General features: G+C 39.9%; 12 protein-coding genes and 1 long non-coding RNA gene across 15 annotated transcripts in view; 3 read left to right on the forward strand and 10 right to left on the reverse strand.

The window, feature by feature from the left end:
- Positions 1–13903: 13903 nt before the first annotated feature.
- LOC130426689 (uncharacterized) lies at positions 13904–16356 on the reverse strand. Its single transcript, XR_008907216.1, has 2 exons — positions 14932–16356; positions 13904–14796 (listed from the first exon to the last, which is right to left on the reverse strand). It is a non-coding gene; the product is annotated as an uncharacterized LOC130426689 (long non-coding RNA).
- A 2577-nt stretch (positions 16357–18933) lies between these two features.
- s1pr2 (sphingosine-1-phosphate receptor 2) lies at positions 18934–41821 on the forward strand. Its single transcript, XM_056752631.1, has 2 exons — positions 18934–21371; positions 38944–41821. The coding sequence occupies exon 2, from the start codon at positions 39045–39047 to the stop codon at positions 40155–40157; it is 1113 nt and encodes a 370-aa protein (XP_056608609.1). The 5' UTR covers positions 18934–21371; positions 38944–39044; the 3' UTR covers positions 40158–41821.
- A 1237-nt stretch (positions 41822–43058) lies between these two features.
- Positions 43059–51822, forward strand: LOC130426086 (NLR family CARD domain-containing protein 3-like). 2 transcript variants are annotated; one of them, XR_008907143.1, is made up of 10 exons: positions 43059–43217; positions 43547–43639; positions 43739–43834; positions 45771–45872; positions 46864–46944; positions 47128–48933; positions 49673–49846; positions 50525–50660; positions 50837–51010; positions 51361–51822. XR_008907143.1 is itself a non-coding variant. In XM_056752630.1 (8 exons), the coding sequence occupies exons 2-8, from the start codon at positions 43590–43592 to the stop codon at positions 50700–50702; spliced, it is 2487 nt and encodes an 828-aa protein (XP_056608608.1). In that variant the 5' UTR covers positions 43059–43217; positions 43547–43589; the 3' UTR covers positions 50703–50826. The 2 variants fall into 2 exon arrangements, 1 of the variants encoding a protein (XP_056608608.1); XM_056752630.1 differs by lacking the exons at positions 50837–51010; positions 51361–51822 and having other exon boundaries at positions 50525–50826.
- Positions 51823–52641: 819 nt separating this feature from the next.
- Positions 52642–64929, forward strand: dnmt1 (DNA (cytosine-5-)-methyltransferase 1). 2 transcript variants are annotated; one of them, XM_056753460.1, is made up of 35 exons: positions 52642–52849; positions 53512–53554; positions 55894–56001; positions 56074–56302; positions 56414–56486; positions 56584–56668; positions 56748–56785; positions 56874–56928; positions 57022–57105; positions 57273–57382; positions 57459–57577; positions 57687–57779; positions 57863–58014; positions 58090–58277; positions 58855–58869; positions 59272–59452; positions 59533–59630; positions 60062–60215; positions 60293–60408; positions 60586–60784; positions 60898–61031; positions 61199–61378; positions 61464–61688; positions 61833–62025; positions 62118–62208; positions 62283–62414; positions 62495–62777; positions 62872–63013; positions 63096–63262; positions 63346–63523; positions 63624–63819; positions 63908–64071; positions 64182–64298; positions 64378–64468; positions 64546–64929. In XM_056753460.1, the coding sequence occupies exons 1-35, from the start codon at positions 52803–52805 to the stop codon at positions 64581–64583; spliced, it is 4518 nt and encodes a 1505-aa protein (XP_056609438.1). In that variant the 5' UTR covers positions 52642–52802; the 3' UTR covers positions 64584–64929. The 2 variants fall into 2 exon arrangements, with proteins under 2 accessions (XP_056609438.1, XP_056609439.1); XM_056753461.1 differs by lacking the exon at positions 58855–58869.
- A 1615-nt stretch (positions 64930–66544) lies between these two features.
- On the reverse strand, positions 66545–69492 carry eif3g (eukaryotic translation initiation factor 3, subunit G). The gene is made up of 10 exons (XM_056753013.1): positions 69101–69492; positions 68963–69009; positions 68279–68367; positions 68133–68192; positions 67931–68035; positions 67393–67582; positions 67200–67307; positions 66986–67122; positions 66720–66826; positions 66545–66649 (listed from the first exon to the last, which is right to left on the reverse strand). Exons 1-10 carry the CDS (start codon positions 69121–69123, stop codon positions 66634–66636), a joined length of 882 nt encoding a protein of 293 aa, XP_056608991.1. The 5' UTR covers positions 69124–69492; the 3' UTR covers positions 66545–66633.
- Positions 69493–70928: 1436 nt separating this feature from the next.
- Positions 70929–73663, reverse strand: p2ry11 (purinergic receptor P2Y11). The gene is made up of 2 exons (XM_056752666.1): positions 73529–73663; positions 70929–72765 (listed from the first exon to the last, which is right to left on the reverse strand). Exons 1-2 carry the CDS (start codon positions 73612–73614, stop codon positions 71850–71852), a joined length of 1002 nt encoding a protein of 333 aa, XP_056608644.1. The 5' UTR covers positions 73615–73663; the 3' UTR covers positions 70929–71849.
- On the reverse strand, positions 73663–76203 carry LOC130426115 (suppressor of SWI4 1 homolog). Its single transcript, XM_056752664.1, has 8 exons — positions 76039–76203; positions 75798–75874; positions 75520–75627; positions 75196–75319; positions 75029–75107; positions 74827–74956; positions 74320–74486; positions 73663–74243 (listed from the first exon to the last, which is right to left on the reverse strand). The coding sequence occupies exons 1-8, from the start codon at positions 76162–76164 to the stop codon at positions 73846–73848; spliced, it is 1209 nt and encodes a 402-aa protein (XP_056608642.1). The 5' UTR covers positions 76165–76203; the 3' UTR covers positions 73663–73845.
- Positions 76204–76634: 431 nt separating this feature from the next.
- LOC130426116 (P2Y purinoceptor 11-like) lies at positions 76635–78456 on the reverse strand. The gene is made up of 2 exons (XM_056752665.1): positions 78322–78456; positions 76635–77558 (listed from the first exon to the last, which is right to left on the reverse strand). The coding sequence occupies exons 1-2, from the start codon at positions 78405–78407 to the stop codon at positions 76643–76645; spliced, it is 1002 nt and encodes a 333-aa protein (XP_056608643.1). The 5' UTR covers positions 78408–78456; the 3' UTR covers positions 76635–76642.
- LOC130426114 (suppressor of SWI4 1 homolog) lies at positions 78456–82538 on the reverse strand. Its single transcript, XM_056752663.1, has 12 exons — positions 82373–82538; positions 81962–82132; positions 81773–81874; positions 81230–81280; positions 80853–81023; positions 80612–80688; positions 80334–80441; positions 80010–80133; positions 79843–79921; positions 79641–79770; positions 79134–79300; positions 78456–79057 (listed from the first exon to the last, which is right to left on the reverse strand). Exons 1-12 carry the CDS (start codon positions 82385–82387, stop codon positions 78639–78641), a joined length of 1614 nt encoding a protein of 537 aa, XP_056608641.1. The 5' UTR covers positions 82388–82538; the 3' UTR covers positions 78456–78638.
- Positions 82539–86048: 3510 nt separating this feature from the next.
- On the reverse strand, positions 86049–88170 carry soul5 (heme-binding protein soul5). Its single transcript, XM_056753233.1, has 8 exons — positions 88049–88170; positions 87825–87884; positions 87661–87745; positions 87441–87561; positions 86746–86885; positions 86503–86666; positions 86314–86407; positions 86049–86222 (listed from the first exon to the last, which is right to left on the reverse strand). Coding segments are annotated over exons 1-7 (651 nt in total). The 5' UTR covers positions 88051–88170; the 3' UTR covers positions 86049–86222; positions 86314–86328.
- Positions 88171–98367: 10197 nt separating this feature from the next.
- On the reverse strand, positions 98368–101265 carry LOC130425877 (uncharacterized). Its single transcript, XM_056752301.1, has one exon. It carries the CDS (start codon positions 101263–101265, stop codon positions 98368–98370), a length of 2898 nt encoding a protein of 965 aa, XP_056608279.1.
- Positions 101266–113505: 12240 nt separating this feature from the next.
- On the reverse strand, positions 113506–117246 carry shfl (shiftless antiviral inhibitor of ribosomal frameshifting). Its single transcript, XM_056753061.1, has 10 exons — positions 117128–117246; positions 116694–116835; positions 116552–116601; positions 115349–115387; positions 115180–115233; positions 115052–115093; positions 114791–114946; positions 114556–114659; positions 114033–114187; positions 113506–113891 (listed from the first exon to the last, which is right to left on the reverse strand). Exons 1-10 carry the CDS (start codon positions 117152–117154, stop codon positions 113680–113682), a joined length of 981 nt encoding a protein of 326 aa, XP_056609039.1. The 5' UTR covers positions 117155–117246; the 3' UTR covers positions 113506–113679.
- Positions 117247–121378: 4132 nt separating this feature from the next.
- notch3 (notch receptor 3) overlaps positions 121379–141357 on the reverse strand; it is a 28966-nt gene continuing 8987 nt past the window's right edge. Inside the window, exons 3-33 of the mRNA XM_056752057.1 lie at positions 137469–137611; positions 137044–137379; positions 136420–136542; positions 136108–136341; positions 135877–136032; positions 135602–135787; positions 134616–134729; positions 133454–133567; positions 132224–132457; positions 132006–132116; positions 131721–131913; positions 131487–131632; positions 130983–131216; positions 130745–130897; positions 130412–130640; positions 130119–130320; positions 129355–129511; positions 129085–129266; positions 128872–129004; positions 128534–128788; positions 128345–128454; positions 127740–128263; positions 127331–127657; positions 127093–127241; positions 126753–126975; positions 126584–126674; positions 126324–126492; positions 125912–126216; positions 125670–125817; positions 125482–125579; positions 121379–125150 (exon numbers count right to left, since the gene is read on the reverse strand). Of these exons, the coding sequence (XP_056608035.1) occupies positions 123666–125150; positions 125482–125579; positions 125670–125817; positions 125912–126216; positions 126324–126492; positions 126584–126674; positions 126753–126975; positions 127093–127241; positions 127331–127657; positions 127740–128263; positions 128345–128454; positions 128534–128788; positions 128872–129004; positions 129085–129266; positions 129355–129511; positions 130119–130320; positions 130412–130640; positions 130745–130897; positions 130983–131216; positions 131487–131632; positions 131721–131913; positions 132006–132116; positions 132224–132457; positions 133454–133567; positions 134616–134729; positions 135602–135787; positions 135877–136032; positions 136108–136341; positions 136420–136542; positions 137044–137379; positions 137469–137611 (7264 nt within the window). The 3' untranslated portion in view covers positions 121379–123665. The remainder of the gene's footprint in view (positions 125151–125481; positions 125580–125669; positions 125818–125911; positions 126217–126323; positions 126493–126583; positions 126675–126752; positions 126976–127092; positions 127242–127330; positions 127658–127739; positions 128264–128344; positions 128455–128533; positions 128789–128871; positions 129005–129084; positions 129267–129354; positions 129512–130118; positions 130321–130411; positions 130641–130744; positions 130898–130982; positions 131217–131486; positions 131633–131720; positions 131914–132005; positions 132117–132223; positions 132458–133453; positions 133568–134615; positions 134730–135601; positions 135788–135876; positions 136033–136107; positions 136342–136419; positions 136543–137043; positions 137380–137468; positions 137612–141357) is intronic.

Raw genomic sequence — 141357 nt, forward strand, 5'->3', positions numbered from 1 at the left:
ATTTTGTAGATCTCCCTTATTTAACAAAACTGATATGAAAAGCAAAGACAAATAAAAAAATAAATTAAAAATAAAATAAAACAAAATTTATCTTTTGAAGAAACTGGGGAGTGTTGAAAACGATTTAAAATAGCTATATGGGTTAAAATGACTGTCTTATGGTCTAAATTGTTTTCGGAATTTATTTGTTTCTATATGCTAAATATAAATATTTTCATTTGTTTGAAAATATTTATATTTATTTATAACTTTTTTAATTGTGGCTAAAGTATTTAATTTAGTTTTTACGATTTATTTAATTACATTAATGTTACTGAAATTTGCATCAGGAAACCTAAAGAGCTGCAACTAATTTCACTCGGAACATAATTTTAGAAGTTCACGTGTTGATTTGAAATAAATAGCCATAAAACGTGCAACCAAGACAAAAAGTTTGAATTATAAAAATGATTTGAACTCAAACCCAGGTTCATTGTTTTAATTTAAACGCAATAGCTTCACACAACACAAGATGGCAGACGTAGAAAGCTTAACGATCCATTACTGAAACAAGCAGAGTTACATTGCTGTTTTTCCATGGAAGAATAACCTTTCTGCCATTTGGTTTGTTGGCCGTTAAAAGGCGGCTTGTCGAATTATGTAGGGAGATCCAAATGTCCGACAGTCTCATGTTTCGCAGGATTTAGGAAACATCAGCAACGGGAACCACAAGAACCTCAGACACCCATTCTGGTTGTGAACCTGTGGTTGAGCTCATGAGGACATGATTAAGTATGTCAAACAGACTTGTTCAGGTCGTTACTGTGAGTTTTTCAAGTATTTGATGTTTCTTTAGTTAACCTCAGTGATACAGGGAGCTGATGAGCTAAGAAAAACCTCAGCCATCTTTAACGATTCAGTATCTAAATAACACATTTCTCTACTAAAATGCATTATTGTATCGGGCTTGTTACTGTACACAGATAATGTTTATCTGACCTGACTGTTTCCAGTACATTATGTACGTTAGCTCATTAGTCGTAGACTCATTCGATTTAAAGGAAACACATACTGATAAAATGTACAGCTTGAAAGTCTCTATATGTCATTTTGGATGTCAAATCCAAGTACTAGTTTAAATACAGACAAGTTTCACAAGTTTTAGCCAAAACAGCAATTAATTGCCTTATTTTGTGTATTGTGTCACAGGATGCTAAACACAATGAGCTGTTTTTCTCAATCCTTTAAAGTCATAGATCCATCTTTAACTCTTGTTTGTTTGTATTGGGTGAGTTCCGAAGTGTGTGTTGCAGATGGACATACTCTCACAAAGTTGCTCCATCCAGAGGCTGTTCCAGTCTGAATCTTACTCATACAACCCTGAACTGCTGTTGTTGTGTGGTCTATTTCTCCCTTCTTGCCACATTTGTGTAACATTATTTTGCCATTTGTTACAGATCACCCACCTCGCTTGCTGTTTCGTTTTTGGAGGTCTATTGAAATATCATCTATCAGTTCAAGCCCAAAAGTTTTAATTCTACCACCATTTATTTACCCTTATGATATGAGAAACCTGTTTGCGACTATTTCTTTAGTGGATCACAAAAGAAGATATTCTGAGAAATGTTTCAGTGGTTTTGTGTCCATACAATGGAAGTCAATAAGTCAGGTTTTGAACTGAGGGAGATGGAAGAGGAAAGGTAAATGCTTAAAGAAAGGAAAGAAGTAACAAGGTAAGTCTTGCAGTTGGAGTTTTGGTAGTTTTTCGCATAATATACCAACAGGCTAAAGGTTTTGTGGCTTTCGTTGCTCCCCAATGGCCTTTGAAGTACTGCACGGAGGCACAGCTTAAAGCCAACGGGCCTGTTTTTCTCAGACTCACATACTAAATCCCACCCTCTTCTCTTCCTGTGAGAACACTCTGTCTCAGACAAATCTCTCTCTCTCTCCAAGGGAGACAGTTAGGTCAAGCGAACCTGCACTTGAGAGCGCCTGTGGATTCTCCCTGGGGGAAGGAATCAGCACTTGTCTCAGATTCAGCCCAAAGAAGGAGAGCTAAGCCAGAGCATCGTCCAGCTGCGGACATGAAAAAGACCGGCTTGTGGCCAATTAAAGAAGCTTGTATAAAGAAATTGACTTGAATCGGAGGAATCTGAGGCAAACGGACACAATGAGCCCTGAAATATGAGCTGGCGAGCGAACGCTTTGGGTCCCCGTGCCTAAACTCCCAGGCACTCATCGCCCTCTCCGCTCCCTTACTAAAACAAACAGGTCACATGGTCAGGTCACATTCCCATGAGTTTATCTAGTGATTAAAGATCTTGCCTGTTGAACATCTATTAATAAGCGCTGTCCTTTTTAAATCATACGTCGCATGTAAAGGCACAGGAATCAAAGTAAGTTGATCAGAAATCAGTAGCTTGTGATTGTGGTGGGAGACGAGTATGTGTATAAAAGGGAAAGGATTGGGGGGTTTACAGACTCCAGCCTTTCCTTCTCAAAGGCCCCTGGGGCGTCGTTAAGACTCTCGTGAGAGGGGCACTTCCAGCGCTGGGTACGGCCATTGAAGACAGCATCTGGAAAGCATTACTCTATTATTGCCCAGGGGTGAGAGAGGAGGTCTATCTCATGGAGAGAGCGGGACCGTGTTTGTTACTTCTCCCCTGCTAGTACAACGTCACTGCTCCATTGAAGCATGGGTCTGAAATAGTGTGAGGTCGAACATGCGTGAGAGGTATCTAGCGAAACAGATGAAGAGATTCAAAAGCAGACCGCGTTTGTGTATGACTCTTTGTTCCGACAACTCGTTTGAAGGCCAGCCTTTTTATTTTGCTGCAGGAAGTGGAAAGCGGCATCTTTGGCAACAGAGTCGTTCCATCTGGACCACGAACTTCAACAAAATGGCCACCTACGGCAAGTCGGCCTGTGGCGTTGCGTGCCAGGTGCTCTGCCTTCGTCCTCGGCGACATCAGCCCAGCTGCCGCGGGCCAAAAACAGGCCACCCTATAGAGCCTCCCTAAAGTGGCTCTCTAACTGAGCTTGTTTCACAGACTGTACATTCATGCAAGCGATTTGGGCTTCATCTGGTTGGGATTTGTCAAAAGGCTTAGTGTACTTGCCTTGTTTCCTTCTAAGTGTCTGACAGCATCTGCACAAAAGCCTTGAGCCTGAGGGAGGAGGCAGAGATACTGCAGTCTTGTTCATTATCTCAGCTTATCCACCAGCAATAGGAATCCTCCCTCCTGTAAGCCGTCACTCAAGAGCCCATCTGCAAGGGCGGAAGATCACAACTTCTGTCAGTCAACATTTGATCTCACGCTCACTGTTAGTGAAGATTTTCTCCAATTCCCAGATGCACCACCCTGAGTTTAGGTTTAGGAGACTAGAAATGCACCATAATGTGAATTCACACTGTGTTTGGGCTAAGAGCCCAGACTTTGGTGTAGACAGACCTTCGACGATCTGGTCCTCACCATCGGCCACCGCCCCCCCCTCTTCCACCCCCACTTTTCCCAGTTTCATCTCTTTCCCCCAGTCCTCCCCGCTATTCCTCTCACTTCTCCGGCCTTGGCAGGAGGCATTTCACAGACACTCCCTCAGAGACTAGTGACCTCATCGCTGGGCAGGAAGTCAAGGGGTTCAAGTTCTCCTTGTGAAAGTAATCCCACACTTCCTTGAATATTTCAGCCGATGGGGGGGAGCAGAAGATTGGGGGATGGAAAATTGGGGTGTTGGTGAAGAATTCGATGGCCCCATTTCTTTGCTTCTCGCGTCTGCCACATCATCAGTGTTGGATGCTAATTCCATTTTTTTCACCTCATAAAGCAAACATATATTTCGGCACAGGGTCCGTAGCATCTGGAGACGTGGCAGCAGACACGGCCTGTAAAATAACGGTACGGGAGGAAAGACAGAAGAGGGCAAAAAGACAAATGCTGGCATGGTGTTATGAAGTCATGAGGTAGTATTCTCTACGGACGTAGTGAACAAAAAAAATAGTCGTACTGCACTGAAAGAGTATGTCTGGTTTAAGAGAGAGTATCCTGATTAGAGAAACAGAAAGTTTAACTTTGAGCTTCGTTCCCTTTTGCCATTCGATGATTGAGACTGTTTGTTTATGTTCCGTTGGTTGCTGCCAGGGGTCTCTGCCTTAAAAATGTCATTTGGAGGGCATAAAATGCACTTTAACTTGATGTGTGGGCTGGCTGCATTTGTTTAAAAGGAAATGCAACGCTATCTGAAAGGGGCCCATGTCTTATTTAAGTTATAAATCTATGAGTATATATTTAGAGATGTAGAAAAAGAGATAACCAGACGTACAGACTGTTTATAAAAGCAACATTTGTTGCACTGCATGCATGAAACCTTTTCTTTACAGATTCATTGGAACTCAGTTTTGAACGAGACTGAAAGATACCCCACTTTTATGAAACGCTCCCTTGAGCTGCATTTTCCACTTTAACCATCCAAACTGAATATTTTTACCTTTCATGAGATTTAAAGTCGTTTTTAAATTGATCATTAAATTCCAGTGATGAAAGACTGTGTTTCGAATCACTGAAAAACTATTGAAATTTATTGATGAGGATAAAACCAAAATCACATTAACTTACAAAACAAAAATACATGGGCAATTCCAGAGTTAGATGTGACATTTTTGGTCAAAACCTGAAATATGAATTATCAGAGAAGGTGTATATTAACAAAATATGTAACCATCTGTTTATATTTTACTAAACCCCAGTTGCCCAGCCTTCAGAAAAATCTCAGACTAAACATGAGTTTTCTTTTTTAAAAGAGGGAATAATGTATTTGTTATGGATGTGATAAAAAAGGATGCATGTTTTTGAGAGACAACATACTTTGGAGGATTTATGTGAATTAAATGTAAGAACTAGAAGCCACAGTACTCAACAAATGGAGAAGGGTTGTCTCTTTATGGCACACAAAATAGTTATTATATTTGAATTTTCATATGCCCATTTATGAGAAATATTGGCCTTAATGGATGTGAAGAATAACTAACTAGACTATGGAAACTTTGCTTTAACAAATGATTTATTACCCTCAAGAGAGACTTCACATGGGTATTTAAACCACCAAATATTGACATCTCAATATTGACCTATCAATACGGTGAAAACCTTTGGGAAACACATTGACATTTGCATGGAACCGTCCATATGGAAATATACTGGAAAACTATGCAATTTATTTGTATATATATATAGTAATACATTAACATATATTGGAAACAAGTAATATTTTTGAATATATGAAAAGCGGCAAATCCTTATTAATCATTCAATATTTTGTAGTATTTAAACAACCTATTATTCCATATATATTCTAACAGTATTTTTGTTTGCCTTACGCAAGGTGCAAAGAGAAAAAGTCATTATGCGCAGGAAAGAGGCGTAGCATTTTATTGATCTGAAATCAGATTCCAGACGTTTCAAAGTGATGATGATAACAGACTTTCAAGACTGCTCAATGCATCCACTAGTACCAAAAGTGTGAGATTATATTCACATGCATGTGCAAGCATAGCTTGATTCTTTGCATAGACACCTGCTCTTTTTCAGTAATGCACCACAAGAAAGATCTGACACTTACATTGTATAAGTTTCCATCAAAATTTCCATGACAGTGCAGCAACACACATACAAACACACTTCCATAGAAGGGTGAGTCCGGGCTAGGCAACTCCTACCACGCTTAAAACCAAAAAGAAAGAATCATGCCCTGCTAAAAGAAAGAGAAAGAGAACGAAAACAATCTATCTAAGCCTGCTGGGACTGGTCTGTTCTCAGATACAGGGCAAAACAAAACAGGCTTAGACATTGCAAGCAGGAATAAATTATAGCTTATTGATATGAAAATATGACATCAGAATCTCAATGTGTTTTTTTAAACGATCCACTGCTTGTTCTAAGAAACCATGCACTCTTTGAAATGCAGCCACATGTTCACCATGTCCCACCTCAACTGTACCACAGACATCATGAGAAATAATGAAACAAAAGGCCGTACATAGAGCAAAAATCTGTGAAAAAAAATAAGGTGGCATGCATGATTCATTTAAATCAAATACCACCGTGCTGTTCTTGAGAGACTTGGAAAAACCCTTTCTCTGCATAATGGCTCCCCTTATGTGGGGGCTTATTGTGTTTAGGAAGACTTTCCATTTTAGCTTTCACTGTGCTGCGATTCAGGCTGTTGTGAAGTAAGCCATTCAAATAAAAAGCCGTGCAAAAATTGGCTGAACGTTTCGAGATAACCCATAAAGCCCACAATGAGAACATTCAGCTTGTCTCATCCAACACTCAGCAATCTAAAATCATGGTAAATTGTGCTGTTCTGCGCCCAGGGCGTCTAGAACGGGAAATTAATGAAATGTATTACGCAGTGGATTGCCACACAGCACATTACTCGGCAGCTGCTAGAAGTTTCTCTCATAAGGCCTCCCTCACAAACAGACCTTGACCAGGAAAGTAACAACAGCATTGGGTCAAGGACAAATTCAAGTGTGTTATGGAACAGTTTAGCAGAGTGAGAGAAACTGGATTTTTATGTAGCAAAGAGTTGGGGGATAAAAAAGAGGAAAGGGGAGAGTGATGTAGGGGCAGAGGAGAAAAAGCGAGAGAAGTGAGATGGAAAATGAAAGTGGAAAGTAAGAAAACATGAACTGATGAATCATTGGAGATGAATAGAGAGATGAAGATCACACTTTTTAAATTATTGTAGAGGGGAAGTTTGATACATTGAATCATCATTCACAGAATATTTGAGTGACGTGAGGTTGAGATATGAATGGAAAAGGATGACCGATTTTCTTCAGTTTTGGGTGAATTAACCTTGAATCTGGTGAAGGTCCAATGTGTGACTTTTTGGAGTATCTATTGACAGAAATGAAATATAATATACATAACTATGTGTTCAGAGGTGAATAAAGACCATAAACAATGAAGCGTTATGTTTTTATTAAATTAGCTTTTTCCATCAATACACCTCTTGAATGCAATTCGTCATATTGTTTCAACAGTAGCCCTAATGGGCAAAATGCTCTACAGAGCACATTTCGTAAATATGTTATCTCTACCGTCAAAGAAGCAAAATGTGACAACATCTTGGTCCAATATCAGCCACCATAGTGCTTCGAAATGGAGGGGTGAGTGGTGGGGTGAGCCGTTGGTTGCATTTCCCAACCTCACCACTAGATGGCACAAATTTTCATAAACTTGACCTTAATTTCAATAGATTTACACATGTTGATGATTTCTGAAAAAAACTTACCAGCTTACAAGAATAGAAAACACAGTTAAGCTAAAAATAGGCCCAAAAGTCTATGGGTGCACATGCATTATGCCTCTGGCCCTACATACAATTAGTTGTTGAGGGGTCAGAAGGGTACGTGGACTTCAAAGTTGATGCAGTGTGCAGATCTGCTATTCGGGAAAGCAGAGCAGGAAAAATTTCAGGTCTGTTTGGAATAATTGGACTGCGTCCCTCAGCTGGAGCCCGTGGTGACTGTGTGTATGTGAAAGGATGGTGCTGGAGTAGGTCTGGTTCCCATTAGACTAGAGGCCCGAGGGTCGGCTTGTTTTCACAGGCAGAACGTCCCATAGGAGAAGGGGGCGGGTTCATAACGGCTCCACCCCACTAGGCCGCTTGAGATGTAATATCAGCTGCATGGTCTCAAGTTCTCATACTCCACCGCCCCCACCCGCTCCCCTGTGCTGTTCGAAAAGAAGTGCTAGAGGACTGTTTGCGGATGTTTATTAGTTATTCATGAAAGTTCAGCTAAGTGTTGCGCTCATGGGGCTTCGTGCTTTTATGGATGTGTCATACTCTGCTGAACCGTGCCCATCGCTAATCGCCTTCTTGTAGTTTATTCAGCGTGTGAGGACAGGTTTATGCTTCATATGGGCTTGGCTTTTCCAGCATGTCCGTTATGGGTTCAGCGATTATCCCTGGGGGAAACATGTAAACTGTATACAACTCACATAGGCCTGAATCACACACACTCCTAAAGTCCTTCCGGACTGCCAGAGACATCCAGACTACTATGCCATTTTTATCTTTGGCGTCTGGAGCTTCTGTCATCACCTTTGTGTCCCGGTGAGGGACACCAGAACTGGTAAAAGGGAGCGGGAGCTGATGAAAGGCAGTAAAGTGGTAGCAGCATCGTGGCAATGGACTGACGCTAATGGCTAAAAGAGTCTAGTCTGTTTTTGATGTGCTTTGACATTGACACCTCCGTGGCAGTATAGCCAGAGCTATAAAAAAACTTCAGAGACCTACTAGACGGTCCAGAGCTCGAGGAGGCAATTTCAGGCGGGACAGTGTGAAGCTGTCTCGTGGAAGAGGGGCTTTTAGTCTCACCCCTGGTTTCTCGGACACAGGGGGATGCTGATTTATAGAGCAAAGAGCTCCACTTCAGCTTTCCTGGAATCCAGAGTCATTTTTGTAGGAGCGTGGGGAGGCTCAGAGGGTGAGCACATGCTGGAGGAAGAGAGAGGCCTTATTTCTTTTTGACCGTTAAATCAATTGACTCCCAGAGAGTTTATTGAGGTCTATTGACCGCGCAACAGTCTCCTGCCCGCTGTTTCCAGTTACAATCCCCTTCGTTTCCAGACAAATCCATTTTCTTCAGCGTGTTACACCTTGAAAAGTCCAAAGGATTGTTATTTGAGATTGGAGATCCAAAGTGTAAACGCAGTGCAGTGACCCATGCTTGAGAGGAGAGCCAGAGAGGGCGAGGTAGAGGTCTATGTGGTGAAAGGTTTGCTTGTTTAAAGACTGACCATTATATTCTTATGAATCGAGAACACAATGTTTGGAGAACACAGGGAGTCAACCACCCTTGAGACTGACAGCTGGATGAGAGAGTTGTTGTTTGAAGGACGCGGGAGAGTTTAGTTAAAGAATTACAACCAATGTGTGACATATTATTGGCATTGTTTCAGTGTTGTTTTTGGACACGGTACCGTGGTAGTACTATAGTATTTATTAAGTAACTTGGATTACTGAGTGAATATTCAGAGATGAGAAACTAATGAGATGGAAAGCAAATGGAAACTTTTCCTCAAAGGAATGGTTAATTTACTCACCTTTATGTGATTTCAAAACTGTATGACTTTCTTTCTCATGTAGAACACTGAATGTTGGTAACCAAACAATATTGGCACCCATTGACTTCCATTGTATGAACACAAAACCACAGAGACATTTCTCAAAATATCTTCCTTTGTTTTCCACAAAAGACAGAGTCTTGACCAGGTTTTGAACCTCATGAGGGTGAAATATTTTAACAGAATTTCTATTTTGGGTGTACCTTCCCTTTAAGTCTCTTGCAATCTCAGATATATCCTCACAATGTCAAAAACAGCTCAGATAAGCCAAGACTGCCATGAAAGGTCAATATTATTGATGATGAACACAAACATTTCTCATGAAATTGATCCACACCAGATTATTTCAGTTATTTTAAGGGAACCATTTTAGTCAAAGTTGATTCTTTATAAAACACAACTAAGAACTCAAATCTCCTGAGCTATGTAAAAACAACCTCTGAGAAATATAATTTCCCATCCATGTACTGTTTTGTAAGGGTTTGGACATGACTTGTTTGTGAGTGATCTCCTGTCATTTGACTTTTTCTTAAGAAGGGGAAGAAAATGTTATTGTCGACATCCATGCCAACACATGATGCAATAAAATAACAATCCCCCAATTTTAATCACTTGCAGTCAGTAATCTAAGGCGTTCCGCTGTTTCAACATGGACTCTCAGCCCATTTGCAGCAATCTGCTTTCATTTAACACCAGCACACACAACCATGTCAGGGTTACTGTGAGCTGTCTACCAAACAATGTTCTTCCTCAATTTATGAGCAGCTGCAACATTGCCAAACTCAAACCTTTAAGATAAACTTTGGAAATTACCCAGCATAACTCTTTAGAAGATAGTCACAGGCTTGTTTTGACACAATACGCAGACGCATAAACACCTACAGAGATTTTGGCCAACAAAGCAGAGTACAAGCAGATTCAACAATGATTTGGCTATGGGTTGAGCGGATTTAAGTTTTTCGTCTGTTTACTTTATCCTACATAGACCTGCCAGATCTGGAAACTCCATTAAGTCTACAGAAGATTATTGCTCTGTCTGTTTATCTGTAAACTGAGACAACAGCCCTTATCGTTTTTAAATCCGGCGCTGTTTTTGTGGCATTAATTCTCTGTGGCTAAGGTGTTTAGCATGTTGCTCTGTGGTCCCTAGGGTGTTCTGGGTGGTTGCTGGGGAATTGCTAGGTCCCCAGAGGGCAATTTTACTGCTCGTAGTTTGCTTGCCACAGCTCATGGTTTCATTTAACGATCAACTTAGTCTTAGGTTAGGACAAATAAAGGAGAAAAAGACTATTGTAGCTTTAAAATAAATACTGTGACTTTCGATTGCAGACTTGGCAAATCTGAGCTCAGTTTGTGACATTGTTGAGACTTCTTCTGTAACTTGAATGGAGACATTTATGAGATTTCTGCGTTTCTCAGGTAAAATAGCAGAGGAGTTTAAAGGTTCTTTTTGCTATTGATTTACTATCATTGATGTCTGAGACTGTCTCAATTTTTTATTTTGATTTCTTATGGGTGGCTGCTAGGGAGCTTTGGGTGTTTTTTAAGTGAATATCATTCCCCCTATATGTTGCTCTGTCTTTTGAAATGTAAACAGTATAAGCAAGATTGTCTCAACAAGCAAACGTTTGCAATGATTAGCCTGTAAATATTAGCCTTGGTCAAAGGCTAAAGCATTCAGGTCAGACATTTTAGCCCTATCAAATACTTTACCAGACAAATGGCTGCATGTTTAAGTCATTTGTCATCATCTCTTCAAACAGGGTGAGGGTTCTAACATTTAGATGAATGACAGAGTCTAAATGTTTGTCTGCGAAGGCTTCTGGTCCAGACTGAGCATGTTTCCATTATTTCTCACTGTGTTCCTCCTCCTCTGTATTGCAAAAGAGAACCATTGCATGATGTTTTTCTGTTTAATAAGTGTTATCTGGAAAGTACTTGCCAAACATTCGGATATTATCTCTCCCCAAAGCCCCGACTATAATTGTAACTTCAATAGCTGGTGTTATTGCTCTGTTGATTGGTTCTGGTCGATGAGTTTTTTAAGTTTTGATTGGCTGTGGTCTGTGAAGTCACATTGTAGTAATGGTACAGCTGTAACAACATAACCAAACTTTTCCAGAGCTCCGTCCACTCCAAGCTACCCATAATACAAGAACCTTCTGTCTTCTTAGGGAAAACATTTAAGTTTTATTTAGGGTGTTTTTCTCATTTTCATTTACTAAATTTGTCACATAAGATAAAATGAAAGCAGAAGTAAGACATGAATGCTGACCCATGCAGCTAAGGATATATGTGCAGAGTGCAATATTTGCCCTTGCACCATTACTACACCGGACTCACCAGGCGCAACGGTTTACCGCGTCACACAGCATCGAATCCAATGTGGACAAAATGTCAAATTATAATGGGTTCTTATGCATTGCTAATATCTTTTGTCGTGTCGCGCCGGTCGCGTTAAGTGTAGACACGGTGTTAGGCAATTGTTAGTGAGTATTTTTTCATATATTTATTTATTATCTGCTGGTTTAGTGGACATTTTTTTATTGCCGATTTGGTTGTGTTTGCGCATGCCTGTAACACTGAAATATCCGTGTGCATGACATCACCATTTTCAAAGGTTCACTTTTTTAGGCCTTGAAAACATTGTCGTGGTGTAAATGAACAGCTTAAACAGATTAAAAGTTCTTTGGTTTTAGTCAAAAACAGTGTCGTATAAACAGCCCCTAAAACACTGGGGGAAATTAAGCTCGCATCACAGAATTAGTCGCGTGTCTGGCTGTGTGTCTGGACCCTTAGGAGGTCACCAGAGTGCCCGGGGAATGTGTAAACGGAAGCTCTGTCAGGATAGTGTGACATTTTCAACTCAGTCACCACGTTGTCGCCTCCTCTCTGTGCCTTTGTTATTTTATGGTACTTACATTAGTCTTTGCAAGACGCAAAGGGGTTTTATTGACCTGGTAAACAGGGGATTTACATTAGCAAAGCATTACTAAACTTTCATACTAAACATACACCCGGTCGCATATGTTTATTTAGTATATTGGGTGAATAAATCAATGCATATTGGTTCTAATAACTACTGTCAGGGAAAAATATGAAGAGACCATTCCAAATTTTAATTTAATCAGCATTTCTAGAATGTGTCTGTTGAATTTCAACAAAACCTCAGGTCACCAACAGCAATGTGAAAGACTGACAGTATGACAAGACACTTTTAAAATAGCTTTTCCTAATACATGATTGTATTGCTTAAAGGTGAATTTTGTAGCTTGAATGAAGCTTGTTTTCTTTGCAGTATTTGAGGTCTCAAAAATCCAGAGCATCTTTTCTGTCATTTTCACCTGTTGCTGCAGTTTACATTTTCTGCAAATGAATGCAAATAGAAACAATATTTTTATTTGAAATTTGGATAATATTGTTAGTAGTTCAAAGAATAAAACCGAAATTAAACATATCAAACAAAACATTTTCACTTTAAGACATAAAAAGTAAATTCAGAAAACTGATAAAGATTTTTAAATGGTCTCTTCTTATTTTTTCCGCGGCTGTATGTGCAAAGTGTGTTTCACTTTTCTAATGGCAAAATTAAACACACTTTTTAACTTAATCTTCACATCCCGAGAACCTCAGCAATTATGGGAGTTTGTGTACTTTGGACTTCAATTGAAATTCTTTGTGGCAGATTGTGGTAGAAGGTAAATGTGTCGCTAATTTGGAGGTAGTTTGGTTTTTTTGGTTTTTGGGGGGGGTTTCTAGACAAATCTGCACTCTGCCTGTTTTAAAGCATTAGACTTATGACCAGTACAACTCTTTCAACTTTCTCCATTTCACTTTTAACAGTTAGAAACAACACGAGGGTTCCAAAAATATGCAGTATTTTTGGTATGCTATTCCTTTAATGTAAATGTGGACACAACAAACATGTAGCCTAACACTTGTCAAACACACCAAAGGTTAAGATTTATCGTAAGGTTTTCATGTGATGTTGATTGATCATACCAGTTGATATCACCCTCCTGTCAATCACTTTCCAAAACCTGATCTCCTGCCAGTTGTTTTCTGCCACTATGCCAATTTACCTGTGATTCCTTAACGGGCCCGCCTCCAAATATGAGATGAAAGGTGGGCCAAGTGATTTTCCAGGGGAATGAGCTAAGATCGAGGGTCGGGAATTAAGAGAGCTATTGCAATACTACTATATATATAAATATATATATAGTATATTCAATGACTTCCATACTGATAACTTGATTTATGTCCACAGATCACATTCTTAATTGGTCCCTATGGGGATCAATTGTTCTTTTCCTTCGATAAGATAACATGTCCACAGTCCACAGACAACTCAAAAACAGTGAAACAAACGAAACAGCGCTCTGACATCAGAGAACCGTGAGAAATTTTGGAAAGCACACGGAGCTCTGCTCTTGCGGCACTTTGCCATGTCATACATACGCCAACCGGTCTGCGCAACACCTCATGATAGAGACATAACATGCTTCTCACTAATAGCTTTGTAGTTCGGTTCGTACGTGGTCAAGAAGACACTTTCATACCGGCATGGAAACTCCTCTGTCAACCTTGACAAATGTATGTATTCATATGGTACATATGCGAGAAAGACTGCTCACAAGGATATGAGGAGCTAAACACGGCCAATCCATACTGACGCATTGCAGTTTTTGTATTTTGGATCACACTTTAAATCGAATTATAACAGGTTGGATGTTTTGAGAGAATTCTTGTGCAGATCTGTGAGCACAAAGACTAGACACATAGAGGTAGCATCAAGTTTTAAGATAATTTATTCTAGGGAATACAGGTATTTATATAGTGCACAATAAGACACCTGTTATAACCAAAAAAGGTATAGAAACTATATGAAACAAAAATGTGTAGGGTCTGTTTATAACCTTTATAACATGACAAAGAATGTCAGCCCCCTCCTCTATATGGCCTTGCATAAAATGAGCTATATTTTTTTGTTTGGGGATATGAAACCTAACAGTTTGTTTTTAAAACTTTAAATTTATTGAGGCAACGAGTTCTGCATCATACGCCACAGAGAGCCGTAACTTTCAATAAAAGCATGACGCTCACTTTTCTAAACTCCTCGCGCTCTGGGTAGCTTCATCTGGGCTGCGGGGGCCAGAGGTTACCATAGAAACGTTGTTTGCCGTTGATTAGTGTCGTGATGCTTGAGCATAGCACTGCATGCATTAAGATGTTTTTTCACGATCAAATGTTGGTAAAGGCTCCAGGCAGGCCACATGGTTTTTGAAAGAGCCATAGACTGTCTTGCCAAAAAATTTTTTTGCAGCTGACTTGAATATCGCATTAATTTTGTGATTGGCTGTCATATGGTGTGGGGGCAGGGTGGACGCAGAGTCGCTGAGAGAGAGTCGCGCCAACTCCGTTCACTGCAACGGAGCAGTTTTTTCACACCAACGGCGGTTCACCGATCCTCTCTCTCAGCGGCTCTGGGTGCAGTCAGGGTGGACAAATCGTCTGATGGGGTGGGCAAATCCCACCGTCGTACTACGCCGAGTCATATCCTCTGTTATCAGATGATCCTGACATTGACCTTTGACTTTGAGATCTGCCTGAAGTCTGAAGGTGTAGAACAATTCATCCAAAGGTGAAATTCACAAATATTCTTTTCTTTGTTTGGGGATGTCTGCTAAAAGGTAAAAACAAAGAAGTTTAAAGAAGTTAAAGTCACTGAAATATCATATTCACATTTTTCCCAAATCAAATTGAACATGCATGACTTGGTCAACAAAAGCCTATTTCACCCTCTACTGATCCATCTCACCACATTTCCTCCTTTGCCTTCTCCGCCTGCACGCACATGTCCTTCACCCAGCTGTTCTGTCGGTTCCTCTCTCAACCGTCTTTTATTCCCTTTTCCATCACTTTCAGCTCTTTCTCTCTCTCTCTGACCCATCTGGAGCTCTGGGTCAATCTGCATGACTGCTTTACTGTTATGCAGTCTCCATGCAGTTGTGCTTCATTAAGACAGCAAAACATTAGATGTGTGGTGCATCTGCTTTCAGTTTGACCAAAACAGAATGATGCCCCTGAATGTTCATTTTAACCTCTGGAAAAAAGAGAAAAAAGCAAGCAGAAATGTGTCCCACTGGGAATTTGTTGGATTAGCACACAAGTCTGTGTTCAAGTGATTCCTAACGGTAATCCATGTAGAGAGGCCACACGAGGGTCTCAGTTATAGGTCATTTGTCCGCAAGATCAAAGGGGTCAAGAGTGCTCCGTATGTTAGGAACATGCTGTGAACATGATCTTGCGTTGGATATAATCACCCTTGGGCCATTTTGCGTACGGGAAGCACGTCTGAGGACATCCGAGGAGACTGAAGAGATAAAACACCCTGCAACACCTCAGACTATGCACTCTCAAAAATGAAAATTTACTTATATTGTACATAATGTAATGTATTGTACATTATCCATTAATTTGACAGATATTTCTGTCAAAAAACACAACTCACTGAAGTGCAATATTCAAATTACTATTCAAGTACACTTTGCCCTATTTTTTCCAAGAGCATCTCGCAGGAATTCATAACTATTTTACGAGATGGTGAGAATTCGTTTTCATACGTTTTAGTATGATTTGCTTTCTTACCAAATACTTTAGGGTTAGGGGAGGGGCTTCATCATTCATTATTTCTAATAATCTTAAGTTTTTTTGTACAATCAACACTGCAGAAATCTACACAGATTAGCCATATTGTAAAATAGTTAAGAGTTTCCATGGGATTAGGTTGATTTTTAGACACGGTACATGAAGCATTCTTTTCTTTGCTGGGCCAAAGTTGATCTACTAAAGGAGTGGGTATACTTGACTTTCCGTCTCCGTCTCGAGCACAAACGCGTCCGCACAGCTTCTTGAACATACTCATCCAGGCCACGCTGAGTCGCGTCATTCACAGACCCACTGTAAATTAATGACAGAGGTTGCATTGCAAACAATCCCAGCAACAGCAAGGCAACAGAGAACAACAACCAAACAGTATGTAGAAGGATATGCTTTTTAGTTTATTGTTCTTGGTTTCAGCGTGTTGGTTTTGTATCGTTCTTCTTCGACAACGTCACATGGTCGTTGGAGTTTGTCACTGGTGTTCCAGCATTGTCTTTCTAAATCTGGTTGTCCAAGGAAGTCTGTCTTGATGTGTAAATTTGTGAAAAAAAATCAGCATTCAAAACAACATGTGCTGGTGACCAACTATGAGGGTCTTTTTATACATAGGAATATATATAATGCCTCATTTATGAAACTAAAGTGATCAGAAATATATTTTATATCCAACTCATTAATGTTAGAACATGGTTTACATACAAAACTGTACATGTAAATGTATATTGCTCATGTTTCATGGAAAAGACCCATTATGTTGATTGACGTAACTTCTATTGATTTTAGGTTTTATAATGAATGTTACAATGAACATGTGTCAGTATTGGGTTTCTAAGTAAGAGTAGCCACAGCACGGATGGCTGCCATATGTTTGCAGGTCAAAACAACAGATTTTGCCTTTGAGACTCTAAAAATGAAATATTAGCAGACGTACGGTGTCCATTTCTCCACCCATATGTCCCTCCTTATGTCTTAAATCACAGAGTTCCTCATTGGCTTTTTCGTGTTGTTTTTCACACATTTTAAATCCCTGATACGATCAACTGCACGTCTCAGCCGGCTGGGACTTGAAATCCCTGCTAAATCAGATTTTAGGAATCGTATTACCATGCAAATGACCCGCCCTCCTAAGGAAATGCGGCTTACTTAGTAATATTGTTAATAAAGAAGAGGGTAATACTGGACTTCTGGATTAGTATGTGTTATGTTTAGGATACTTGAGCACCCCTCTCTAAATAATGGTCTAATCTTCAGGAAAGGCAGCACCTCACATCCCCCCGTTTCTTATTGACGCTCGCCTGGAGGAAGACTTTCTGGGATTTACGTAGCCTTTATGTGAACACACTTTTTATTCACTCAACGCAATAGTGCAAACAGCTGTATGTCTTTACCCTGCACAAAAAAAGCACGTTGACATAATTAAACCCAATGTAAACTTAATCCACGCGCACACGTACACAAACACAGTCTGAACCATGGGAAAAGCGTAGCCTTGCTATAATGATACGGTGACCTCCCTGTGAGAATAGATGAGCGTATAGTGGTTAAGATGCAGTTGTTAAAACCTGAATTGAAACATAATGTTAAAATGTTGATATAAAAGGTCATCGCCTTCTAGATGGTTTTGGTTCTTTCGGCGGTGGACAAACATAAGAGTCGCAGATGCAGCTGGGATGACGACAAACCATTAAGAGCATAAGCACCATGGGCAAAAAACAAAGCTGGGCTTTTAGAAAGGAAAATGAACAGGTGATAAAAGGTAGAGACGGGGAGGGGGATTTTAGCTCAACCTGTGAGCTCTTTTAGACATGTAGTGCGGGTGACACTTAAGCCACTAATGGATGATTAGTAGCGCAGATCAGCCATCTTGACTCCAGGTGCCATTATTTATTCTTGCAGTAATGAGTAAAGAGGAAATGTGGAACTCACACCTCCAAATCGCTCAGAGGTGCGCAAGACAGTTTCTGTGTATTTTAAAGCTGAAGAAGGAATGAACCGCTCGCCTCAAGCCTTAACAACCACAAACCTCACTAAAATTAGATATCGTATTGGTGATGCATATTGTGGCCTTTCAGAGATGCAAATGAAAGGTTCATTTGGATAAACAGATATCTCTGATAATAAAAAGCTTTTTACTGTGTATTCAAAGGTGTGTGTTGGGTTGGTTTGATAAAGTAATTATAACTCAAAGCTAACTTACACAATAAAACACAATAAAAGCAGGATAACATAATATTTTTTTCTGATTTGTTTTTTCAAATACACTCTTCAAATGATGTCAAATCTTATTTGAGACCCTATGCACAGAAAATATATATTTTTAATAATGTAAAAAATATAAGCAATGGATTCCAATATATGGGAATGTATTATTTAATATAATGCATCATATTTTCCAGTATATTTTCATCTATTTTTGTTATATAAATAGAGCTTTATCAAGATTTTCAGAGAATTTGTTTGTCATTTTATTTGTCAAACGGTAGTGCACAAATACTATAACTTATAGTTCTTTCAATGGCTTTAAATGCTTTTGCGTTATATAGACCAGCTTTTCTACCATGATAAAAACACATACTGGTGTCGAACAACATGAGTGGAGTCTTAACTGCTCATTTTGTTTTAATTGAACTCTATCTCACATGCATGCAAAAGCACTATTGAAAAACATGTGACCATCGGTTTATTGAGCGTAATATAACTTGGCCCAGACTCTTTGCTTCTTCGGATGAAAACAGATATGGATAATTCAATTCTCTACGCATCACATTGAATGCAGACGTGCATCACAAGACACCACTCAGGCTTGTGGATCTAAGCGGATCAAAGAAGCAAAGAGCACATGACAGAAAGAGAATGTACAAATGCTCTAAAAATATAACATTTCTGTTGTAAAGAAAAAATGAGGAAGGGGTAAGGCAATATTTGAGATGTTGCCACTCTCTTTAGGTGAGGAAATGAATTTAAAACAGTTCTTTATTTTACACACAGATACTTTTTATTTTAAAGGTTTCCTTTGAAGTACGCTGGATTTCATTTCAGTTTAACTTCTGTGTTCTGTTATTACCGACAGCACAATGGTGATACCAGATACACATAAGTAGATAATGTACAGTCAGAAGGTCATTACCCAAAACCCACTTCACATTACTCCAATTGCAAATTATCCTGATGGCTGCTTAACAAATGGATGTGAAATATTGAGCTAAGCTTAAATGTTTTCATTTTTCAAATGTATGTGCCCTCGTAATCGTAAATTCAACATGATTAACACCATCAAACACAATTTCTTCTCTATGTGATGTAAGAATAATATTGGCTGTCCTATGGTCAAGCTTATAACTGCTAGCGATCCAATCCATTTATTAAGCCCCACCCTATTTTTTTCACTCAAATATAACTGAAAGAACACAATCACAACTGCAGTTTCATGCCGACTGTAATTCTTGTCTAATTAACGCTCATGTCTGCTTTTTTTATTGACTTTTATATTATTATTACAAAATTGGGTCTTGTGCTTATTCAAATATGTTCTAGAATAAACAAATGTATTGCAAAATGAATTTAGCAGCAGCTAATGACTTGTGAACCTAATTCACACCCTTCGAAATACAGACTGTTTCTATTTTTGGATGTTCTCATCTTATGCAAATCGAAAGCTTTGTTTACAACTTTAATGAAATGCAAATTGAATAAAGTTTCTTGTTCCCTTTTTTTATTAAGAGGAACTCTAAATGACCGCCAACGTCTCTGTGCCCTGATGGGAGAGTCACTTGTGAAAGATGTTGACAAGCAAAAACCACATCAAAATCCGGAAGTTGACGGAGTTAACCCATGATGGGGACCTTGTTGTGGTTACACGTCAGAGGCTCTCTTTAGGCATTGCGTTCGTGTAACAGAAATGAAAACGCTCAAGCCTGTAAGAGTTATTTTGGGGGAGTTCCTGAGGTGAGTACCAGAAATGTACATAGATCTTCCTGAGGGTGGAAAGTGACGGGGGTGGTCAAAACAGCTGCCAGATGTGGAGGAGTCCCATGAGCCCCGTCACATTCCCACAGACAATGCGTGGCCTGTGAAGTCGCCACAGGAAGTGAGGTCAGGGTTCCTGACCCCTCCTCCGATCTGACAGAAATGCAGAGTTCAAATTGGTGTCTTTCAGACATCTTGGAGATGCAACATTTATGGCAGTAAATGTACACAAACTGTCTGACAGGTATTGCGCTGTATTTAGCATCTGTGTATAACTGCCATGCAAAGTGAAATCTGATATCACAGATCCAGATTTTTCTTGATTGTTTCTCAAACAAAATCGCTTCAAAGGGATGTTTAACCTGTAATATCAGGTGCTTTCTAGTGGATGTATCGTTACTCTTGACTCACTTATTTCCATATACGCTAAAGGGGCTTATCATGAAAAAGTTAACCATATGTTTCTTATTAGGAGGAGTTTTAACTAACAACAAACAAACCTTGGATTGTAATGCGGTTGAAGCATATCATTTATGATTCACTTTTGCCCTCTTTACACAAACACGATACAACATTGCCCCAATCACAAACAAGCCTAGACCAAGCCGCACACACCTGAGGCGAAACTTGTTCATCAAGACAAAAAAAAACTCATGATACTCTCAGACACCATTGCATCTGATTACTATAAAAATAAGGGGAAACCAAATGAGTCAGCAAAGGTCCTGCCTGCTTTTCTCCTTCACACATGTGAGGACAGATGCAAGTATGACTGACGTGTGACCACTTGCATTTGAAACAATAGGCTCTTGGTTCGATGAAGATGACGTCATTTCAAAAGTCACCCTTGAGCTGTCATTAAAAGTTATTAGAGTCACAAGATTTGATGGGGAACCGTATTGAAATGTGAGAAAACGACGAGGACAAAACAACGAAGTGCGGAGCGGAAGTGAGGAGGTGGAACCCAAAAAAGGACGAAAAACATCTGGACCTCATTTGTACCCTGGGGGAAAATAAAATGAAATACCTCCATAAATCGGAAGTTTTAAATCTTAACGTTCTCATTGAGTGGCGAAAACTTTCTTTTTGAGGCCGTTTGCATTATACATGTGGTCGTCACAAATGCATTTGTGTGGAAACGCAAATAAATCATTACCCGGGCACCCTGCTCAGCGCTGGGAATGAAAGTGGATGAGCGCGTGCGATTGTGTGTGTGTGTGTGTGTAATACGTGAACGTGTAGCCTCTCGCAGCGCGAGCCCTCTGTTGTTCACTGAGGGAGAAAGACTCTGAGAGAGCGGCAACCGGGATTTAACCTGAATCACGTTTTTTTTGGCATTTTAACAATTCAACGCAAACTGACGCGTCCTGAGGTCGACGAGACAGGCGTCGACTCTTCTCTGCGTTTTGACGGTTATCACAGACATGACTTTACTAACAGTCGCACTGTACACAGTAACGTCCTGATGTTTTGACTTTTCAAACGTCGTTTTGTAACGTTCGTTCAATTCTTCTGACGACCTGAACCGGATCAAGCGAACGGGAATAACTTCAGCTCATGTAAACTTTGTAAATGAATATCAGCTCCAGCGGCTCGCTTTTCTTCTCCCTGCCGGGCATCGCACATGGGGTGAGTACACTTGTGCCAGTATTTACCTAAACTTTACAGCCCACATTAAAACTTGTGTTTTCGTTTATTTGAAATCGACACGACGGACCAGTTAAAGTTCAAATGTTAAAGACAGATGTGTGAACCTCGCACATTGTTCGCACTTTAACAGCAACTTTTTATGCGTTTAATTGTCAATATAGGCACGTTTCTATCACTTACAGTCATGATCTGTGATCTAGGATATCGCGTCCTTACGGCTATCTCAGATATAGTCTGTTATCTCTCGACACATGTATATTCCACCAGCACGTTATTCACATACGGTCGCTCGACAACGTTTCCCTGCATCACTTACGAAAAGTCAAAGTGTTGTTTGTCCATCGATGTAATGTGTAACGTGCGCGCAGTTAAAGATTGACCGGAATCATCCAGACTGTACTTCATACATGTGTATTGCAGCGGTTCATTTGTCAACAGGGACGGGTTCACGCTGAGCTCGTAGCGGTCAGGAGGCTTTGCGACGTTTGTAGAGCCCGCCGTGGGGTTCTTTGGGATTTGTCCATCCGTCACCCTAAAGATGGCATTGTTCTTTAAGAATGTATTAATAAGACAAAAGACTCTATTATACCATTATGCTGGACCGAGTGCTGTCGAGACTCTTTGTCTCTTAAAGGGACAGTTCACTAAAATGAAAAGTCTGGCATCGTTTACTCACCCTCACATTACGTATTGCGAAAGGAGATAAGCTGCTCTTTTTTTTAATATAAAGCAAAATTGGATTGTGTCAACGTAATGAACAACTGCATGCTTTGCGAAACATCTACATTTATGCATTTGGCAGACGCTTGCGACTTGCATTGCTTTATCCTATACATTTTTACATAGGTATTTGCAATCCCCTGAGATCGAACCCACAACCTTGCTTTGTTAAAGCAATGCTCTTACCACTGAGCTACAGGAAAGCTGAAACATGAGTCATAACGTTTTTGATGAGAAGGCCCTTTTGACAGTTGACTGTTAAATGATGAAACGGGACAACGGTCTAGATGTAGGTGTTTTTTTCTCCCATTGAATCCGCGGCTGTATTGAAATACTTTATTGCATCTGAATTTAGGTCAAGCTATGAAATGCATCCCTCCTAGGTATTCCCCAAACGCTGCTCTCTGAGGTGGCGACAACACACGTGACCGGATAGTTTTATCTCTCTAGTGGATTGAATAGGGGAACGGAGTGAGATGCTTTCAAAATCTGGTTTGTGGTACACGACGCCTCTGTCTAAGAGATAAGCTGATATGCGGGAGGAAACAGTGATTATCTTTGAGAAGTGTTCATCCATCATTCTCAACCCTGGACATGAGATGTGTGTGCGGTCACGTTCTAAAAGCCTTAAATTGAATGATTGCATTATCATGCTTGCATCAGGCCTTTTAAACAGATGCTCATGGGAGTTTCACGATGCTGTGATGGAGAGCTAACTCTTTTTATTTGATGGAGGATCATTCCCAGAGTGAGGATGTTAAGATGAGGTGTTGAATCTATTGATGGCTCTTTAGGAAGAAGTTGAGTTTGAGAATATATATGATGCTGGGGTGTAGTGAACAGCAGATTTTTATCATGCTGTGAACCGATCTGTGGACAGAAGCTAGTATGGGCGGTGTGGTTTCTGGGTTGGCATCATGTGCTGCCACGCTTCATTAAACTACAACAAAACCAACTGTGTTGTCTCTCCCCTAACAACCAGCAGTGTTCCTCACTTAGGTGTGCGAGAGACGTACGCTGTGATCTTTTTCAGTGAAAGACCACATAACACGCTGTTCGTCGAACAGATGCTGTGACTCTTCAGATCACAAGCGGCGTCTGTGCTTCAGATATGACTGGCATTATGACACAGTGTCTGTCAGAACGAGGTTGCAGGACGAATGTCTGGTTGTTACCTTTTGACTGTCTTGAATTCACCTGACCTCACTTTCAACTTGTTCCCAGACGCACGTGATTCAGAGTGAGATTTGCTCTCAGTGATTCAGCCGCGTTAGCCCACAGAGGCAGGACTTTGCATGAGAACGAAATCGAAAAAGAGGTGAATAAATAAACAGATATCTTAGTAAATGGAAAGATAAATAGATGTGTCAGGCAGGGATGGAACTGGAAGTGTGGGATTTTTGGGCTCGGTCACATGAGGGGTTAAGGGTGGGGCTAGGGCACAGTGTGGGCGGAGCAAATCCATGAGGATTCTTGCGCTTAGCATTTTGGCTCTTGCGATGCATCTTGGGAAAGCTGACGGCAGAAAGTTGTATTAGCAACCATATGGCAAAGAAGAGCTGTATTGGTTTGTTTTTCAGGGTCAACTAGGGATACTAGTTGGAGCTCATAGATCAATGTGTGTGTGCTAAATCCTGTGTAGCGTTTTTTCCAATTGCGCCGGTCAATAATAGACCATCATTTGCTGATATTAATAGAGGCCGGGCTTGCACTGAGTGTTATAAGGCAGCATGCCATCTTTCCTCGGCTGAAAAACACTTTTGCTGGGTGTGGCAGCTGGGACAAAATAAACGCCTTCTGTTTAGGAGGCTGCTGCTGAGCAAGTTACAACTCACAGCCGGCAATATCGAGCTCTCCGATTGTGTGCCAAGAACTGGGAGTGTCACAGTAATGCATTGCATTTGCTCTGTCTGCTTACCTTCTTAGCAACATGCACCATCGTTTATACTTGCTCGCTGGCTGCTCGACGCAACTGCACAAACAGTAGTGTACTGACTTTAGTGTTAAGACAATCATAAACGCATCCAATAAATTGTGGTTGTATACAACACAGTCACTTAGGCTAATCTGTCTGTCTCACACAGACCCATGTAGAGAAAGCTCAAGGGAAACTTTCTAAATATTTATTGAGAAGCGGTTCAGTTTGGGGAAGGACTTTGTCCAGTTTAGGACTGATAAAAATTTGGAGACAAGAATAGAAAGAGGGACCTTTAAAGGTTTTTCCATTTTGTCGTTTCTCGAGTCTGTGGGGAATTACTTTTTATGGGTTTAATTTTGAGAAGCTTTACATGACTGATATAAATCTACCGTATACAGGAAAACGGCAAATCCAGCTTAACATTGATGCATGTGTGCACAATGGGCATATTTTCAAAATAACCAATGACCAATCAGAATGGCTGAATAATGAGTGTCATTTGGGTTTTAATTATATGTGTGATATGCAAAAATTTAATAAAACCACTTCTGGACTAGTGTGTGCATCTTGCACAGTGGTCTATACATTTTCTATAAAATCCATCCAGACAGATAAAATAATATGAACATAACGTTTTGAATTAGGGATAGTTTTGATTTTAATGTATTTGCTCAACAAACCTCAAAAAAATGCCCAGACATATCTATCTGCATGCAAATATTTGTGCCAGCAGTGCTTTGAATTGGATGAATTTGAAGAAACAGCTCACGTAAGTGTCCATACAAAAGCTTGCAAAAAACATCAAAACATTATTTTTGCTGGACAACTGGTCAATTACTGTAACATGATTCATGCCAACTTGATTGCATCTGCATGGTATTTTATATGTTTTAGGATCTACCGCTCCTTAAGTTAGGTGTACAGTACACTAACCCAGTTGGCACAGAAATTTCACTGCATCGTTTAGCAATAGAGGAACCCTTTTAATGGCAACGTTAACCCACTAAATTTGGCTCTTATGATAACGTTGACCATTTAACCGGCCACAAAGAGGCCCTCAGAATTTTTCGTTGTGTTACTGAGACATTTATGAATGATTTGTGGCTTCAAGCACTGGATACACAATGATGTGGTCAGGTTGTGGTTTTCTAATGTCTACCAGGCATCACACGTCCAACTGCATTACGTTTTGTCCGGAGGGAGATAAGGGCATGCCAGACCCAAACACCCCCCCCCCTCGTGATAGAAAGCATATTGTTTCCTGACGCTCTTTGTTTGTACACCTGGAAGAAGCCCACTGAGGAACCCTATTGGAATGAAGAGCTGGATTGCTCGCCAGAGCTCAGCAGATTAAATTTTGGGCTTGGGGGGGCTTTGTCCATGAAACCTTTTCTTTCAGCTGTGGCAACTGTGATAGGATCAGGCCCATCCTCATGGTAATGCAATGTCATGAATGTCCATGAGCAGCAGAAAAAGGAGGATCCTGCCCACAAGGGGTCTTTTAGCATCTCAATGGTCTTGTTCTCCGGTGGGACGTTTTTGCAGTCAGAAGTTTGTTAAACGTGGAGTTGTTGCACAAGTCGATCTTGTCTGTAAAATGAAATGAAATGAAACCGTTGTTGCGTAACTTGTGGTGGACATGAAGGGGAAAATCAAGATTATTTTGGAGGGAGACGGTTCGTCACTTCTCTTAAAGAGTCACATAAAGCTATAGGGTTGTGAAATACGAAAGTCTGGTTTCAACTCACTTGGCGATGAGTAGAGGCTTGTTCTGTAATGCCCCGCGTCGAACCCACGGTTCACTGATAAAACAAAACCTAAATTGGCTGATGTTTGAAAGCCTGGACGCCGAAGCAAAAATGGCTGATAAACATATGAGCAGGTCAGTGTTTTCCAATTAGATTTATGATTTGCTGTGCCTGTAATACAGTTAAAGGACCACTTCTTTCTGACAATAACATATCTATTATTGATTTGCCTATTAAATTTGATCTGCTTAAGATCAATGAGTAAACCACATCCAATACGGGAAACAAAACGACATGAGCAAAGTATACTATTGAATGTTTGGCTCTCTGAATAGTTTCGAAGAGGGGAAGTGGGAGTTATATATTCACCATTACAGACTTTCTGTCTGCGTGTGCGTTTGTGAGGCAGTCCGGTCTGTATCATCCCGAAGGGACTGGGTGCTCTAATATGTCAGGAGGGTCTGGGAAAGATGGGAGATCACTGTACATTTTTGAGACGAAGCCAAAGCTTATGTTTATGGTAATGTAATACACATGCACATATTTGTTTTCCAGAAACACCACTATTGAGTCAAATCTAGCTCTTTGTTGGTCTTTAGCGGGCAGCTAAGAGTGCCCACTTTCTTCATCCCCCATCATTGTTTGATGAAAGGTACCAGACATCGTATCACAAAAGGCAATCAGGACTGCTTTGTTCATCCTTATGGGTGCCTGTTTCCTTTGTGGAGACTCCCTTTTTCTCTTCACACCCCCCCCCAAAAAAAACACACACTCCATCACCACAACCTTCCCTTAACTGATGCATACGAGAAACACATGCGAGTCACATTTGCACAGTACAATGTTGTCAGGAAAAATCTGGCCGCGTTTCGTCTGTCTAGAACATGAGCACACACACGGGACGCGTCGCACGCATCCCTTGATAAAGCAGAAGAACATGAGCATGGGTGGGGTCTGCGTTGCGGGGGAACAGGAGCAGGGCTGCAGAACAAAGCAAACACAATTTGTGTTCTAGGACCTTTCATCAACGGATACTTCCTATGTGCAGACAACAGCCGACCACTGTGAAAAAACTGAACGTGTGAAACTTGATGCTAGTTGAGATCTTACTCAAATTTTCACTTCACCACCGCAGTCCTGTACAGTGTTACACAATACGTTCCTGTTTTTTTAGCTATTCGTTTTTCCTTTACATGGTTCTGTGCCCTGCTCTCATGCTTGAATATTGTCTGGCATTGAGCTAGGTCTAGACATGCCTAAACCAGTCACAGGTTCTACGGAAGAGGGAGTAATGAATTAACATCGCATTAGCTCATTATTTCATGAGTGTTTGAGACGGCGCGGCCACGCTTGCCTGTTCTAAATTAATTCCTTCTGATGTTTTTAATCACCTCTTTGTGGGCCCTTGCTTTGATCTATGTAGTAGACATTAAACCATAGGGGGTTGGGAGACAGCAGCATTGGGTCATTTTAAATGGACGAGTGGTCTCTCCAAAACTCTCTTGGTTTCCTGTTGCTTTTCGCCCACATGATTAAAAACACACAAAAATATCAAGCAGTAAGCTTTGACAGATTTGTTCATGCGTGCCTCGCAGGGGAGGAAAATGACATGGCAGTGAAGTAGAGATTCAAGCCACTCAACATTGTCTAATGCTCAGTGAGGAAATAGTGCGAGTGAAAGGGCAGTGCTAACTCTCTCCTTAAGAGCTGAATTTAAGTCCCCATCTTTCCAAACTCATGCTGGATTACTATAACAGACCACAGTCTATGTGGCACCCTGCCACTGCTTCTTGGCAATGAAGGGGCTCCAGTGTTTTACCTGAAGTCAAAACAAAGACTTAATTAATTAGAGAGATGCAAAGACGTGTAGATTGACTGCGGCTTGTGTGGTCTGTTGCTGGTGGTTGTAATTGATCAAATATCCTGCACCATTTGTGCTGCAGACATAAATGAAACATCAAAGAAAGGTGTGCCGCACTTTAGGATTGGACGACAAATCTTATTTGCTAAAAGTCACCATACATCAAACAATCAATCATGTTTTAATCAGTGTTGCAGTGATTATTATAAATGACTGACATTTGGCACACAAATGTCAGAAATATGGCATGCATTTTTATTCTAGACGCATCTTACTCTTCACAGATACCCAAAGGTGCCTGCTTTCGAGTTCAAGTGCGCCCACATCTCACAAATCCGTGCATACCAGTATTCTTTTTATAATTTCATTTGCACTTGTAATCTTTAATCGAAAACATTAAGCTCCTCTCCCCCTCTCAACAACAACTCTTTACCACAATGACGTCAGCAACAGGGGTTGGACTATACTTGCTGTCCATTTTTAGCCCTCCCCTTCAGGCTCAATTTACAACAAACCAATCAAAATGGGTAGGGCAAAATAAAGCCCCGCCCCACAATTTATTTATAATTTCAGAACCCGTTTTACTTGGATACACAATACAATATGGAAAAGAAGTCAATCGCAACTAACATTTTATGCGTCGACCGTGTTTTTTCATGGATGATATTTTTTCTTAAAGCAACAAACAAGATGTTACAAGGTAACACTACAGCCTTAAACAGAAAATAAATTATCTCTGTGACATAAGCTTTACTTGTGTAAATTATTCCAGTTTTGAATCTTTGCACTGGGTAAAAATCAGCTGTAAAATGGGGGGTTCCACAATTAATTGTGATTCATCGCTTCCAGAATAAAAGTTTGTGTTTATATAATATATGTCTTTGCACTAAACATGTTAATTTTGTATTTAAAAAAACACAAACACAATGTATATTGATGTAAATTAAATTATATATTAATAATAATAATATATACAAGCATATATACAAGCAAATATATTTTTTAAATATGAAGATTTTGGTTCCAAAATGAGATAAATCGGTTTCTATAATAAAAAAAATGTTTTATTATGTTATGTTTTTATTGTTTGAGTTATTATTGTTATTATTGCTTAAATCAATACACACCACCTGCAGTTTGATGGATATTAATTGAAATGCACAATAAAAAAATTTTTTTATTTGTTTTTAAACTGAGTCATCTCTTTTTGGAACAAAACTCTTCATATATTCATGTATGTGTATATGCTTATTTATACAAAATGTATATGCACAGTGCACAGACATACCTGTAAATGTAAACACCAAATTTTATTCTTGATGTGATTCATCGCGATTAATTGTGAACAGTCCCAGCTTAAATAAAAAAAAACAGTTCCGTGTGATGACCAGTCGACTGTCTAGTGTAAAAAAAACCTTATCAGACCATCAAAATTAAATCAAAATGTAATCGACCATCCATGACAACTTCCACTGACAACCTCTACCAGCCTTTTTTTAGATAGAGAACAAATGATCTCACAGAGTCTCAGGGCTGTATGGTAACTTTTTTTGCTCTTACATATATTCTGAAAAAAAAAACAGTGTAAGAGTTTGACGATAGTTTCAATCAAGAAGTGAAACACTCGTAAAAAACTCAGAACAGCTCTGTGGATGAAGTTCAAATGTGCATGTCCTTGTCTAGTGAAATAACAGACAAATCCACGATTGGAACATGTTAAAGTTTGCAACTTATTCACTCATAAACACGGCAAACAAGCAGAGGACATATTTAAATAGTAGAATTACCTCCTTCGTGATTCTTTCCATATTTTCCCACATCGCGCAGATCATAGGGCTCTAGATAAAGATTTAAATCAAGTTTGTTTTTTCCATAGCATGTGTGACATATACAGTACTGTACAGCCCTAGGGTCTACAGACATGCTCAAATTTGTTGATACCCCTCAACAAAAAAGGCAGAATGCACAATTTCCCCTGAAATAACTTGAAACTGACAAAAGTAATTGGCATCCACCATTGTTTATGCCATATTTAATAGAAATCAGACGTTTCTTTCGATTTTTTTATTCAACATAATATCGTAAATAATAAACAAATGAAAATGTCTTGGACGAAAATCTGTCCAAAGCACATTTTCCCAGAAGGTTTGCTGCTTATCAATATGAGTTCTAGCAAATTCCAGTCTGGCTTTTTTATGTTTTTCTTTCAATAGTGGAGTCCTCCTGGGTCTTATTCCATCGTCGATTTTCTTCTTGCGGCCGCTCCCAGGGAGGTTGGCTGCAATTCCATGGACCTTAAACTTCTTTATAATATTTGCAACTGTTGTCACAGTACATCGAGCTGCTTGGAGATGGTCTTGTAGCCTTTACCTTTACCATGCCTGTCTATTATGTTCTTTCTGAGCTCCTCTGTCATATCTATCCTTTGCTTTCTCTGGTCCATGTTCAGTTTGGTGCACACAATGATACCAAACAGCACAGTGACTACTTTTCTCCGTTTAAAAAGGCTGAATGGCTTATTACAAGATTGGATACATGTGTGATAATAATTAGTTTGAAATATCACTATAATCCAATAAGGTATTATATTTTCCAAGGGATACCAACAAATGTGTCCAGACCATTTTAGAATATCTTTTTAGAATAAACAATAATTCATCTCTTTCCACAGCCTCTTTGCTTTATTCTATGACATACCAAAGGCATGAATTTATACATGATACAGTAGCTTTTAATTTCATCACACCTCAGGAGGAATGAAGGCATATTTCTATGAGCTGTGAGGTTACCAACAAATTTCTGAACGTCTGTATTTTGTGATTAAGAGGTGTTATGTGTGAAGGAAACAAACAACCATGTGTGTGAACTGTAAAATTGCACGGGAGGTTTTGCAACAGTCTTAGCATGCATAAAGAAGATCTTGCCGTGTTTTTTCCCAATGAATTACGAAATTGCTTACTAAGTTGTGAGATATGGACGGTACACTATCGCTCGGTTCTGTTTCGGTGCACTGAAGAGGCCCGGTGAACCGTTTACAGTTCTGAATTTCTCACCGTTTGAAGTTCTAGATAGATTTAGGAAGCATATCTAGGAGCTCAGTATATATTGCAGCTGATCTCAGCATCTTATCTGTGGTTTAATCTGACTACCATGTTTTTGTTTTTGCACGTCAATTTAGCTCAGAGTTAACCAAAGTAACATGAAAAGTTAAAGTATGAAACACTACCAAGATTACACTCTATAGCCATGTGTATGTCTGCATTGAGTGTTGTGTCTAAGTCTCTGTGTATATGTTTAAATTTCAGAAACGCAGATAGTGGCGTGGCTGCGTTGTGTTTTCGTGTGAATGTTTTAGATTCAGGCCTGTGGCCTTTAAATTATCTATACGCCTGGGCCTCATCCACGTCCTGAAGATAAGAGCGGAGATCATTGCGCGGGAGGGTTATAATGTGCAGAGGACAGAGATTTCTTTGTGCTTCAGTGCATTTGGATGAGTCAAGAGAGCGCAATCTCTCCAGATCGAGAACTGACTCCTTGAAACTTTCCCCAAACATGCAGATAAACAGCACGTCTTTAAACCGGATTTCTTTGTGAGTGGTTGTACAGTGTTTCCCACAGCTCGGAAATATACATTCGGTGGAGAAGGCCCGCTGACACAAAAATGAGCTATTTCATGTGAAAACAAGAAATAATGCACTTAAAATGCCTTCTTTTTTTTAAGGAGAGTAATTTTTCCCCGCTAGTTTAATTACTAATAATGCAGACACTTGAATCTCTATCTCTTAAAGCTTTTTTTTTTATCAGCTGTTCGATATCATTCAGAACCTGTATATGAACCTGCTGTATATGACCTGTATATTTTGAGAAATGTCTTTGTGGTTTTCTGTCCCATACAATGGGGTTCAATGTTGTTTGGTTAGCAACATTCTTCAAAACATCTTCTTTTGTGTTCTGCAGATCTCATACAGGTTTGAATGACATGATGCTGAGTAAATGACAAAATAATTTTCATTTTTTGGCGAACTGTTTTTTTAAGTAGCTCTATTTCTTTTAATTTTCAATTAGACGCACAGTTTAACATCTGCGTCTATTTCTATTTCAAGTGTTTGTATTATGAGCGAGCGACACGTCAAACTGCATCACGCCTGCGGCACACAAATGTCAGAAATATGACATGCATTTTTATACTAGACGCATCTTACTCTCCACAGATACCCACAGGTGCCTGCTTTCGAGTTCAAGTGCGCCCACATCTCACAAATGCGGCTGCATGCAAAGGCGATCAAGTGTTAATGCAAACACAGTAGAGACGAGTCATGACAAATTATGGGATTTATGTGTTTCAATATCACTATATCCTTAGTGCAAAATCAGTGCAGTTAGCCTAACTTCACAGATCTGCTGTTATTTCATGTCTAAGTACATAATAGAAATATGTGGTCAGTTGCATATTAGACAGACACTTTTATTTTGGTCTGGCTATCTTGAGCAAGTAATGTGACATTTCACTTTTTTTTTGCTGTAATTGCTGTAATATCTCTTTGGTACGAGTCTCCCTTTACATCAAGGCCGGAACAGCGATTTTGTAAAACTCCTTATGTGTGAGAAAGTTATAGAAGGCCTAAGGGTTTCCTGAAGAGCGGAGGTATCAGCGCAGTCGTGCACAAGGCTGGTCCACGTGCATTTGTGTCAAGGCTTGCTCGGACCTGCCCACATGCGTTTCGAAATGTGATAATGCAGCTACATTTATCGTCATCAGTAGCTTGCAGTGGTATAGTGTTATGGGTCAACTTGCACCCTGAGCAAAGCAATCCAACTCTGTGCTATTTTCTGTGTTTGTGAACAAGTCTTTTATCAGACTCGCACTTTGTTGAAAAAGCAAATATAACTCACATGTTTTAAAGTGAGAGTTGATAATCATATAACATCGGACCCCATTGACTTCCATTGGGTTGACAAAAACCACAGAGGCATTTCTTAAAATATCTTCTTTTGTGACCACTTAAACAGGTTTTGAACCACAGGAGAGTCAATAAAGGATGACAGAATTTTCATTTGTTTTAAAGATTTTTATGTTTCTTTACATTTGATAAGATTAAGAAGATAACACTTAATTTATATAAATGCTCCATTTGTTTTGTTACAAATATTTTTACACACTGATCAATGTGATTTTTCCACTCATTCTCAACTTGCAAATCAAACCTGAAGAGTAAGCAGATGGAACGAGAGTGTGTTGAATAGAGCATTGTCCTCTTGTAACCATTGGGATGCTCTGTGTTTTATCACCTTCACTATATTGACTAGCTTTGACTCATGATTCTCTCTGGCCTTGCCAACAGATGGAATTTTCTCCCTCTTCACCCCCCCACCCATGTGCCTGGTGCCTGTGAGCGTGCTTTAACCTCTTAGATCTGGCATTACAACCCATGCCCGGCTAGCCCATCAATACAATTATGTATGATGTAATTGCACGACTCTCCCGGGGCAAGTTACAATCGGTTTAATGATGGTCTGCTCCGGACGGATCATAGTTTTGAATGTAACTTGCTGTACGTTACAGCGCCTGTGCAGCAAACACAGACCTGAGAATGTTTTGTCAGCGATTTGGTTGACTGTTTTCCTGTTACTGGTTCTTCATCTCTTTTGCACGATTCACAGTGTATTACACTTTGTGCGAATTTGGTACGTTACAAAAATCCTTAAAAACAAGCTTTAGGTAATGGTGCATTTGTGGTGGAGGTGAGGAGAATGTGGTCATGCGGATGATGATGTTTATCACGTAAGGGACAGGATGTAGAATGGCTCGCGTGTCAATGTGCAAACGCACCTTACGCGTTATTGCAGAGACAGACCGTTGAGCATTTATTCATGAAAGATCACAGGGAAAGAGTGATGCCCCGACCACCGCATAAAAAATGCTTGATGACCTCATGCCATCCTATTTGGTTGCTAGGAGATCAACAGACATGTTTCCAAAGCCTTGTTTTCTTATTCTGCAGACTACTGAACCTCTGTGGTTATTATAAGGTAGATTTAGCGAGAATGTGAGAATCTACAGTTATACACTGAAGTGAAACATCTGCTGTGTCTGTTTCCCAAGTGTGTGGTTGTCTAACGGTTATTCATGCTGCAAAGGCACAAGACTCTCTAGAGAACACGGTTACCTCGGTGCCAAGTAACAGGTGCGTTATGGGAAACTCTGTTGCTGGGACGCCATTGACTAATTAGGGCTTATCAGGTATTGGTGGGAAGCGCAAACAACACCTGGGGCCTTTGTCGAGCTGTCACGGGGACGTGGGTGGGGTCATGCCCGATACCGGGGTCCTTGGTTCATGTTTCATTGTTTTTGATGTGGGAGTTAGTCAGACTCAACAAAGGCTGACTAGAAATCATATGTTTCTGTTTCATAACATCGACCTCATGATGAGGCGACGTGTCATTGTCAGAACTGATTCAATCTCAAGCAAATTCTGCGGTTAAACAAACTACTATGAATTCTCGTAGCTTTGGGCCGGTCTGTGTAGCAGACACATATAAGGTTTGTGTGACTTATGGATAGTTTGAAACAAAGAAAAACGGCTTGTTGCTTTTGTTCAAGTCATTTCCTGCCGCACGTAAAGCACCTGTAAGAATCCGTATAAACTTCCTCTGCTCTGTTTTTTTTTTGTCTGTCGCCTTCCACCAAACCTTTCCCACACTAACTGTCTTGCTACTAAAGCTCTGTAGACTGAACAGGATGTTTGATTTTTTTTGACACCAATAACACTTCCTTCAGCCTATAATAGCACAGTTCATATATTGTTTCATCAGAAAATGCACAGGAAGGCTGTTTTCTGTAGTATAAAAAGGTGATGGGAGAAAATTGGAGTTGTATTGTAATTATTTTTCTTGAGAAATTATAGCCATTTTGATCTATGAGTATACAATGTCCTAACCAAACGTGATGCGACAGGTGTTAAAAAAATATTTTCAACATCGAAAGTTTTTGTACTTTCCAGCCGTTACAATGAAATGTTTTGATTACATCAGGATGATATAAATATACTTTTAGAAAATGTGTATATCTCTTTTAATTCAGATTTTCTATTTTTACACATGTATAGGTTATTTTATACATACTGTATATTTTATATATTTCATTTTTTTGTCCTATTGTTATTTTTAGATATACATTTTATAATTATAATTGAAAAATGAATATATTAAGTGACAGTGGATTCTGTTTTAGAAATTGTTTCTGTTTCTTTGATGTCGTGGCTGACAGGCTCCGCCCACACAGAGATCTTTTTCAGTAGCAGTTCTGCACGTCATGAATATTAATTAAATATAATAATGAGTCAAATTAGGACGAGATGAATAGTTTTACTCAGATCTAGAATAACGTTTAGAAAGCAGGAACCGTAAACTATATGACAGCAGCGTACTTGAGAGCCCTGTCTACACTCTCTTCTGATTGGCTGTGATTTTTGATTGATTTTATGGGCATATCATAGGCAAATCACGTCTTTATCTTTTAGTGTAGAGAATGTTTTTCTGATAAAGAGGAGTGACGGGCTGAAGCCCATCATTGCCTGCACTGATTCTCCAACACAAGCCCTTCCTTCAGGGAGGAGGATTGTTGCATCTGGACTGGAGCGAATGACAGGGAGGTGGAGGAGGGTAAAGTATTGGTGAAGTAAGGCAGACTGAAAGACAGCACTGCAGACAAACCAGACCATCTGGTTTCACACACCGTCAAATCCCTAGATGAAAGACGGCAGAGGTCTCCACGGTGACGCCACGGCCCAGAGTGCATGTGAGAGGGACCTTACGGATACCAAAGTGAAATCACAAACATTAGTCGTGAAACTACCTACTCAAACCTGTTCTGAGATGTGAAATTTCAGTGGGTGGACGTGTTTTTTTTCTTTGCTCTGTTTTTCTCCTTCCGTTTCTGAGAAGGCAAGTCAATGTGATGTGCTATTACTAGAAGCTGCTGTTTGTTTACAGCATGAACAAATATGAAAGAATATCATCCTGACAAAAAGAATATTCCCAATTGCAACTTGAATATGCTACTTCATGGGATACAAATATCCTTCATGCAGATGGTAATGCCAGAATGCACTACAAAAAAAATCTAGATAGTGAGAGAAATTAAACGTATCATTTATTCCTTGCTACAATAGTTTAATGAAATTATCATATTTACTTACTATTTATGTGAAGTTCTTATTATAGTGTTGCATTGTTCCTCTCACCCATTGAATTCTATCGTAAAAGAGTAGCTGTGATCACTTTTGTTTTGAGGTTTTATTTCTGTTAGGATGCTGCCATTGAAAAGGCTTTGAGAACCCGTGCCAGGTTTGGGAAATGGAGGGCTTTGGAGTCGATGGGGTGTGGGTATTACTATTTATTTAAATTCTCTGAATAGAACAACTACGATTGTTCTCATTTGGTACTTGACGTACGGGATAATTTTGGTTCGGTCTACCTTTGGGACAGTTTGAGTGAAATATAACCTGGACAAGGAAGCCATTGTTCTAATGGTCAAGGAAGTGGCCTTGCTCAGCTGGTTATTATTGGCATTTGCCGTCAGATTGGGGGTACTCGCTGTGCAGATGCACCTTATTCTGCTCTCGTAGGTGACTGTGATGTGCTTCCTGAGACGTTTACATAAGTCTGCATCTGTGAGGATGTGTGCCATACTGCCATTGGCTTCGAACCGTGTGCAGCAAATTGTGATGTTGAAGTGTGCTAGGTGTGTGCGTCACACAGATGTCTGAGATTCCTGCCTTTGTCTCATGCCATTCCACATGGTTGCATAGTCTCTACATTGACTCAGTGCCTGGACAAACATTTGTTCATTTCAATGTTGAGGCTATTTTGTTCTGACTATGATCGATCTTGGGCCGTAGACCTCATTCCGTTGAACGATCTATGTTTGGAAACTTTCTGATCATATCTGTGTAGTAGGCGTAGCCTTCAGTCTTGAGATCCATTCGCTGAATTTGTATGTTTATCTAGATTACAATATGTAGGTTAAGATGCACATAGGAACAAGACATTTTATTGAAACCATGTTTTTGCTGCTTTTTGCATTTATTTTGTAGTGAAATGATTAGTTTGAACATGAAATTATAATTATTTTGAGTGCCACAGAATATATAATAATAATACTTATTGTTATTATTAATATATAATTATTAATAAATATTTGTTATATATATTCTTAAATATAAAACTAATACATATTAAATCTACATATTCAGCATATTTGTTTTTGAAGATTTGGCACAAATCACTGTATATATCAGAGGTCCTATTGCATGTACCAAGTTACATTTTTTCCTTGTGCTGCATTCAAGCAGAAAAAAGATATTGGTTTGTGGTTGTAGTCTTGATAAGACGATGTTAACTACATTGCTACTTTACAAAACAAACTGTCTAATAGGAATGAATATTCTTGACAAACATACAAATCTCAGCATTTTCTCTGTATGTACACTCATTAGTTTCCAATTAAAGGGGGATTTTAGATGAAGGGGAAAATCTGTGGGCTGGTGGAAATGACTTATTTTGTCTGGTAGGTATTGGAACTACTACTTGATGTTTCACACCTTGGGATGACATTACTCACTTCGTAAGTGAATAGTACAGCTGAATTTCCATTTCTTCTCCTGCAGTTACATGTGGGTGTAAAAGTACTTGTCTGTTGCGTGCACTAATGTTTGTTTACTATGCATTAACATATTTTAGATGTTTAGATTGCTTACCACACAGCCATGATATTGTCATCTTTTAATGTGTGCCGGGCTGCAGGATGAGCTTCGGTCTTGTAGTATGAAAGACTTTTCATAACATTATGTAAATTGCATAATTAAATCTGAGGTTTTGCGGTTAATTAAAATGTGCAATTTCTTAGCCACTAGCAAAAGAATTTGCCACAGAATTGCGAAAACAGAGTTTTTAATAGTTTTGTTTTTATTTTTGTTGTGGATTTAATACTAGTTTATTTTATCTATTTGTAGTTTTCATGTACATTTTTGTTTTTCAATTAAGTTTATTTTTATATTTGTAGTTTGCACGTTTTGCTTTGTACATTAACTTGTATATTTTATTGTCATGATTCTGCCTCATGTCATGTCTATCTTGGTCTTGTGGAAGATTCATAACGAAGTCTTATGTTTTATGTGAGAGAGAGATGTTGACCCCATCGGCCTTCGATATTCTCTCTCCGGACCTCCTCTATGTTCCCGCCATCTCGTTTCTTTATTAGCTTCCCTTCAGTGTTTGATCCCCATCACCTGGTTCTTGTTAATTATCCTTTGTCTGTCTTTTGTCCTGTGCTCGTTCATTGTATTTCGTACTTGTGTACTTCGTGCCTTGTATCTTGTGCAGTATATCTCGAGTATGCTTCCTGTACCTATGTGTCGTGTCTCTTATTATAGAGAGCACAGTTCTTGCCTATGATCTTGTTTGTTTCAAGAAAGTCTAGTTTAGTTAGTGTTAGATTTTTGTCAAGTATTGTTTTCAGTATTAGTTAATGTAGTTCATATATTCTGTTATTATTCCTATGGTGTCTTGTTTTCCCCATTGTGGGTTTTTGTTTTGAGTTTTTGTCAATAAATCTTTGTTTGTTAATACCACCACCTGCTGCCTCGCATTTGGGTTCTCCCTGCTGAAATTGCATGACATTTTATACTTGTTTATATTTTTTGATGTGCTATAAAATATTAATAATGAATTTCTTTAGTTTAAGTGTAATTTTTTGTTTTTAGTTAATATTTTTAGTGACCAAAACTTTCAGTTTATTGCTGAGGCAACTTTTCATATTTTCGTTTGGTTTAAGTTTTTCAAATGAAAGAGAAATGTTTTTATAATTTTAGTTTTAGTAAACTGTCATAACCTTGTACAAAAATAGTTGTATTTAAACAAATATGCTTTGCTCACTTCAGGCACCACTATTGGGTCCCATAAAAGATTGCTAATCAACTAAAATAAATGGATTTTTATCACAGTTTTCATGTGTCATGCGGTCAGTCTATCACTTTGCTGTTGGATGACTTTGTGACTCCTGGGGTTTGATTTTGACGAAATTAAACAGACACTGGAATTAACACAATACAAAACTTGGTCTCTAAAATTATGATATATATATATATATATATATATATATACATACAGATGCAAAAACATTTAAACATTAGGTTACATATAAAAATATGTAATTGATTGTAAAAAAAAGTGTATTAGACTTCGACAGTTGTTTTTTCACATTCCAAAGACTGCCATTAACTGTTGTTTTGTTTTTGTTTTCAGGTGATACAGAGTAGCTTCCTGGGCCGCTGAGACGTGACATTGGGCGTCTCATTTATTCTGCCCCCGCTGGCCCAGACAAGCTCGGACAGGCTGCCCTCTGAATGTCTTCCAGTCACAAAGCTGCAGGACTTTGCCCAACCGTCATCATGAGCAAATACTCCCAGTACTTCAACAAAACCCTCATACAGGTCCACTATCACAGCGCTAAGGAAATGACCAATGAAGAACTTAAGGAGCGCATCTCAAATAAAGAAGGCTTCAGTTCTTTGAACATTATATTTGTCATCATCTGCAGCATCATCATCATGGAAAACCTTCTGGTGCTCATCGCAGTGTTTCGCAATAAGAAGTTCCACTCGGCCATGTTCTTCTTCATCGGGAACTTGGCCTTCTCTGACCTGCTGGCCGGCTCTGCTTATATTGCCAACATCTTCCTGTCAGGACCTCGGACATTTGATCTAGTTCCTGTTCAGTGGTTCATAAGAGAAGGCACGGCTTTCATCGCACTGGCCGCCTCGGTGTTCAGCCTGCTGGCTATCGCTATAGAGCGCTACATCGCCATCACCAAAGTCAAGGTCTACGGCTCCAACAAAACCTGCAGGATGTTTCTTCTGATTGGAACATGCTGGGTCATGTCTATTCTCCTCGGAGGTCTACCAATCCTCGGTTGGAACTGTATTAACAACCTGGAGGATTGCTCCGCTGTACTGCCTCTCAACTCCAGATACTACATCCGGTTTGTCGTCACCATCTTCACCATCATCTTGCTGTCCATCGTGATCCTATACGTTCGCATCTACCTTATTGTACGCACAAGCCACCAAGAGGCCACCAACTCTCCAGCCTACGCTCTCCTGAAAACCGTCACTATCGTGCTGGGCGTGTTCATCGTATGTTGGCTGCCTGCCTTCACCATTCTCCTGCTGGACACATCCTGCACCGTGAAAAAATGCCCTATTCTCAACAACGCCACTATATTCTTCAGCATCACCACTCTTAACTCTGCGCTGAACCCGCTGATCTACACGATGCGGAGTAAGGACATGAGGAAGGAGTTCATCAGGGTTCTCTGCTGCTGGGGGCTGCTGAATTGCGGCAGACCTCCGCACCGCTGCATGGTGCCGCTCAAGAGCTCAAGTTCGATGGAGCACTGCACGAACAAACACGAACATCAGTCGACTCCCATCATGCAGGACTGCACTACCTGTGTCTGAACTGTGTTCGGAGACGAGGAAATGAGAAGGTGAGGAGAGATGATGGTATGTGAAGAATGAATCCAACACACAGAAGACAGAAGGGTGCATGCTTTCAAGAAACGAGAATCACACTTTTTGCAGACTGTTCAATTCAAAGCAAATATCAGACGTGGTACCTTGTGTCTTTTGTTGCTTTAATTCTTGCAAACGTTTGTGACCATCCCAGAACAAGACTTGAGCCGCACACTTGACATTTTGTTAGACCTTGTGGCCTTGACATCTGTGCAAACAAAACCAAACTCAAATGGGAATGAATGCATTTTAGCTCTTCAGACAATTTGTGTGCGTGTATGGATGACAAAAATAAACATGCATTTTCCTTCTTAAATCAAAGTTGAAGATATTGCACTTTGTAGACTCCTAGGCAGTTTGCCGTGGTTTATCTCTCAAATACTGACCAGTCTATCAGAAGTCACATACAAGATCCTATTTGATGTAGGCCGTCATTGTCAGACACATATTAAACTGTAAGGATTAACAGTGTACTCCATGTGACCCAAACCACCATGCATGCTTGCAGAAATGTATTTATCGAATTACTTGATATACATAACACCCTTTGATAACAGACAAAAGTATTCCGCTTCATTGTAATTGCATGAAAGTCTAACCTGTGTAAAAAACTAGTATGTATGGCAAACTTATGTACAATGTTACTCTTCATCTTTTGGCTTCCTGAGCTAACTGTACCTTACTGTTTTATATTTCCTTAACATTCCTAATGTTTCATAAGAGGAACGCGAAAGCAGTATATATTTTACTGTACTGTTCCTCACAGCAGCCAGGCCTGTTGACACGACAACGTTGTAGCAACGCTGCGGCAGCGTATGCTTTCTACTTCGTGCCCTCTTCACGAACGGAACTGAATATGAGAATGAAGTGTTAGGAGCGAACATTTCGCTGATCGACAGTATTAGGCAACATCATTCTTCTCCTGTGGAGTATTGAGGTTTTAGCAACATAAACAAGAGGGCTCTGTCACTGTGAAGTCTTGATGACATGTAAAGTTCATTAAAAATGATCAGATTAGGACAAACTGAGCAAGTCTGCCATCTTTTTATAGGTCGCGTGTCTTCTGAAGAGTTGGAACTTCCTGCAAACAAAGGAAGTCCAGTGTTTCGTATTCTTCCTGTTGTTTAGGACTGACCTTTAGTATTCTCATTTGTTACTGTCATAAAACGCAAACACTTTCGCCCACGCAGTCGTCCGCGTTCATTGTATGATACTGACATGTTTTAGTTTCCTCTGTCGGATGATCTTTGTATGTCGACAGAGAAAGCACTTTGGCAGCTCTTCAAATACCCGCCTAATGTATTTCCTTTCTTTTTTGATTTGCATGAAGACTTATTCGAGTCAGTGTGAGCATCCCTTTCACCCCGTTCAATGTAAAACATTGCCTACCCTGTGTTTTTTTTTTTTTAATAATAAATATATGAAAGTATGTATGTATGTATCTATCTATGTACAGTTTGTATGAAATCTGTATACGTATAGAATGTCTTGTGTGCAATAGCCTTGTGTCTAGTAGCCTGTGCTTATTCGGTACCAACCCAAACACTAATGTAGGTACATAAACATTAGTTCATTCCGTTTTTTTTTATAAATGAAATACAAAAAAATTACGATCGTCTGTTTCTTATTTGTACTTTTATGACTGCTCGTGGATGTATACATAGGCTTGTAGTTGTAGTGCCAACAAATGTGGGTGACAGAGAAATGATTAATGCCAGGTTAGAATTTAAGTCCCATGCAGGAATGGATTAACAAGCCTTACACAGCAGCTTTCCCGTTTATTACAGAAATCTAGACAGACAAAATGAAAGGTAAACTAAATGGGAAACTTAATACAAACATGCACAAACATGGTTAGGGCAAAACTCGCCATGACACGAAACGCTGTTTGGCAATGATATTGCCTGCAACTACTGGGCTTGATTTCTGACAGGCCAACGACTGCCAGTTCCACGTTTTTGAGAGAGCGCAGATGTTTTGCTGAAAGGAGGAGTATGACAAGAGATCTGTAGGAAAGGCGTTGTGGGAAAGGTGATGGGGTAACTATGAGAACCTCGATTAAAGATGGTCTGGACTGGTTGTTGTCAAACATCTGCGATTCCAGGGTGGGAATTGCAACCCGCACTGGGATGAAACAGCTGGGAATATGGCCAAAAGTTAGCAGGAAGTGACATAATTTATGCTGAAACAGCTACAAACATCCAGTTTTACAATATGTGTGATTCTTGCTCCCACTCCTCCAGCAATGTTCAATCCAGATGTATTTATATAGCGCTTTTTACAATTGTCCATTGTTTCAGAGCAGCTTTATGTGTAATAAAAGGAAAACACAGAAATCTAAAAAAATATATATATAAAGAATACAATACACATGAAATATGTGTGTGTATATATAGAATGGACATATAGAATATGAATGTACTCTGCATATATATTCTTTATAAACATATAGAATTCACACAGGAAAGAATACAATCAAATCCCACACCCAAAACTAGAAATACTATTGCTATACATTAGTGCCACCTGGTGGTCAGACTTTCGAGAGACCCTGACTCTAAAATACAACATCTAATAATTTACATTATTCTATATACATTTCAATATTTAGAATACTTTTTGTTTAACAAAGATAATGTAGATAACAATTGATAACTATTATAATTGTAGATAACAACATAGGTGGTGTTAATTGTGAGGATGAGTAAGTGTCCGTGTGCAAATTTTTTCATGAGTATTTCAGCATTTTTATTATTTAAGGAAGTTTGTATTACGTTTTTGACAACTCAAGTAAAAAAGCTGCATTTGTTAAATTGTACTTTGGACAGCCAGCCGGTTGTTCGCCCCTTTAAATGCCTGTGAGAATCAAGTATTTCCACATTCCATAAATGCTGAAAAACTATTTTTTGCTCGTTGTTTACTCTTGATGTGTACACAGACACCCGACTGCGACGGAATTTAAAGAAAAGCAAATGTTTAGTGTTCATCGACCACCACCTTTAACAGGTAAAGACTGTAAAAAAATAATAGAAGCGTTTATAAAATCATAAAGAGGTATTTTCGTGTATTTACCTGACGTTACAGATGGAGGATTATTGTTAGATTAATCCAGTCAGATTGTGTTCGAGTGTCGCGAGACTCATATTTCATATTTGTTTGATAATGATTCATTTATAAGAATTGAAATGTGGTTGTTTAGGTTGTTGTCCTTCTGCATAAAAATACCAAAGTTTGTGTTCAAATGGTGTTAATATTGTGTGGTTAAGTTGACACTCAGGAATCATCGCTTATTCACGTTGATTTTGAGTTTGTGTCTGACTGACATTTACATTCAGTATCAGTCGTGGAGATCAGATCCAGGTCAGATTGAGATCCATCATGGATGAAACACAAACACAAACGTTCACAGATTTATCTCAGATATGCAGGTACTATCTGTAATTATCCTTTACTTTACACTTTTCCAGAAACCTTCATCGTGTGTTGAATTCAATTAAATCAAACGATGTGTCTGTTCTGTGTTCTAGTTCAGTGCAGCAGAAGAGATCAGATGCAGAGCCCAGTTGTGACAGCTCTATAAAACAGCCATCGAACCTCAAGAGTGAAGAAAGGCCTGCTCTTAGGTATATACTTGTATTTTGTAAAAAAAAAAATGGTTTTATTGATATCTTAAGCATAGCATTGATCACAGAGAGACATATCTGTGGAATTTAATATGTTCAAAAAATAACACATGATAATGATGACAGAATTGTATAGTCCTTTTTGTTGCACATATTTAAAGAAATACACTAAAACTCTGTAAACCACGTAAAATTACATCTTTTTTACTTTGTAGATTTGCTTAATAGGTCTAATTGTTATAATCCCACTATTTCAGCACAGTTGTATTACCCTAGGACATTCCCCACGCCTTATGCAGGGGATAAATTATTTTAGAAATATATATAGTGGCATACTTTCCTTTCCTTGCCTATATCAGAGAGACATCTCATGAGTTGTGTGTCCCAATTTCATCACATTGTCCTGAGTGAAAAATGCCTTTTGGTGCATAGCTGCTGATAATGCCCTTTGTATTGTTCCCATCAATACGACACATTGTCAGCTGTGCACATCGGCCTCGTTGGGTGTTTTGCCCCTTAATTACAAGTCACCCTCACCCAAGGGAGGCCCACCGCAGGTTGCATGCTCAGAGACCCCGGTCCCGTATGGCATACCATTACAACACGTTAACAAAATCAACGCAACTACACGCGCCAACCAGTTGGCTAAGGCTATTATAGCCCCACTGGCTCTGTCATTGCAAGCTCAGTGCCCCCTGTCCCATGCCATAACAATGCAATACACAACACCATTTTATGACGTGTTCACTTGGCAGCCCATATTGGGTCCTTCTGTTTCAACCATAGCAAGTGGCTGCTTCTCTAAGCGACAGTGGCAAGATCTTTGACTACCATCGGTTGGGCCTGTCCTCTGGTCCCCACTTCCTTAAGCAGCCTTGTAGTGGAATTGGAAAAAAAGCCCCTGCTGGCCACTTCCACTGGAAATACTTTCGCTGTCCAGCCCCGATCTTCAGCCTCCGCTGCCGAGTTGGAATACCTGAGATTCTTTCTTCCGAATGCTTCATTAATGGCCTCTTCCCAAGGTACAGTCAACTCAACTATGAGGACTCTCCTACTGTAGCTGGACCACAGAACCATGCCCGGCCGCATGATGGTCGCTGCGATTACCAACGGGAAAGTTAGCCTGTGGTTTAAATCAACTCGCATTTCCCAATCCCTGTCTGTCATGGTAAGCGGACAGAACCCAAGCGCAGGCAGAAACTGGGTAACAAAAAATACTTTTATTTATAAAACAAAATCCCACAATGGGGAAAAACAGGGACTCTTAATAATAAAAAAAAAAACTTTCCACAAGGGGGACAAAACAAACTATGTGAATCCAAATAATATACCAAAACACGAATAGGGAAAGTCCAAACAGGAACAAAGTCTTTCACAGGCGACACGAACAAGAATAAAATCATGGAAACCAAACACAATGAATCGACACGGGACACAGGGAACTGGGACTAGATATAGAGGAACACTTACAAGGGATAATTACACCCACCTAAGGACGGTCAGGTGACAGGATTTAAACACTAATGGGCACAGGTTGGACAGGTGAGACGGATGAACACTAATGGGAGCTGACGGAGATACAAGTGGGCTGGGCTAAAAGACGCGTGGTATGTCATGGTCCTGCCACAAGGCTCGAAAATCATGACAAGAAGAGGTACTCAGAAGACCTGAATCTGGGATTAAGAGCCTTGGCTGGCGGTTTCTGCCCCTCCCAAATAAAGGGTTGCCTTTTTAGCGAATTAATCTTGGCGTTTTGGGAGATTGCATTTTTTGCCACTCTCTTGGTCTCTACAGCTGCAGCTAAGCACTTTAGTACTTGATTGTGGCGCCATGTGTATCTCCCCTGTGTCAAGCTCTTCTTACAACTCACAAGTAGTAGTATGTTCCAACTGGATGTTTATTGATAAAAGCAGTAATTTATCTATTTGTTTTATAGTTTAGTTCGGCAGAAGAGATCAGATCCAGGGACCAGCTATGTGTCTATGAAGAGTGATCTGTCTATGAAACAGCCATTGAACCTAAAGAGTGAAGATCATAGGTACAACATTTAAAAAAACATTTTATACAATGATTTGTAAAAGACATGATACATTTGTTTTATGATTGTAGAGGAAATCTTTTAAAAGGCACATCTACGCAAATATTATCTATTAACTTACAACCACTTCTGTGAAATTTAAACTGTTCACAAACAGACGCATTAAATGGATACTTCACCAAAAAATTAGAATTCTGTCATCATTTACTCCAAATCAGTATACATGTCTTTGTTCTGATGAAAAACAAGAAAGATATTTGGAAGAATGCCCAGATTTTGTCCCCCAGCGACTACCATAGTAGGAAAAAATACAATGGTAATCAAAAGTGCCCCAGAACTGTTTGCTGTCATACATTCTTCAAGATGTCTTCTTCTGTGTTCAACAGAGCAAAAAATTAAGTTATTTTTCCTACTATGGGAGTCAATTTGTTTGGTTACAAGCATTCTTCCAAATATCTTTCTCTCTGATCATCAGAACAAAGACATTTATACAGATTTGGAACAACTTGAGGGTGAGTAAATGATGACAGAATTTTCATTTTTGGGTGAATTATCCCTTTAATAGTTCAGCAAACAGTTTTTTTACGAACAGTATGAAAAGATTATAAGCGTTGTTTTATAGTTTAGTTCAGCAGAAGAGATCAGATCCAGGGCCCAGCTATGTGTCTATGAATTGTGATCTGTCTATGAAACAGCCATTGAACCTAAAGAGTGAAGGTCACAGGTACCCAATAACGTTTCAACTTTAGTTGGAAATTTTAGTTAATGAAAGAGATGATGAAAAATTCATATGATTGTAGAATTATTGATTTACACCAGTGAAATTTAAACTGTTCACACAAAGACACATCTGTGCAATATATTAATATAGTGTCAACAAGATCACACTTAAGCTTTACTAGTAAGTAAAGTTCACAACAGATTAAAATTCACTATGAGAAATGAAAAACACTGATATTAATGTGTCTGATTCTATAATTCTCCTGCCCAGACAAATCATAACAGAACCCGTCTGTAAGATGGAGCTGGATCAACCACAAGACCTTAATGAAAACACTTGCTCTGCTTTCAGGTAAATCATGTGGTTTGCTTCTATCAGATGCTAGGAACCTTTTACACACAAACACATTATAAATACAACTTTTCATAAGCCCGATTAATATGTCCAGAGTGGTGTGCTACAAATAAATAAACAAAAGCCATTTTGATCCATACATTTGTCATCATTTTATAATCTCTTATTTTCATTTGACAGCCATGAGTCTACACTTCCTGAAGTCCTCAACAAATTTAGATCATCCCTGAAGACAACGTGTCAGTGTTTGCGTGAGGGAACATCAAACCAAGGAAGCCCAACGCTCCTAAATGAGATCTACACAGAGCTCTACATCACAGAGAGTGAAAGTGGACAGATCTGTAATGAACATGAGGTGAGACAGATTGAGACACACTCCAGGAGAACAGCGGCTGAGGACACACCCATCAAATGCAATGACATCTTTAAACCTTTACTTGCACAAGATAAACCCATCAGAACCGTGCTGACAAAAGGAGTCGCTGGCATTGGAAAAACCGTCTCTGTGCAGAAGTTCATTCTGGACTGGGCAGATGGAAACGCCAATCAGGATGTCCACCTCGTTTTTCCACTTCCCTTCAGAGAGATGAATCTGATGAAGAGCAAAACGCTTAGTCTTTTAGATCTTCTTCATCTTTTCTTCCCGGAGACAATAGAAACGGAAATATTCAGTCCTTCATATAAACTATTGTTCATCTTTGATGGTTTGGATGAGTGTCATCTCTCTCTAGATTTTCACAGAGGCGTGATGTTGTGTGATGTAAACGAATCAACCTCCGTGGACGTCATACTGACAAACCTCATTGCGGGGAATCTGCTTCCCTCTGCTCTCATCTGGATCACCTCCAGACCGGCAGCAGCTGATCTCATCCCCTGTGCATGTGTCGATCGAGTCACTGAGGTACAAGGCTTCACTGACAAACAGAAGGAGGAATATTTCAGAAAGAGAATCAGTGATGGGAGTCGGGACGACAGAATCATCTCACACCTGAAGTCATCCAGGAGCCTCTATGTCATGTGTCACATCCCAGTGTTCTGCTGGATTTCAGCCACCGTTCTCGAGAGGATGCTGAGTGAAGCAGAGAGCGGAGAGATCCCCAAGACCCTCACTCAAATGTACACGCACTTCTTGATCCTTCAGACAAACATTAAACACCAGAAGGAATATGAGAAGAGGGATGAAGACATGATCTTCAAACTGGGCAAACTGGCTTTTGAGCAGCTTGTGAAAGGCAATCTGATCTTCTATGAAGAAGACCTGAAAGGGTGTGGCATTGATGTAGCCGAAGCCTCGGTGTACTCAGGATTGTGCACTCAGATCTTCAGAGAGGAGGTCTGCTTGCGTCACCTGAAGGTTTACTGCTTTGTTCATCTAAGCATCCAGGAGCATCTAGCAGCTCTGTATGCTCACGTCTCCTTCACAAACGACAACAGAAATGTGTTGGATCTTGAGCCGACCTGGTTGTCTAAGCTTTTGATCCGAATGAAACATAAATCAACAAAACAGGTTGTTTTATCTGAGCTGCATCATAGAGCTGTAGATGAAGCTTTACATAGCAAGAACGGACATCTAGATCTGTTCCTGCGTTTTCTTCTGGGTCTCTCGCTGGAGTCCAATCAGACTCTCTTACAGGACCTGCTGACACAGATGAGAAGATGCTCGTACGAGAAACAGAAAACTGTTGAGTACATTAAACAGAAGATCAGTGAGAAGCCGTCCACAGAGAAATCCATCAATCTGATTCACTGTCTGAATGAACTGGGTGATGACTCGCTGCTGCCGGAGATCCAACATTGTGTGCAATTTGGAACAGTGGGACGCCGCAGATTCTCCTCTTCACAGTGGACAGCTTTAGATTTTGTGTTGCTGACGTCCGAGCAGAATTTGGATGAACTTGATCTGAACACATTTATTGGTTCTCAAAACAGAGCAGATGAAGTTCTTGTCAAACTACTCCCTGTGATTAAAGAATACAAAAAAGTTCAGTAAGTAAAACTAACACCAATCCGTTGACTCTAAACATATTAATAACTTAATAATAATAATAATCTAAGTCTCAATTTACTGATGTAGATTGCAAACAGCACTTGTCCTCAAAAGCAGAACAGTATCTGATTTGTGAATTATAAACTTGCACTTGTAAAAAAAAACACCTGGGGTGTACAAACCGTGTACTAACAGTTTTCCTGAAAAATTACAGGTTTTCCCAGTTTTCTGTTTCTGTAATTTGACGTTTTGAATGTATTTCAAAAACACACAAACATCTGTAAAAAGAAAAAGTAAAATTCCGTAAAATTACAATTTATACATTATAAATGGAAAATTTGTGAAAAATAAAATAAAAAATATTTTTACAATGTAGATAAATACAAATATTTGCCATTTTTAGTTCAAGAAGACTTTACCAAAGATCTGAGACTATGACAACCTTATAGTTAAGGTCTTTGCACATACAGTCTGAAATTTAGCTCTCGTTTGTACTGTGTCTCATTTTGTCAAAACGCCTTTCAAAAAGCTTGCTATGGATGCGAAAAACCCCTAAAAATCAAGCCAAGTCAAATTTTCTGGCAGTGTGTAAATGTGATTGACACAACGTTATGTCGTATTTATTTTCTAACGTGTGGAAATTTCGTACGCAAATTTCAGACTAAATGTGCAATTTGTCTACTGACATGATGGTAACAAACGTGGTAACAAACGTTTTTTTTATTTATCTCTCTACAGGATGAGTGGTTGTGATATCACAGATGAAGGTTGTGCTGCTCTGTCCACCGCTTTGAGATCAAACCCCTCACATCTGAGAGATCTGAATCTGTTTAAGATTAATGTAGGAGATTCAGGAGTGAAGCTGCTCTCTGCTGGACTGGAGAATCCTCACTGTAAACTGACGTCACTCAGGTCAGATTGTATTAACAGCCTCTTTAATCGTACTCCCAATATGTAAACCATAAAACAACTGAAAATGTAACATAATGTCTAAATAAATACAATATTAATTTAGAAAAGGATAATGTTGGTGTGATGTCTGGCCTTAGAAAAACATAAAATGGACCAATATTATAAAAAATTAGGACTGCCAAACGAATTAACGGGATTAATCGCATCTATAATAAAAGTTTGCATTTACATAATAATATGTCTTTGTACTGTGCATATTATTTTTTTATTTGTTAACACGTACATACATCAATATATTTAAGAAAAATTTAAAATAATTACGTAAATAAAATGTAATATATAATTTATATTATTGGTAAAAATAAATAAATACATCTAAATATTTTCTAAAATATATGTATGTGTATGCTTTTGTGTTTACAAGAAACTATAGACCTCTTTAGATGAAGCAAACAACGCTTGTTCAACATTGGTCCAGAAGAACTTCCAATATGTTATATAAATACACATAATAAAAGGGAAGTGCTTCTGGACCAGTGCTTACATCTTACATAGTGGTCTTTAGAATGAGTTCGATCCAGGTGGGCGTGTTAAAAATAGCAGAAAAGAATAACACAACAGTATTACGATATTTGTCCTAAACTAAGAGAGTGATGAAAGTTTCTCTGTTCCTTACAGGTTGAGCTGGTGTGATATAACGGATAAGGGTTGTGCTCCTCTGTGGTCCGCTCTGAGATCAAACCCCTCACACCTGAGTGATCTGGATCTGTCTCATAATAGTCTCGGGGATTCAGGAGTGAAGCTGCTCTCTGATGTACTGGAGAATCCTAACTGTACATTGAAGATACTCAAGTAAAATACATCAACAAGAAAATTTGTGATGCCTGATAAGAGAAAGCTAATTTATGATTTTTTCACACATATTTGTCATATTCACCTCACTGTGGATTAAATCCGTGTGTATAGACTCTGTGTCTCTGTTCTCGACAGATTGAAGCGTTGTGATATCACAGTTAAAGGCTGTGCTCCTCTGACTTCAGCTCTGAGATCAAACCCCTCACACCTGACCGATCTGGATCTATCTGTGAATAATTTAGGAGATTCAGGAGTGAAGCTGCTCTCTGCTGTACTGGAGAATCCTCACTGTAAACTGAAGAAACTCGAGTAAGATTGTCTCAGTGTAAATGATTCGGTATATGAGCGTTTGTACAAAGGCCTGCGAGGAATATTTTAGTTGTAATAGTTTCGTCTATCACTCCACATTGACTTTTAATATAATCAATTACATTACCATTTATTTATTTTTGCTTATAACACACCATACCGCCAGTCAGACAGACAGTCATAACAATCATGAATTATCATGAATTATAAAAAATACAGTTCCAGCACCATATGCTGATTGGACAATATTTGCACATTAACCTGTTTACACAAGTGCTTACCAAATATATGAAACATTTTTTTTCAGAGAATCTGCATCAATTGAAGGGTGTTTTTGTTATTCTCCACAGCTTGAGCTTCTGTAATGTCACGGAGGAGGGTCATGCTGCTCTCAAATCAGCACTGAGATCAAACCCCACACACCTGAAAGATCTGTCCCTCTCAGGGAATAATCTGAAACACTAGAAAGTGAAAAACTGATCCTTATTAAAAACAAAAGGAAGACATTACAATAATCCAAAACATAAAAAAATATGAGGTTCATTCACGTTTTCACAATTAATTTGATCTATTTTTGCTAAGGTTACAGCTGAATGATTTTATTGATTGTATATATTATGTATGTATGGGATATGGAATGCATGTATTATACACTGTCATGTTATGTATTTAATAATGAGTTCTGGTTTTTATATCCTAGTTCTTCATTTTTGACAGTTAAAAAGTTGTTGTTTTCACTATTTTTTATCTTATTTCCTCCGATTTGTCAACTTTTTTTAAATAAATTGTTTATAATATTGTGAATAATTCTTTATGATTTAAACACTAAAGTCCTTGATCACTAAGAAATACAAAATCATATTTGCCTATATCAAGTCAATGCTTATAATATTATTATATAATACATATATTTTTTATATAATAAGAAATACATGAATGCTATTTCTTTATTTCATAAACCTGGGCAGGTTCTATACAGATCAGATTGCCGTTTTTCAAAGATTGTGATTTTATTTGATCACTCATATCTGAAACGTGACCCTGACTTTTGAGTCTGCTGCTTCTGACTGATGGGACTTTGCCATGAAGTGAAACCATGTTGTTTTTATTTTCATTTAAAATATCTGTATTAAATAATACAATTGGAATAATTTGGTTGATATATTTTCTTTAATCTAAATACTGGATTTAAAAGAATTGAATCATTGCAAACATATGAATGCAATACTAATCTATAAATTGTTAGACGTGTTCTTGTCACCATTATTATTCCCTTGTTAATTATAGTTTATGGTCATTAAACCATCAAATGTTTACAACGGGATAGTTCATTTTAAAGGAAGAGCTCATTTTGCTCCCCTGAGTCAAATAGAAATGTGGTACAATCCACACTGGTCGTATCTGTGCGTCCGACGGGTTGGAAACATACCAATAATCTTTCAAAACAGCCTAGGATTAAAATCTTCCCCGATTTCTGTTAAATATGTTACTTTACAGAAACATTTGCATGTGCTTAGAACATAATCTTTGAGTGACTTGTAGCCAAAACCAAAGCAAAAAACTTCCCTACTACTTTCCACCCCCACCTTTAAACTAATGGTAGCGTCTAGTTTACTCGCGTTTCCGCGCGAAAAAGCGGCCCGCGCGTATTTCCATCTTCTAGCGACAACCTGAACCCATAAATCCCGTTGAGAAGCATCAGTGCGCGCTGCTGTTAGCACTGTCAGATCTTTTATCAATTGTCGTTTTAAAACGTGTTTTTAAATAGTCATTTTATTTGCTCTAACTTGAAATGCCTACCAGGACCTCTTTGTCTCTACCAGAGGATGTCAAGGAACGGTAGGGTGTTGTATTTACCCCCTGCAACTATAGCAGAACGTGATGTAACGTTATTGTTTGTTCACGTGTCGTGCGCGCGAATAGCTATACTTTGTTTGTACGTCACGTAATCTCTACTGAATTGAGTGTTGTTTACAAGAGTCGACTCGTTTCAAAACATCTCGGATAGTCTCGTTAGCATTTAGCCGTGCTTCAAATGCCCTGTCCGCCATCACCTCGCGGGCGGTGTGTAAAATAAGACGGTGGCTGTTTGTTGTTGTTTTTTAGCGGGAAATGTGAAGAGACTCCCATGTGTCAGTCTTGCTACATTTGGCGCCAATTATTCATGTGTCCGTGCACGCCTCCTGCTCATCACTGCATTCACTATCATCAGTCTTGATGACTGACTGATCCACTCTCGTCAGTCATCAAACACTATTAATTTTGTATCAACACCATTTCATTTGTATTTATTGTCATCGTTAGCAACAAACACAAGCAGTAATGTGATTTCACAATGCTTGATAATAAAGCCCGAGCGTGCACGCTTGTATCAGTGATGGTTCAGGCGCTTTCCAGCACCAGATATTGCCTTATAAATTCAGTTGAACGTACTACAAGGCTAAAAATTATCTGATTTTGAGTCGTTTTGTCTTAAGATGTGCATTTTGTTTGTTTTTTAGGCTTCAGGTACTGGATGAAGGGGGAGACAGCTTGTCAGATGAGGTGAATCTTTGTCTTTCTTGCAGCCTTTCAGAATCTTAATAAACATTGTAAATAAATGTACACATTAAATTGTCCTGATTTATGCTTAAACATTCACAACTGCATATTAAAGGGATGGTTCACACTAAAATGAAAATTCTGTCATTTACTCATCCTCACGTTGTTCTTAAACTTGTAGTAATATAGTTGTTTTGCTAACACAAGGGAAGCTATTTTGAATAATGTCAGAAACCAAGCAGATCTCTGCCCCCCCATTGACTCCCGTAGTACTTCTTTTCCCTACTATTGCAGTAAATGGGGAATGAGATCTGTTTGGAGACTGACATTCTGCCAAGTTCGTGTTAATTTTCTCCGCAATCTTTTATTTTAGTCTTGGTTTTCATCCCACAACAAAGTTACTTCCGCATTTATCTTATTTAGTCATCCATGGCCTGTTTTTTTTTAGTTTACTAAATGACTGCATTTTCATCTTGTTTTAGTCAATACAAACGTAGCCACATTTTTGTCATGCTGTATAATGGATAAAATAATTATTATCTTGCCAAAAATTAAATCGTGGTGATTGTTGACATTTGAGAAATGTATGTGTGTGTGTGTATATATATATATATATATATATATATCTCTTTAACCAATAAGCACAAATCAATTAAATGTCAAATCATGTGCATAGTTAATTCATCTTCATCTAGCTTCCATAGGCTGACCGACCGCACAAAAGGAGCAATCTCAATCGTTCTAATCGAACCATACATGCCATATTCACATTTATGCATTTGGCAGAAGCTTTTATCCAAAGTGACTTGCATTGCATTATACTATACACTTTTAAGTATGTGCAATCCCCTGTGATCGAAGACACAACCTTGGTGTTGCTAGCGCCATGCTCTAACCACTGAGCAACAGGAAAGCATATATGAACTCGCCCTAAAATACACTTGGCAAAAGGAGCAATAAAAACAACGTAATTTTTCAGCGCCTAGCTCCCTGCCTATTTGCGAGTTGTAGACTTGCACGTGGCCACTTGTCTGTTGCGCACTGTTGTGTTAACATTTCGATTCATAATGAACTGTTTGTGAAGATGCTTGACTTCCGAATTGTAATTTTAATCAAATTCAAGCATTTAAAGTGTTTCATGGTGTGTGTGGCAGAAGCGATGCACAAGTTAATGGGTCATCTCAATCATTGTGAACGTTGTATGAAGTTTTGACAGAGAAGTACTGGAAATACACAGGTCATTCATACAATTCTGGGGACAATAATATATTGAGAAATTTAATATTTATGCAAGGAAATGGCACAGGTCTACTGAAAGGTTTTATCACGTGTAGTTTTGTAAACTGCTGGCATCTAGAATTTGTTCTGCATTTTATTGTTCAAAGCCAAGGTCTCAACTTCTATTTTAGTTTGTCAAGTGATATGATTATAAGCCTCGTATACGCACCCCTAATAATCCCCACAGGGCCCCAGCACATAACAAAGCCAATTTTAACCCCTGCATAGGCCTATTCGTAGACATCCAACCTCTCCCGCAAATTGCCAGCGTCTTCCTGATGCCTGCAAAATATTCACAATTCCCTGTAAACAGCGCGACTGACCGTGAAGGATAACCCTTGGAACGTAGTCTCGAACATACTTGTGGTTTTTCGCTAGGTGGGATGTATTTATTCAGCAACCGCAATTACTAACTATGTAGTGGAGATCAATGCAACTCATTGGAGAACACCGAACTGCTGGAGACTCTTTTTTTGTTTATTTACTTGAGATCTTCAACGGAGCTTCCACAGTGAGAGTATTTGCATATGGTTGCCAGATTGCAGAAATGAAGTCACCCACTGACCCATACCCTAGCCTGTCATCCCTGTTTGGGGATCTGAATTCCTGTCATCTGGTGACTGCAAACATGAACGCTCGTACAGCAGAAGCTGGCAGAAAAATCTTTAAATATTAACTTACATTTTTTTTAGACCAAGAACTTTATATTTTTTAACTACGTTTTAGTCTCCTCATTTTTCGTCAACGATATATTGTGTGCTGATATTGTCTGTTTCATGGTCTTACATTTGTCTCGTCTATGTCCTGGGAAAATAGTTGTTGACAAATATTTTTGTTAATGAAATGAACACCATTCCAAATATCTATCTTTGTTCAGCAGAACAAAGAAATTTATACATGTTTGAAACAATCTGAGGGTGAGTAATTGATGACAGAATTTTCACTTTTGGGTGAACTATCCCTTAAAAAAAAGAAGAATGTGTATTAGCATAGTGTTTAGTTTTACAATTTATACTTGAATATTTTTGTCTTGTGTATTAATTTCTATTAATGACATTACCCAGGAGTGTGTAAAGGAAAAGCTCAGGTTACTGCAGGAGTTCCTACTCGCTGATACTCAGGACCAGCTCAAAATCCTTGAGGACAAATTAAAGAGCTCTGAGCTGACCACAGTGAGTTACATATACCCATGTGCATTCACCTCTAGATGTGACTTGCTCCAACAGTAGTCTGCTTATGTTTAGGAGGTTTACACATCAGAGGTGAAGGCAGTGCTGAAGAAAGCTCTGGGAGTTGGCAAGGAGGATGGAGCCGAACAGAATGGACACTCCAATGGCTTGTCTGAAAATGGTTCTCATAAAGACGATGGCGAGCAGGAGGGTGCCATGGAAACTCAGGAGGAAGATGCTGTAAAGTCTCCCAGCGGTCCTAGGGGAAAGGCCCGTCGCAGTAAAGCAGATGCTGAGGCCAAGAGTATGTCACATGGATTTATTGTGTTTTATTTATACTCCATTGTGTCTTTACATTGTACCGGACTATAGACTGTGTAATGGCTTTCTATTAATGGCACATTTCTGCCTGCAGAATCTCCAGCCAGTACTAGGGTTACACGTAACTCTGGGAAACAGCCGACTATCCTGTCCATGTTCTCTAGAGTGTAAGTAAACATTTAAATATTAGATTATCTTCGTGAGTAATCGTGCTTTTTTTTTTTAAGGTGCCATCACTTCATTTTCTTTTCTTCGATCCAATAGCCCAAAACGCAAGTCTGATGATCTTATTGTCGAAACCACACATGAGAATAAAGAAGAGAAAACTGAGGAAGATGTTACAGAAAACGTTAGGCATTTCTCAGATGTTCAATGATCTTTATATGGCAAAAAGTATATGGAAGTAACACTTGAATGTTTTTGTTAAGGTCCACGAGGAGAAGCGCTTGAAAACGGAGACTGAAGAGTAAGTCGCATGTTGTAGAATGATTAAAATCCAGCTTTTCTCTTGGTAAATTGGGTTGGTAATTCCTGTTGTCTGTTCTCTCTTACAGTCCTGTCACGGAGAACTCTACTAATGGGAAGATGAAGCCTGTGTCTACTGCCAAGGTAACATCACCCCCAACATTTTCTTCGTCATTTGTCCTTCTTCTGCATTAATTGTAATGCCTCAAATGAATCTTTGCCAATTAAACACTTTAGACGCCTCCACCAAAGTGTCCCGACTGCCGGCAGTATCTGGATGATTCAGACCTTAAGTTCTTCCAAGGAGATCCTGATGATGCAGTGAGTTTTTTTATTTTATTTTTGACCTAATAGTGTTGCTATGAAAACTATATAATTTAAGAAATGTAGTAAATGACTTCACCTACCCCACACTGTAGCCATCTTGTTCTTAATTGTGGTCAAGCATTGTGCTTGACCGCTTTAATATTTGTCATTTATTTCTGTAGCTGGACGAACCAGAGATGTTGACCGATGAGCGTCTTTCCCTCTTTGATGCGAATGAAGATGGTTTTGAGAGTTATGAAGACCTGCCACAGCACAAGATAACAAACTTCAGGTATTTGTGGTAAAGTGTCTTTAACTCTGGTCAGTTTTGTTTGTCCTGCCACTGTAAAGATGATTCTTGTTCACAGTGTTTATGACAAACGTGGGCACCTGTGTCCGTTTGACTCTGGCCTCATCGAGAAAAATGTAGAACTGTACTTCAGTTGTGCGGTTAAACCCATCTATGATGACAACCCATGCATGGATGGTATGTTCTGTTGTGTTACTGACTTTGGTCAGATTCGGTTTTGTTCTTTAAGCAACTTGATGTCTTTTGTTTTAGCTGTTTGGATAAATATTTGTTTTAACATCTCCAGGTGGTGTTCCTGCCAAAAAGCTTGGACCCATTAATGCATGGTGGATCACTGGTTTTGATGGTGGGGAGAAAGCTTTAATTGGCTTCACTACAGGTAACATTTTTCTAAGCTTATATTCTTCAGTCTGGTTTTTATACTGAATGACAATATGACCGCTGTCTTATGGCTTCACACAGCCTTTGCCGACTACATCCTAATGGACCCCAGTGATGAGTACTCCGCCATTTTCGCCTTGATGCAAGAGAAGATCTATATGAGCAAGATTGTGGTTGAATTTCTACAGAAGAACCAGGATGCCACATATGAGGACCTGCTAAACAAAATTGAGGTTAGGTGACAGGAGTGTACAACCTCATTGTTCTCAGTTTCATGTTAGCTCTTCTGACCTACTGCTCTGTCTTAGACGACCGTTCCTCCTGCTGGGCTGAACTTCAACCGCTTCACTGAAGACACACTCCTGCGTCACGCCCAGTTTGTTGTGGAACAGGTGGAGAGTTACGATGAGGCCGGGGACTCTGATGAGCAGCCCATTATTGTTACTCCATGCATGCGAGACTTGATCAAGCTGGCTGGTGTTACTTTGGGCAAGAGGTGAGTTTCTAGTTGGTATCTTGACTGATCCCTTCTTAAATTTTCTGTGGTTGGAGTCTAGCAAAAATGTGAAGACTATTAACTAGGGTTAGGCCGATAGACGATGCCATCATGATTACAAAAATGTTTCACTCTGTCACGTGACTCCGTGCTGCGAATCACCTCATAGACAAAATATGAACAAGACTAAGGGGCATATAAGATTAAGCTATACAGACTGACCTGAATTTAAAACTGTTAAGCTCACGTATAAAGAGGATGCATAGTTTCCTCCTGTTGTATATAGGCATGCCTCTCTTTGTAACGCTGCAGGGCGATGTCACCGTCCGTTTCAATGTAGACATTGTCCTATGCCAATTTTATAGCAAGTGTCCAAACATGGATTATCATCAGCCAATGTTGAATCTCAAAATGCACACTATCTATCCAGTGGACCACTTCATTCTTGCCCTTATTGGCTCCTGTCAGGATTATTCAAACTGGACAACTTGGTGAACCTCAATATCCTTACAAAACGTCTATTATGGTCACTGGTGTTCTCATGTTTCTAATGTTCTTTTAACCTTTCACAATGCAGCAGGCAGCTGTACTGGTATGTAAAACCTGGCATTTCTGCAGAGTTTGTGGCTTTTCTTATTTTTTTAACTTGACTGAAGTAAGCGGTGTTTAAACTTGTGTTAGTGGCACACTACATAACTGGCAGAAAGGCGTGGGTGATGAGAGAACATTTTCCATGAAAATCGTAGCTCTGGATAACAGATGTTCGCTTGGGTTTCCATTGTTTGAATTTACAAGCAGCACATTGGGAGAAACCTGAAAGAGCTCCATGTCCTTAATCTTTATTTCTGCATCACCCCGCCTTGACAAACTGTCAATCCATAATTTTGTGACCATGCTCATGATACATACATGCATGGCTCCATTTCAGCGTGGCTGTTAGTCAGCTCTGTCCGTGTGGAATGAGATGCATCACGGTTTGTGTTTTGGTCTTCAGGAGAGCTGCCAGGAGGCAGTCCATACGTCATCCCACAAAGATTGAGAAGGAGATCAAGGGTCCCACTAGAGCCACCACCACCAAACTGGTTTACCAGATCTTTGACACGTTCTTCTCTGATCAGATTGACCAGAACAGTAAGGAGGGAGGAATCAAGAGACAGCGCTGTGGCGTCTGTGAGGTAAGCTGCCAAAAGGCCTCTCGGTTGAAACAATAATGCATAATTGTTGGGGTGATGCACTAAATGTGCTTGTTTTGAAGGTTTGTCAAGCTCCAGACTGTGGCAAATGTTCTGCCTGTCAAGACATGATCAAGTTTGGAGGCAGTGGCAAAACCAAACAGGCCTGTCAGAAGAGGAGGTAATGCTTTAGTGAAGCCACGTTGGTCTAATCGGTTGAACGTCACTTCTGAAACCAACTAATCGATAATTAAATGAATTGACAACCCCTTTGATAATTGATTATTATCAATTAGTTGCAGCCTTAGTTCTGATTCTTATTGATGTGCATATATGTGAGAATGTGTAGTATAGCCATTTTGTTTTCTGTAACCTACTGGTGACTGAAGCAACAAATGATTGTCATCTTTTTTTGTTAAGAGCTTTAATTTTGTTTCTTCCTGTTAAGTACTTAGCTTTGTCAGTCTGCTTTTTTTCATAAGTTAGGGAATTCTCTTTGTCTGCCGTCTGTTACTGAGAGAGTGGAGAAAATGCCTGTTAATTTCTCCCATTATCTTAATCCAGTGCTTTCGTGTTTGTTGAAGCTAAATGATTGTCTTGTCCTTTGCACAGATGTCCCAACATGGCAGTGAAGGAAGCTGAGGACGATGAGAATATCGATGAGGATGAGGTCTTGCCACTTCTTAAAGACACAAAGAAAGCGTCTAAGACCAAGAATAAAAAGCAGACCAAGAACAAGCTCAGCTGGGTGGGAGAGCCCATCAAGGTATGTTGACTTTGCTCTCTCAATGAAAGGCTGCATGTCCATGTTCAGGATTGATGCTATTGATTTGTTTTTTGCAGACCGAGGGAAGGAAGCAGTATTACATGAAGGTGCGTGTGGAGAATGAGGTGGTGGAGGTGGGAGACTGTGTCTCTGTTAGCCCTGCTGACCCATCCCATCCTCTCTACTTGGCCAGGTAATCCCATTAATATTTTTATTTTCATAGACTGCACTTTTGGCCCAAACCTATTGTTAAAACACTTTTGTTTTGCGCTCCTGTGTCCAGGCTATATTGAAGCCTTTGTTTTTAAGGCCCACCCGAACACATTTCTATTAATGCCTTCGTTGCTAAACAATTTTCTCACATTTGTAGGATTACAGCACTATGGGAGGATGGCGAGAAAATGTTTCATGCTCACTGGTTTTGCCGTGGCACCGATACAGTTCTTGGAGAATCCTCTGATCCTCTTGAGCTCTTCCTTGTGGATGATTGTGAAGACATGCAGCTGAGTTTTGTCCAAGGCAAGGTCGACGTCCTTTATAAGACTCCATCTGAAAACTGGTTCATGGAGGTACAGTTGCTTGCATTTAGTCTGTATTAACATATCATCTTTGTAGGAAACAATCTGCAAGGTCTGTAAAGAATTGGAATGGCTTGGATGTTGAAGTGTTTTCATGCTTTCAGGGTGGAATGATTGACGACATCAAAGTGATTGAGGATGATGGCAAAAGTTTCTTTTATCAGCTTTGGTATGAGCCTGGTTGTGCTCGCTTTGAAACGCCTCCCAAGGTCATGCTGTCTGAGGACGGCAAGTACAAGTAAGTTGCGAGTTGTAAAACCCTGGCCTATTTTTTACCACCATCTTAACTTTTTTTTTTTTGAAGAATTTGGAATGAAAATGTCTAGTGATTACACATTGTGTCTTGAGGGTTGTCATGTCAAAATGCATGTTATTTGTGTGTTAATATTGAATGTGTCATGGCAGGTACTGTGCCAACTGCATCCGGCATAAGGAACAACATGTTCAAAACACACCGCAAGTCTTTGAACTTTTGAAGGATGAGGAGAGAGGTACTAAAGTCTTATATGCGTTGGCAACTTTGAAGGGAGAGCAGTTCAGAGTAGGAGACAGTGTCTATCTACCACCTGATGCCTTTAATTTTGGGTAATTTCTGCTTTGTATGCCTGTTAAAAAGTTGATGTGCTTTGCAAACTACTGAATTATTAAGTTACACTTTTCTCACTTGTAGGATTAAGGTAGCTAGCCCAGTGAAGCGTTCTCACAGGAAGGAAGATGTCGATGAAGATCTTTACCCAGAATACTACAGGAAATCCTCCGACTATATCAAGGGATCCAACCTGGATGCGCCAGAGCCCTTCCGCATTGGACGCATTAAAGAAATTTTCTGCAGTAAGCGGAGCAATGGAAAGCCAGACACGACTGAGATCAAGTTGCGCCTCTATAAATTTTACAGGTGACTGCTTCCTTTATAGATGCCCAAGATCAATCTGTGTTTTATCAGTTTTTGTTCTCCAGGAAGCTGAAATTTGTGCTATGTGCTCTACTAGAAGGCTATGCCAGCACTGACCTGTGTTCTCACAATAATTGTCTCTTTCAGACCAGAGAACACTCATAAAGGGCCAAAGGGTGCGTATCACTCTGACATAAACCAGCTGTACTGGAGTGATGAGGAAGTGACTGTGAACATGTCTGATGTGCTGGGACGCTGTCTTGCGGAGTACGCGGAAGACCTGGTAGAAAGCGTGCAGGACTATTCAAAAAGAGGACCAGATTGCTTTTATTTCCTGGAGGTGAGAAAGTGTGGAGTTTACACTGAGCAGTGGTGCTTGCAAATATCAGGTTATAGTAGGAGATCATTTAATCTCATGTACTTTTTCCTAAGGCTTACAATTCGAAGACAAAGAGCTTTGAGGATCCTCCCAATCATGCCCGATCGGCTGTGAATAAAGGCAAAGGGAAAGGGAAAGGAAAAGGTAATTGTTGAAGTTCTAGGGTCGCTTAGTCTCTGTGCAGGTATGTTTGTGACGTTACAGTGCTGTCTCTGCAGGTAAAGGGAAGGGGAAAGCTGCCTCCCAGGAATCACAGGATGTGGAGCCGCAAGAGCCCACGGTACCCAAACTGCGAACACTGGATGTGTTCTCTGGTTGTGGTGGTCTGTCTGAAGGTTTCCATCAAGCAGGTAGATATTAACCCCCGTTAACGGTAATTCTGCTGTCATCTGTTTTGCCAAGCGGGTCATTTCTGCTCTTTCATCGCTAGGTATCTCTGAGTCTCATTGGGCCATTGAGATGTGGGACCCTGCTGCTCAAGCCTTCAGGTTGAATAACCCCGGAACCACAGTATTCACAGAGGATTGCAACGTCCTGTTGAAGTTGGTGATGTCCGGAGAGAAGACAAACTCTCTTGGACAGAAGCTGCCACAGAAGGGTGACGTAGAGATGCTCTGCGGTGGACCACCCTGCCAAGGCTTCAGTGGAATGAACCGCTTTAATTCTCGCACTTACTCAAAGTTCAAGAACTCTCTGGTCGTCTCTTATCTGAGGTCAGAGGAATGGCAATATTGTAATGTAGTATCTCCTAATGCTGTGGATGAGTAATTTGGTCATGGTAATTTTTTTTTTTTGCTGCCTTTGTAGTTATTGTGACTACTACAGACCCAAGTACTTCCTGCTGGAGAACGTGAGGAACTTTGTCTCGTTCAAACGCTCCATGGTCCTGAAGCTCACGTTGCGCTGTCTGGTGCGCATGGGTTACCAGTGCACATTTGGTGTGCTTCAGGCAAGAACACTTCCATGTTTTGTTTTACGAGAGAGACATGTAGTAGATACCTCTAAAAACTCTCGATGTACTACTACTACAGGCAGGGCAGTATGGGGTGGCCCAGACAAGACGCAGGGCAATCATCCTGGCTGCTGCTCCTGGTGAAAAGCTTCCTCGCTACCCTGAACCACTTCATGTTTTTGCCCCACGGGCATGCTCTCTCAGTGTGGTGGTCGATGAGAAGAAATACTTCAGCAACGTCACCCGGTAAGCCTTAGTGGATTTGATTGGGTATCTTTATTCACTCTGATGTCTGAACTTGTCTAATTGATTACCTGGCTTTTTCCCAGTGGAAACGGTGGAATTTATCGCACAATCACTGTACGGGACACCATGTCTGACCTTCCAGAAATCCGTAATGGAGCCGCTGCTCTTGAGATCTCGTATAACGGTGAGCCACAGTCCTGGTTCCAGAGACACATTCGTGGCTCACAGTACCAGCCCATCCTCAGGGACCACATTTGTAAGGTCAGTGTTTGAGTGCTTTCACTTGTCGTCGCTTGTGCATATCTCTATAGAAAAAGAAACCCTCCAATGCGTAGTTTTCACAAAGTCTTTGATGTTGTAGGACATGAGTGCCTTAGTGGCTGCCCGTATGCGTCACATTCCCCTGGCTCCTGGTTCTGATTGGAGAGATCTGCCCAACATTGAGGTGCGGTTGCGGGATGGCACTTCCACTAAAAAGCTTCGTTACTCCCACTCCGACAAGAAGCAAGGGCGCAGTAGCACTGGTGCTCTGAAAGGAGTGTGTTCCTGTGCTGAAGGCATGTTTTAAACAATCATTCAAATATTCTGCATCAACTTTGAGCCTTTCTGTTTTTGAAACTAACCACTGTGCCATCTCCACAACAGGAAAACCATGTGACCCTGTAGACAGACAATTTAACACTCTTATTCCCTGGTGTCTGCCACACACGGGTAATCGCCACAATCACTGGGCGGGCCTGTATGGCCGACTGGAATGGGATGGTTTCTTCAGCACTACAGTTACCAATCCCGAGCCTATGGGAAAACAGGTATTCACACACCTGAATATTTACATTATGCGCTAACCAGGGGGAAGCATTTGTTCTTTTCTATTTGAGAATTTATAATATATTAAAATCGAATCCTTTTTTGTTCTCAGGGACGTGTGTTGCACCCTGAACAGCACCGTGTGGTGAGTGTTAGGGAATGCGCTCGCTCCCAGGGCTTCCCAGACACGTATCGATTCTTTGGCAACGTTCTAGACAAACACAGACAGGTATGGTGCCTCCGCCTCAGCCTTCCTTTCTTTACTTGCATTTGGGTTGTAAGCCACTAGTTTGTGTTCTTGCATACAGGTGGGGAATGCTGTGCCTCCGCCCCTCTCCAAAGCCATTGGACTGGAAATCAAGAAATGTGTCCTTGAGAGGATGAGAGAAAATGCTGCAGGTAGTTTTTTCAACTATTCTTACAGCACACTCAAGCTGTGTTTTGACTAAGCTTAATGTCTTGTTTTTGTGTCTCAGAGCCCGTGAAGCTGGAGAAGATGGAGGTTTGTGATTGAAGACATCTTGTTCCACAAAGCCACAAAATCTAGCGTTCTGCTTGAGCAATGACTTGTTCAATTCATTCCATGATTCATGTGCTGTTTTGGAGCCTAGCCACTTCAGTGGCATTTTTATGGACAGTCTGTGCAGTGCCATTTATGTGATGTTTATCTGTTTTTAAATGTGATTTTTAACCATGTATTTGCAATATCCACTAAGAGATGTAAATTCTATGTAGTTTTATGTTTTAATATTTCAAATAAAGCTCTTATTAAATGGTTTTACTGCTGTGTAATTGACTTATATTGTTCTGTATAATGTTTTTTTCCCCTGTTAAGATCTAATAAATAGCTATAAAGGAAATGTCTTGTTTTTATTGTGTGGTAGTTTTTGAACACACGGCTTCTGGTATTTTAAAAGCTTACTTCACTGGTTGGACTGTATGTGCTCCACCTGTAATCTCATACCACTCTGTTGGTCTTTTACAATCGAATGCTTATGGATTAAAAGTAAAAAGGACATTTAGGATGAGGCAAGTGGGCTTGGTTGAAATTAGCAAATTGTAAATTTAAGCTTTAAGTTTCGCGGTTTGATCAGAGTGCAAAATAACTGCATAAAGACACTGCATAAATGTTACATTAAAAACAACCTAAAACATCCTTTGACCTTTACATGACAAAAGACACCATTTGCTAGACCTGTACTTCGAATATATAGTAACTTTGGTAACACTTTAGTATAGGGACCAATTCTTATTAACTAGTTTCCTATAAGATGCCTATTTATACCATATTGACTCCTCTTTTTTTTTTTTTTTTTAGTACTTCAAGAGCACATGTTCAACGTGACCATACTCTACCTCCCTAATCGTACCTAATACCTATACCTAACTACCTTACTAAGCAACAAATTCGTAATTTACTGAAGCAAGTATTGGATCTTAAAATAAAAGGTGACCGTAACTTTCATTAAATGGCTCAAGGCACAATGTTTATACACATTTTGTAATTCATAGCTTGATACAAGATCTTATGATTATTAATGATCTTAGGAAATGTGTATTTTTAAGACGTTTATTTAACGTAATTGCAATTTTCATTTTTTTTGTTATAACTTATTTTGGGAGAACTAATGTTCATCTAAAAAAAAAAAATGACCAAAAACCGATAATCCTTAAAGATTTAGGGTACATAGAGGCCACAATCATCTTAGATTGTAGATGTCCTTAATAAGCATTTTCTTGTAATTAACATATCTGTGATCCCTGGACCACAAAACCAGTTTAAATCAGCACTGCAATATTTGTGGCAATAGCCAACAAAACATTGTATGGATCAAAATGATCAATATTTAGTTTGTGCCAAATATCATTAGGATATAAATGTTCCTTCAAGATATTTTGTAAATCTACCAAAACTTTATTTTTGTTAGTGGATGCAGTAAAGCTGCTAACAAATCCTTGGGAATTACCCACTCATGTTTGATATCTGTGTAAAGCTTAGAATATCTTTCACGTACATCTACTTTCCAGAACTTTATTAAAGCAGTATCCTAACTAGATTTCATCAATTGAAATCTTATTTATTCAGCTTTCAGATGATGTAGAAATCTCCATTTCAAAAAATGTACTCATGGTTTTGTTGTGTAGTCACAATGTTTTTTTGGAGGGCATTTTGCCTTTTAATTGAAAAGTACATTTGTAGAGAGGACAGGAAGCGAAGTGGGAGAGAGAAGGGGGTGGGTTCAGGAAAGGACCACAAGACGGGAATCGAACTCCGGTTGCCCGATGCGCAACCGCGCCACATGTCGGAGCACTGCCCACTCGGCTACTGGCATTTTTTTAACATAAACATTAGTTCCGATTTTTGGACTTTCAACGTTCAAGTTTTTGATAAGCTATAATTCAAGTACAATTCAAGAAATGAGCAAAACAATGAGGAGGAACACAAAAAACAAGTGTAAATGTACAGATGACAAATTCATTTTTTTAACATTGTGCATTTATTTGGATCACTGCCTTATAGAACTGGGAGAACACTTTCAGATCTCCTGGAATATGTTGAATTCTTAGTTGTTTGAAGGCCTAAAAAACAAAAACATGATTAGACCGGTAAAAAACACTTCACATCATTTACAGTTTCTAGAGGACTCACTTGGCCCATTCCACATTGAGAATGAGATGATCGTAGCCAAAGCCGGACACACCAGCGATGGCTCTTGCGGCATCCTCACGCCGGTGGAAACTGATGAAAGCGAAGCCCTAAAGTGCGGGAGAAAAACAGAAATATCCAAAACGCACATTAATGATAGAGTTCCTTTTTTATTCTCAAATTGACTGTTCAAGTGGACTAGTCATCCTCAACTTCTCTATGTGTCACTTGGTCACAAATCTCTAATGTTCACGTTTCACATCTCTCACCTTAGACTGGCCTGTGTTCTTGTCTTTAGCCAGATAGATCCTAGAGATGGAACCGAAAGGTCTGAAAAGTTCCTGCAGATCTGTTTCCCTGGTGTCCTCGGACAGGTTGGTCACACGGATTGTAGCATTATCATCAGCTGCAAGGATTTCATAAACGTGTTACCATGTTGCACAAACCAGTGTTTAAAATCTTCTGGTAACATCAAACACAGACCTCTGCGGTTAGGTTGCATAGACTCTCCTCTGCGTGTGCTTCCGTCCCGCAGGCTAGGGGGAACATACTTCCCGGTCTTGCTCTGGACGGGTTGAGCAGGCTCAGGCTCTAGATGATCAACGACAACGATTACTCCCACATTATTACTTTAAAGTAAAGTAAACCTGTTGAGTGTTGGTCTCTGTTATCACACCTGCTGCTTTGTCTTTGTCTCCTGTGGACAAGCCCAACTGCTCGGCTAGTTCCTTCTGCATAGGTCCAAGCGTATCCTTGTACGGACAGCGGGTGGTCCAGTGATCGCCCTTACAGATACGGCAGGACACGATCTTCTGTCCTTTCAGCTTGTTCATGGGATCCTCATCCTGGTCTTGAGCATTCAAGTCCTGCAAAATATATGGAGGGGTCACTTTAAACTTCTGATTTTGTACTTGAGGGCTAAAATATGGCATCAGTACCCAAACAAAACTGAACAGATAAACAAAGCAAACTGATGTCTTTACCTAAAACACACCAGAGAGATGCCACAGATTTTTGTGGAAAGTTGCATTTAAAGAAGGTTGGCTAACCTTGATTAGATATATGAAGCTGCTTTAAATAACCGTTTCAGGAAATAAAAATAAAAAAAATAAAAGAAACATAGAAAAAATTCAAATTTTACAATACAATAGTTACACTTTTGTATCTTTACTATTGTTACAAATCTTGTGGAATGCTGTATATGAATATTGTACCTCTTTGTTAGAGATGAAAGTCATGAAGACATCATCGCTCACTGTAGTGGTGGCAACATTAGGCCCTGGTTGGTCGAATTCAGCATTGCCAAATTTCTTCCAATTCTGTTGGGGAAATAACACATTTAGTAACAGGTTTACTAGATGTACGAACATATATATATATATATGTAAAGAACTATTAAAAAGAAAATGAGCATACCTTCCTCCTGGCAACTGCTTTGGAGGCCTTGCGCGTCTCAATTTTAAAGGTTCTGATAATCTGATCATAGAGGGAAAAAAAAGAGAAAATCCCATAAACACATTATTCTTAAACATTTCACAAAAGAAATAAAAAACACTGCTTACCTTTAGTTTCTTGCCATCGTCATCAATCTTGTATTCTGTGATGGTCTTAATGTTACCTTTAACAGTCTCTTTAGGTGAAGGGAGTGGACCTATTAAAGACATTCATATATGAATACAAACATACATATATAAATATGTTACAGATGCAATTACTGTGGGAAGAAACCACAGCTGGAACACATCATGTCAAGCAGTGTCAGCAGTGACTAAAGCTAGCATCTCATTTCTTGTAAAATTATTTTGTATATTTTTTAATACCACATAACAAATAAAATACTAATCAATCTGCACTACCGAAGTAGAACAGTAATATGTGTCGTGTAATAAAGTTTCGTGGCGTTGTTACAGTATATTTTTATTGAGGTAACGTTACATCAGAACCTTATCGTAGTCGACACCAACCAAAAACGTGTCTTAAATACTGTATCACGCTAATTATTACAGAATATTTAAAAATATCCGCACATTAAACTGCTACCAATGTAAATGAGACAGCACCCGACCGTGTAAACACATAACGTTACTGACTTATGCGATCGTTACTACGCAAATTGTTGTAAGTCTCCACAAATATATTCATTTAATGTGTTAATAACGTTTTGTGTAATAATATATGTAGATATTAAGAAATGTTTAAACACGTGGATGTGATCCATAAGCACAGGCTGTGCCGCGGCCTCGTACCTTCATCTCCTTCCTCCTCCACTTGATCGGCCCAGCTGGGTTTTGAGCTGCAAAAACACACACGATTAAGTGCATAACCGCTTTTGTTATATACATGACATAACAGAGATACTTATTAAATGAGGAAAAAAAACTTACTCGTCGTATTCGATCATGGGCATTTTTACCGGTTGTCTTGCGCCTCCAGAAAACGTTTCCCGGGATTAGTGACGGTGAGCGCGGTACGTGGGGGGCCACAGCGCCTCCTATGCGCCCGGAGGACCACACTGCACACAGAGCTCGGGCTGAAGTTCCGGATGTGTGTAGTTTTTAGACAGGAAACTGCGGTAACTTGGTATTAGCATATCGTTTTTAACACAATTGTTGCCTGAAACAAATGACTAAATATTCTGGTGATAATACATTTTTTACTCCATATGGTTATTATATACATTTTTGAAAGCGTAACTCGTAAAACTAATCTAAAACACTAAGGCCTGGTTTCACACCCTTACAAAAAGTACTTATGGTATTTGTGTGGTACAATAAAAAATTACCACACAACGTCTAATTATGACAGGAGTACGACAGGATTAATGTTACCACAGCACCTGCTGTTGTACAGTATCACAATAATTTACTATAAAGTACAGTTAAATACGTCATTTACGTTTCCATGGTAACTCACTGGCGCTATTTTGTTTTTGAACATGCCGCTGCACCGTTTATTTGATATATAAGATAATGCTTTAGAAATTATTATTGTACGAGTGCCAATTTTTCAACGGAGTGATGTTTAAAAGGCCCTGAGGGAAACCTTCTTCCTGGTGAGTATTGCCGTGTAATTTACATTAACTTTATCGTATTTGCTTGTTAAAAGATTTTCACAATACATAACGTTACGCACTGTTTTACAAAAGCTAGCGTCTTAAATGTCTAAAGGTGTTAAACGGTGTAATTATCAGAAGGGTCATATACAATAAGCATACACAGGTCTTAAAAACTCTTGTCCTTCCAATTCATTGGATTTGGTGATGCATGTCTTTGACACGTATAAAAGACAATACAATTTGAGACAATCATTTGATTATCAATTATTTTTTCTTTCAATAAAATGTATGTTCTAGATGTTCTTGCCCTGAATACATGATTCCTGAAAATGTAAGTTCTCAACAGATGAGATAAAGAGTCAAGCCTGTCGAAAACTTAAATTTTGTATTTACTGTACATTTCTCTTTGTAATTCATTTTACTGTTTTTACCCTATAGTTTGTAGGGAGTAATGAGTTTTTTTTTACAATTTTTACATAATATGTATATTGTGTGTCTTATTTGAATGCTGTTTTTATTAAACCTCATGCATAATTCAAAGCATAAATGTACCTTACTTGTCAACTTATTTTAAGATTTACCTGACTTGTATGCTTGTAAGGTCGAAAGACTGCCTAAATGTTATCACCGTATTCAATTCTACAAATACTACAAAATTATTACAGGAATAACACAACATCCTTCAAAAACACAACAGACAAATCATCTTTTAAAAGATATTTCTGCAGAAATATGACAGTGATACCACAAAGTGGCACCAGAATATTACAAGAATATTACATTAAAGCTTGTCAAAAAAACACAGAATACCACACAATTACCACACAAGCTTTGTGGTACTTTTGATGTTTTATCTCTTGAAATACCCCAGGATATTTTTGTCAGAGACAGACAGGGATAGCCTAAGCCAGCACTACGTTTTAGTAAAATTAGGATATTTAAGTAAAAAAACATTACTGGTGTGCATCTTGAGACAAAGCAATGGCACTGATATTTTAAGGTTAAGACAACTCAAATTTGCATTGTAGTCTGAGACTAGTTTTACACCTTGTTTTTAAACCGGCAACAATAATTTACCTGCTTTTTAGTAAAGCGTTGAAAATTTGCATTTTAATAAATAATTTCTTAATCATTATCAAATAACTAAAAAGACTAAATGTTTTTTGTGTTTCTTTATTCAAACAGTTATATTTATTCAAGATAAAAACAATTCTCACACAACACAGACTGGCCTGCCTTCTACCATGATTGTGACCCAGTCTGTGAAATCCAGGCTAAGGTCTCATAATCCAATTATGAGATAATCAATTCCACTATGATTTCAGTTTTGACAAGACATCAAGGTCATATCTTTACAAAATGTTCTTTACATTATGTAGGATGACTAAAAACAGTCAATCATAAAAAATAACTTCAGTTGGGTTTTCACAGACGGGGTCAAATATGATGTCTAGGTTGCTTATTATAGGGATAAAACAAACAAAGTAGCATATATGTACACACATCTTTATTGCTATCTTGATTTGAAAATGAATAATGTTGCACTTCCACTACATAAACATTGGCAGTGTAACAAAAACACCACCCAAGGCCTGAACCCTAAATGTTTTACTTCCTCTCTTAGAAATGCCGTCTTGGTTAGCATCTTCAGTACAAATCTATACTACGGCGTAAGCTTTAACAATCTTTGAATTCAAGAATTTGAATTCAAGATTGAGAGGATTTTACCAGCAACGTAAACAAACGTTATGCGGCCAAAATTGACAGTCACATTTACATTTAGTCATTTAGCAGACGCTTTTATCCAAAGCGACTTACAGGTGGGGTAAGCAATGGAAGCAATTGGGACAGCATAAGGACAACAAAAGCATAAGTGCAATCTAAAAAGAAGACTGGTCTCATATAACCTAACACATTATACGGAGCTAAATAAGAGGTTTTTTATTATTCTTATATAAAGAGTAGAGAAGAAATAGAAGTCGGAATCTGGTGGGGGTTGCAAATTAGGCACAACACTGGTTTGTGGTTTGCAATCCGGAAAACAAGCGTCTGCTGCATTTAGACGCTTCTCTCACAGCTTACTCGCCTGAGCTTTTTCCACAGCAAGTCGTCCGTATGCTGTCAAAAACCGCCATGTACAGAAGCGGATGTATGCACATGTTCAAGGTGGCCAGAACTTTTGTCACTTGATATGAATAATTCACCCAGCACTTAAAAATAAGGTTCATTCTTAGGTACACCCGATACGTCTGCAGCACATGATAAGGCACGAACGATATGGCGTAAAGGACACAGACTATAGAGACCATAAGAGCTACTTTTCTTTTCTCCAGCGTGGTAATGTTTTCATTTTTCAGAACTGTCCAAATCACACCCAGATAAGATGCCAAGGTTACTAGCAAAGGAAGCATGCATCCCACAACCATGAGAAACACTGTGTACTTAAAATGGGAGGAATCCAGTGCGTCTTCAAAACACGAAACGCAAAGAGTTTTATTGTCTCGAACATGCGTTCCGGCAAATCCAAGGACTGGTGTTAAAGTGATGACTACTGTGAGCCACACCACAGCGCTCGTGATCATCGCGTGTTTAGGACGAATGTGGCTGCGAGTGAATAATGGGTAGACGATTGCAAGATATCTGTTGACGCTGATGCACATGATGAAGAAAATACTGACATATAGGTTGCAGTTGAACAGGAAACGTTCGATTTTGCACGCGGCAACTCCGAATGTCCATTGCTTCTCTTTGACATAGTAAATGATGAGCAAAGGCAAGGTTAGGACGTAAATCACGTCGCAGATGGCCAGGTTACAGGAGAACACGACTCCCGTGTGCCAGTTCCGTCTTTCTCTCACCAACAGGAGCCACAGAGCAAATAAATTACCTGCCAAAGCCACACACATTTCAATACTGTACATGGGAGGAAGTGGATAGATTTGAGATGCGTAGTCGTTGCATGTATAGTTCATTTTGCCAGGCGTTCTCTGATACCTAAAGAAAAAGAAACAAGTATTCATATTGTTCATGCTTCAGAATGGTTCATTTCTCAACGCCCACTAGTGATGGCCATTTGCTTGACTTTAAATGTAGTGTAGAATCTGTTCCCGTTTTAGAATGGTGGTTGTTTAATGGTTCTGTGGTTTAGTAAAATAGTGTTGGAAGGAGTTAATAAAAAAGAGAGAAAGTGTTGACCTTAAGGTGAAATGAATTGGCATATCACAAAGTAAATAGGACAAAATGGCTGCGTTAACACACCCTGAATAAAAAGTGTGAAAACCTGCATATTCTACACTGTGTCTAGCAGACAACATTCACATTTCATCCACGGTACTTTAGGACACAAAGTTGTTTAAATTCACTTGTCAAAGTTTTCAGTTACTTTACAATCAAGTTGTTTCAAGTGATAACATTTGTTAATAAACAGTGAACATGAAACAATTGCGTTGACGTTAACTTACATTTTTACATTAAAATTGAAAAAATGCAAAAATAGTATATTGTACAAAGGTAGATCATGTTGGCAAATGCATTTTCAACATTTACAAATCTAACTTTTTGGGATGAGTAGAAAACGTGTTTCATAATTAGCAGCAAATTTAAAACGAATTTAAATAACATTTGCTGTACAAAACACTAATAATTTGACATTTTAACAAATGCCATCCATACACAAAATGCCTAATTGACAACGCCCTAATTGATGTTGATTAAACATCAGTTTAACCTTAATTTTAACATTTAAAGTTGCACTTACCAAAGGACTCTACTTGGCTTAATACCCTGAGGGCAACTTTCAGAACTGCAGAATGCAACGTGTGAAATCACACTGTCAAGCCGCATGACACTTTACCTCCCCCGACTTTTCACAACAGTGAAAAGATGTTCAGCTGTTTAGAAATTATTTATTGGTACAAACACCAGATTGGGTGAATAAACATTTATACAGGGCACAAGTATGACAAAAGACAGGCATTATCACTCATGCATGTTTGCAAAATGATACATCATCGATGTAAGACGAAAAGGGTCAGGCAAGAGTTCCGCCTCACTCAAACCTCACTTTCAGTTCCTTCAGCTCCTGCCTTTCTTGTGTTTGAAGTCCTTTTTTCCACCAGCAGCTTTCTGCAGTTTCACAGCAGCACGTCCTTTAAACCCTTTCTGTGCACCAAATTTCTTGCCTCCTGCTCCTGTTTTCGGACCTGTTGCTCCTGTTCTCTTTCCCGCAAACCTATTTTCTCTTTCCCCCTTTTTGGCAAACTTCTTCACACCTTCGCTTTTTATAAACCTGCTTTTGCCCTCTACTGTCTTTTTATCTCCGAAACGTTTTCCTTTATCGCTCGTTCTTCTGTCAGACGTCTTGAAAGTCTGTTTGTCTTTAGGAGGAGCCTTTCCGGGTGACATCTTCCTCTTTTTGAAGGGTCTGGGCGATTTGCCAGGACTTTGCTTCCTTTTTGCCCCAGGAAACATGTCTAAAAACAAGATAAAAAAAATGTTCACCAGTGCAAATTACTGCAAAAGCTAGCCAACAATTAAAACAAACAATACCTTCATCAGGTTCCTCTCCAACAGCCTGTCTGTAATACTCTGCTTCATCCTCTGACTCCTCGGCTGCCACCTGATCATCCTGCTTCCCAGGATCCTCTACTGCATCATCATCCGTCGCCTGCCCTTCCCGCTGGCGTTTTCTCTTGATGCCCTCCAAGCTCTTTTTCCTTAGAACAATAAGTACAACAGTGTAAGATCGAGACCATCTCAAGTCGTCAGTGGCCAGTGCACATTTCTGAAAAATATTTTTTGAGCGGCTACTTAAGATGTACAGCCCCTTGTGACATCACCACAAAAAAAAACTACAGCACGTGCCAGCCAGCCAAAGAACACTGTTGTAAATGCTGTCATGGCAACACAAATCTCACACATTGTCACATGACCTAACCCGGATGTCCAGTACATGTCACTTAAGGACATTCAAAGATAATGCAAAATTGGCAACAACTATTCAAGTTTTCCATCTAAAGAGTATCAAACCCACAGAGATGCACTTGTACTACTCACTTGTTCTCTTCCAATTTTTTCTTCTTCCGGGCAATGTTATCTTCTTGCATTATCTTGCGTTGTGCCTTCTCCTTCAGACGAGCCTCCTTCCTCTTCAGTATCTCCTGGAGCTCTTTCTCAGTTTTGGAAACTAGAAAGACAGTTTGCTCAATGACTCCCTAGAACACAAACACTAGCTCACATTACGATTTATCAAACATACCGATGGAATGGTGGAGCACTTTTCCATCTCCCATGCCTTCTAATATCTTCACCAGCTGTAGGGTCATTCTGGGGCCGATCTGTGATGCGGCAAACATCCATCATTTTTTTAGTTTCCATGCAATAGTGACAAAGCTTCTAAATGTTTCTGCGGTACAGCCTGCTCACCTCGGTTAGTCGAACTGCACTCTGCTGTGAAGCCATATTTCCTCGGCCAGAGTAGACCTGAGGGAGTTCTGTAATGTTGTGATCCCCATCCTGCTCTGCCTCACTTTCTGAAAGATTTACCCCTCTAAAATGAAAGCCATGGACAAAAAAAAGGGTTAAAACATAGGTCATAAAAAAGTAAGAAATGATTAGAAATCTCCACAGGTACGAATACAAGCTGACGCATCAGAGCGTTTACTTTGAAACATCACTGTTCCATCAATTTCAATATGTTTCATCATATGCATCAACTTGAATGATCTCCAGCTGAAGGCAAAAACTGACTTCATAAGGAGTTCGCTGATGTCCTCCAGCTTGCTCATGTTGGGAAACTTCTCCTGCATAAGCTTTTTTACCCCTCGACTCATGCCAACAGGCACAACCTTCAAACTGCTGCATAAAGAAATCAAGCGTTAGATGTTTAAACTAACTTTTCAAAAGATCATAAACGTTTACAGTGCATCAGTGCGTTTACTTTGAAACAATCACAGAACAGTCAAGATCACAACTTTCATCACGTGCACCTTTTGTTCGCAGCAGGAAGACAAACTTTGGCTACTTACTAATGCCGAAACTCTACCTCCTGGGATACGGGATCATAATTTATCAGCATGCATCTTTTTATGCTGTTGAGACTGATCTGTAAGTGAGATAACCATTTCATGAAAAAACACAAGACCCATTTTATACAACAAAAAAGAAGATGGACATCAGCCCTTCTATGACATCATTAAACATTTCAGAAGACTATACTTGCATCATTTGTGGGGGAAAATGGTATAGTTTTTCAAGTGACAGTTTTACCTGGTGTACATTGATGGAAGGGAACATGTTCTGAAACATGGTGGCCATTAGTTTGATGTGCATGCCCACTGTGCCAAAATTATTCAGCACCAGCAAAGGATGATGGGTAAATTGCTGGTCATGCATTCTCTGTCTCTTTAATGATGAAACCACATCTTTGATAAGTGTGTACTGAAAGAAAAATATATACTACGGCGTAAGCTTTAACAATCTTTGAATTCAAGAATTTGAATTCAAGATTGAGAGGATTTTACCAGCAACGTAAACAAACGTTATGCGGCCAAAATTGACAGTCACATTTACATTTAGTCATTTAGCAGACGCTTTTATCCAAAGCGACTTACAGGTGGGGTAAGCAATGGAAGCAATTGGGACAGCATAAGGACAACAAAAGCATAAGTGCAATCTAAAAAGAAGACTGGTCTCATATAACCTAACACATTATACGGAGCTAAATAAGAGGTTTTTTATTATTCTTATATAAAGAGTAGAGAAGAAATAGAAGTCAGAATCTGGTGGGGGTTGCAAATTAGGCACAACACTGGTTTGTGGTTTGCAATCCGGAAAACAAGCGTCTGCTGCATTTAGACGCTTCTCTCACAGCTTACTCGCCTGAGCTTTTTCCACAGCAAGTCGTCCGTATGCTGTCAAAAACCGCCATGTACAGAAGCGGATGTATGCACATGTTCAAGGTGGCCAGAACTTTTGTCACTTGATATGAATAATTCACCCAGCACTTAAAAATAAGGTTCATTCTTAGGTACACCCGATACGTCTGCAGCACATGATAAGGCACGAACGATATGGCGTAAAGGACACAGACTATAGAGACCATAAGAGCTACTTTTCTTTTCTCCAGCGTGGTAATGTTTTCATTTTTCAGAACTGTCCAAATCACACCCAGATAAGATGCCAAGGTTACTAGCAAAGGAAGCATGCATCCCACAACCATGAGAAACACTGTGTACTTAAAATGGGAGGAATCCAGTGCGTCTTCAAAACACGAAACGCAAAGAGTTTTATTGTCTCGAACATGCGTTCCGGCAAATCCAAGGACTGGTGTTAAAGTGATGACTACTGTGAGCCACACCACAGCGCTCGTGATCATCGCGTGTTTAGGACGAATGTGGCTGCGAGTGAATAATGGGTAGACGATTGCAAGATATCTGTTGACGCTGATGCACATGATGAAGAAAATACTGACATATAGGTTGCAGTTGAACAGGAAACGTTCGATTTTGCACGCGGCAACTCCGAATGTCCATTGCTTCTCTTTGACATAGTAAATGATGAGCAAAGGCAAGGTTAGGACGTAAATCACGTCGCAGATGGCCAGGTTACAGGAGAACACGACTCCCGTGTGCCAGTTCCGTCTTTCTCTCACCAACAGGAGCCACAGAGCAAATAAATTACCTGCCAAAGCCACACACATTTCAATACTGTACATGGGAGGAAGTGGATAGATTTGAGATGCGTAGTCGTTGCATGTATAGTTCATTTTGCCAGGCGTTCTCTGATACCTAAAGAAAAAGAAACAAGTATTCATATTGTTCATGCTTCAGAATGGTTCATTTCTCAACGCCCACTAGTGATGGCCATTTGCTTGACTTTAAATGTAGTGTAGAATCTGTTCCCGTTTTAGAATGGTGGTTGTTTAATGGTTCTGTGGTTTAGTAAAATAGTGTTGGAAGGAGTTAATAAAAAAGAGAGAAAGTGTTGACCTTAAGGTGAAATGAATTGGCATATCACAAAGTAAATAGGACAAAATGGCTGCGTTAACACACCCTGAATAAAAAGTGTGAAAACCTGCATATTCTACACTGTGTCTAGCAGACAACATTCACATTTCATCCACGGTACTTTAGGACACAAAGTTGTTTAAATTCACTTGTCAAAGTTTTCAGTTACTTTACAATCAAGTTGTTTCAAGTGATAACATTTGTTAATAAACAGTGAACATGAAACAATTGCGTTGACGTTAACTTACATTTTTACATTAAAATTGAAAAAATGCAAAAATAGTATATTGTACAAAGGTAGATCATGTTGGCAAATGCATTTTCAACATTTACAAATCTAACTTTTTGGGATGAGTAGAAAACGTGTTTCATAATTAGCAGCAAATTTAAAACGAATTTAAATAACATTTGCTGTACAAAACACTAATAATTTGACATTTTAACAAATGCCATCCATACACAAAATGCCTAATTGACAACGCCCTAATTGATGTTGATTAAACATCAGTTTAACCTTAATTTTAACATTTAAAGTTGCACTTACCAAAGGACTCTACTTGGCTTAATACCCTGAGGGCAACTTTCAGAACTGCAGAATGCAACGTGTGAAATCACACTGTCAAGCCGCATGACACTTTACCTCCCCCGACTTTTCACAACAGTGAAAAGATGTTCAGCTGTTTAGAAATTATTTATTGGTACAAACACCAGATTGGGTGAATAAACATTTATACAGGGCACAAGTATGACAAAAGACAGGCATTATCACTCATGCATGTTTGCAAAATGATACATCATCGATGTAAGACGAAAAGGGTCAGGCAAGAGTTCCGCCTCACTCAAACCTCACTTTCAGTTCCTTCAGCTCCTGCCTTTCTTGTGTTTGAAGTCCTTTTTTCCACCAGCAGCTTTCTGCAGTTTCACAGCAGCACGTCCTTTAAACCCTTTCTGTGCACCAAATTTCTTGCCTCCTGCTCCTGTTTTCGGACCTGTTGCTCCTGTTCTCTTGCCTGTTGCTCCTGTTCTCTTTCCCGCAAACCTATTTTCTCTTTCCCCCTTTTTGGCAAACTTCTTCACACCTTCGCTTTTTATAAACCTGCTTTTGCCCTCTACTGTCTTTTTATCTCCGAAACGTTTTCCTTTATCGCTCGTTCTTCTGTCAGACGTCTTGAAAGTCTGTTTGTCTTTAGGAGGAGCCTTTCCGGGTGACATCTTCCTCTTTTTGAAGGGTCTGGGCGATTTGCCAGGACTTTGCTTCCTTTTTGCCCCAGGAAACATGTCTAAAAACAAGATAAAAAAAATGTTCACCAGTGCAAATTACTGCAAAAGCTAGCCAACAATTAAAACAAACAATACCTTCATCAGGTTCCTCTCCAACAGCCTGTCTGTAATACTCTGCTTCATCCTCTGACTCCTCGGCTGCCACCTGATCATCCTGCTTCCCAGGATCCTCTACTGCATCATCATCCGTCGCCTGCCCTTCCCGCTGGCGTTTTCTCTTGATGCCCTCCAAGCTCTTTTTCCTTAGAACAATAAGTACAACAGTGTAAGATCGAGACCATCTCAAGTCGTCAGTGGCCAGTGCACATTTCTGAAAAATATTTTTTGAGCGGCTACTTAAGATGTACAGCCCCTTGTGACATCACCACAAAAAAAAACTACAGCACGTGCCAGCCAGCCAAAGAACACTGTTGTAAATGCTGTCATGGCAACACAAATCTCACACATTGTCACATGACCTAACCCGGATGTCCAGTACATGTCACTTAAGGACATTCAAAGATAATGCAAAATTGGCAACAACTATTCAAGTTTTCCATCTAAAGAGTATCAAACCCACAGAGATGCACTTGTACTACTCACTTGTTCTCTTCCAATTTTTTCTTCTTCCGGGCAATGTTATCTTCTTGCATTATCTTGCGTTGTGCCTTCTCCTTCAGACGAGCCTCCTTCCTCTTCAGTATCTCCTGGAGCTCTTTCTCAGTTTTGGAAACTAGAAAGACAGTTTGCTCAATGACTCCCTAGAACACAAACACTAGCTCACATTACGATTTATCAAACATACCGATGGAATGGTGGAGCACTTTTCCATCTCCCATGCCTTCTAATATCTTCACCAGCTGTAGGGTCATTCTGGGGCCGATCTGTGATGCGGGAAACATCCATCATTTTTTTAGTTTCCATGCAATAGTGACAAAGCTTCTAAATGTTTCTGCGGTACAGCCTGCTCACCTCGGTTAGTCGAACTGCACTCTGCTGTGAAGCCATATTTCCTCGGCCAGAGTAGACCTGAGGGAGTTCTGTAATGTTGTGATCCCCATCCTGCTCTGCCTCACTTTCTGAAAGATTTACCCCTCTAAAATGAAAGCCATGGACAAAAAAAAGGGTTAAAACATAGGTCATAAAAAAGTAAGAAATGATTAGAAATCTCCACAGGTACGAATACAAGCTGACGCATCAGAGCGTTTACTTTGAAACATCACTGTTCCATCAATTTCAATATGTTTCATCATATGCATCAACTTGAATGATCTCCAGCTGAAGGCAAAAACTGACTTCATAAGGAGTTCGCTGATGTCCTCCAGCTTGCTCATGTTGGGAAACTTCTCCTGCATAAGCTTTTTTACCCCTCGACTCATGCCAACAGGCACAACCTTCAAACTGCTGCATAAAGAAATCAAGCGTTAGATGTTTAAACTAACTTTTCAAAAGATCATAAACGTTTACAGTGCATCAGTGCGTTTACTTTGAAACAATCACAGAACAGTCAAGATCACAACTTTCATCACGTGCACCTTTTGTTCGCAGCAGGAAGACAAACTTTGGCTACTTACTAATGCCGAAACTCTACCTCCTGGGATACGGGATCATAATTTATCAGCACGCATCTTTTTATGCTGTTGAGACTGATCTGTAAGTGAGATAACCATTTCATGAAAACACACAAGACCCATTTTATACAACAAAAAAGAAGATGGACATCAGCCCTTCTATGACATCATTAAACATTTCAGAAGACTATACTTGCATCATTTGTGGGGGAAAATGGTATAGTTTTTCAAGTGACAGTTTTACCTGGTGTACATTGATGGAAGGGAACATGTTCTGAAACATGGTGGCCATTAGTTTGATGTGCATGCCCACTGTGCCAAAATTATTCAGCACCAGCAAAGGATGATGGGTAAATTGCTGGTCATGCATTCTCTGTCTCTTTAATGATGAAACCACATCTTTGATAAGTGTGTACTGAAAGAAAAATATATGTATTAGATCCGATGAACTAAGCTGAAGTGAATTCTCTCATAAGGTCAAAGAGATCAGACAAACACATCAGTGCGTTTACTTTAAAATTACTTCACTCAACAGTCATAATACTAAAATGTCACCATTGTGTCTGAATGCCTTCAGATTAAAGGGAATTAAAGAAAAAATTGAGATGGTGTAACCTTTACCTTAGCCACACGAAAGCACAGCGTTGGGCCTTTGGGAAGTCGTGCAAGCCTCTGTGGAGAGAAGGGATAATAATGTTCAACTGATGTTGATCTATGTGAGGTCAATGGGGAAAAGATTGAACCGTATATAATATATTTTACTTTATGTACTATAGACAGAGCAGATATCTTTTAAATGTTTTTGCTATAATTCTGAATCTGAAAGACCTAAAATGCATTTGAATTACAGGTTAAGATACAATTGGTAGAGAAACAAAACAAAAACAATGACTTGAGAAATATCTCCACAAATAAATCAACAAACAAGTGCGAGATTTGACACAAATTGTTTCCTAAAGTCTAACTTTCGAAAAGGTTTTTATGCTTTGTGTTGACAGACATTAAAATGGTTATAAACGTTATTGAGTGTATATGGCAGTCTTGCCCTGCCAAATATGGAGACGTGTTGGCATATAATTCAAAGGTCAAGGTGGCATCTCTGCAACCATTTAGAATCACCCAAAATCAGAAACTTAAATTAAAGTTAACAATTCTGTCACTTACCATGTTTATACCGCTATCAGTTTTGGTGAATATTGAGAAGTGTGTGACTCCTAATGGTCCAGCCACCGTAACATAATCCTTTAGGAGGTTTTTCTTCCGGGCCTATAAAAAACGTCCAGTAATTCACACATCAAATACAATGCAAAGATCAGATGAGAGGTAAAGAAGTAAGTTAAGTGTGAGTTGAACCTTCAAAGATATCGCCGTGTAAGGCTCCATAACTCGTCTCATGTCCATAACGAGCTGACCGACATTTTTGCCGATCTGTCCACGATGAAACACGAAGGTGTGCGGCACACTGCCATAAGTCTCCTCTGCCAGATTATTGGCAGCTTCACGCGCTTTCTTCTGATACTTGGTCTTTGTAAATGAAAATAGAAAACCCCGTCCACAATAAATAAATCCACATATCTGAACGCACGATTATCCTCTTTCTAAATTATATTTCTTATAAATCACTTTGTCAAATCCCCTGAACCAGAAAACATTATGCATAGATGCCCAAACTGTTAACCAACATTTAAGAAACCTTACAAAGAAAAATCTGAAGATTGGAATTTTACTTGTGCCTCATGCTCTCTCGCGAAGTTAAATCCTTACCTTTGATTTCCCCATTTTTTTGAAGAACAACTCCTCACAGCTTCACAATGCGATAATGCCACGATATATCTAAAACGGTCGTGGTTATATAACAGTATGCAAGGATAAACTTAGTTAAAATATCTCACGTGTGTTGTTAACTAGCACCCATCTTGAAACTGCACCATGTGGCACGGTTGCGCATGCGTAGTGGTGGACGAGCAGTCTGCGCCACACTATGTCCGCGCGCCGCTTCGTGGATCGGATGTATTACTGCATTTATTTGTGTCTCCGTGATATGTTAAGACAGTGGTTCCCAAAAATGGGGTGCGCGTACCCCCAGGGGTACTGCAGGGGTACGTGAGAGAAACTGAAATTTAGGAATAAATAATGAAAATCAACAAGTCAATAAATTATGATAATAGTATTGTTATATAAAATTAGGACTACACAAATATGCCAAAAAATATTCATACTTTTAAAATGCATTAAAATTTATAAAAGTTATTTTTTGAGACCCGGATCCGGAATCAGGAGCAGTGTCTGGGTGCAAAATAATGCAAGTTAGGAGAGGTTGCGGTTAAGTGTTAAAAAAAGAGATTTACATACATTAAGCTACATACAGAATTGTTTATAAGCAATAAACCTGCTTGGGGGCATCAGATATAATAACTGTCTGACTCTCATTTCACTGTATTTTAATCCAACATGTTACGGTCTTGTCAAGGGGTACTTGGCTTGAAAAAATCCTAAAAAGGGCTACTTAAGCAAAAAAGTTTGAGAACCACTGTGTTAAGATATAGTTCACCCAAAAATGAAAATTTTGTCATCATTTACTCTCTCTCAGATTGTTCCAAACCTGTATACATTTCTTCTGCTGAACACAAGGGAAGATATTTGGAAGAATGTCAGCAACCGAGCAGACCTCGTCTCCCAATTACTGCCACAGTAGGGAAAATAAATACAATGTGAGTCAATGGGGGAGGAGATATGCTCGGTTACTGACAATTTTAGCAAATATCACCCTTATCACTTGTATTCACTCTAGCCATGCCATCTTTAATTTCTATAATCACGCCAGTCAGAATCCTAATGTTTTTTTAAAAAATTGTATCAGTCTTTTCATTATATTTTTGGCGTTTTTCTAATAATCCCAAACATCAAATTGACTCACATTCCGTAGCTTGTAACTAAATATATTTGTTACTGCATTCTCTCAAGTTAGATACCATAGCTCGACTAAAATTTTCTGAGTTTATTTAGTGTTTTATGACAGATTGTTGTAAAATGTTACAATCGTATCAGATAGTCCCAGTGTGAAAATATGCACAAATATTTTGTTATGGATTGCAGACCACCTTATGATTTTTTGCATATTTAAATAATAAAAGTCACTTGAAAATGATAATGAGAAAAAAATATGTTTTAAATAATACATTGTTAAAAGAGTAATTAATTCATACATTTTACGGAAGTCAGAAAAAGAAAGTTGGCAAACCAGGGGCCGGATTCTCACAACTGTTTATATAAGATAAATTATAAGAAGTTGGTAAAAATGTTCATAAGAAGTTTTCGAATAGATTTGCTTTGTAAATGAATCTTGTAAGAATTGTCTTAAAAATGTCTTCAAAAAATAAAACATTTTCCTAACTTTTTTCTTGAATTCGAATTTAAAGTCAAAGTGAAATAAAAGATTACAATGCAACTTTTTTTCATGAAATATTGCAGCGTTTATTGTAAATAGTTTATCACTATGGGTCATTCTCTTTTAAAAATTTGTTTGACCTCATAATCTTTATTTAAAATCTGAAAATGCACTTCCTTCCTGTAACGAATCTTCTTGAATCCTTGTTATTCACGTTTTTACGACAGTCGACTCGATGCGTTCTAATTGGCGCCACCTCCTGTTATCGCAGACGTTTTACGACAGTCTGTTAGTGGTGATATTGGAGAGTACAAAAATGGTTGACAGCGCTATGGATTCGTTTGTGTTATATGAACGACTTCATAAATTTCTCTTAAAAGGAGAGATTCCTGACTGTCCTTCAGAGCGTCGTTAGGTTGAGTGAGTGGGTGGGTGGGGTCTGGGTGGTTGTTTGGAATAACCAAATGTGTAAATAAATGTAATAAATACATAAATAACTTTTTCCGTGTGTTTCTTAAATGCAGACATTTGTTAAAATATTAGAAAAGTAAGGTCAATGCCCTGTTCCTCAATCAGCAATTTAAGTAGATGAATAGATGTTTGATTGTGTGACTGAGAGAGGCTGGGTGGGAGGTTGAGATTTAGTGAATGACTAAAGAAAATAAGGAACAAATGTATAAATAAATTGGATGAATTCTGAAAATCCTGCTATTCAAGGGTAACCAGGTAAGGATTTCAATTATTTAATTAGGTTATCAATTTGTGCCACATATTAACCTTGACATATTTTGCCAAAAAAGGTTTTAAGAGAATCACTAATAAACATATTCATTTTAAATTTTATGTTTTTTTTCTATAAATAAAGAAGTATTTTTATATATAAAAATAAATGTCTCACTCCTGACATATAATATTTTTTCATATTGTATTTTCAACATAAAGATTATTAGAGAAAAACTACTTTCCTCTCTACAGGATTCTTTGTGTATCCCTCGTGCGTTTCACCAAACCATTATCATTTGTAATGTGTTTAATGTCTTTTGATGTTAATTGCTGTTTTATAATACAGAGTTTATTTAAAAATATATTTCCGGTATGGACGAACAACTTTTTTAATAAAACTGCCGTAAATTGTTTCGAACAGAAGTAGACGGAGTTTCACGCATGCGCAGAACAAATCATGTTTGCCGTAAATTATTCCGGCCGGAAGTAGACGCACTTTCGCGCATGCGCGGAACAAATCGTGTTTCCGGGACGGATCGGGTAGCGACAATCCATCTTGAATTGAATTATGTTAGACGGCTTGAGGGGGGCATACAAAAACTCCTCCTCTTCAACAGTCAGTCTGCTTCCAGTTCCATTTCAAAATGTAAGAGCTGTTTTATACATCAAATCGCAGAGTAAAAACGAAAGCCATGCCCACTATTTCTTTCATTGTAAATGGGAAGGCTCAGAGATGACATATTTTTGTATGCAAAACCCAGATGCGAGATATAATTCTAGGACTTCGGTTCCATCACTCCAAAGTCTATTGGTTTTGTATAAATCACCTGAAATAATGTTGTCTGTGGTAAACAAAACCTAAAAATGTTCACGTTTAATTCTATGATAGAAACACACCAATTATAACCCACTTGTGATTTTTTAAAGCCTTATTGTGTCTTAAAAACAGCGGTTGCTAAATGTGACCATTTCCTTTGGATGAGAGGTTAGACATCATCGCGCATATAAAGATCACAAATAATGCAACATGGGCACAAATCTCTTAAAACGTAGATGCTGGTTCATTAACGGAGTAATAACCAGGGAACACATTTTTTTAAGTTTGAAAGAATTTTCGGAGGCTTGGTGGTGTTAGCTTTTTACTTCTGCCTATTGCATATACATATATATATTTTTTTCGCTACTTCCGGTTCAGGAGGACTTTAAGAAAAAATATGACAAGTTAAGCAGAATTTTCTTCTAAAGAAGAAATCCAGTCCATGCTGATTCATGTTTATGGTGTACATTCAACGATAAAATAAAATAATGAATTAAACAAAAAGACAAGACTAGGATCTCACAGTTTTTATTTGCATTATCTATTTTTTAATAAGGAAGTGTCGACAGACAGGATAAGATTTTTTACAGTTAAAAAACACATTAAAAGTACACAAAACAACAAATGAGCATGCTCCTATAAACAGGACAGGACCATATGATGTTCTCTACTGTAGGTGTTTCACTCTGAAACATGAATTACAATTAAATATTTGGTTAGAATATACAATCAGTAGTTTCTCCATATTATATTTCATTAATTTAAGCCTTGATTTACCTTTGAACCTTGAAATTATTCAGTTTTAGGGCAGACTGGCTCCCCCTTAACAATATACCACACCTCATTGTGCCTGTTTAACATCGTCATTGGGCTAAAATAGAAAAATAACACAAAACAAACATAAACACAAAATAAAACGATGAGTTTATTTATAAAACATATGATTGATTTGAAAGATAAGCTCACCTGTTATAACCAACATCATAATGATAGTCTGACTCATATGATGCTTGTACATTATCCAGTGATGTCTTAAGTTGCTTAGCCTGCATTTTCGCTATGAATGACATCATCCATCCGCCATAGCTCTTGACATATACTTTCATGTCAGGGGTGTCTGTGAAATACACCTGCAAAGACAGACATTCATCGTCAGGAACAAGTGTGTCAACACAGATATAGAGCATAGAGAATAGCTATGAGACTTACAGATGGATCATTAGGTTTGGGGGGGTTGGCTTGGTAGTCTGAGGGAAGCAGGAAGCTGAGAACATAAACTGAGGATTCCGTAATGCTCTTATTCTCTTTACCTTTAATGATAACTGGGGCAGTCATATCAATCTTCGCACCTATGACAGACAGAAAAAAATGTATCATAAAGGTGATTGTACAAAATTTGAATCTGATTTGAATTTGAATATATTTACAATGATGGATATAGAATGCACTGCACGTTGATTCCTGACTTTGCTCAAAAGGATGATGCATGTAAGTCTATGTCATAATAATATGGAAAATGCCATAACCACAGGAACCTGTGGTTCCAACCACGCAACTTTGCGATGGTTTCGGGAAACAATTGAATCATTGAACTATGCTGGAACGACGGAACTTGCGATCATAGCTGGCTAACGATGCTTTTTTGGAAACACACAATTCACAATACCAATATTATCTCAATATCTGTTAACTTAAATAATAATAATAATAGATACCTTTTCTGTGATAAGATTTTTTGGTCAATTACGCAATGAATACCACAATATTTGTGAGATTATATCATGTTGCACATCATTCCACACCAGTTTTCATTATGATGCAAAAAAATCTTCAAAGTTTTCAATTTCTTTTTTTTTAATTTGGGATCCATAACCCATAATCCATATCCATAATACATAACTCACCAGCCTCATTTTCTCCAGTGATGTATTTAAAGAGTTTCCTGAAAGCTCTTGACATGGCCATTTCCATAAAATAGGAATCAGCCTCTGCTGTCACCCATTTAGCACCTTCATAGTGACGTACCTGTTAGAGAACATTACATAACTTAATTTGCATGACGAGGTTGATGTGTTTGTTATACGTTTTTAACTGCTTTACTCTATGAGCTGTCTTGTATCTCACCTCATAACCGTCTCCCTCACAAACCAAGTCGAACAGCAGACATTCCTTTGTCTCTGTGCAGTAACTGTTTTTACTGTTTGAGTCTCTGAGAGGTGCAAAAAAGGGTTTTTATAGTGTGAACTCTTAAGAATTATAAGCAAAATAACAACATAAACCCAACTTACCCTATTCTTCCCTCTACAGTCAATCCTAAAAGCAACACGATCACGCCTGTCAAATAAATCCTTTAAAACAAACAGAAAGATTGGATCAAAGGTGAACCCTATCCTTATACATTAGTTTTCCCACAATCTTTTGTTGCATTACTAGTTCAAAAACTAAGTTTCCTACATCAGATATTTGTTTACACAGTCATGGAAATAAAAGACTAATTCAACTCAGTACTCACATATTGCAGAATGTTTTCACTTCGGGGCATTTGAAGAGTAAGCGATGTTACGTGTTCCTACTGGTGCGTTTTTATACATGAAATGTTGTGAAATATGTCCCTTCCCTACAAGACACGCCCACCAACCCTCTGCTCACATAAGCATGTTAAGTAATAGAGTTCTTGTTTGCTCCACTAGGGACAGCGTTTAATCTTTTTTATAGATGTTGTTTCAAATCGATTATTAAATCAATTAAATCTTTAAAAAACTTTAAAAATGACCTTCGTGACTGGGATGCAGAAAATGATCTTGTTATGGAGTGTTTTTCACAAGTTGGAACCTAATAGCCTCTAGCTTTCTATGTTAGACCAGACAATATCTCTATTTTATGTCTGCTTATCTCTGTCTGTAAGAGAAATTTGAGAGCATGGGTGCAAAATGGACAACAATGCCCCTTGATCACAAACCAAGCCTTGTCATTAGGTTAACATAATTAATATTGTCATATTCTTAAAAACAGCTTAGAGTTGCATTTTTCTTATGCCATAAATTCCCAAACCAACATGAGGTAAATTAATTTTACTGATCCCATGCGGAGAAAAAATATTTCAGATGACTAATAGCAACTCTACAGCACTCATGGTATTTTGTCACTTTGTTTGTCTCTTTAAAAATATATTTATCTTTGATGTTTTAATACAAGGAACCTTAATGGTCAACTTAAAAGAAACATTAATGGTAAACTTTAAACCTTGCTGTTTAATTTCACACTGAATGTCACAAGCTTTTTCTTTTGTGTTTGGAAACCAAATCCTTTTTACTAACCACATTTCTTTTGTCATTTGGAGATTATCTTTTAGATAAAAGAGTTCAGAACCGTTTGTACGGAAAGGTATAGGTTTTACAAGCATATTCTTAGTCTCTAGTTTGTTCTCAGTGCTATGTGATACCATTTGTATTCAACTCATGGTTGTATAAAAGCTGGGCGTGTAGCTTTAGTCATGTATTATGAATTCAACAATACACGAAAACAAGAAGTTAATTCCACCCACATCAGTTATAATAGATGATTCATTCATATTCGTAATTATCCAGGAACATACAAATTAAGTATAGATTCTTCTTTTTATTTTTTTGACATACCTTTTGAGTGTTCAGTACACATTACTCGTCAATAGCCATAATCCCTACACACCTATGTGTTCATTCCAGCATTCATTTCACCATGTGATTCATTAGGAATCCCTATGGATTGAGCAAAATTACAGATTCTCTGTATGGAGGAAACATTAAAATTCCATGCAACGCTTGTGTATTTATTCAGTTTGTTACGTAAGACTCACAAGGTCTGTTTTGTTCATGAGATGTGGTCTGGCATTTTTCCTTCTGAATAGATTGTCTTTCAATAGTTGTGTGAGGTGTACACTTTAGAGAAAAGTACACCCAGAAAGAGATTATATAACAACATTGCATTGAAGGCCTGTCTCGTTTCTTTGTTTTTTTTTTTGTAATTTGATAATGGTCCTCAAGTTCTACCTGTTATTCATTAGAAGACAAACAATTTAATACTGAATGTAAAATAAGAGGGAAATGTTATGAAACGATCATTTAAAAATAAAAATAAAAATAAATGTGAACCCTGAAACTCAATTTTGCAAGGGGCGCAATCAATTCTAGCTGTGTATTTGTTGTTGTTGAGCTATTCATATACGCTCTTAATAAAAAATATTGTTCCTAAATAAATTAAAGGTTCCTGAAAGATTCTGTTACTGGTGCAAAAAATGCAAGATCAAGGTTCTTCAGACTGTAAGAAATGTTCAGAAAAATAAAAAAATAGTAGTTCACCCAAATAAGAACATATTGTTATCATTTATTCACCCTGTTGTCATTTCAAACCTGTATGACTTACTTACTTCTGCAGACCCCTAAAGAAGATAAAACTATTTTAAAGAATGTATGTAGTTGAACATGGCCCGCACCCACACAATGTTTGTCTCCATACATTTCTATTGTATGGACACAAAACCAATGCAAGACAATGGGAGCCAATGTTGTTCGGTTATCAACATTTTTCAAAATGTATTTTATGTTCTGAAGATGAAAGAAAGTCATATAGGTTTAAAATGACAAGAGGGTGAGAAAATGCTGACAGAATTTATATTTTTGGATGAACTATAACTTTAAGAACTATTGACATTCTTGGAGGAACCAAAGGGTTCCTCTTCGGCATCACTAAGAATCCTTTCATCGCCTGAATTGTATTTAAGGGTGTGGCTGTAGTGCATTACATCTCAAATCATTAAGACTGATACTTACACATTAGTAATGAAACTGGGCAATAGGTTGTTTGCACATGAGATGTCGATGGAGGACACAGGTGTATCTGCAGGTCAGAGAAATTGCTGTGCCGAAAGTTCTTTTCAATTAGTCACGAAAGCTGCCTTGTCCACATCTCAAAGTCACCATGAAGCGGAAGTTGTGATTGACTTCATTTTTTGTATCGTGGCGCATATCTGAGTGAAACGGCTTCTGATACTTGAAAAAAGGTAGGGCGGGCCTTATTTTGCTTTCTTCTACTTGATTGGTTTGTTGTAAGTTGGGCCTGGCGGGGAAGGCTAAAAATGCCTGGCCATTGGACAGTCAGTATAGTCCTTCCTCTTTTTTGTTGCTGACGTCATGTGGTGAAGATTTGTTGTTGACAGTTACTATTTAGTCATTTAGCAGACGCTGTTATCCAAAGTGATTTACTGTACAAGTTAGGTAAACAATGGAAGCAATTGGGACAACATTAGAACAACAAAAGGCATAGTACATGTTGAGGAAGGGGATAAGTTTAACGTTTTGATTAAAGATTACGAGTGCAAATTAATTTTGGAAAAAATAATGGTGTGGACAGATAAAACATTTACACAAATCACTTTAAACACTGAATATATCACTTAGAATTTTCCTGTTTTATTGCATGGTGACTTTAAATCAGTGTTTTTCTGGGTGAGCATTCATGTTTTTCAGTGTCTTTGGTGTGTAATAATTTGCCCATGCATAAAATTGCAAAAGTAAAGTGTCTGAACAAAAAATGAATGCTCACCCAGACCTGATTAAAACGTCTCGTGTAACCCCACTCCCACAAATCTACGCAGTTTGTAGTGTGATCTGACAAATATGGTAAGAGGCGATACATTTCCGTCACAGGCTTGCAGTATTCGACAAATCACTACGCACTGGTTAACTGGCCAATAATAGGTCGCTTTTCAGAGCGTTGAGCTTTGTAAGCAATCCGTGCGTATCAGGGAGGCGGGGCAAAGAGGAGATACAAACATGCACAGTATGTGGAAAATGCAGCGTTTTTCAATCTTAAATCGTGTATACTCTGCATTACAAATGATGAACAATTGATAATATTTGTTTTAGCCCTATCATATGACCCATTTAAATGCTATTGGATTACATTTAAAGCAATTATTTCAATGCTGTGTTTTCTGGAAGATTTTAAATATAAAACTATATAATTATATAAAACTATATATAAGTGCCTCTTTTAAAATTGGCTTCGACTTGAATCTAAGGAGATCCCTGTGGTCCGTGGTCCGTGTACCCTACGGATTAGTCATTTATTTGCTTTTTGATAATTTTTTACATATTCCACCGTATTCGTTCAGCTGCACTGCAGCCTCTGGCGACCAGTGGTGGTAGCACAACACCACTTTCTTTAATTGTACATATGTGCCACTAAATCAGTAATCGACCATATATAGATATGTAGGGAAAACATTTATTTGCAATGTAGCAGTATGTACAGTTACAGAAATAAAGAATGTTTGTGTGTTTTTTTTGTACACTTGCTTTTTATATGTTATAGGGACTTTAAACTGAATGCACACCAACTCATGGGGACCTGTGTTAAAATGTAGGTCACCACGGGCATAAAAGCGTATTAATTGTACAGAACAATAATTTTTGAAAATCTAAAATTGCTCAAGTTTTTTACAATCTTTAGGTTTAGGGGTAGGGTTAGGGGTAGGGAATAAAATATACAGTTTGTAAAGGAACAATTCACTACGCCACGTGTGTGTCTGTGTGTGCGTGCGTGTGTGTGTGCATGCGTGTATGCGCATGTGGGTGTGTGTGTGAGAGTGAGCAAGGGAGGTTTAACCATAACCCCCTTTTAAATATAGAGAGAGCAGCTCATTTTGCTGCTGACACAATTTGGCACCTTTCCTTGCACTAAAACTATTAAAGTTGTTAAATGTTAAGTTCATAAAAATGTCAAACATAAAAGACTAAACATTTCTATACAACTCTACATGGAAAATAGCTGTTTACAAAAATAAGCTGAGTTAAGCAAAACCCGTCTTTATCATTGCATGTTACATTATAGGCTAGCTGAGTTTGATAAAAAGTTAAAACTACTAATAGATTTCACAAATATACAAAGTGAGTGTCTAAAATAAAAGTTTATGGTTATGTATCAGAATCACAAGAATCACCAGAGACTGCTCCCACTTTGGTCAAGGTCTGTTGAACTGTTGCCGTCTGGCCAAAACACACACTTCACACAAGCCAAAACACACACTAGCAGATTTCGAGACAGTTTCTATCTCAGGACAATAAACATCCTAAACAGTTATCTACAGTAAATGTTAAAATGTGACTCTTCTATCTCTCTGCACTTTAAGAGCAACCTTATCTGGTCTTTTACATTGTTGGTCAGTTTACAGTGATTAGTCAACATGCTGCTTTGCCAATTTATTGCACTTTTTTGTCCTATTATAATACAAATATTTATGCATGTTTTGTGTTTTGTGTTAGAGGTGCTCTAGGAATTTAATTGTTTGCTTTGCCTACAATGAAACTTAAAGCTATTCATTCATATTCAAGTATGCGAATGTTAACCGGTCATAGTGACCCATGATAAAATAATAAACATTGTAGAAATAGTTTTTATATTATACAGTCTGCTTAATCAACATGTAATGTCTCATATTATTACACACCACTGACTAAATGATATTAAAAAACAAAACAAACAATAGAAACCTGCCCAAAACACAATAGAAAATTTAGTGGATTTATTTGTTTTACAGGGAATTTAGTTATGGTTTTACTGGAAGGTTCATAAAGGTATTTAAGTGAAAACCATTATATTTTCTATTGTGTTTTGTCTGGAGATCTATTGCTATGTAAAAGAATGTAACGTGCAATGAAAAGTAGTCTACGGTTTTTGATTGACTCAGCTTATTTTTATTAACACAGCATCATGTCTGTAGATTTACATACAGTAGAGAAAATACAAAAGACTTTATTTGTAATTTTCCACTTATCATATATAACAATCATATTCTCTATTTTTTGAAGACCTAACAACTTCTACATACAATAGTAAGTGTTTTTCTTTTATCGTTAACATTTTTAAGAAACTGTGCAAACAATGTGCATTTTTTAACACATTAAAGTGTAATACATTTTAACTGGATGTCATGAAATTCCAGGGGAGAACCCAATTGCAGGCAGCAGTTACGGGGTAAACAGATAGAGGTTTATTACACAAAACCCACGAGGGGGTAAAGCAGTAATACAGATGAACAGAAACGAAGACTAACTAAATACTACACTAAAACAATACTTGACAAAACTACACTAGACTAAACTGGGTAAAACTCAAAGGCAGGACCAAGACGAGGTCAAATATATTACACTGAGGTAACACACGAGTGCATAGGTCCACAGAATACACATGCAGGGCAACACAATGCACGACCACAGGACAATGAAGGACATGAGGAGTAGGGTAGACTAACAAAGGAAAATTACAAGAACCAGGTGATGAGGATTAAACACTGAAGGAAAAGCTAACTAGGAAACGAAATGGCGGGAACAGAGACGAGGACCGGAGAGAGAGTATAGAAGACCGATAGGGCAAAAATCTCTCTCTCCACATAAAACCTAAGACTTCGCCATGACATGACTCTGCCACCAGACCGAGAATAATCATGACATGATTAGGCAGAATTATGACACGGGGGCTATGATAACTAGGGATGAGCGAGTACAGCATTATCTGTATCTGTATCTGTTAACCATATGAATTATCTGTATCCGTATCTGTACTCGGACTGGGCGGGGCCTAACCAGGAAGTGGGCGGGATTTAACCCGGAAATTGGGTCGGGTTGTCTTGAGATGGGCTGGGCTTTAACCGGTATGGGTTGATCAGAAATTGTTATATTTAATGCTGATTAGAAAAATATTTACATGACAGCATCAGCATTGAGCTTCAGATCAATGGTTTTGATCACAATGACAAACGAACTATATACAGAATAAGTTTTGCAACAATGAATAGAACACATGCGGTTGCAGTTATGAAGTAAAATGTAATGAACAAGAGTTTTCATCTCAATAATAAAAATAAAATAACTTTATTTTTTTAACTTTTAATTAAAAACTGGATAGAGCCAGCTGACGGTTTAAAAAAGACAGGCAGAGACGCAACGCGAGTCGCGTTGTACCAAGCACCACGTCTGAACAAACCCCACGTTTACCTCTACTGGTTAATAAGTAAGTACTAAAAACCGAAATAAAAAACAAACCTGAAGAACATCTGTATATGTGTAGGGGAGGGGCGCTGTGACTATCACAGAACGCAGACACAGTCAGCTACCCAATGAGGATTTTTATTCAATCCGAGCACAGATATTGACTCGTATTACTCGTATGATACTCGTACTCGGCAAAAGTGCTTTATCCGTACCGGATACTCGTTTCAGCCGAGTATCCGGCCCAACTCTAATGATAACCTTCCCCACTGTCAGATACATCGCGACGAGCACTGATGCATGCTCGTCCATGTGTGGATTCTTTATGTCAGTAACTGTATACTACATTGCACAGAAACGTCAACCTATATGTCTATATGGTTGTTTACAGATTTAGTGGCACACACCACTGAAACATGTATAAATAAAGAGAGTGGTCTTGTGCTACCACCACTGGTCGCCAGAGGCTGTGACGCTAAACTTTCGGTGGTGTAAAATGCGCTTTGTTCATAAAAATGTGTGATGTTTCGTTTTGGTTTTGTTGTAAAAAACTGAAAGTCCAGCATGATGGTGGATAAAAACGAATAGAATTTTTTATTTCTGAGTAAAATATCCCTTAAAGTGGCCCTGCAACGTGTTTCATGCATTCTGACTTCTTTACACTGTTAAACGTGTTGTCTTCTCATGCTTAACATGGTCAACTTATCAAAAAACGAGTTGGATGTAGTACGTAGTATTTCTGTGCTCGATACTCTCCCCCAGCGATCATACAGGTTTCGGAAAGTTTTTTTTCGAACATATAAAACTGTTTTGTGTCAACTTTTCTTAGTCCCTTATTGGACAGTTCTCCCGGAAAAGCCCGCGGCACGGCCCAACAGCAGCAATGGAAGGAGCATGCGCAGACGTAACTTGTAAGCAGGAGAGAGAGAGAACATACATTTGCGAAGTTCAGATGTTTGTTTGTTCACTGCATTTCCTTCTCGGTTGGCTCTCAGCGGAGGCGGTCGCATTTGTTTCACTCCCCGTCCTTGCCCTTATTTTTCCATGCTTTTGTCTCTTGTCTCGTCTCATCTATTGAGAGACTCCCTCTGCACTGCCCTCCAAACTTGGAAATTATGGATCTGATCAACTGGTCTCTCAACGCAATTGACACCATTTTCTCGACGAGAAAACTGGGTTCGGGGAACCTGTCTGCCCTGACGGAACGTTCGCATCTGGCTACACGATGGATGCGTGGGAAAGATGGCGGATCGTGTGTCTGGCAGCTCTTTCCGTGGAGGACGTCGAAGATATCTACCTATTTGGAACCATGATAACAGGTCTTGTGCTGATTTGATTAGGCTTTGCCCTGGGTTATCGAAGAATTCATAAAACGGGAACAGCTGTCCAAAGCCTCATAAGGCTGCCCGTATCGATTGAAGCTTTGGGAAGAGCGGTCAGCATTGAGACTGAGACTATTAATCGAAATATGGTTGTTATCAGGGAGATCTTAACAGCTATGGAAAGGAAAATTGATGGAATAGGAGATCAGAATTGATAATTGACAATGAGGGTTGCAGTGACATCTTGGAATACGGTTTCCCGACTAAACAAATCGCAATCTTATCTTTTCGGCTCCCCAGATCCAGCAACGGCCTTGGTCAAGTCAGCTGGAAAATTAACCCTGTGAGAGAACTGCAGTGAGACCCTCCCCCACTCTACAGACTCAGAACTATCACACACACATACGGACATTGACCTTACCCGATCCCACGCCTCCGTAGCTTTGAACCCCCAGCCTGACAAGCGGGTCTGTGAACGGCGCTGTAATGGCACTGGACCGGATGGCTGCTTGCCGGAGCTGGATTATTTTACCCTGTTGCAAGTCTTGTCTATGGTGTATTATGTGTATCTGTTTTTCTCACCACTTCCCTAATGTTATGCTGTATTTTTCTTCTTAAATCCATTTCGTTACACGGTACTTGTTATATGTGTAATGACAATAAATTGAATCCAATCCAATTTGGGTGATGAATTTTCTATAAACGGTGGATATAACGCTGGATTTGGAGATCGTTTGAAACTGATATATGGAGCCGTCCCCGTGCTAAAAGATACCTGAAATGAACCACATGCGGTGAGTGAAACTGATGTCTGACGTCCTGACTGACCAGTGATTGGATCGCCTCAGATGGAAGTCAATAGCAGGGTTTTGAAATATGCAACAAAAAAAATGGTGAAAGAAACAGACTTAATTGGATTAACTATTTCAACAAAGTGCTGATAGGTTTTTTGTCAATGACTACATAATGGTCCAATTTGGAAGGACAGAAGTCCCAAGGTTTGTGTGTGCAGTTGCAGATATATCAGTAATTTGATCCTCATGTTTCTTTTCAGTTCTTCCCCTTCAACACAGACACCAAGTCACCATTCTCCTTCAGCTCCTGTATGATGACATAAACATATTTCATCCACCAAAACAACGTTTGTGTAGTAAATGAAAAAATATTAACTTTAATTAGTCTTTTATCCATCCTTTACAGTCAAATAAGTAGGTAGAAAGTGAGGAAAGAATAGCCAGTAGGCAAGTTGATACACCCACTGATTATAAGTGACTGAACACTTTTGTTGTCATTTAAACAAACATTTTCGAATCACCTGTTATTTCTGCAAGAAGGCGAAAATGTGAAGCACATGGGTGAATTAGACGGCATAACTTCACTTTAAAAGCTGTTATTGGCTTGTCAAAGTAACATTTTTATATATCAGCTGTAATTGCTGGTACATCACAGCAAATGTATCCAGGTGTAAATATATTTATGATGTGCGTCAGTGATTTACCAACATATGATACCATGCAATAATTTGAATTGTAATCTAGCTTTTTCCCCCAATGTGACAGCTATGGGGTAAAGTGAGTCAAATGCTGTGGGTTAAATGGAGACAGAGTTGACACTTGTTAACTTTAGTTTCTAATTTTTTAACTTTATTGAAACTTAAGTCACTAATGGCTTCACATGTTTTGCCAAATTATTTTTGTCTCTTAAAGATACGTCAGAGGAAGCAAATTTGCTGCACACTCTGACAGAAGAATATTACATCACATTTCATGTTTTCTTAGCTTTAATGAAGCTCAACAAAGATGCTCAAAGCAAAGACCGGATTGTCATGGACAGTTTAAAATAAGTAAAATCAAATGAAGACAGTCATGCATGCCCCAGCACTGCGTGTCTAAAATGCATGAGGGACCATAAAGAGGAAGTGCCAGTGTTTCTGCATTCTGATGTCTTTATAACAACCATGCTTCTCATGCTCTAGTCAACTTGTCATTCATATATGTTTTAGAATGATCTGTCAAGACTCCTTTCCTTTAAGTTTCAGAAAGTAGTAAGGTGTGTACGTTAACCATTTTTTTTTTCTTTCATTTCTAACTGAATTACCAATCCTAATATAAGCTAACAAGGAGCAATTTGTCAGTTTCCATTAGATATTTGTTTGCTAAGTTTAACAAAACTGGCAAAGCATTTGGCTTCATTACAACACGCTATAGTAGGCCAACTGCAGAAGTATTGTTATTTTCTAATGTAATCAACATTAACTATCACAAGGTTTTTAATAAGTTAAGCAGAGAGATACTGAGAGCCGTTTGCAATTGAGCAGTAAATTATCCTGGTTTGAACGCACAGAAATAGCCTATGCTCCGGAAATCTAGAGTTCCAGTTTTAAAGTAAAGACTCAAGACAAAGGAATCCTTCTAAAATATTTATTGAATCACAATACAAACTGAACCATTAGTTGTTGCAAAGCACCATACGGCACAAGTCCATTAGCCCTTAACCCCATAGTAGTATCCATTCAAAGAGCCCTGAGATGGCTTGGAGACTGGAGCATTCTGGCCAAATGAGGATTCATAGCTACCGGAAAGCATGGATGTGGAACCACCAGTCAATCCCGGAATTGCAACACCAGCAGATTCCCTCAAAGTTTGAGCCTGGGATGAACCAGAAGACAGGGCTTCTGAAGATGCTTGGACGTTTGAGCCAGAAGACTGCGACATGGAATCGGTGGGTTTTCCAAAAGGTGGCAATTGGCTACTACCAGATGCACTCTGGGGCACAAAATACACAGGAGAGCTCAAAACGTGCAAGGAGGAAAGGCTGCTGGAAGCTTGAGAAGAGCCACTCTGAAATGCTGCCGCATCAGAGGCCTGAATGCCACTTGAAACTGCTGCAGCCTGGCTAGAAACAGACATGCTTGTATCCATAGGTGCAAGAGTCTCCTTTGCCAAAGGACCTTGAGACAAGATAGAGGAACCACTTTCTCCCTGCCCAGATAGATAGCCACTGGAAGATGTTAGCTGTCCACTAGCTCCAGTTGAAGAGATTGGTGAATACTGGCTGGAAGAGCTCGGACCACTAGCAGACTGGCTAGAAACACCAAAAGACGCCGTACCAAACTTGTCATATGCAGGAGAGCCAGGGGTGTACGGGGGTCTAACACTGCCCTGGGACTGAGAAGGCCGAGTGTAGCTACCCGCACTCTGTGTGGAAAGCAGACTTGTCCCTCCAGCCACTGAGGAGAACCTATTGGAACTTTGGATATTTTGAGGAGAAGAGATGGTTTGCGTCAGAGCTGCACCGGAAGATGGAAAACTACCAGAGGTAGTAGGCTGCAGGCCCGAAGACATGGAGGACCCACTTGAGGTGGGATGATTGTACACAGTCACTTTAACATCCATAGGTGCAGGAGCATAATGGCCAGCAGCAACTTGAGGCTGAAGAGATGCAATGTTGGAGCCAACATGTCCCTGTGCAGAGACATAACGTCTTGAAGGACCCACTGTACCACCAGCCATGCGCTGCGATTTTGATGCATAGTGGCTTTGACTGCTGGTATATAGACTAGGATCTCCCAACGGTGAAGCAGGTTTGGAATATGCAGGGGCATAATGAGCAGAACCACTTTCTCCTTGCGCAGACGGATAGCCACTGGAAGATGTTAGCTGTCCACCGGCTACAGTTGTAGAGATTGGTGAATACTGGCTGGAAGAGCTCGGACCACTAGCAGACTGGATAGAAACACCAAGAGATGAGGAACCAAACTTCTCAAATGCAGGAGAGCCAGATGTGTACTGTCCAACACTGCCCTGGGACTGAGAAGGCCCAGCATAACTACCCGCACTCTGTGTGGAAAGCAGACTTGTCCCTCCAGCCACCGAGGAGAACCTACTGAAACTCTGGACATTTTGAGGAGAAGAGCTGGTTTGCGTCAGAGCTGCGCCAGAAGATGGAAATCTACTAGATAACCTTCCAGAGGTAGTAGGCGGCGGGCTCGAAGACATGGAGGACCCACTTGAGGTGGGATGATTGTACACAGGCACTTTAACATCCATAGGTGCAGGAGCATAATGGCCAGCAGCAACTTGAGGCTGAAGAGATGCAATGTTGGAGCCAACTTGTCCCTGTGCAGAGACATAACGTCTTGAAGCACCCACTGTACCACTGGCCAGTCTCTGTGATTTTGATGCATAATTGCTTTGACTGCTGGTAAACAGACTAGGGTCTCCCAAGGGTGAAGCAGGTTTGGAATATGCAGGGGCATGAGGAGCAGAATAGCCCAGAGACTGAGTCAAACCACCGTAACTACTCGCTCCTTGTGTTGAAACTGGATGACTTGGTCCACTGCCAGATGCTAAGGATAACCTATTGGGAAACTTGGCACTGGATGGAGATGGAGAGCTACTCTGTGAAACGGCTGAACTTGAGGTCTGAAAGCCTTGGGATGACAGTGAGGCAGAAGGCTGCCATCTTTGAGGAGCTTGGCTCTGGGACATGGAAAACACACTGCCCGAAGCTTGACTATACAGACTAGATCCCCTTTGGGGCGATGGCATAGAGGCGCTAGAATACAGGGAAGCAGGGGCACTTTGTCCAAGAGGTCCACCAGAGGCTAATGACTTTCTGGAAGCTGGGGTACTTGGAACAGAAAACCTGCTTTGTGACATAGCTGTAGTTATCGGACTACCTTGGGAGAAACTTGTAGCAGAAGGCTGCCATTTTTGAGGGATCTGGGACAGAGACTGTGCACTAGCTTGCTTGTGCCGATTAGATGTAGTGTGTGCTCCACCAATAGATGCACTTGCATACTGTGGAGAACCAAAGGCTAGTCGACTAGGGCTGCCCTGAGACTGTACATACGAACCAACAGGATGGCTACTCACACCTTGTGCCAGACCAGAGAGATGGGACGTTGTCAATCGACTAGACCCACCCGGGGAGCCAGAACTAAACAATTGGGAAGTCTTAACACTGGAGGTCCCAGATACAGCCATGGACAAGGAACCAAGACTAGGATATGCAGAAGACACAGGGCTGGAAGTACTCTGAGACTGTGAGGACAAACCACCAAGACTGGCACTTCCTCCCTGTGCAGAAACAAACTGACTAGAACTTGCTGTTAATTTTGATCTAGAACTGTCTTGAGAAGTTGAGGTAAACTGGCTTCGGGAACCTTGCCTGCTTGTAGCATGGCTGGTATATGTTCCAGAGGGGGACAAAATCTTGGCATAGGCAGGAGACCCAGGGGCACGCTGACTGGAGACCGAAGATGCAGGAAAAGAGCCACTCTGTGAAATTGGGGTTTGAGACACGGATTCATAGGTGCCAGAAGCACTTCCAAACTGGTAGCTGCTAGGACTTTTCACTGCAAGCACATTGGAATTCATATAAACAGGAATATTCTCAGTCACCCAAGCATCTGACGGAGACTTCAATCCCCGAGGTGAAAATGCCTTGTGGTAACGCAAGCTACGTGGATTAACTTGAGAATTCCAACCTGCACAACAAAGAAATGGAAAACTCAGGAAAAGTTGAGACTCAAAGGCAAACGTATAGAAAAAAGTCATACTCACTTGGATATCCAATGGCATGTTTCCATAAAGTCAGGAAGACTAACAGTAAGTGGAACCTATAAAAACAAAAAAAAAGTGAACAGGAGAATACAAAAATACCAGAACATTACACAAAATGTGAGTTTAAGTTCAAAGTCTATATCAACCTTCTCCACCCTTGAACCATTGCAGACGCTCTGTGTTACCAAAACAACTCCAGCAAAATGCAGTGTAAAGCTTAAACCACAGCAACTACAAACCCAGGTATGCATTTCAACTCTTGCAGTTGTCTTTTATAAGCCTTTGTCTGTCCACTTAGATCACTTATCAATTAAACAAAATATTGCTCACCTGTGAAGTCTTAGTTGCCTATTTGATAATATAATTAATATATTTGGTTCACCTGTCTCAGATTTGGCAGCCAGTAGGCATGCTCTTCAGAAAACCATTACAGATCATTTTTTTATTTAACTTTGGTGTTCTATCACTACAACTTTAATAATATTCTTTAACAGGGAATAAAACTGATATATATATATATATATATATATATATATATATATATATATACATATATTATATAACATAAAATAATAAAATTGTTCATAAAGTTTAGAGAATATAGATTGTCAAGTCTTTGATGGCACTTCTAAAAAGCAATATATTCTTTATAGTGACAGTGAGAGGTGCCAAAACTACTGCTAGCAGATCCAGCTAATAGTTTTTTCCCTTTTTCGAAGTTTTGATTTTTTTATGGGTGTTTAACAATGGATGTTAATGTGTCTAGTCTAAAAAAAACTATATACAAGTCTATCGTATTGTCCACTTCTGTTTCTCTTCCTCACAAAACGACTCTGTTTCTTCCGGTTTCTTCAAAGTCCCGCCTTCTGGTAAAGCTTACCAGGTCTGTCGTGATTGGTTCCCCGCTTAGAGTGTGTGTCTGACGATGTCCCATTTATACCATATCAGCGAGTTTCGCTCCTCAAACTGTTGTGATTGGTCGATCTCCCTCTCAGTACACGTGAATTCATAAGCTTTGGCTTTTAGCAATAAACAGTAAGAATGGCGTCAACTTCATCAGTTAAAAACACGCGGATGTGAGAGATTTTAAAATGACACCGGACCGGTTGGGTCAGACCTGTTAATATTATCACTAATAACAGAAGCGTTAGATAATAACACAAGCAGATTGACAATTGGAGACATTTGGAAGCAGGATTTCAGAAGACGTTTCATAGAAGTGTTTAAGAAGAATGCGCGCACACACACACAATATCAGTGTATTACACAGAACAGCTTTCACAGCCGGTGTTAAAGTCATGGAAGCGGTTATTTGACCACCACTGGCCCAACGACTGAATCCAATGGTGTGGTTGAAGGGATCTCAATTCTGCTTCTCCTCAGCGATTTCTAAATGAAGTTATGTAAAAACGGTTACAATTTGGTTTAATTTACATGATTCTGTGGTTAGGACCGACCTGACTCCAATTTTATTATAGTATAAAATAACTTATATGACAATTCAAAAGTATCTGTTGATCAAAGTTAATTTATCTGTAAATCTTCATACTTTATTATTTATAGTTATCCTTTCGATTGGGACCCGCAGTCGCACACAGTCTCATGCCGGCCTGGTTCGTGGATCTCACTGTCACAAAACTGTCAGTTCTGATCTTAGTCAGAGGTTACCGGGTAAACTAATACGTCTGGCCGCTCCATGACTGCTCAGAATCATAACAATAGTTATTCTAGTCACATGCAACTTGTTAAACCAGGTAATCTGTAACGTGAGCTTTAGTAAATATGCCCCATTTATAATTAAAAGTCTAGTATAAATTAGTCCATCCTATCCTGACATATGTATTTTGCGGTAACAAAAGGCTCCTTTCATTATACCTGTAATAACAGACTCTGAAGATTTCTTAATAAATAAATAATTTATTATGCCAGGCAGGTACAACATCAATTAAAATCATGGAATGCGCATACAAAGATAATTCTAACTGAATAAACAAAGATTATCAACAGAGTATAAGAATAAAATAAAATCACAAAGTTTATCATACCTGGCAAAATCAAGACACACAGTAGCAGTGTGGGAAGTTCTGGTTACAGATGCTTCCTGAGTCTTTTGCCAATGTACTTATATACCCAAATGTAACCAAGAATCATGAAAACAATGGTTATTGTGAAATGTTAACTCGTGACTGATCATCAAATGGGATGTAAATCTATCCGTAAACAGGATTCCTTTGGACATGTGTGTTTACTTAAGTTGTTTTCCCCATTGACTTAGGGTGGCGCAGTCACTAGTTGGCCACGTGGCCACATGGCTGGAGAAAAAGGTTTCACAGAAATGTCTGATGCAAATCTGGCAAATAATGTTCATCAGAGAAGATATTTCCCTGTTACTTGAGTGTTGCAGATATTAGCTCAGAGTTGTTCTCTGCAGACAAAGATTGCAACTGTCAACCACCTGTAAAGTTAACCCCAACTGGGAGAAATCCAATTTGATTACTATTAAGAACTAGTCAACTTGTCAAAAAAATATTACTATTATCCTGTATATTGTTAGCATTTCTGTGCTCGATACACAAACGTTCATAAACATTTTGGAATGATCTCTTTTTGCCAAGACTCCTCTCCTTTAAGTTTCAGAAAGCAGTAAGGTTTGTAGTTTAACCATTTTTTTCTTTCAATTCTTACTGAATTACCAATCCTAATATGAGCTAACAAGGAGCAATTTGTCAGTTTCCATTAGATATTTGTTTGATAAGTTCAACAAAACTGGCAAAGCATTTGGCTTCAATTACAACACGCTATAGTAGGCCAACTGCAGATGTATTGTTATTTTCTAATGTAATCAACATTAACTATCACAAGGTTTTTAATAAGTTAAGCAGAGAGATACCGAGAGCTGTTTGCATTTGATCAGTAAATTATCCTGGTTTGAACTCACAGAAATGGTCTATGCACCAGAAATCTAGTGTTCCGGTTTTAAAGTAAAGACTAAAGACAAAGGAATCCTTCCAAAATATTTATTTAATCACAATATAAACTGAACCATTGGTTGTTCCAAAGCACCATACGGCACAAGTCCATTAGCCCTTAACCCCATAGTAGTATCCACTCAAAGAGCCCTGAGATGGCTTGGAGACTGGAGCATTCTGGCCAAATGAGGATTCATAGCTACCGGAAAGCACAGATGTGGAACCACCAGTCAATCCCGGAATTGCAACACCAGCAGATTCACTCAAAGTTTGAGCCTGGGATGAAGCAGAAGACAGGGCTTCTGAAGATGCTTGGATGTTTGAGCCAGAAGACTGCGACATGGAATCGGTGGGTTTTCCAAAAGGTGGCACTTGGCTACTACCAGATGCACTCTGGGGCACAAAATACACAGGAGAGCTCAAAACGTGCAAGGAGGAAAGGCTGCTGGAAGCTTGAGAAGAGCCACTCTGAAATGCTGCCGCACCAGAGGCCTGAATGCCACTTGAAGCTCCAGCAGCCTGGCTAGAAACAGACATGCTTGTATCCATAGGTGCAAGAGTCTCCTTTGCCAAAGCACCTTGAGACAAGCTAGAGGAACCACTTTCTCCCTGCCCAGATAGATAGCCACTGGAAGATGTTAGCCGTCCACTAGGTCCAGTTGTAGAGATTGGTGAATACTGGCTGGTAGAGCTCTGACCACTAGCAGACTGGCTAGAAACACTAAGAGGTGAGGAACCAAACTTCTCAAATGCAGGTGAGCCAGAGGTGTACGGTCCAACACTGCCCTGGGACTGAGAAGGCCCAGTGTAACTACCCGCACTCTGTGTGGAAAGCCGACTTGTCCCTCCAGCCACTGAGGAGAACCTATTGGAACTCTGGATATTTTGAGGAGAAGAGATGGTTTGCGTCAGAGCTGCACCGGAAGATGGAAATCTACCAGATAACCTTCCAGAGGTAGTAGGGTGCAGGCTCGAAGACATGGAGGACCCACTTGAGGTGGGATGATTGTACACTGGCACTTTAACATCCATAGGTGCAGGAACATAATAGCTAGCAGCATTTTGAGGCTGAAGAGATGCAATGTTGGAGCCAACTTCTCCCTGTGCAGAGACATAACGTCTTGAAGCACCCACTGTACCACCAGCCATGCGCTGGGATTTTGATGCATAATGGCTTTGACTGCTGGAAACCAGACTAGGGTCTCCCAAGGGTGAAGCAGCTTTGGAATATGCAGGGGCATAATGAGCAGTACTACTTTCTCCTTGCGCAGACGGATAGCCACTGGAAGATGTTCGATGTTCACCGGCTACAGTTGTAGAGATTGGTGAATACTGGCTGGAAGAGCTCGGACCACTAGTAGACTGGATAGAAACACCAAGAGATGAGGAACCAAACTTCTCAAATGCAGGAGAGCCAGATGTGTACTGTCCAACACTGCCCTGGGACTGAGAAGGCCCAGTGTAACTACCCGCACTCTGTGTGGAAAGCAGACTTGTTCCTCCAGCCACCGAGGAGAACCTACTGAAACTCTGGACATTTTGAGGAGAAGAGCTGGTTTGCGTCAGAGCTGCGCCGGAAGATGGAAATCTACTATATAACCTTCCAGAGGTAGTAGGCTGCAGGCTCGAAGACATGGAGGACCCACTTGAGGTGGGATGACTGTACACAGGCACTTTAACATCCATAGATGCAGGAGCATAATGGCCAGCAGCAACTTGAGGCTGAAGAGATGCAATGTTGGAGCCAACTTGTCCCTGTGCAGAGACATAACGTCTTGAAGCACCCACTGTACCACTGGCCATTCTCTGTGATTTTGATGCATAATTGCTTTGACTGCTGGTAAACAGACTAGGGTCCCCCAAGGGTGAAGCAGGTTTGTAATATGCAGGGGCATAAGGAGCAGAAACGCCCAGAGACTGAGTCAAACCGCCGTAACTACTCACTCCTTGTGTTGAAACTGGATGACTTGGTCCACTGCCAGATGCCAAGGATAACCTATTGGGAAACTTGGCCCTGGATGGAGAGCTACTCTGTGAAATGGCTGAACTTGAGGTCTGAAAGTCTTGGGATGACAGAGAGGCATAAGGCTGCCATCTTTGAGGAGCTTGGCTCTGGGACAAGGAAAACACACTGCCCGAAGCTTGACTATACAGACTAGATCCCCTTTGGGGCGATGGCATAGAGGCGCTAGAATACAGGGAAGCAGGGGCACTTTGACCAAGAGGTCCACCAGAGGCTAATGACTTTCTGGAAGCTGGAGCACTTGGAACAGAAAACCTGCTTTGTGACATAGCTGTAGTTATCGGACTACCTTGGGAGAAACTTGTAGCAGAAGGCTGCCATTTTTGAGGGATCTGGGACAGAGACTGTGCACTAGCTTGCTTGTGCCGATTAGATGTAGTGTGTGCTCCACCAATAGATGCACTTACATACTGTGGAGAACCAAAGGCTATTCGACTAGGGCTGCCCTGAGACTGTACATACGAACCAACAGGATGGCTACTCACACCTTGTGCCAGACCAGAGAGATGGGACGTTGTCAATCGACTAGACCCACCCGGGGAGCCAGAACTAAACAATTGGGAAGTCTTAACACTGGAGGTCCCAGATACAGCCATGGACAAGGAACCAAGACTAGGATATGCAGCAGACACAGGGCTGGAAGTACTCTGAGACTGTGAGGACAAACCACCAAGACTGGCACTTCCTCCCTGTGCAGAAACAAACTGACTAGAACTTGCTGTTAATTTTGATCTAGAACTGTCTTGAGAAGTTGAGGTAAACTGGCTTCGGGAACCTTGCCTGCTTGTAGCATGGCTGGTATATGTTCCAGAGGGGGACAAAATCTTGGCATAGGCAGGAGACCCAGGGGCACGCTGACTGGAGACCGAAGATGCAGGAAAAGAGCCACTCTGTGAAATTGGGGTTTGAGACACGGATTCATAGGTGCCAGAAGCACTTCCAAACTGGTAGCTGCTAGGACTTTTCACTGCAAGCACATTGGAATTCATATAAACAGGAATATTCTCAGTCACCCAAGCCTCTGACGGAGCCTTCGATCCCCGAGGTGAAAATGCCTTGTGGTAACGCAAGCTACGTGGATTAACTTGAGAATTCCAACCTGCACAACAAAGAAATGGAAAACTCAGGAAAAGTTGAGACTCAAAGGCAAACGTATAAAGAAATGTCATACTCACTTGGATATCCAATGGCATGTTTCCATAAAGTCAGGAAGACTAACAGTAAGTGGAACCTATAAAAACAAAAGTGAACAGGAGAATACAAAAATACCAGAACATTACACAAAATGTGAGTTTAAGTTCAAAGTCTATATCAACCTTCTCCACCCTCGAACCATTGCAGACACTCGGTGTTACCAAAACAACTCCAGCAAAATGCAGTGTTAAGCTTAAACCACAGCAACTACAAATTCACATATGCATTTCAACTCTTCAGTTGTCTTTTATAAGCCTTTGTCTGTCCACTTAGATCACTTATCAATTAAACAAAATATTGCTCACCTGTGAAGTCTTAGTTGCCTATTTGATAATATAATTAATATATTTGGTTCACCTGTCTCAGATTTGGCAGCCAGTAGGCATGCTCTTCAGAAAACCATTACAGACCATTTTTTATTTAACTTTGGTGTTCTATCACTACAACTTTAATAATATTCTTTAACAGGGAATAAAACTGATATATATATATATATATATATATATATATATATATATATATATATATATATACACACACCGGACGCGATTTTTTTAAGACTGCAAGGGAAGCTCAGCTTCCCCTATAATTGTCAAAAATGAATGGTCAAATATATGTACTATTATGTTAACATTTTATTGACTAAAAATGTGTTAAACACGTTCATCTCGAACGAAAACCATTTCGTTCAGAATCAGCTACTTAGGTCGGCTGACTCGATTTCCTTCTCATTCATTCCCGTAGCGTACAGTGCATTACTCTGTTGAAGCCCAGCGTCCATTGACTTCAATGGGGCTGCGTTAAACAGGGTTTTTCAGTGCTTGGAAACAAGACGGTCATTGGATAATGCTGCGATTATGTCCCGTCCACGGACGCTCAGCGTCTCTGGGATGAATGGAGGAGTGGGCTGGCCCGGACTCCGAGCGTCTGCGTGACGATTGGAGGGTCTGTTATCTCTTTTTAATCCACTTTTATGTCCTAAAACGCTCGTTTTTTGGGGTCGACAGCTTATAAAAACGTAGTTCTTGTTTTTTTAGCTTGTTTGCTATACACATTGTCACATATCAGCTTTTAGACATTGTTTTTTTTTTTGTTATAAATCATAAATGACAAGGAGGCGGCAGCTTCTCGCAATGCAAAGAGACGGTTGTGTGGGCGTGGGCGTGGTCTTCAGATTATGACGTTTATCACTCTGTGTCTCAATTTCCAACTCAGTCCCATCGCGGATTTTGCATGTGTAGTCGAAAGACAAACTGTTGCAACCTTCTTCGTATATTTCACACAATTTCACACCACATTCATTGTTTCAGTTTAACATAATTCCCACATTTCCTCCCGTTGAGTCAAATATATATATACATATTAGATCGTTTGTTCATTAATTCATATAGTCTGAACTAGCCAGCTAGCAAACTGCACACGATGGCAGACAGTGCTTATATTGTCGACCTGATATTGGCAAAGCCATTAGAAAGTCTTCCTTACAAGGAGAAACTTAGAATTAAACAGCAGAGCAGATCAACACCTAAGATTGATTTAGTGCAAAAGATAGGGAAAAGTAACAGGTCTTTCAGCTCTCCTGGTATGACAAAGTTAGCTGGCTGACTGGAAGTACTGCTGGCCACGTCTCTTGATAAAACCATCTCATGGATGTGTTGTTTGGTCAAAATTGGGGTTTGGAGATCTGTCAAACTTTGACAGGGCATATTAAAGGCATGAAAATAGCAATGAACATTTGAGTGCATGTGCAAGATTAAGTTGCATGGGCAGGATCAGGGTTTAGCATGCAATCAATGAAGGTGCTCGCATTCAAGTGGCTAAACATAATTAAACTGTTAAACAAAACAGGGCCTTCCTAAACCGCCTTATTGATGTGACATCCTTGCTTGGCATTTTCTTGAAAACGAACGTAGGGCAGAATTTACATATAAATAAATGGACAATTTTTATGATTTAGGCCGAAAATGAGCTTCCCCTCTTTAAAAGATCAGCAGCCGCCACTGATATACACATACATATTATATAACATAAAATAAAATAATAAAATTGCTCATAAAGTTTAGAAAATATAGATTGTCAAGTCTTTGATGGCACTTCTAAAAAGCAATATATTCTTTATAGTGACAGTGAGAGGTGCCAAAACTACTGCTAGCAGATCCAGCTAATAGTTTTTTCCGTTTTTCGAAGTTTTGATTTTTTTATGGGTGTTTAACAATGGATGTTAATGTGTCTAGTCTAAAAAAAACTATATACAAGTCTATCGTATTGTCCACTTCTGTTTCTCTTCCTCACAAAACGACTCTGTTTCTTCCGGTTTCTTCAAAGTCCCGCCTTCTGGTAAAGCTTACCAGGTCTGTCGTGATTGGTTCCCCGCTTAGAGTGTGTGTCTGACGATGTCCCATTTATACCATATCAGCGAGTTTCGCTCCTCAAACTGTTGTGATTGGTCGATCTCCCTCTCAGTACACGTGAATTCATAAGCTTTGGCTTTTAGCAATAAACAGTAAGAATGGCGTCAACTTCATCAGTTAAAAACACGCGGATGTGAGAGATTTTAAAATGACACCGGACCGGTTGGGTCAGACCTGTTAATATTATCACTAATAACAGAAGCGTTAGATAATAACACAAGCAGATTGACAATTGGAGACATTTGGAAGCAGGATTTCAGAAGACGTTTCATAGAAGTGTTTAAGAAGAATGCGCGCACACACACACAATATCAGTGTATTACACAGAACAGCTTTCACAGCCGGTGTTAAAGTCATGGAAGCGGTTATTTGACCACCACTGGCCCAACGACTGAATCCAATGGTGTGGTTGAAGGGATCTCAATTCTGCTTCTCCTCAGCGATTTCTAAATGAAGTTATGTAAAAACGGTTACAATTTGGTTTAATTTACATGATTCTGTGGTTAGGACCGACCTGACTCCAATTTTATTATAGTATAAAATAACTTATATGACAATCAAAAGTATCTGTTGATCAAAGTTAATTTATCTGTAAATCTTCATAATTTATTATTTATAGTTATCCTTTCGATTGGGACCCGCAGTCGCACACAGTCTCACGCCGGCCTGGTTCGTGGATCTCACTTTCACAAAACTGTCAGTTCTGATCTTTAGTCAGAGGTTACCGGGTAAACTAATAAGTCTGGCCGCTCCATGACTGCTCAGAATCATAACAATAGTTATTCTAGTCACATGCAACTTGTTAAACCAGGTAATCTGTAACGTGAGCTTTAGTAAATATGCCCCATTTATAATTAAAAGTCTAGTATAAATTAGTCCATCCTATCCTGACATATGTATTTTGCGGTAACAAAAGGCTCCTTTCAATATACCTTGTATAACAGACTCTGAAGTTTTTTTTTATAAATTAATGATAGCAATTTATTATGCCAGGCAGCATCAATTAAAATCATAGAATGCACATACAAAGATAATTCTAACTTAATAAACAAAGATTATCAACAGAGTATAAGAATAAAATAAAACCACAAAGTTTATCATACCTGGCAAAATCAAGACACACAGTAGCAGTGTGGGAAGTTCTGGTTACAGATGCTTCCTGAGTCTTTTGCAAATGTACTTATATACCCAAATGTAACCAAGAATCATGAAAACAATGGTTATTGTGAAATGTTGTTTAACTCGTGGCTGATCATCAAATGGGATGTAAATCTATCCGTAAACAGGATTCCTGTGGAAGGTGGACGTGTGTGTTTACTTAAGTAATTTTTTTTTTTTTAAAGTCAACTTTCCCCATTGACTTGGGGTGGCGCAGTCACATGGCTGGAGAAAAAGGTTTCACAGAAATGTCTAATCATGCAAATCTGGCAAATAATGTTCATCAGAGAAAATATTTCCCTGTTAATTGAGTGCTGCAGATATTAGCTCAGAGTTGTTCTCCGCAGACAAAGATTGCAACTACCTGTAAAGTTAACCCCAACTGGGAGAAATCCAATTTGATTACTATTAAGAACTAGAAATCTCATTCACAATTTCATGGAGATTTTTTAAATGTTAATTTTATTCTGAAATATTATAATGTGAGAAGAAAAAAAACGATAGATTAAACTAGTCATGTTGGAAGCTGGTTGACACATATGAGTTATGTTTCTTTTATAAAATATTTGACTTCAAAACACCCAATCATTTATTTACTCTTCTGTCATATACAATCTTTTCATAACTCTCTTCTGCAGTACTGTATGGACCAGGCAACTGTAGGCTACTCACTGTTGCGTCAATGCGCTTGCGTTTGTTTCAGCATGCTAATGTTGTTCTTATCGTTAGTTCTTAAGACTGTTTACACACAGGCTTGTGTTCTGATAAACGGTTGAGTATTCAAGCAGGTGTGATTGTGTATTTTGATAACAGATACATTTTAGGCTCGGCCTATCTTATTTTCTCTAGACCCACCGACCTAGATTGTGATTCCTGGGTTAGCCACTGCTGTCAACTGCTCCAGGTGTGTGTGTTTATACTTGCAATGCGTGTGTCCACTATAGGTTAAAGATTCCATTAACACATGTTATAATGACCAAATTAATTTAATAAATGTGATCTTTAATGGCTGAAAATAATAAACTCGTTAAGGTAAATGAAAATACTATCATAAATCCATCTTTAATGCAGTTGTCTGTTACTGTATGTGTGTGCGCTGGAGCACGTGCATTCTCCGCTTTGCCGCGCAGTCCCGTTATTTAAAATTAACGGTCATTTCGTTTTACCTCACTCATTAACACATTCGTTTAGAGGTTTATTTACATTTTAATGTTTAATTTAAAAACGAATTTAATTTGAGAGTAAATTAATTTTTGCGTGATTTTTGATTGGTTTGACAAATCTAAATCAACAGACGTAAGGACTGAAACTCAGGGCTTTTGATTGATATACCTAAACACGGAGCCGCTATTCTTCAGTGGTGAGGAAACAATATTGTTAGCTTGAAGTTAATTAATTGTTTTATTCTTCTGTCAATACATATCTGCTCTAAATCCTGTATATTGTCTTGAAGTCATTGGTTATTTTATTTCTAGATCTATAATGTCTTATGCTGCTGAGGTAAACATAGTGTGGTTTTATTAGAAATGGTATACTGTGCTATTTAAAACAAACAATAAAAATAGGAATTATAGGCTTGTAGTATAATCTAACGGAAACTAGTGTTCATAACAAGTAGGGTTTGACAGAAAATAGGGGTCACCCGGTCGTTGTTCAGGTCGTTAAACACAGCTAATTTGAGTTTGTGAAAGTGAACTCCAATGGAGAAAATCACTTGCTGCCCTCCAGCCGCGCCTCGCGCGTTTTTCGTTACAAAAACCACGTGATTATAAACAACCTATTCCATGCAAATGTCAACCTAACTAAAATATTTGTTTTGTATACAACTTTGTTACATCCATACATAATGCATGAATTTTTGACATTCTTTAAATAGAAAAACCAAAACCAACTACAGGGGTTTGGGAAATTAAACCGATGGTTCGATATAGGCTACTTGTAAAAAACAAATGATCTGAACGTTTATATTGCAAGTATTGACTGAAAATGTCTGGAATTGAGCAATTACTTTATAAATAATTCAAACATCCACCAGAAACATTCAGGTATTTAAACATGTGTGTTTGGCTAGTGCACTGCAAGCAGGTCTTCCCATGTTACACTGATAGCATTCTTGGTCACATGCGTTCTTGGGTTCCTGTGAAAGTTGAATTACTAGTATATGCTTTTTATTCAGCGAAAAAGGAACAAGATATTTACTATACAAGAGTGAAGAAAAGTTTTCCAATGCCAAGATACAAGAGCAAGCTCATGTTGTACAGAAGCTACATCAGTAAAAATATGAAAAAACAATTTAAGATAATGTATAATTAAGTTTATTTGTAAGCATGGACTTTCTTTCATGGTATTGTTTAAGGGGATATTGTATTTCAGACTTTTTATTATTATTTCTTATAATTTGCATCGCATTGATGTTTGAAATCAACGTTCCATATAGCTAAAGTTGCATTCGCTCAGCATTTTCTTTGCTGTCTCAGCTGCTGATATCAGACTCTTCATCAGATTCTTCTTCAATGTCATCCAGAATCAGCTCATTAATGCTCTCCAGCAGACTGCCTTGACTCAGGCATGTGTTTACAGTGGATCCGCTGCTAATGTGAGCTGGGCTGGGGTACACCACCCGCGGTTTCCTGTTCTTCTGTCTGCTACGAGGGTGCACACATTCGGTACCAGGTACATGGGGCTCTGGATGGGACAGACATGCCAAGTTACAAGTTTGGTTTATACAACCCTAGTAATACTGCTTAAAATGTGAATGTTTGTACTACTGGTGAAAAAAACACAAGGCACAGTGCCATCTAGTGAACATTGCGAGCATCACATTACCCATTCTGTTAAAACAGTCTTCAGCCAGGCAGCTGTGCTGATTCTTTCTTCTGGCTCCTGACATCACTCTCCTCTTTGGTGGCAAAATCCTTGTTGGGAATATGGCTGAACGACACCCATAACAAGGTGAACGTCCATCCATCCGACCGAAGCCCCTTATGAAGAAATATGAATTATTAATGTGAAAGGGATAGTTCACCCAAAAATAAAAACTCTGTCATCATTTCCTCAACCCCCATGTCATTTTAAACATGTATGACTTTCTTTCTTCTGCAGAACACAAAGATATTTTGAAGAAATTTAGTAACCAAACAATACTGGCCGTCATTCACTTCTATCGTATGGACACAAATCCAATGCAAGTCAATGGGGGCCAGATAACAACATTCTTCAAAACATCATCTTTTGTGTTCTGCAGAAGAAAGAAAGTCATACATGTTTGAAATGGCAGGAGGATGAGTAAACGATGACAGAAATTACATTTTTTATACAACATTTAAAAAAAGGTTAGTTAACATCTTACATAAAAGAACGAGCGCAGTTTGGACAGTGAAACTCTGCAATGCCCCACATTTTGTCGGGCGGTACGGGGTCATACTTCTTTTTGCACCGTCGACAGCGAGACACCTTAAAGAAGGAAATTTTCTGAAATACTCTATGCTCACAATTTTCTTTACATATTTAGTTTCCAGTTGCATGTGAGTTTACAGTGATGAGTCACTAGATGTGAGCATCTAAGGTGTGGTTGAGTTTCTTACTCTTTTCCTTTGTGGGACACGTCGCCACCAGTCCCTGTCACATGACTGACAGGCAAACTGATGTGTGGTGGCAGGGATCTCATTTTCCTGCGCCTGGTCGAACATACGTTTGTTTTCCATTGTTAACGGCAAAACTCGTAGACGCTCGCCAAGCTCCTGTAGCATGTCAATGCATGTTAATCCACCGTATTACAGCTCCTTAGTACTGAATGTGAGATTTAAATTGTATAATTTTTAAGCAGAGAATGCAAAGCAACTAACCACTAAATGTTTGTCCTCATTTGTTCTTTTCTTTGAATTGGGCTGGAGGGGAAGTTAAGATAGAATCAATGCAATATGATGTAGTTGACCCTGAAAATTCTCACCTAAATACAAAAACACCTCTTTACCTTTGCTGAAGAACTGGTAGCACTGGATCCAGATGTCTTGGTGGGGTTTTCTTCCTACAATTGTGTTAAACCTCGACTGTCACTTTTATGTAAATTGCAAACTAGCAATGGATTCTTTCATTCTTTTTTTGTAAAGCAGAGGGATGTAAACAATGGAAATGGATTTTACCTGTTGTCTTTCATCAGCCTTGAGTTTCGTAACCACATTCTGTGAAAGTTTAGAAAAATGTAAACAGGAAATGAAGTAGTATGCACTGTTGCCAAAGCATATGTGAACTTTCATTGTGTTAACTATGACTTTTTCTAATTACTAACAGCACATAACTTAAAGGGTTCATGTGACACGGCTAAAACGAATATTATGGTTTGTTTGAGATGTAATGCAATGTGTATACACGATTTACGCAAGTTTGTATCTCCTCAGTGTGTAGTGATTGGTCGAATACTGCAAGCGTCTGATGGAATTGTAACGCCTCTTACCATATTTGGAACATCAGGTTCCAAAGCAATAAGCCCTTTTCACAATGATGTCACTTAACTTCCACCTTTTCACAAAGCAGTGTTTCATAACATCCGTCTTTCAACAAACAATAAGAAGAAGAAGAACTTCCATTTTGCCGTTGCGCAGGAATTAAACAACAGTGAAAAAAACTGACACAACACAAGGACTTATCCTAGCACCTTCGCTTACACCAAAAACACTTACCTTCATAATCGAACAGGCACTGTTCAACGAAGATTTTGTATCCTTTATCTAGCTTTGATCTTGTCGTAAGCGAAAATTTGTCAGAAAGATGGTGTACAATATATGGCCGTATTGGCAGCTGTGCAAGGGACTTGATAAACTCCATTCTAAGGCGCGAGCGTAAGTAACGATACACTGCTTCGCGGGAGAACGGAAGATGCGTGACGTCATGTGAGGAGGGCCTAATGTACTGACAGGTACGCCCTCCTTACTTGCGTCTTCATTTTGGGGGGTCTTAATCAAATCATACCACGAACTGACATAGATTTGTGGGGGTGTGGTTACACGGGGCATTTCAGGCAGGTCTTGGTGAGCATTCGCTTTTAGATAGAGAATAGTTCCGAAACAATTTTTGCAAATTTTAGCTGTCTTAAACATGCATTTGCAACTTAACACACCAAAGACACAGAAAAACACGTGTTCGAGCCATATTACCTTAAGAATTGCTATTGAAAATACTTTCGATCTGGCCCTCTTGTTATTGTAGCTGCCCTAACAAACTTTATTTTCATTATGGCTTCATTGTAGCATATTAAGTGATCCCAAGTATTTAAACAAATTACAGGAGCAATAAAATGCTGGTTTTCCTTAAATTTGCATCGCCAGTCAACTACCCAGTCCCCATACCTTAACAACAGGATCATTTTTCAGCGTGCGTCGCTCCTCGTCATCCAGGTCTACAAATAATTCCAAACATACAATATAAAAATGACAGTTAAACAACAGTAGTTTGTAAATGACACAAGTCTTTGAACTGTTTGCACTTTACCCCTGTCAGCATTGGCCATTAGGGCGACCCATTTTGCCACCATTTGATGATCGTTCATGTAGCGTCGCATGAGTAAAACCGCCCTGTCAATGTCAATTAATCCATGAAATTTCTCTCTCAGTCGCCTTACACTTTTCTCCAACTAAGACAAAATGCAAAACAAAAGGAATACGTGTAATAATAACAACATTAGTGTCAAATTCAAGATTAGTGGGAAATAAAAATTGGTTTAACTCCTCTAGTTTTTGCTGTAGGCTATACGAGTTGCAGTTGTGCACATAATGCAGTTTTAGATAAAATAATAACAAGCCTTCGATAATATTAAGTAAATCTGTATTGTTCTACTTCCTTTATTACAGTGTCAATACAATCATATCATAAATAAAATGAAAGAGGTTTTGTGTTGACTTTTTAAGTTAAAAATAAGCACATACCTCTACTTCTTCATGCATTGTGTTCATCTCGGACTCGTAAATTGTTTCTGTAGTAGGTATTAGAATAGTGCTAGCGCCTTACGTGTGGCACCGTTTCCTGGTCTGTTATTGTGTTTTTTTACTTTCAGTTTGATCGAAAATACCATAACATGACCCCTAGAGGTCGCCCTAGTATCGCTACACATTGGGAACAAACAAAAAAGAGGACATTTGACTCACATTTCAGAACAGGTAGAGATTTTTTAAATGATTCTATACACATTATTATTATTATAAATCATATTTGTGTTGTTGTTGTTGCTGCTGTATAATAATATTAATAATAAGTATTATTCACCAACTGGTTTAAAAACATATTGGATTCACAATCTTGTAAATATAATGTCCATTGAATATCCAACAGCACGACTTAATAAGGCTAAACCTGTTACTATTGATACCTGGCACAATGTTTGGTCCGATATACTTGAATATATGAATAAATTATAGTCACTTATTTTTTCTTTCATCACAAAGCAGGAAGCAGGTCTGTTTTCCCCCTTTTCTGTCTGGATGTTTTCTTTTTTTGGCGGTTTTGTGAGTGTTTTTCGTTGTATTTTGATCCAATAAAAAAATTTGAGTATTATTATTCACAATACTAATTAATTATAATTAAGTGTACACACACAGTTTCCTGAAGGACTAACACAGTCCATAAAAAACATACGTTGTTTATCAATGACAAGATCAGTACTCAGGTTTGTGTGTGGACATGCAGCATGGACAGTTTCAGTGCATATCAAATTTGATGTTGGATCCAAAACATTCCCAGGTGTAGACACTGTGTATACGTCTGTACCACTTGTGATTTTCATGCAGTGTCTTTTCCCTTTCTTAATGATTGCTTACTATAGAAGTCAAAGCTTTATGAAACATGTCATGTGGCGTTGATGTGGAATTACATCCTCCTGTGGTGAGAAAATCAGATTCGGATTTATTCTGAAAATCCCTTCATCATAATTTGTACATTTATTATTGTCTTTTTGTGTTATACAAGTAAAGCTTATGGGCCTCTCTTCCCACTTTACCTTATAGCCTATGTAATAGGCTAGGCTATGTGTAAAATGGACAAGAAATATAGTCTTCATAATATTTTTCTAAACTAAAAAAATCATGATTGATATAACGTTGAGTATGTTTAGTGGTGCTGATGTGATTTTACACAGGATATCTCAAAGATGCTCCTATTGGTTTGGTGGTGGCTGTCCGTTCTACCAAAGAATTAAACCGCTTCAAAAGGTAGAAAAGGCGTAGACTGCATACAATTATAATATCTTAAAAAATAATTAAAACTTGTCTACTTTGTTTTAAATAAATAATACGCTTTTGCTTGTTTATTGTCATTTAAATGTAATAAAAATTGTATGTATATATGTACTATATGGAAAAAAGTATTGAGACGTACCCTTCTATTCTATAGCAAATTTTTACTTATTCCAATAAATCAAACAAATATTAATTCTATACCATATAACTGTCAGGTTTTGGCAGACGAAACAGACAGAATGGTAAGTTTATAAGTTTAATTTGCAGAATGGATCGGTACAACGAAATAGGTGAATATCCGGTAAGATGACAAAACAGATGGAAACTTATCCGTAGTGTAACCAAGTCTCTCTCTTTATCTTGCTGATAAAGCTGATGATGAATTCCTTTGCAGGCGGGAAGAAGATTCGCTGAGAAGATCGGGATAGTAGGTAGGAATACAGGTACGTATGGTATAGAGTCTGTGTCATGTGTAGACGAGATCAGACAATGAGTGAATGAGGGTCTGTGGTATAAATGGGTGCACTGCTGATGAGGTCCAGGTGACAGTGATTAGTAATCGGGTGACAATGAGCGTGTGAACGACTGAGTGGGCGGAGTTTGGGAATGAGTGGAGTGAGATGGTGATGGAATCCTGACAATAACACCATATTAAAGATTTCCCACATCTTTGTTGGAACAGTTTTAAAAGGGCCCTATTCTGTTCTGAAATGACAGAACAGCCCTGTGTGCAAGTCATCGATGTGTTCTGATGATGAGTGCTTTGCTTGAAGGTGTTCAGCTGGGTTTAGGTCTTGGCTTTTCACAGACCAGTCAAGTTTATTCACACTAGACTGAATCAATCAATCATTTCTTTTTGAATCTTGTTTTCTGCACAGGGAGATACATTGTCATATTGGAATAGAAAAGGGTCCTGCATTAACTCTCGCTATAAAACTGCATGCATACAATTCTCTAGATTCTAAAAAATCATTATAAGCTGTAACATGAAGATTTGTACTTAGAAATATTTAAAGCACTCAAACCTGTTTGAAGGGGGTGCTCCAATACTTTCGTCCTTCTAAAAGACATTTACAAATAGTAATGCAAAAATATCCAATGTATTAATAAAATACTTAAGAAAATAAAAAATGCATTTTGAAGAAATATCATATCATATCAAGTAGATGTACCCGAATATAAAACCTTGTTACCAGGGTGCAAGTGCAATGCAGGAATGCTTTAACATAAATCTTTGTTACATTGCATATCTCATCACATACTAAGAGCAGTGCAAATGAGAGATAATCTTCATTCACTACGTTACACTTACTTTTTCAGAACTGATTTTTATAATCACATATGCAGCCTCATCTTCCTGCGTGACCGTATGTTGAATACCAGTCTGAGGATTATTCATGCGCTTGAGGAGAATGGGTCAACAACTCAGATGTCTAACCAGATACTAATTCATAGGTTACCAAAGTTCACCAAACTTGAACACACTGAAATGCGAAACTCCCTTGCATTTGTTTGCGTTTCCTGTCTGGAGTATTCGCTTGTGAATGAATGAAAGTCGAACCAAATGTCTTGTGAGACCTAAGCAAAATGGAGGGAAACTTCCAACCTCCCACAGTTATTGAATTTCAGTGGTAATTTCATACACGAGTGGATAGGTCAATTTTGGGCGCACGTTTTCCAACCCAAAATGTAAATGTTACTTTCACATCGTTCCAAAAACTTGAGACATTTTTTCAAAGACATTTGAGGTACCACAAACAAATATGTTTGATTTGACAGATGTGTTATATATATATATATATATATTTACTCGGTTCATGGGACTATTGTGGTATGTCTAGTTTAACAAAGCATGGCGTTAATTAAGTCTATTGACCCGCAGTAATAATTATGGAGTTAAAAACACACCTATTTCAATTAACCTAAACACTAGTTCAAAAGCTGACTTACATTTTTAAATTATATTAAATTAGCTTTACGGTAAATTTTAATTATATTAAACTGATCCATTAACACAGATCTATTATATAAAATCTAGATATATTTCATATAACATAAAACCTTAACCAATTTCAACTTAAAGGCACTGTTTGAATTAAAGTAAAACTTTTAATTCAAGGGTTTTCTCGTATTATAAAAATAAATATTTTTATTCAGGCTTTTCAAGACATTTCTTATTTTGGGTTGTGTAAAGTCTAAAATACACTACAAGGCTCTTGCTCAGAAAGTCTGTGCCAGTCTGCAGATTTGATCAGTTAGTGTGTTTCTATCTGAAACTAAAAAAAAGTCTTCAAGTGTGTGAAGTCTTGTAGTGTACCTGGCACAAAGTTTAATTTCGGTTTGTGTTTGTTATATTTAATTTACACAAATAATAATGTTTATTCATATTTTGTTTTATTTCAACTGTATTAAATTAAATTGAAACTACACTAAAAAATATTCAGATGGCTTAGTAAAGATCACAAAAATAAACAGCTGTATAAAAGATCTTTAAAAATCAAGTGATTTTTTATGTCAAACAAAAATAATTTAAAATCCAAAATATAATTTGTCAAAAATGTACATATATTATTTAAATGTATTTATAAAATAATTTTGTTAACAAAGCAACATTTTAAATATACACTCAATATTTTTGGTAAATTCTAATTTTACTCAGATTTACTTAAATCTTTTTTGAGTGTAAATTGTTCCTGGTAAACTCAGTTTTTAAAATGAAAAGTAACAGATACTTTGCAGAGGTCTAATTTAAGTTTGGCCATAATGTTCTTCATGTTGTTGCTGCTTAAACCGTCTATAGGTTAGATATTCCCTTGCTGAAGTTGTGTTGATAGTTTTTCTGCAGTTCAGTTGAGGTCCACTCATTCGTTGATAAAAATTCCTGTTTGGATAAGAAAAAGAAAACATGGGAAAAAACAGGAGATAAATAACAAGACATTTGTGGAATGTAGTTCCTACTGCTTTATTAGAAGTAACATATTTTACAACTTTGTAGAAAGAAACCGTGAAAAGCTGTTTATATACAATGAGTTTAAACTACTTTTAAACAAGTATAGGAAATTAATAATGAAGATAGAAAATATCTATGCCTGTTCTAGTAATGCCAATACACAGTCACATCCTCACCTTAATAACGCTAATAAAAAGTACATTTACTTTTTGTTCTTTTTAGTACACATTCATTATAGAAACATACGACTTCTCATAAACAAGTAGACCTAAACAAGGCAAAACATATTTACATAAAAGTACTGGATTTCTCAAAAATCTCTGGAGCACTGACTGTATAATGGGGTGGATTATGAACGAAAGAAAAACAAATGGTGGGTTATCTAAGCTTACTGTGTCTGCAGAATAACAAAAAGCTGCAGCATGTGCTCCAAAACCCTGCCGAACCTTGAAACATGGCAAAGTATTATTATTTCATAGCTGTACACTTAACATACGGTTTAGGCACAATTGAACACTAGGACAAAGGCGTCCTAGATATGCATTAAAACAAAATATGTTTGTATGGCTAAAAACATTTAATGTGCCATAGTGTAGTGAAATAAGCGTTTGAGGATTGTAAATAAAAACAACTCTGCGTGTCAACTAATTCAGGTGTGTTGGGAATATTTAAGAGGGCTTAACATAAGGAAATGTTGCAGAAAGCCAGGGGTATCACTACATAGTAGTGTTTCCCTCTCCTTCTGACCAGACACGACAGATGTCACCGTCTAGGCCGGCGAGGTGGGAACTGCTAAAGATGCAGAAACACTGCATGCTATATAACACCTCCCTGAGGAGTGACAAAGCGCTAGCAGACCATTAGCAACCTCGTTAGCCACGTACCCATCACATCACAGAGCCAAGGACATATGCTCACTACCCAAAGCAAACGAGCTGGAATATGATTAGACCTCCGTGAAAATCCTGGACCTAAAGGATAGAATTACATCAAATTTCAACCACACCGCCATGGCGCCGTAAAGACCCAGACTTTCTTGTGGTCGAGTGTCTACTGCAGCTGTTGGTTATTAAAATGAAGTGCTCGTGAGAGATCAGGAACATTGTGAGATCAGTCGCATAGCAGTCAGCAGCTCCGCAACTGCTTGGATCAGGAATGTTTGCGGAAAGGAGACGCGGGTCACCAGAGAAAAAAATGCAGAGCAGCCTATTAACACAGCTTAATACATCAGTGTTGTACAGATAACTCAAAACACAAACAAACAAACAAACAAAAAACGTGGTTATAAAAAGAATATTAAAGGAAATGTACACAAGGCAAGACTGTAAGGCAGTGGCTGGCTGATTTACCTCCCTGGTAAATATGCCCTTTGCCGATGGATTCTTAGAGGTGAGGGTCGAGTATTGGCCAGCTCAGGCCTATAAAAATAACTAAACACTGATAAACTGAATAAATCCCAAACACTGGCCTGTTTAGAAAAGCGCTTATATGCACTTTTGTTATAAAACGTAAAAAAGGATTTCTTAGTGTCTCTCAAGCGTTTCCCCTTGAAGTGCTTCACAGATGCTCCTCTAAATTCATACAAATACTTTTACAGAATGTATAAACTCATTTCAAATCGGAACATTTTAACATACGTCTGTTTTCATGACGATGGCAGAAATAAATAATATCACAAAAAATCTCGTCTCGTGTGTTTTTTAGCCTGCATTCACTGCTTCTGATGAAACCGAAGGGGAGGGGTCGAGCTAAGCCATCGCAGGCATCTCCTGTTGTAACAGTAGCAATAGGGAACCTGAGAAAACCTCAGGGGTCCCAGTAGTAAGGCATATGTTATGGGGGTCACTAAAAGAAACCAAAACAGAGGGTAAAAACACCCACAAGGCAGTTTGGAAGAACAAGACAATAAATAAAGGAATTTCCTTCAACATTTCACTTTTCTCTCAATCTACTTTTTAAAAAGTTTGTTAGTTTCAGGAACGTCCCCAAGTCTTTGAAATGAAAGACGTGGTTTTCTTCATATACTTTTTTATAATTAAAAAACAAGTCCATCTGTGACAGAATGTCTTACTTCATTAAATTGTCTTTTCTTTTTAAGACAACACAAATTTCCCTTTGACGTTCTTTCTGCGCACACCGGCAGACGGTCCTCTCGACAAGACACAGTCAATCCTAATCCAATTAAAATCTTGGAAAAAGGCTGACACGTAAGTATAAAAACAAGCCCTAAAAACCTCTGCTCTCCGGAAGTCACAAAACATTTAGGGTCAAACGTTGTGTTGCTCAAGCAAACACCTGCATTTTCCCGTTGGACTCCTGGACATGGGAAATCTGGGTTTGGGCAGGAGCCGTGACTGCCGGGCTGGGGGTGGAGTCAGACCAATCCGACACACAGTGAGGAGAGGGGCTGGACCAGGGTTCAGGAGACTCCGGAGAGGGGGTCAGGTATGGATGTTCGCTAGGCACGTGCAGGTAATGCTTGGGCGTGGCATCCATGGCAAAGGTATGGCTGTGTTGAGAGGGTGGCGTTGGGTAATCCTCCAGGCCCGCTGTGCTGCTGCTCGCCTGTGGCGGGGGTGCCTGAGACGGGATGGCCTGTGCTTGCGAGGCCTGAGGAGGTGCTGAGGCCTGCGGGGGCTGAGCCTGGGGTTGCTGCGGCTGATAGAAGACTGGAGGTGGCTGCGCCTGCTGCGGCGTAGGGGGAGTGGAAGACATGCGGCCGAGGGTTGAGTTGTTGAGGGCATGGCTTAGAAGCTGCTGCGGTGGCTGCTGCTCTGCAATAGAGGGCATTTTGACTGGGCTTATGGAGGGCGTGCTGGAGATGGGCGTAGGTTGCAGTATGGACTGCTGGGCAGTGTGGAATACTTGCTGCTGGTGCATGAGCATGCCGCTCTGTTGCAGGGGAGACGTCTGAGAAAGCATACCTGCTTGGCTGCTTATTGGATGCACCAAGTTGACATGCATGGGCTGAGAGGACGGAGGCATGCGGTTGTGCCAGTCGAACGGCACGCTTACGGGACTTACCAAGCCCATGTTGAGGCTCATCTGGCCAGCATTCAGCACGTAGTTGTGGGGGCCTTGATTGACTCCGCCGCCTTGCATGGCCACGCGGCCCTGCATGGATAGCCCACCATCGCCCAGGTCACTCAGCTGAGCCAGGGAAACGGCGAAAGGGCTGGTACCATCCATGATGTTGCTGTGCACCATAGGAGTGTTAGGTACTGACATGGAGGAATGGAAAAGGCCATTAGAGGGCATGGCAGCTGGCGATGTTGGATTAGTGATGTAGCCGGCGTTACTGGCACCTCCGCGTGGCGAATCCAGCGAGTCCACGGGGGACAGCGTGACGGAGCTCTCCAGCAGAGCGCTCTGCATGTCTAGCGTCAGCCGTTTGTTGCGGTTTTTGGCTGAATCTTTCATGCTGGTGATGTGCTGCCCACCGATGCCTTTAGCTCCTGGGCGTCGGTTCTTCTTGCCCTGGGGGGTGCTCTTCAGCCCTTGCAGGAAGTTGCTGGGAGGGCACATGAGTGGCGAGAGTGTGTGGCCTCCAGACAGGTGGTGAGCGGCTCCTGCGTGACCCTGTGGGCTTCTCACTGTGTTATATTCATCCAGCAGCTGCACTATATCGTGGTGCATACGATCCTGGGCGATATCTCGGGGAAGTCTGTCCATGTGATCGGTTATCTCCCTGTTGGCGAAGTGAGCCAACAACATCTTCACTGCCTCACAACTGCCTTCCCGGGCAGCCAAGAACAGTGGAGTCTCCTCCTAAAGATTTTAAATAAATGTGAAAATTGAGAACATGGTCCAGGTTTATATACCACAAATATGAACTGTAAGAAAGTTGCAAGGCATAAACACTGGTCCAGAAGCACTTCCAGTTTCAGAATTTGTTTCCAGTCTTAAAGATGTTAATTCAAAGGAATATTTATAAATTTTGATTCTTGCCTGAAATATCCCTTTAACCTATTAATACATCTAAAAATGTTCTGTTGTTTATATTTCGTTCTTACATTTATGTAGTGTTAAAAAACTAAACAGAAGTTCATCCAGAACAGAGTATGTCTTGTAAAATGGTCAATAAGACATGATTGAGTACCTTGAGGTCCTGCATGTCTTTATTTGCTCCATTCTTCAACAAGGCCACTGTAGCTTCAACATTATTCACTGCTGCTGCCCAATGCAAAGCGGACTTTCCTGCGAAGAAACATAAACATAGATTTGTCAGAAACAATGCAACTACGCATTTAAAGCTGGAATTCTTTATCTTTTCTTCTCTTTGCTTACCAATTTCATCAACGGCGTTGACATCAGCATGACAAGTGATCAACTCTTCCACCATTCCCTCCACAGCGAGACGAGCAGCAAGGATCAAAGCAGTGGATCCATCATACATGCGTGCATCCAGGTCTGTGGCACGGTTCCTGATCAAAATCTGAAGAATACAGGAGACTCATTGTAAATATTAACGTTACATCAACAACAGCTCACCATCTATAATGATAAAAAACCTGACTTGTTTACTCTACCTGGAAAACTCCTTGAGCATCAGCGGCTACAGCTGCATGCAGAGGTGAGCGGCCTGTGTTGTCCTGTGCGTTCGCGTCAGCCCCGGCATCCAGAAGCCTTTTAGCCGCGTCAGCTCGGGCATAGCGTGCAGCCAAGTGCAGAGCAGTCTCTCCGGTGCGGTCGGTCTGTGCGGCAAGCGATGCTCCCTGGTAAATGAGGTCAGATATGATGTTGGCTGAGCATTCTTCTGAGTCGTCTTCTTCTGTCACCTCTGGCTCCAGCCCGCCGCCACAGAATGATGCCAGCATTAGCGGTGTGAAGCCATCTATAGAAAGAAATTAATTCAATATTGTAATGTTTAAAATTAGTTTCTTCAAGCTTCTTTAGTATATATATAAAGCCCAGAAGCATACAGACAAAAATAGTAGTTACCTGGGCCACGGACATTAACATCCATGCAGTCACTATCAAATTCACCCTGTGGTGGAGTGAGAGCCATTGAAGGTGGCATGCGGATATCTGCGGCAGCCAGGTGGTGCTGTGTCCACTGTCTGCTGTCAACAGCATCCTCACCATCTGACAGAATGCTGGGCTCCTCCATCTGTGCCACACACACATATAAAAATCCCCACATTAATAAAAGCTGTTCTGTCACAAGCATACAAAAAGATCACAAACATGAAAGGTATTACCTTAAGTCGTTTGGCTTCTGGGTAATCTGGATCTATCCACTGGTCACTGTGATCTCCCAGTAAAGATTCTTCTACAGTCTTTGGCATGTGTCTGCACAGTCACAAATGCAAATCAGTACTTGTTGGTTGACTGAGAAATGTTATTAAAAGCGTCGATAGAATTACTCACTTCATGCCCAGAGAATCCTGACCCACGGGTTCTCTGCGGTTTTTGTTACTGCTCGTTTCCTTTTTGAGGAAGAAGCCCTCGGGAAACCACAGCGTGCTGTGTTCACGTTTGCGGCGTGCAATTAGCATGCCCACCAACATGATCACCATCAAGAAAAGGGCAGCTACCCCCACCAGCAGCAGCTTACCCCATTCAGGAATCTCAATGGTACTTATTACTTCACCTAAAAAAAAAGAGTTTTTAATAAAAGAAACATGTTTCCATTTGAGGGTGATTCAGATTGATCCAAAAATGAATGAAAGCGGGTAAAGGTGACAGATAAGCAGTTCAGTGTACTTACTGCGCACTTCTTTAAGGGGGTACGGGAAGTGCAACATCTCCCGTGAATACAGGGCACCCAGGTATTCAGCAGCACTGTCAGCACTGCGGAAACAATCATCTGAACCTTGTGAGCAGAGCCTGTTGTCAATCTCCAAGTATACAGTTGACCTGCAGAGGAGCCAAAGAGCATTCGTCAAACATGTCGAAAAAAAACAGTGCATCATGTTACATTGATTGATTTAGTTACATCAACTTACCCAACGACCTCTGACTGAGTTTGAAGCTCCCGTTTTGGGCGAGTATTGCGGCCCGTGTAAGGTCGGATCATGTACTCTCCGTTCTGGTCAACCCGGAAACGCAGCGTGGTGCGGAGTATGGAGCTTAACTTCTGCAGGAAAGCCGTTTTCGTCCTCCGCAGCTCCTCTGGAGGCAGCAGGACAACAATAACCAACACACCTTCAGCAAGGTCTTCCGGTACCTTCCCTGCGCAATCCAGACCATCCCAGCCGCACTCTTCGTTATTGCAGCCTTGATCGCAGAGCCCGTCTGCGTAGTGGTCCATACAGTATGTCTCATAGATGGGGCTGAGGGAAGGCAAAAGGTGTAAATAATTTGATCCATGCACTAGACGATAGAAGCACACATATAAAAGCATGCAAAACTTACTTGCAGACTTTTTCTTTGTTCTTGCAGTCAAAGTTATCGTAAAGGCAGTCTGCGTTGTTGCAGAACTCGTCACACTGGCTGTTGTTAAAAAGGCGCCAGCAGCGCGGATCTGCGCATCGCGCCCACGGATTCGCGGCTAGGGAGCAATCGCCTCCGTCCCAGCGACAGGCCAGCGAGTTACACTCTTTGTCACACACACCATCATTGGCCTTGCCGTGACATTCAGCAATAGGGCAAGCTGGAGGGAGCGCCCTCCCGGGTTCCTGTTCACAGCGTTTGCCTGACCAGCCGTTGAGGCACTGGCAGAGGAAAAAGGGGAAGCTGGTTTCCTCCGTACACAAGCCTCCGTTACGACAGGGCTTGGAGGAACAGCCCTCGTTGCTGCGATGCTGACACTGTGGCCCGGCAAAGCCCTGAAGACAGGTGCAACGTGCACCCCGTGAGGTTAAAGTGCAGATGCCACTGTTGTAGCAGGGCAGCTCTTTGCAGCTCATACTCCTCTCACAGTTTGCTCCTGCGTAACCCTGAGAAAATGATATGACAAGGTTTAATAATAATAGGTGATGTTTTTTTTACCTTTATTTAATATAAAAGTAGTTACTCACAAGTTGACAGGTGCAAGTGTATCCCAACTGTGAGCTGGACATGGAGCACGCGCCTCCATTCCTACAGGGATGTGACTCGCAAACGCTGTATGTATTCTGACACCCTCGACCTGGTGGAGAATTTGGTGTTTAGACACACAATCATATATTTCAATTAGTTATCAGTCGTGGTTTTCAAGCAGGCCTTACCTATGAATCCGGGTTTGCATAAACACTGGTAATCATTGGGCAACTGTATGCAATCCAGGCTGTTGGAAGGGTTGCAGGGGTTTGAAAGGCACTCATTGATATCTCCCTCACAGCGTTCTCCTGTGAAGCCTGGAGGGCAGTTACATCTGTACCCTCCAACCTTGTCCACACATGTACCGTTATTCTGGCATTTAGCCGTTCCCCTAGGCCATGTGGGGGTCGCACAGTCATCCTCATTTATCTCACAGAGAACACCTATTTTATAACAAAAATATAGTCACGCTCTTTCTGACACGCAAATGTTACCTTTGTTTAGAAAATATAAAAATCTGTCTTACCCAGTGTGCCTGGAGGACATGAGCAGATGTAGTGTCCCACCAGATCAATGCAACTTCCTCCATTCTGGCATGGGTGAGACTGACATTCGTTGATCTCTTGCTCACAGTTGTTCCCTTCATAACCAGGCATACACTGGTAGAGTGAAAAGAATGGTGTAAGTAAGTTTATTGAGTTTTTTGTGGTTGTGATGTGTCAGCAGTAAGGTGACTCACATCACAGGAGTATCCTCCCATGTAGCTTCTGCAGGTGGCACCATTGAGGCAAGGTTTATCCTCACAGCGATTAAACTGAGACTCGCAGTAGCTGCCCGTGTAGTCTGCGGGACATTTGCAGTAGTGTGTGTTTCCAGTGTTGACACAATGTCCGTGGTGGCACAGCTGGTCTGTCTGGAGACCTGGATAGAGAGAATATAGACAGTTGACAGAGCAGCCAATAGCGGACCCTGGATTGATTATTAACTATTTATACGCAATTAGCTATACCTCTCTGTCTGGCTGCAATTTCACAGGACACTCCGGGGATGTCACAATAGCGACCTGACCAACCACCCATACAGTCGCATGTGAAGGATGCATCTTTCTGTCTACAGCGACCTCCATTCTTGCAGGGGTTGGTTGATCTACACCAGTCAACTGGGTACTGAAAAGAAAGATACATTTTTAACACACACAATTAGCTGCAGAAAAAAATAAGAGACCATTTGAAAATTATTTGGAGTTTTACTACATTTACATTTATTCATGTTGTCATATAGCTAAGTGTTCAAGTAAAATGATAATTTTTGTTTCATTATGTGAACAACTAACAATATTAAAGCATGTTTTTTATTTGCATTTATTTGCAGAAAATCAAAACGTGACAAAATAGTCAAAATAACAAAAACATGCAATGTTTGCAACCTTGAATACAGCAAAAAATATATATATATTGTACTATGTTTGAACAAAAGAATACTAAAGATTTACATGTATTTTAGAATTAAATAAAAATGAATATTTATTGTTATATAAATGATTTAATAATAATAATATAGTTATTTAATAATAAGTCATAGTAATTTACTACTACTACTACTACTAATACAATTATTTAACAATAGTAATGATAACTTTTTTAATATTCAGTAATGCTCATTTAATAATAATAATAATAAGAGTATGAAAACTTTCTAATAATAATAATACATATTAATATGTTAATAAATCAAAGTTTAGTATATATTTATAAGGTATTTATAATTAAATACCTGGCAACGGGGGCCATTGTATCCTTTCGGGCAGGAACATTGATATGACTCCAGACCATCTTGGCACACCCCTCCGTTGAGGCACGGCTGAGAGTCGCACTCGTTCACCTCATACTGGCAGTAATCTCCAGTGAAGCCGGAGCGGCAGGTGCATTTGAAGCCATTAATCCCATCTGTGCAGGTGCCTCCATTAAAACAGGAGCTACAGTAGATAAAACAGAAGATTTGTTAAGAACTGCTATTGACAACACTGTTACTTTTATACACTGTAAATACAGTCACTTCTGTCTCACCTCTCGGTGCAGTCTGGTATGTTAGTCTCACAGAGGAGGCCAGTGAAGCCCGGTTTGCAGGTACAGGTATAGCTGTTGACGTAGTCTGTACATGTGCCTCCGTTCTTGCAGGGGCCGCTCTGGCACTCATTCACCTCAGTGGCACAGCGTTCCCCCGTGAAGCCTGGCAGACAGCTGCAGCGGAATGAGTTTACTGAATCTGTGCAGGATCCTCCGTTCAGACAGGGATCTGATAAAACCAAGATCACTTTAATATGTAGTACTGTATATACTGTCAACCCTACTTAGCCTTTTTGATGAGTGCCAAATTTGGCAATGTTAAATGTGACCTACTTGGTGAGCAGTCATTGATGTCTGTTTCACAGTTGGATCCGGTGTAGCCGGTGCGGCAGGAGCACATGTAGCCACCCAAAGTGTTGGCGCAAGTGCCGCTGTTCTTACATGGGCTAGAGGTGCACTCATTTATGTCAATGTTACACAATTGACCTGTTGTAAAAAAAAGCACAGCTGGCGTTAGTCAACAGAAGTCTTTTCAGCGCTAGACTTTGAGCAGAAATATGTTGTCGCTTACCCTGCCATCCAGGTTGGCAATTGCACTGGTAGCCCTGATAGTCGGGCGTGTGCACGCATGAAGCGTGGTTGGCACAGGGATTGGGCGAGCAAGGGGTGAGCAAATCGGCACAGGTGGGTCCGCTGTAAGGTGGCTCACAGAGACAGGTGAAACTGGCAACTCCATCAACGCAGGTGCCCTGATTCAGACAGGGGCTAGACGCACATTCATTGATATTCATCTGACAAAGGTTACCTGATAGAGAAAGATAGATTACATTTAGCTTAGTTTAAAAGGAACGTGAACAGGAACACAGACTATAACTATTGGCAAGAAGAGCAAAGTACCATAGAGCTTTCAGTAGGGGGTTTTATAGTTTTTTTAATGCTTTCAGGAAACATTACAACCTTTTCAACTGAGGACATACAAAGTTTAAGGACGTTCTGTTCATGCATGTGTAATAAAATCCCCTTCTGTTGTTGCTATTATAGCAAGCGTATCAAGCTAACGTAGTGTGTATCTTACCTTTAAATCCCTGCCGACACTTGCAGCTAAAACCATTGAGCTGGTCAATACAGGTGCCTGCATTCTGACACGGGCTTGGCAAACAGTCATTTCGGTCTAGATTACAGTTCTTCCCCACCCATCCAGACTCACAGTCACACCGATACCTTTAAGAGTAATTCAAACAAGAGTCATACAAACTATTTCTTCCTTTTTTACCTGACGCTCATTTAAAAGTTTGTAATGGAGTTATACCCGTTGGGGTCTTCAATGCAGGTTCCGTGCAAGCATGGGTTACTGGCACACTCGTCCACTTGTGAATAACAGAAGGGGTCATGGAAGCCTTCAGGGCACTGGCAGTGGAATCCATTCTCATCATCTACACAAGTGCCTCCATTGCGACAGGGGTTTGATTGACACTCGTCGATCTCATCTTTACATTGAGGTCCTGATAGGAAGTAAAGAAGAGAAGGTTTCAATATGAATTTTTCCCACATGAGGCCATGAGGTTGTTTTAATGAGATGGTGAAGATGTCTCACCACTGAAACCGGGTTGGCAGACACATTCATAGCGGTTGATGCCATCTTTGCAGATCCCATAGTCACAAGGGTTGCTCGCACAGTCATCATAGTTGATTTCACAGTTGGTGCCTGTGCAGGAACAACAAAAAAAAAGATTTTTAATACAATATATAATTAAGTTAATATACAATCCCCTAGCAAATACAGATCAGCTTATCTATTGCATTTGTCCTCACCTGAGGTGCCATGTTGACACTGGCAGATATACTTGTTGACAAGGTCCACACACTTGCCGCCATTCTGGCAGGGGTTGCTGTGGCACTCATTGAGCTGGTTCTCGCAGCGGTAGCCGGTGTAGCCGGGATCGCAGTTACATGTGTAACTGGCAATGCCATCAAAGCAAGTGCCATGGTGGCATGGGTCAGGCTTGCAGTTATCAATGTTGCTCTCGCACAGGGTTCCTTCAAACCCTAAGGACAGAGAAGAGACATGTAGGAGTGAATAAACAGTGTATGGTGCTTTTAAACTTCCTACTTTCCTGTGTTTGTCATTCCATTGCAGCTCACAAAAAATTTTAGTATTATCTGGGCTAAAAAAACCTCTTTATCCCTACCAAACACCCTCTCACTGCCCCCGTTTTTTTGGTCGCAAAATGTCTTTCCCCAGTTTTTTTCACTTTGTCGTCTCCTGCCTTCGTTTCCTTCTGTCTTTCGTGAAAGGTTCTACAGTTTGGAGTCTATGTTCCCGTGGTTTCCATGCCGACAGGCTGTCAAGGCATCGGCCTTGTAAGGAACAGGGCAGGGCCAGGCTGAGCCAGTGATAGAGAAAGAGAGAGGGAGCCCTTCACAGGCCTCACAGACCTGCTTTTGTCCCCTCGAGCAGCAGGACAATACCCTGCGTCCCGGCTAACGGGACAACTCAGCAGAGGGGAACTGGAGCACGGAGAATACCAAACAGCGGGCTGCTCTAGACAATGCACAGACTCCATGTCTATGTGTGCTTTTTAAAGCCAACCGTGCCCGGTGACGCATATAGTGCGTACTGAATCTTTACGCCAAATACTTTCTTGGATAAATCAATTTCTACAGTCGGCAAACTATGTGAAAGTGAACGCTGGGAGCTTTGGTCGTGCCATACGGCGCTGTGTGGGTATTCATTGTGGGATATAGATGAACAGATGTCGGGGTGACGACCGAATGTAACCTCCTCGTCAGCAGCTGCCGGCCTCTGTGACCCTGTGACATTAGGGTCTCCAGGGCAAAGGAGGGGGATTAAGGGCTTCTCCTCTATCTGCCCAGCAGTATGATCAGAGAGCAACGTGTCTGACCCTGAAATGGCTACACACAGGTGTGCATGTCTAGTCAGTAATAATGGTTTTGACTTTGAACTCAAAACCAGGTGCAAAACTTCATCAACTGCAGTATACATACACAAACACAAATACACACAGACACATGCAGGCTCACCTTCAGTGCAGCGGCATTCGTATCCGTTGGGGCGGTCAATGCACTTGGCTCCATTCTGGCAAGGAGTGCTGGCGCACTCATCAATGTCGATCTGACACATGGTGCCACTAAACCCTGGGACAGGCAAACATAGAGGTCAGAGGTCAGCATGAGGCAGTAGAGGTATTCGCCACACACCACTTGAAGGTCATTAGGTTCAACTTTGGCAGAATCCAAGCAAGTAGAGAACGTGTTTTCAATGGACCCACGAGGCTGTAGGCCTTTAGTTATAGTTAAGATGAACCTCAAATAAAAACATTTATCCGTATCACATTAATCATCTGTAGCACACATATATAAAAGTATATATATATATATACAAATATAACACACATCACTGGACGCTTGTCCATACAATTCTGAAGGATTCGTGTAGAATTCACGCCAAACACTAATCTAATTTCTACACGTTTTTCAGCGATAACTTGTGAAATGCGCAGTTGAACGTGGATTGAATTGGCTCTGAGTTCTAAACACTGACTGATGTCCTTGTCTGGGAAAATGTGCTAGCAAGTATGAAAACCATAAAGGCTGGGGCCCCAAAGAAATGTTCATTTCTGCATCTTTAGAGGGTGTTGTGTTGATTAACAGTGTTATGATGGGATCTATGTTGATGCCTAGGGCACAAGGTTAGAGGGGGAGATGCTGGGATTGTTTTCTTCAAGGCCAATGGCCCTCCCCCTTTCCTTGCACAAACGCTACCGGCTCAATAGCTAAATGGGGGGTGCGGGGTTGTCTGTCCCAGATGTAAATTGCGAACATGGAAAAGAATCTCATTAACAGGGCTGCTGTTCCCCCCCAACCTCTATGCAGAGGGAGACGGGTGAGACTGCTGTCCCTTCTCTATGAAACGAATTGGTAAGAGGAGGGGAGTTTGTGTAGAGAGGCCACAATGGTGTCTTTGTTCGGGTACGCAGTTGCATAGCGCTCAGGCCCTCGCTCTAATGAGTAATTACGCAAAAACCTTGATAGAAAAATTGGGTTTAGTTTGATATTAAGTATCTTGGATATCCCACAAGTGAGTTTTGCATTGTTTTTACACATAAATTATATTTTTTGTTGATGTTACACAGCATGTATACAGTATGTGATGCCTGTCAATGAGGTGTCCAAGGTTTCATACCTAGCTGACAGGTGCAGGTAAAGCCGTTGACCATGTCTCGGCAGATGCCATGGTTTACACATGGGTTGCTCTCACACTCATCAATGTCCACCTCGCAGTACGTCCCCTGGTAGCCTGGAAGAAACAAATCCGTTTGCTCAATGCACTCAACATGTTTATGGGGGCATAAAAGCACAGGCTCAGAAGTTCTGCTACACTGCACCCTACACCAAGTTCATGTCTCGGGGGGAAATAATAAAATCCCACTATACAAACTGGGGCCCTCGCTTTGACAAGAACCACCACACCCTACTGTCCGCAGGTGACCCTGTGGCCATTTCGCATTGAAAACATGCATGTTCTGTAATCGGCAGAGTGCTGCTCTTGTGTGTCGCCCCATTCAGGTGAAACAGAGTGCGGGCCGGGGCCAGTGCTCCGACGGTGGCATGGAATCAGAAAGAATTGGCCCCTCCACATGAGCCCGGGACAAGTCAGCGATGATGAGGAGGGTGGGGAAGAAGAGGTGTCTGTGGAAATGAAAGGGGTACGGGGCGAAGTGGGGGAAGGGGATGAGAGTGCTGGGAAAAAGTTTGCTCTCTCTCTATGTGCGAAGGGCGAGGAACGGAGCACAGAGGGGCCCCATTGTTCCACTCCATTCCCACCACTCAAGATCTCATTATAATTCACTGCACGCTCCTCCCCCTCTTCCCAGATTGCCCAATACACCACACTCCCAGCGCTCATTTGTATAGATCCTCCAAAACCCAAAGATGCATGTAGTGCAAGGTAACTTTTTCCAAAAGTTAGTTTTTACCAAATTTGTGTGCTGAAGACACAAAGCCCATGTGATTTACTCAGTGGTATCAGTGAGTTGTTCTTTTGTTTCTTACTACTTCTGTTTAAACCACCACTGTGTATTACATAACTAACCTATATTTTCTCGTTTTCCTAAATTGTGTGAAGCCTTACAGACAATTTTAAGTCTCAAAACAATTGCATTGACATACCAGGCATACAGATGCATGTGAACTCGCCGATGCGGTCCAGACAGGTGGCATCGTTCTGGCAAGGCATGGACAGACACTCGTTAATATCAATCTCGCAGCGAGGGCCGGTGTAACCCCGTCCACACTGGCACTGGAACGAGCCCTCTGTGTTTACACATTTCCCTAAATGCTCGCAGGGGTTGGCACCTGGCACAGGAGAGAGACACAGGAGTCAGTGAACACTTGTTCTGATGCAGACAAAGAGGAGAAAGGCATTCAGAAAGTTGTAAATTTACCAATAGAACATTCATCCATGTCTTGGTTGCAGGCTCCGCCGACAAAGCCAGCCGGGCAGGTGCAGATGGCCTGTCCGGTCAAAGGGTTAGTGTCGCACACTGCACCTTCATTGCAGGGGTTACTGACGCACGCATCGTCGAGATGACAGAGCAGACCTGCGGAGACAGCGATTGTGAGTAAAAAAACTTTAAAAACAGATAATACATGAGAACAAATAGAAACAGGTGTACCGGTCTTGCCAACTGGGCACTCGCAAAAGAAGGAGGCCACGCGGTCGTGACACGTGGCCCCGTTGAAGCAGACGGCCGTAGCGCAGTCATCGATGTTCTCGCTGCAGTCGTCTCCAGTCCAGCCGTTGACGCACACGCAGGTGTGTCCACCGATTGTGTTGAAGCATGTACCACCGTTGTGACAAGCATTGGGCTGCATAAGACACTCGTTGACATCCTCTGCACAATATTGTCCTGAGGACAAAAAAACAAAAATCTGGTTATTTTGGAAAAAAGTGTTTAAAACCCATGTCATCAGAGAATAATATTTACCTGTCCATTCAGGCAGACACTGACAGTTGTATGTGTTGACACCATCTACACAGATCCCACCATTCATGCACTTGTGTCCTGGACAGTCATCCACATTCTTCTCACAGTTGTGTGCCCGGAATCCTGGATGGAAAAAGATGATTAAAGCACGCGTTAAACATATGCTATCTACTCTGCACCCTTCCCCAGACACCTAATAACTCACTTAATCTACGACTACGAATAGAGCGAGCAATAAAAAGATTCAGTGGGTGTTGAGTGTTTACATATTCACACAGCAGTTCCCACAGCTCCTGACGGAGCTCTGCTCTAGAGGGCCATACACCCTGCCATGTTTGCCTTTTTTATAATCTCTCACGGTTTCAATGACTTCCTCTCTGGCGAGAGACATTTCCTGCTTATTCCCCAGAGGGAAGCAGAAAGGCCATAAAGTAAATTCCTGCCCACTCGCTTTCGCTCTTCCAGGCTCTCTCTCTGCTGTGGATTAATAGCTCAACCCATCTGAGCTATTAATAGCAAGCATGGGACAGCGGTATAAAAGTAGGACTACATGGAAAGTCCAGACACTTGGATTTACATGCGGGAAACCCAAATAAGTGGGCATGAGTTTGGGCATGTTTGTACCTGGCAAGCAAGCGCATTCGTAGGTGTGGTCACTGGTCTGATGGCAGGTGCCTCCGTTGAGGCACTGCGAGGGGGCACAAGGCTGGGTGGGTACCTCACACGTCCGCCCGCTGTACCCTGCCTGGCACTCGCAGCTGAACGAGCCGTGCGTGTTCACGCAGATTCCACCGTTAAGGCACTTTCCAGGTTTGCGGCACTCGTCAATGTCAGTGCGACAGTTCTTGCCCTGAAAACCAGGTGGGCACGAACAGTTGTAGTGATTATTCCAATTGGTACAACGGGCACCGTTGGCACAGGGGTTTGTGGCACATGCATCAATCATGGAACAGTCCTTTCCTGCAAATACAAGAAATGTTGTTTGAGAAAAGCCTGTTATCTCCCACAAAACGTAGAATGATGAAGAAAAACACAATCGTAAGGCATACCTCTGAATCCTCGCTGGCACACACATGTGTATTGTGGGAATCCATTGGCCAACTGGCTCTTGCAAGCGGCTCCATTTAAACAAGGTGAACGGTGACAAGGGTCCAGATGCTGACAGTGCAAACCAATAAAACCAGGCCGGCACCTACAGAAAAGCACAATTTTATCAAAAGGGTACCCGGGTATAAGAGACAGCCTAAAGCAACTTGAAACATTCTTCAGCAGGCCTCATCATAAGCAACTTAGAATCTAACCATTGAACTCTTGGGAGTTTTACCACACTAAGCATACAAAACTTTTATTATAAACTAAGGTTAGCGAGTAAGTAATAACACAAACACACAAGAAAAACAACATCATGCGCTCCACCAGATGTTACATGTATGTCTTGAATGAAAAAGCACATTCTCCACATTTTGGTTATCTGAATTACACTAAATTTCCATCCTCTCCAGCATATAAATCACAAACCAGGGCAAGAAATCTCCACAGTGTTCAGTCTTTACAATGGGGACCACTCAAAACATGGGGGACAACAATCTACAGGTATGAATACAGTACTTTACAGTCTTTAATTCTGTGCCTTTCAGTACAAAAAGTTATCTTGATCAACGATTGAGTGTGACCTGAAACTGTACAGGTAACATAAAATAAACATCTTTCTTTGAAATGGCTGTCTCTCTCATGGGCGCCGGAGCCTTTGGTAAGCTGGCCTTGAGAAGCCACTGCGTGCCGGGTAACCCTACACCCTCAAAGGGAGCCCCGCCGCAGGATGAACTTCCACATCAAAAGGACCGTTTGAAGCTGATGACAAGCACTGGGATGGTCTGTGCTCTCCGTGTCCCCCTCAGGCCCTCTCTCTCTTTTCACTGTAAAACAACCCCTGGGCTGTAACAACAATGGCTTTTCCTCCTCTTTCTGCTACAGGATGACCACTTTTACACTGAGCTATTTGTCCCTTTGTTGTTTTGCCTCTTTTGTGGCTGCCATCTCCTCCCCCGCACTTACATGATGCAGTTTCTCTCCGACCTCCGAGTAGGGCTTCACAGAACGCATTGGCCTATAGGGGGTGCTGTTTTTGACCTCTGCTGGACCAAAGGGAGAGCCTGTTGGTGCTCTGCAATCTGTCAAATCTATGAAACTATTCCATTAACAGTACAGTGCATGACGTAAGAGTTTAACAACTACAGAAAGGTTTCTCACTAGAGAAATATTATAATAAAAAAAATCTAAGAACTGATAAAAGGAATCTGAGCTAAAGGTTTTGTTTTTTGCTAGCATACGGAAATCCAAAACGTATAAACTTATGCATTTTTATTTATTAAAAGGACTGTTTGAAAAATGCTTTACTGTTCTTGAAGTCATATTTTAGAAAACGCAACCCACCTCACTCGGTCCAATTGTGATGTCTGCTTAATAATATCATGGACAACAGAAGAGTGCATTTAATAACTTAACTTATTAAGTGACTTTTTATTCTGACATTTAATCATACCTGTTTTTCTAATTTATTCAACACCTACAGCTACATGACATACCATAAGTTCTACAAGAAAGACCAGAGCGGCAATAATGGAAAAAGAGGAGTTCTTCATGAATACCCAGAGCTACTCCTCCACCTACTAAAGGCCCCAATGCATCGCAATGTTTTTCCCTATGAACCCTTCACATGCTGGGAGGTCAAATGTCAGAGGTTAGCAGTCTGATTGTGATGATAATGTCAGGCAGCGGCATTGGGGGGGGGGCAACGGGTCAGAGGGTAGCGCGTCTGTAAGGTAGAAAATGTCTTTTTGGAGGGCGGTATGGGGGAAGAGTCCGGTCCGGAGAGTCATGTCATATTTCCTGTAATCCCTCGTCTCCTGCTCTGAAAACACTCGCAGTGTTTCTGAATCCCAGATCCCTGTTGCTGTGGCAACCTCACAGACGACCGAGCAAGTCTGACAACCCACCAATCACCCCCTACCCTTCATCCCCTTGCCTATTTGTCATGGCTTGGCTGGGTTTATTTAGAGGCAAATTAACTATGTCTGGAATCTCAGGTCACCAAAAAAATTAAACTGCGAGTTGTGGCACAAAAAGAGGTTTGAGGAGACAGGGGGGGAGGCTCGAATCAAGGTTCAACTAGCACTCAAACCCTTACACAAGCACCCATTCCGGACCATGGGCCTTTAAATTGCAGAAGAATGCCTCAACAGCCTACTTTACAACCTGTTGTTCGCCTCGGCGTGGCTTGAGGAAACATTTGATGTGAACATGGACTGAATGCGTGTATAAGCAGTGGGATTGTGTAGAGAAGGGCAAAACGCTCTCATAGAGTTTTATTTATGTTTTGTTACAACTAGAAAAGTTTACGCTGTGGTATACCATCAGTTAAAAAATAAGGGAAATATTTTGGAAAGACAAGGGTGGGAAGGACCACTGATGAAGAGCTTGTGGGATTTCAAAGAGTTACTGGACTATGAGGAATTATGGATGTGATGACAAAAGCTATTTCAACACACAAAGAGAGGGAGCCTCTGGCCCTACAAAACATGATAACATGCGTGCATGTGTATTAGAGCTTTGGAACTGACCCCCTGTGTGTGTGCGGCAGTATTTATTTTGGAATCCCATACTTAATGGACACTTGTTGAGTTTTGAAATGTATTCCCTATGTGTGTCTGTCCGCGCTGGGGTTCCACATTTGTTGGATTGTGAAAAACCTCAAGAATGTGTAGATATTGGTCAAGTAGCAGCAGGGGGAGGACTGGAGAGGTTAGGCTATTTGTCCTCACGCTGCAATCTGCAGCCAAAACACACATTCTTTTGTCTAGGCCTTGGCTGTGTCTATCAGAGGTGTCCAAAAACATACCACCAGGTGTCCTATCAGGGGAAAATAGCTCATTGTGATGGAACACGAATCCAGACGCGAACTACACATAAATGAGGATGTTCAAAAATCTGAAAAATGAACTTTGTGTGGATGGGAATTTGTCAGTTTTGATTTCATATGGTAGGTTGAGTCAAATGTACCAAGAGCTCACCCTTGACCTAACGAAGTTTCGGGTAGACAAGGCATAGGCAGTTGGCAGCGGGTAGAAACAGTAATCCTCTAATGTCACAACATAGATGATGACTCGCGCCAGCTGCAAACAGTACCAAACAACTGTTCACATCTGTCAGCGCTGCTCTGGCTGTCTGCCACACTATTTTCAAGGATTACAAAAGAAACAATGGCACTACTCTGTCTGCACCGCCAACGAATGTGCACAAACACACATGCATATACAGATTGTTAGTAAATAAATGACATGCAAAGCACATTCACAGCACACCTTCCCTGATAATGTCCAATCCATGAAAGCAGGTTAATAATGCAACCTTAACTGAGAGATTCACACACGACTCAAGACATCAATGCAAAGACAAACACTTCAAATACCTCACACGCACACTCAAACACAATGTGTGACTTACGATCACTTTTCTCTCCTAAAACTGAAAAAACACAAAACATGTCAGATTGAGAAAGCAATGGACTCGGATTAAGAAATAAAAACATTAAGAACTTAAAAAAAGGTCAGCCTCAACTTTTAAGGAGTTATATGTCCACAGGGGTTTCTGAAGGCTGTGGGAATGAATTTATATATCTGGTGTTTTTGAAACCTAATGCTGTTTTTCCTGCTTTCTGGGTCATTATATGGTATTGTGCTAAGGAGAATAGTGTCAGGTGTCATCTAGAAGTCGGATGTCACAACACCTGTGGATGAGAAGCAAAAACACACCAGGTCTGCCTGAAAGAGCTTCATCTGGTCAGTCATGGTCCAGGAGGCAACAAAGATGAGAGTTTCCGAAAGGATTCCAATCTCCTTGGTACTTAAAGCCATCCATCCCACACCAAGGTGGAAGACA

The sequence above is a fragment of the Triplophysa dalaica genome, chromosome 7 (assembly GCF_015846415.1).
Source record: "Triplophysa dalaica isolate WHDGS20190420 chromosome 7, ASM1584641v1, whole genome shotgun sequence".
In the NCBI taxonomy this organism is placed as follows: domain Eukaryota; kingdom Metazoa; phylum Chordata; class Actinopteri; order Cypriniformes; family Nemacheilidae; genus Triplophysa; species Triplophysa dalaica.

Excerpts from the sequence above, each read along its gene's own strand:
- s1pr2 (XM_056752631.1), top strand. The coding sequence starts at position 39,045 with ATGTCTTCCAGTCACAAAGCTGCAGGACTTTGCCCAACCGTCATCATG.
- LOC130426086 (XM_056752630.1), top strand. The coding sequence starts at position 43,590 with ATGGATGAAACACAAACACAAACGTTCACAGATTTATCTCAGATATGC. Across the intron at positions 43,835-45,770 it reads GAAGAAAGGCCTGCTCTTAG|TTTAGTTCGGCAGAAGAGAT; the intron begins GTATATACTTGT and ends TTTGTTTTATAG. Across the intron at positions 49,847-50,524 it reads TGTAAACTGACGTCACTCAG|GTTGAGCTGGTGTGATATAA; the intron begins GTCAGATTGTAT and ends TGTTCCTTACAG.
- dnmt1 (XM_056753460.1), top strand. The coding sequence starts at position 52,803 with ATGCCTACCAGGACCTCTTTGTCTCTACCAGAGGATGTCAAGGAACG. Across the intron at positions 56,929-57,021 it reads AGCCTGTGTCTACTGCCAAG|ACGCCTCCACCAAAGTGTCC; the intron begins GTAACATCACCC and ends TAAACACTTTAG. Across the intron at positions 63,820-63,907 it reads AGTGTGTTCCTGTGCTGAAG|GAAAACCATGTGACCCTGTA; the intron begins GCATGTTTTAAA and ends TCTCCACAACAG.
- eif3g (XM_056753013.1), bottom strand. The coding sequence starts at position 69,123 with ATGCCCATGATCGAATACGACGA. Across the intron at positions 68,368-68,962 it reads GGAGGAGGAAGGAGATGAAG|GTCCACTCCCTTCACCTAAA; the intron begins GTACGAGGCCGC and ends TGTCTTTAATAG. Across the intron at positions 68,193-68,278 it reads ACGATGGCAAGAAACTAAAG|ATTATCAGAACCTTTAAAAT; the intron begins GTAAGCAGTGTT and ends CTCTATGATCAG.
- p2ry11 (XM_056752666.1), bottom strand. The coding sequence starts at position 73,614 with ATGCGGCTTGACAGTGTGATTTCACACGTTGCATTCTGCAGTTCTGAA. Across the intron at positions 72,766-73,528 it reads AAGCCAAGTAGAGTCCTTTG|GTATCAGAGAACGCCTGGCA; the intron begins GTAAGTGCAACT and ends CTTTTTCTTTAG.
- LOC130426115 (XM_056752664.1), bottom strand. The coding sequence starts at position 76,164 with ATGCATGACCAGCAATTTACCCATCATCCTTTGCTGGTGCTGAATAAT. Across the intron at positions 75,320-75,519 it reads ATCAGCGAACTCCTTATGAA|AGGGGTAAATCTTTCAGAAA; the intron begins GTCAGTTTTTGC and ends CTTTCATTTTAG. Across the intron at positions 74,487-74,826 it reads AAAAAATTGGAAGAGAACAA|GAAAAAGAGCTTGGAGGGCA; the intron begins GTGAGTAGTACA and ends TATTGTTCTAAG.
- LOC130426116 (XM_056752665.1), bottom strand. The coding sequence starts at position 78,407 with ATGCGGCTTGACAGTGTGATTTCACACGTTGCATTCTGCAGTTCTGAA. Across the intron at positions 77,559-78,321 it reads AAGCCAAGTAGAGTCCTTTG|GTATCAGAGAACGCCTGGCA; the intron begins GTAAGTGCAACT and ends CTTTTTCTTTAG.
- LOC130426114 (XM_056752663.1), bottom strand. Across the intron at positions 79,922-80,009 it reads GTGCAGTTCGACTAACCGAG|ATCGGCCCCAGAATGACCCT; the intron begins GTGAGCAGGCTG and ends CCCGCATCACAG. Across the intron at positions 79,058-79,133 it reads TGGAGAGGAACCTGATGAAG|ACATGTTTCCTGGGGCAAAA; the intron begins GTATTGTTTGTT and ends TCTTGTTTTTAG.
- soul5 (XM_056753233.1), bottom strand. Across the intron at positions 87,746-87,824 it reads ACTGTAGAGGGAAGAATAGG|AGACTCAAACAGTAAAAACA; the intron begins GTAAGTTGGGTT and ends TGCACCTCTCAG. Across the intron at positions 87,562-87,660 it reads GTGAGGGAGACGGTTATGAG|GTACGTCACTATGAAGGTGC; the intron begins GTGAGATACAAG and ends GTTCTCTAACAG.
- LOC130425877 (XM_056752301.1), bottom strand. The coding sequence starts at position 101,265 with ATGAATTCCAATGTGCTTGCAGTGAAAAGTCCTAGCAGCTACCAGTTT.
- shfl (XM_056753061.1), bottom strand. The coding sequence starts at position 117,154 with ATGAACACAATGCATGAAGAAGTAGAG. Across the intron at positions 115,234-115,348 it reads AGGCTGATGAAAGACAACAG|GAAGAAAACCCCACCAAGAC; the intron begins GTAAAATCCATT and ends ACACAATTGTAG. Across the intron at positions 113,892-114,032 it reads AGACTGTTTTAACAGAATGG|AGCCCCATGTACCTGGTACC; the intron begins GTAATGTGATGC and ends TGTCCCATCCAG.